Source organism: Esox lucius, chromosome 12, assembly GCF_011004845.1.
Source record: "Esox lucius isolate fEsoLuc1 chromosome 12, fEsoLuc1.pri, whole genome shotgun sequence".
NCBI lineage: Eukaryota > Metazoa > Chordata > Actinopteri > Esociformes > Esocidae > Esox > Esox lucius.
Genome location: NC_047580.1, coordinates 22,089,604 through 22,233,782, shown reverse-complemented (window position 1 = coordinate 22,233,782; position 144,179 = coordinate 22,089,604). Strand labels below are relative to the sequence as shown.

At 42.4% G+C, this 144,179-nt stretch overlaps 4 protein-coding genes across 11 annotated transcripts in view; 3 read left to right on the top strand and 1 right to left on the bottom strand.

The window, feature by feature from the left end:
• The window catches only part of hdac7a (histone deacetylase 7a), a 54,491-nt gene extending 1,314 nt beyond the window's left edge, over positions 1 to 53,177 (top strand). Inside the window, exons 1-26 of one of the 7 annotated variants that reach the window (XM_010891478.4) lie at positions 15,537 to 15,566; positions 17,758 to 17,825; positions 35,731 to 35,910; positions 36,181 to 36,268; positions 37,474 to 37,591; positions 37,692 to 37,792; positions 38,275 to 38,397; positions 38,514 to 38,638; positions 39,021 to 39,122; positions 39,254 to 39,416; positions 40,441 to 40,646; positions 40,803 to 41,003; positions 41,944 to 42,154; positions 43,719 to 43,852; positions 43,974 to 44,094; positions 44,442 to 44,491; positions 45,630 to 45,737; positions 45,839 to 45,894; positions 46,155 to 46,242; positions 46,581 to 46,700; positions 46,892 to 46,989; positions 48,289 to 48,407; positions 48,775 to 48,908; positions 49,102 to 49,183; positions 50,343 to 50,481; positions 50,702 to 53,177. In XM_010891478.4, the coding sequence (XP_010889780.1) occupies positions 35,764 to 35,910; positions 36,181 to 36,268; positions 37,474 to 37,591; positions 37,692 to 37,792; positions 38,275 to 38,397; positions 38,514 to 38,638; positions 39,021 to 39,122; positions 39,254 to 39,416; positions 40,441 to 40,646; positions 40,803 to 41,003; positions 41,944 to 42,154; positions 43,719 to 43,852; positions 43,974 to 44,094; positions 44,442 to 44,491; positions 45,630 to 45,737; positions 45,839 to 45,894; positions 46,155 to 46,242; positions 46,581 to 46,700; positions 46,892 to 46,989; positions 48,289 to 48,407; positions 48,775 to 48,908; positions 49,102 to 49,183; positions 50,343 to 50,481; positions 50,702 to 50,744 (2,877 nt within the window). In that variant the 5' untranslated portion in view covers positions 15,537 to 15,566; positions 17,758 to 17,825; positions 35,731 to 35,763 and the 3' untranslated portion in view covers positions 50,745 to 53,177. Of the gene's footprint in view, positions 1 to 15,536; positions 15,567 to 16,948; positions 17,247 to 17,757; positions 17,826 to 31,004; positions 31,337 to 35,730; positions 35,911 to 36,180; positions 36,269 to 37,473; positions 37,592 to 37,691; positions 37,793 to 38,274; positions 38,398 to 38,513; positions 38,639 to 39,020; positions 39,123 to 39,253; positions 39,417 to 40,440; positions 40,647 to 40,802; positions 41,004 to 41,943; positions 42,155 to 43,718; positions 43,853 to 43,973; positions 44,095 to 44,441; positions 44,492 to 45,629; positions 45,738 to 45,838; positions 45,895 to 46,154; positions 46,243 to 46,580; positions 46,701 to 46,891; positions 46,990 to 48,288; positions 48,408 to 48,774; positions 48,909 to 49,101; positions 49,184 to 50,342; positions 50,482 to 50,701 lie in introns of those variants that run through there. The other 6 variants (XM_010891480.4, XM_010891481.3, XM_010891476.4 and 3 more) reach the window with 6 other exon arrangements.
• Positions 53,178 to 53,808: 631 nt separating this feature from the next.
• On the bottom strand, positions 53,809 to 57,802 carry LOC105022775 (twist-related protein 2-like). Its single transcript, XM_010891482.3, has 2 exons — positions 56,509 to 57,802; positions 53,809 to 54,626 (listed from the first exon to the last, which is right to left on the bottom strand). Exon 1 carries the CDS (start codon positions 57,237 to 57,239, stop codon positions 56,655 to 56,657), a length of 585 nt encoding a protein of 194 aa, XP_010889784.1. The 5' UTR covers positions 57,240 to 57,802; the 3' UTR covers positions 53,809 to 54,626; positions 56,509 to 56,654.
• A 4,370-nt stretch (positions 57,803 to 62,172) lies between these two features.
• Positions 62,173 to 64,903, top strand: LOC105022776 (E3 ubiquitin/ISG15 ligase TRIM25). Its single transcript, XM_010891484.4, has one exon. It carries the CDS (start codon positions 62,260 to 62,262, stop codon positions 63,928 to 63,930), a length of 1,671 nt encoding a protein of 556 aa, XP_010889786.3. The 5' UTR covers positions 62,173 to 62,259; the 3' UTR covers positions 63,931 to 64,903.
• Positions 64,904 to 67,353: 2,450 nt separating this feature from the next.
• Positions 67,354 to 142,554, top strand: chchd6a (coiled-coil-helix-coiled-coil-helix domain containing 6a). Of its 2 annotated transcripts, XM_034295704.1 has the most exons (9): positions 67,354 to 67,537; positions 75,586 to 75,682; positions 77,516 to 77,627; positions 78,281 to 78,425; positions 96,696 to 96,719; positions 97,694 to 97,777; positions 110,603 to 110,673; positions 121,047 to 121,182; positions 142,227 to 142,554. In XM_034295704.1, the coding sequence occupies exons 1-9, from the start codon at positions 67,454 to 67,456 to the stop codon at positions 142,248 to 142,250; spliced, it is 777 nt and encodes a 258-aa protein (XP_034151595.1). In that variant the 5' UTR covers positions 67,354 to 67,453; the 3' UTR covers positions 142,251 to 142,554. The 2 variants fall into 2 exon arrangements, with proteins under 2 accessions (XP_034151595.1, XP_010889787.1); XM_010891485.3 differs by lacking the exon at positions 96,696 to 96,719 and having other exon boundaries at positions 67,356 to 67,537.
• The last annotated feature ends 1,625 nt before the right edge of the window (positions 142,555 to 144,179 follow it).

Sequence of the window (144,179 nt, the reverse complement as noted above, 5' to 3'; positions counted from 1 at the left end):
GAAACTGGCCGCTCTCCACAATTTAACCAGATTTGTTAAACTTTACTCAGACAGACACTTACAAGGATTTATTTCCATTTATTAACTTAACTTAACATTAAGTGTTGGGTGTGTGTGCTTTGTCATACTGCAACAGATACTATAATCAGACTGAAATGTGGCATGCCCCTCACCTTAACGATAACATCAGTAGCCTAGTTGCAAGTAGACTGTCGTTTCAGTAGCCTATCATTGCAGTAACTTATCGTTACATTAGTCTATCGTTGCAGTAGCCTATCGTTACAGTAGCTTATCATTACAGTAGCCTATCGTTGCAGTAGCATATCCTTACAGTAGTCTACCATTACAGTAGTCTATCGTTGCAGTAACCTAGTGGTGCAGGAGCCTGTTGTTATAGTTGCCTATCCACAATAGCCTATCGTTGCAGTAACCTATCGATACATTGCCTATTGTTGCAGGAGCCTATTATTACAGTAGCCCAGGGCTATTCAAATCCGGTCCTGGAGGGCCGAAACACTTCTGGTTTTTGGTTTTACCTGCTAGTTGATTGCCTTCATCTGGCATCTCAGGTCTGAATCAGTCCCATATTATTAGTAGAGAATAAAGCCAGAAATGTTTCATCCCTCGAGGACCAGAAATGAATAGCGTTGCAGTAGCCTATCATTACAGTGGCCTATCATAACAGAAGCCCATTGTTACAGTAACCTATTGTTACAGTAGCCTATCGTTGCAGTAGCCTATCGTTGCAGTAGCCTATCGTTTCAGTAGCCAATCATTCTGTGTCCACATCCTTTACATTCCATCTGTTCCTGTCATTTCACTTTCTATCCGTGTAAATTCTAAACAGCCACTGGAGGATACTTTGGGGGTTTCTCAAATTAAAACTGTGGGTGACGCCTTTGTGATTTTTAAAGTCTGTGAATACTGAAGAACAACAATGTTACAGATAATTAGGGAAATGTGCACACCGCAGGCTTCTCTGCACATAGAGACTACTGACATCTTCATTGAATGGGAACATAACTACTGTGACTTATAGTCCTGTAAGAGAAACCTTGAATTTAAATCAACTTGTAGATGCATGTGATCTTCACACAAGTAGTAAATCAATACCAACTGTTCACACTTTTCTCTACATCTTTGGCAGTATGCCTGCAGCCAGATTCCTACAATACAGAGTACCTCATCTGTTCTGTCCTGATAGCCTTCAACATATTCTTACCTGTTGATTGCTATCCTCTGAATTGCGATAATTGTCTGTTGGAGAAAAGGCAGGATCATTATCTTGAAAATAAACTCATTTTATTAGCTAATTGGCCAACATATTCACATTTGACCGCAGAAATGGTCAACAATGAATAGGGGTCCCCAAATAAACCGCCCCCCTCCATGGGGATCTTAGAGTAGCTTTTAGGGTGCTTTTGTTGAAGGATCTTCGATGATCTTAGACCCTTGTTGAACCACTAATGTTTTGTGTAACTTTTGTCTTCTCCCTCAGTCTGCCAATCACTGTCTGTCACTCCATCCATCTCTCTCCCCCAGCCTTCTTCCTCTCTGTTAGCAGGGCAGCCTGTGTAGTCAGTGATAAGACCAAGCAGCAGGAGCCCTTCCTTTCCTGGCAGGAAGTGTTGATTTCCACTCCAGTCTCTCGGCAACCCTACCCCAGTCCACTAGCAACCTCCATCCACTCTCAGCGTGTAAACAGCTCTCAACATACACACACAGACACATATTGAGAGCAGCCACACGTAATGCGTGAACACGCACAAACACTCATTCATGGACATGCGCACACACGCACACACACACACACACACACAGACCCTTCCTATTTTGTTGAGCCTGAATGAACAGATGGATGCGAGAGGACTCGGGACTTACTGACCGTGGGTGTACAAGTGGCCACGTGATGATTGGCTAATTCTCCCATAATTCTCCCCAGTGTTTGTGCTCTACCTCGTCCGTCCATATAGGAACGCTGGGGGCACCACTGAGTTTAAATCAACACCAGCCGCATTCATTCATCACCTAATGGCTTCCATTTACTGTCCGCCAACAGGCTGAGCCCAGGAGCGAGGACAGATTGACTGGCTGCTCTGAGGTGGGGTCACTGGAGGAAGGAAGGTGTTAGAGGGCACACAGTGGCTGTGTGTGCCGGGTCTGAGTTGTGGCTGTGGCTCTAGGTCAGTAAGGGTTAAGGGGTCACATGGAGCCCAGGAGAAGGACTTGCGGGCAGGATATCCTGTCAGGAAGAGCCATGGTTCTCTCTCCCACTATTCCCAGGCATGTAGGGCTTGGTTGGCGCTTGAGTCAGAGCTGAGAGTGACGTTGGGGGCAGGGTGGGTACCGGTCTAGTGTAAAATGTCTCTCACATCCCAAAGCACATCAAGCGACACAGTGTGTAAAGAAGGCTGAGTATTGATGGATAGAGAATGCTACTGCAAGTCTGAATGTGCCTAGTGAATAACAGCATGGAAATTATAGTGTACTGGTTTGTGTTTGATATTCCAGAGATGTGCTTACCTGTGGATTCCAGACTACGATACATTTTCCAAAAGGTATCAAAGAATACTTGAGCTGCTAGATTATCTTTTTCAAATAATGTATCAATGACACACCTGCTGAAATAAGGCCGAGGCTAGCCCTGCTGGCTGGCTCCGGAAGATTCCGCAAGCTGACAGCTTTTTTTTATGGCATTGGTATGATACTGATTCAGCAGGTCCATATTACAGAAAATGGACTAATTATATATATATGTATGTAGAGAGAGAGAGCGAGAGAGAGAGAGAGAGAGAGAGAGAGAGGTGTAGAGGGGTGTTATCTCAATGTATCTCAAGTCCCACTCCCCCATTGCATTTGAATATGCAATGTATGCATTAGTTTTGACTGTGACTAAATTAGCTAGATGTTTGCTAATCTTTCGTTGCGGGCTGTTAGATAATCTTACAAAAAGTTAATTACATCTAGTTATCAGGGGTTTTGAATTTGTTCCTCGCTATCAACAAAGTTGTTTAAATTTTTTTACTCAGGTAGTGAAACTAAGAAAACAGAGTCAGGTGACATCCTCTGTACTCTCTGAATTTGAAAAAGTTTGATGACTTTGATGAATTCTGCTTACAATATTCTTCAAACAATATTTGATCAACAGATATAATGCATCATTCTTGAACGGAAATAAATGTTTCATTCTTATATGGCAAGATCTGAAAACAGACTTTGGTTAAGGGCTTTCCTCAAAACGTGTAAGAATTAGAATAGCTCGCTGTAATGCCGATACTGGGCAGCAGAAGGTTCAAAAAGGTGTGTGTGTGTGTCAAAATCAGATATTAACAAATGAACGTCATATGTGAAATTGCGAAAGCTCTTTAAGAACGAAGTGTCATATGGGATCCCACTTCGCTAGCAGAGGTTGCATCATTTCAAACTAGCTTGAAGGGGCCACTGACATCAAATTTGCCCATAGGGCCTACACCCTAGATCATTTTAGCTCCCTCAACTTTGAGACACTTGTGCAAATGGCGGAGGTGCACTCCACCCTTAGCCCTCCCAAATGAGGGGCTAAGGGTGGAGTGGAGTTAAGAAGGGGTCCATTTGGGATTTGGCAACTGAGAAAATCATCTTAATGTCTGCCCTCCACTGGTCATAAAGTGGAACTACAGACGAGTGGGTCTGCAAAAACAAAAGCAGACCTGATAATGTAATCATGGCCTTACAAGGTTTTTATTTATTTGTTTATTGTTACAATCAGGACATATTTTAAATGTTTTAATGTTAATTATGTAGCACTGTATATGCCAGGTACTCTCCCAATTCTTACATTTAAGAAACAGACAGCTAAGCAAAACTTTTCTTGGTTTCATAGAGGTAACCGATACAAGATTATGTGAGATTGAAAGAGAATAAATATGACTATTTTAGGCACAGCTCCTTTTCCTACACCTACCTCATTTATCTTGTTAATAATGAGAACGGTGGGAGTGTTAATGCTAGACATCCGCATTCTAAAAAAAGATTATTTTGGTGACCTCTGGGATTTCCCCTGGGCTATTTGGTTCTTTCACACCATTAAATGTGTCTACAAAAATGCAAAAAAATAAAGGTTGTATTTTAGATATTTTCTTTGAATTGAGCTATGAAATGTGTGATACGTGTAATAACCATTATAAAAATAGCCAAAAAGTCAAGAAAGATAGAAAATATACACTTATAGTGCTTAATTGAGGTGTACTCATGAAACTCTCCAGACATGCCACCTAATATAGAATTGAAGAGGTGATCCATGTCTATCTTCAGATTAATTTTTAACAGTTGAGGTTGATGACTATTCTAGAGAGACCCCCATGTAGCTGTTTTCCATTGTTGTGGAAAGTGTCTATTATCCTGCTGGTGTACAGCGTGAGCTGAGTTGTTGATGATGTGTAGATCATGAACAGCTCTTACCAAAACTTTCCACTTAGGCCTCTGACACAGTGAGCTGCAGGTTTCAGATGCTTTGACACACCCGCCCACCACGTTAATGAACGAACGGCCACTAAAACCCCAAGGAAAATGGTTTCTGGGTGTCCTGGTTTAAGTGGGTGTGTTCTTTTTTTTTGTATGACTGAGTATGGACTGGTTCACATACATGCAGTTCAGGGTATGTGTGAAGGGGGCTGACAGACAGATTGTTAATCATCACGCTTTGGTGTCCATTGCAGTCAGTAATGCATGTGTCTACAGACTGACACATGCCTATCAGCACACACCTGTAAGAAGGATGTGTTGTTTTCTGTATCTGGAAGTTGAAGGGATATAAATTGCATTTACAGAGCTCTGCCTCAAAACACATTTTCGTTACAAGATATTTCCGATTCCTCTGTTATTTCATGCAGTCGTTTGCCACGGAGAACAGAGTGCATCGCTTTACGCCCAACCGGGTACATACTTTCTAATATTGTTCAGAAGAAAACAGGGGGTTAGGAGAGTTTATCAAAACTAAAGATGACCCCAGAATAGTTCACATTCTTAATCTTCCAGAGCAATTTTCTGTTTCCAAGCTTGTAACATTGGCTTTCCACCAAGGTGTTGAGTGCTTGTCAGAGCTCAAACTCTTTGCCAGGCCACGCAGTTGTACATAATGCTCTTTAGTCTTGTGCAGTAGAGTTGAAATATTGGCTTGGTGTCGATGTGGAATGAGTCAGAATCCAGTACTGTAAACCCCGACCACACCCTCGCTCACTGCTTCTCCCTGCTTATATACACACCCTGTTATCCCTTTTCTGTCATCCTTTTTCTTACACTCATAAACACGAAGACACACGCACAGTTGACCCCACCCTTTACACTTGATTCCATTTGAGCGTTTTTGTCTCACACTACAACGAAGCGCCTTTGCCTTGTTGTCCGTGCTCTCTGTCCAGCCAACCTTCTGAATGTTCTTACTGTACTGCTGCTGCTTCAAAACCTCTTCATCCATTCTTCACATTCCTGGCCCACTGGAACCCCACATCCTCACAGCAGACCCATCACTCTCCTCCATACTCCCTCGTTCTTCTCTCACACCACAGTGACAGCGTGTATCAGTTCACATGCGTTTCAATGTTTCTCTCTCCCTGCCACAGCATTGCTTTGATAGGATATTTACAGAGAGGCGTTCTTCTTAATTTGTACAGTCTGACACTGAGAACTTCAAACTTAGACCACTGTGTATTGTGTTTCATATTTGTTGAAACATACTCTACAGATTTACAGGTATTTCACTCATACATACACACAAATGCACAGTGCTGAGTTTTCCCAAGCAAAGTCTACTGTCCACACATGCAGCTAACATAAAGCCTAATGAACTAAACTGCATCATGAGGTTTGATTTAATGGATAGGCTCTGAATAGCTGGTGCACAGAACTTCAATTTACTTATATTTGCTTCTATATTGAAATTTATATGCTCATAATTAACAACATTCAACTTAATTTGTGCCAGCATAGATTAGTCATTTCTTTAATGAATACGTGCTAACGGAAATTATTTAACACTTTTCATATATCAGACAGAGAAAAAACGTTTGTATTATTATTTCTTAAACCATAGACATTTAGATACTGAATAAGCGTTGATTTTTCAGAACTTTTATCTTACATTTTAGAATAATGCGGTCCACACTGTTGAGACCGCATTATTCTCCACAACAGTTGAGATACAGTGATATTTTAGACTCAGCAACAACAATCTCTATTGGCTAACCTGGTCTCCTGATATACTTAAAGGCCACAGTGAATTGGTTAAACCATGAATGGACTGTTTTATAGCTATGCTACACCTTGTAAATGTGAGTGTGTGTTAGAGACGAGTGTAAAGTAGATGCATTGAGGCCAAGACAGGCAGGCAGGCAGAGAGAGAGAGATGTAATCAGATCCAGTTGTTTCATTTGACTGGACTGATTGGCTGGCTACCTGGTTGGCTGGCTGGCTGGCAGGCATTCAGTGGACAAGGGGTTTAACTAACGGGAACAATAGCAAAGAAACATGTGCTTGTGTTGTGTGTGACTAAAGGATATATTATTTTGTACATGTACATGGGTCTATGACACATCGGCCCTACAATGCAATCCTTAGACCTCTGTGTTATTCGGAACCCCTCTGTGTTCTTAAGCGTTTTCATTAGATGCAGAACACTTGGGGATGTGATGGATAATAATGGATCCTTCCAGATTTGTTTCCACTCAACTTGCCCTCCTCACGGTGCTTGGTCGGTGCCTTTCCAGGCAGGGACGTTAGAGCTCCAATTCTTAACTACTTCATTATTGCCCTAAAGGATGTGGTCGAGATTCTTGTTCTTTTTTAAATCCACTGTCTAAATAATGCAGAAAAAGGGAATAATAAAATATTTCAAATGAATTTACTTCTATTAGTTTTCATAAGAATTCCACGGGGTGCCAATAATTGTGAAATGTTTTTAAGAAAAAAATATTTGTATTTCTTTAAAATATGAAATCTTACCTTAATTATAAGTTATATTTCTCTCATCTTTAAGAGGACCATTGATTCTGGCGGACACTGCAGAACCCTGCCATAAGATTCTTTAACCCATTAATGTTCAGTATAGGGATTTATTATTTCCTTTGGAAAATGGGTTTGTCTACAGTGAGTGGCATGTTTGGGTTTAGAACAGGTCAAATACAATACTATATGTATTTTAGCAATGTCATTATAAAATGTTTATGTAAGTATATATGGCAAAATACGTATACAGCTCTGGAAAAACCTTAGACCACTGCACCTTTGAAAAGGAACGTTTTGAGTAAAGATCAAAAGTGTTCAATTTGCAGTAGTCTCTTAATTTTAACCATTCTGTTCCTCACTCACAATCTTGCTTTTTGGCTTTTTTTGGAAAGGAAAGAAAAAGGTGCATTGGTCTCTTATTTTTTCCATAGCTGTATATATAGTTGTGCTCAAAGGTTTGCATACCCTTGCAGAATTTCTAATATATGTAAAGAAAACATGAGTGAGAAGGCAAAAAACTTGTATTTTCTTTCTTATGGGATTCACATTCAACTGTTGGTCATAACATAATGGCACAATCATAAAACAAAACATGGCAACAAAGAAAAAAATGTACTGACCCCTGTTCAAAAGTCTACATACCATTAGTTTTTAATACTGTGTATTACCCCTTTTAGCATCAATGACAGCATGCAGTCTTACGTTTGAGATCTCCCCAGAGTGGCTCGATGATATTAAGATGATATTTGGTCTTGTCACTCCAAATTACAGTGTGCCAGAAACTGTGAGGCGTATCAAGGTGTTGTCAGGCATTTTGTACCTAGGCTTTTTTGTGGCATTGGCACAATAAAGGCTTCTTTCTGGCAACTCGACCATGCAGCTCATTTTCGTTCAAGTATCATCGTATTGTGCTCCTTGAAACACTTTTTCCAGGGCAGCTTGTATTTCTCCTGAGGTTACCTGTGGGCTTTTCTTTGTATCCTCAACAATTCTTCTGGCAGTTTTAGCCAAAATCGTTCCTGGTCTACCTGACCTTGGCTTGGTATAAAGAGATCCCTGAGTTTTCCACTTCTTAGTAAATTATTGAATAGTACTGACTGGCATTTGCAAGGCTTTGGATATCTTTTTATATCCTTTTCCATCTTTATGAAGTTCCATTAGCTTGTTACGCAGGTCTTTTGACAGATATTTTCTGATCCCCATGACTCAGTATCTAGCCATGTGAGAGCTAATAAACCTATTGACTATTCACAAACACTAACTGCAATTTAAAAAGCCACAGGTGTAGGAAATTCACCTTTAATTGCCATTTTCACCTCTGTATGTCACCTTGTGTGTCTGTAACAAGGCCAAACATTCAAGGGTATGTAAACTTTTGATCAGGGCCAATTGGGTGATTTCTGTTATCATTATGATTTAAAAAGGAGCCAAACAACTATGTGATCATAAATGGTTTCATAAATGGTAAATCAAAATACAGTTTTTTTTTTGCATGATCAGTTATATTTTCAAAATCAATGCCAAAATTTCACAATTTCTGCCAGGTTATGCAGTCTTATGAGCACAACTGTAGATATGTTGTTGTTTTCTCAAAATCCGAACTTTGATTGACCGGTTGATAATGACCAAATGTCAGTATGGCATGTCTCAATTTGTTTAGAGGCACATTTCATTGTTTTCAGATAGTATTGTGATTATATGCTAACACTTAAGAAACAATAAAATGTGTTATTTGAAGTATTGTCTATATTTCCTGTTGGAAGAACTTATGGTGGTTCCAACTCAGATTCAATGACGGATCCTGGAAGAATCGTCCGGGGCCCTTTTCTTTTTAGTCTGTAGATAATTTGTCAAATTGAAGACATGCTACACATTATGAGTTAATCCTGAGAAATAAATGCAAGTTAATCTGCCAAAAAATGACAAGCTACACATTTGTTCATATGATTCAGCTGTTACATAGTACGTAATGGAAGACCATGCCAGAGATTCTTCAACAAACCTGTCATTGCCGATACGGTCTTCATTTGCAATTTGAAATCTCAGCTAAAATGATAACTCCGACATTTAAATCCCATTGTACTACACTCTTACAGAAAAGGGTTCCAAAAAGGTTATTTGGCTGTCCCCACAGGAGAACATTTAAAAGTGCATATTTTGGTTTTATTTAGAACCTTTTTTTGATTCAAATTAGAACCCTTTTCACAGACGACTCTCCCGGGAGCCATAATGTATTCTCCTATGGGGAAAATAAAATCTGTCTGCACTTTAGCCCCATAGTTGATACATCATATCAAATCCAATGTGCTTTAATAGAGAGAAGGAAAAACAACAGTTGTTTTTAGCGGGTAGGATTGAACCTGATCTGATTGTTTTCTGTAATATCCAATCCTTGACAAAGGACTTGTGCATTCAAATATTCCATTCTGCAAATCACTGTTGTACTTTGCCTCAGTTTGACTGGCCTGTTAGCTTGCATGATTCTTATCATTGTCTTTCATCCTCACACATAAATTAGCTTGACAAGACATATTTTTTTGTAGCAGCATTCTTGGTAAACCCCAGACCTTGTCATATGTGACGACACTAGGACGTGGACATTTCTGAGATGCTAGAACCAGCTCAGCAAACACTGATGATCATACCATGCTCTAAGTCACTTTGGTCATTTGTTAAGCCCATTCAGACTGTCCCTGAATGCCTCAATGCCTGTCTCTCATTTAGACACTACAATTTGGGTCTGGTTGCAGACTTACCACTCCGTTATCCTTTAATTGAAAATCTCCCTTGCCACAATGACACAACATTTGGTGAATACACTAATTTGCTTAGGAGGGAAAACCATAGTGATGCTCTTTTTAGTGAGCCGGCTCATTTTGCTCCCAAATGGCTCTTTGCTTAAACAACCCTTTAACACAAAAGTGGAAATCACCAACAAGATGTCAGAATATCCAAGGCCAAACCACTTTTTGCCACTAATAGAACTTTTTTAGTGCAGAAGCTTTTTTATAAGACCTCTCCCAAAGCGATCTTGACTGCATTTTTGTCATTCCTGAGACCGAACTAGCATTAAAGGATTTCACTAGTGTTTTTACCTCTATAGCCGATAGGCATGCCCTTTACATGAGGATGAGAGTCAAGAACAGATTCAATCTCTGGTTTAATTCTGAAATAACTCATGCTATTCATAAAATAAATGTGGTGTCAGGGACAGACAGACTCAGTCTGTCAATAAGAGACATTTGCTCTTCTAGGCCGGCTCCGCTTACGCGGTCTGGCAAAAACAGCAACAACCAAAATATCACATTTAAATAAATGTAAAGTTCCATTTTATTTAGTACTTTTTTGAAGCACCTTTAGTAGCAATTACAACCTTAACTCTTCTTGGGTATGACGCTACATGCTCGGAACACCTGCATTTGGGGTGGTTCTCCCATTCTTCTCTGCAGATCCTATCACTCTGGAGCAGCATAATATCAAGGAAATGTTCGTACTTTGCTGTGTTCATCTTTCCCTTTATCCTGTATTGTCTCCTAATCCCTGCTTTTTAAAAGCATCCCCACAGCATTATAATGCCCCCACCATGCTTCACCGTAGGGATGGTATTGGCCAGGGGATGAGCAGTGCCTGGTTTTCTCCAGATAGGACGCTTGGCACACCGACCAAAGAGGAAACGTTCTGCACTGGTTTGTTTCTACACTGTGAAAATGCAATCTTGAGTGAATCATTTAGTAAATAATATGTAAGTAATCGCAAGCCTAGTTCAGCCGGCCCGCAACAGAAAGCACTGCCCTCTCAAGATTAAAACCTGGGTCGCCCACGTAAAAGGCTGTGTTGTTAATACATTTGCTGGGTGTAAGTATTGCCTCTTGTCTCTATCATGAACAAATCTTCTTTCGCCACTGGCAGTTTTAACAGTGAATTGGCCATTCGTGAATGACACTGATACACTTTGACTGACGATTCTTATTAAGTTTACTTCCACCACAAATAGCGTCTATGTATGGCGTTTGCCACTGGCCGTTTTAACACCGTATTAGCCAGTAATAAGCTTTACCGGTATCTACTAACTTACTAGCAATTGCTAGCGAGTCTGCCAAAGCTATTTTATTTCGTAGCATAAGAACATATTTTATTCTTTCATGGCAAAACAACATACTTTTTTCTTTCATTCATGAATTACATTTACACAATAACTGTCAATAAAGGCTACGATAACTAACTTTTTCATCAAGTGAAAAGATGAGATAATTGTGGAATCTACCAGAAATAATTAATAAATGTCGTTGCTCTCAATAGACTGAATCATAGGTCTTCCACATGAGAGGCACTGTCTTTAACCACTACGCCACGGCATTACACATTTCAGCAGTCGCTAGGCTCCATTGAGGATTGTGTTAAACTGACTCATGTTTCTTATTAAGTTTACCTCCACCATAGCGCCTATGAACTGTATTGCTTTTGCCACTGGCCATTTTAACAGCTTATTAGCCAGTAATAGGCTTACTAGTATCGACTAACTTCCTAGGAATAATCACAAGAATTTAACAATTGCTAGCGAGACTGAAGATGAACGTTTCCATGACAGAAACAGTCGCAATATAACCATATACAGTTTCAGTTAAGCTTACATTATCATAACTACTGTATGTTGTAGCCAGCAAATGTGTTTGTCTATCCTGAACCAAAACAAATGCATGGATTCGTAATCGAAATTCCACCAGAAACAGTCGCAATATAACCATAAACTGTTTTATTTTAGGCTTACTCTAATGCAGATACTGACGGTTTTAGCCAGCAAAGTTTTCGTCTATATGGAAGAATTCATAATGCGTACTTCGAGGAGATACGTACTCTGACCTATAGTTCACAAGTCTGCTTCTCTAACCACTACGCTATTTAACAAGGGTCAGTCAGTCAGTAAGAGTCATTCAATCACTCACTCACTCAATAAGAGACATTTGCTCTTCTTGGCCGGCTCCGCTTATGCGGTCCAGCAAAAAGTAAGGACATTATCGATCCAAAAGAACCTCTCCTTTCACTAATTTGATTTGGTTCTCAACATTCAGCATAAAGTGCCATTTGTTTGTAATGATTTAATCTTGGTTCAATCGTTCTTTAAGGGCCAGTTTTGCAGACACAGATTAAGCCAAGTCCTGGACTAAAATCAATCAAGCTTAGTGATGATTCTTCATTCTGTTTTTTTTGTCCAGGACCAGACCTAATCTGTGTCCACAAAACCAGTCCTCTCACCGATAATAACTTTGTCCCCAGGCATCTTTTTATTGGCAAGATATTGGACAGGGCACATTTTACTACGCTGTAATGACTTCCCTAAATCAATCTGCAAAAATTTTAACATGGTTACCTGGAAGCACATTTTGGGAGAGAACCTGTACTCTATACAACAAAAGCTGTGCTCACCTGCAAAGCTACAATAATTGGCAAAGCTACAGACAAATTGTCCCCTTTCAATCGTTTTAGCTAGCTATGTTTTTCAATGTTGCGTATGTTCAACCCAGCAGAAATTATGAATGCAATGCAAATAAAACTGGCTGCATACAGAGGAAAGAAAGATGATTATGTAACTGTATAATTGCAACTGTAAATACAGGTGCAATCAATGAATTACGAGACAAGCTTCCCTGTGTATCCTTTAGTGCTGTTACCACATACAGTTTTGCATACTCTTGACAGAACTGCATGAAAAGCATTTACTAAAATGTCCATGTTTTTGAAAGTAAATTCAACAGCCATATAAGGGAATATAAATTGGGGCATATGAGACTCATACGTGGGAGGGTATACTGGAAGATTGGTTATTTAAATTTGCAGATTGAGCCAAAAGCTCAAAAGGTTTCCGGTGGTTTTCTTATAGGCTACTATGGCCACGTCACGTATCACCAGACCTTTTGCAGAGTGGAAGTGGAAGTATCTGTGAACAAGATTACACTCATATCCACCCTGTTTTGTATAGGAAATTAATCATGTTTCATAATTGTAAAATATGTTTGACAGAGTTCAAATCCTGGTCAAGTGTTCATTGTAATACTAAATCAATATTTCTCACTCGCAGAGCTATGGTTGACTTAACCTGAAATTGTCCACTGTGTTAGTTTCCACCCATTCAGGAATACACACTAAGAGGGTGGAACATGACCATACCAGGGTGGAAGTGTTGTTTGAAAATATATGAAATGAATGACGGATTTTTATTTACATAATATATTGATGCTTTATGTATTTTTTACATATGCTTATGTCTTTCCATCGAGTGAGAATGCAAAGTGATCCACATACAGCTCCGGAAGAAATGAAGAGACCACTGCACCTTTTTCTTTGCTTTCCAAAAAAGTTGAAAAAACTCTCTCAAAACCTATCCTTTTCAACTTTTTTGGAAAGGAAAGGAAAAGCAGGGGTCTCTTAATTTTTTCTGGAGCTGTATAATCAACCCAAAAGCGTTGAATTCACTTTGTTAGTGGATTAGTAGGGCAATCGTTGACAATGTGGCTTAATCAAAGTATGATTAAGCCACTGGCTACCTCGCTGGCTACCTTGCATGATGAGTGGCAGAGGAAAGACATGGAGCAGCAGTGAAGTGAAGGCTGAAATGTTAAAATAAATCCACAAAAACATATAGTTAGGTCTGAAAAGATTTGGTCACTGACACAATTTTCCTAAGTTGAGCTCTATATGCCACCACAATGGATTTGAAATGAAACAACCGAGATGGAATTGAAGTGCAGACTTTCAGCTTTGATCTTCAACAAGTAAAATGCATGCTCGATTGGCCTGAGATCAAATAATTGACTCGACCATTGCAGAATATTCCACTTCTAGGCCTTAAAAAACTCCTGGTTGGCTTTTACAGTACAGTATGTTTTGGGTCATTGTCCATCTGTAAAGTGAAGTGCCGTCCAACCAACTTTGCTGAATTTGGTTGAATCTGAGAAGACAACATATCCCTATACACTTCAGAATTCATCCAGCTGCTTCTGTCTTCTGTCACATCATCAGTAAACACTAGTGACCCAGTGCCATTGGAAGCCATACATGCCCATGCCATCACACTGCCTCCACCGTGTTTTACAGATGATGTGGTATCCTTCAGATCATGAGCCGTTTCCAAACCTTTTCCGTACTTTGAATGCTGTTCAAGAACTGGGCTGGCTTTTTTAGATGTTTCTTGGCAAAGACTAATCAGGCCATTCTATTGTTGAATTCTATGAATTGTTTGCACCATGTGGTGAAGTGCATAGTCAAAGATTTATTACTGTCAATAGGAATTGCGTTTATATGTATGCATAGAATTTGAGCAGTGTGAAACCCAATCAAACTACATCTAGAAGGGTGAGTCATTGTTTAATGTTTTTGTATAAGGCAGTCATGCAAAAACCTCCTGACTATCGAACAGAGAAAATGTGTTGGAAAAACAGCAGTTACCAAAAACACTCAAGTCTGGATAGTCCTGGTGATACTGCAGCCCTGTTCAGAACTGGGTAAAACTGCTTTTGGATATTTGGCCCCACATGCATGGAATGCCATTCGGAGTGATCTTAAGATTTATAATTTAATGTCTTATAGGCACAAATTATATTTCTTAATGTATTGTCTATTTCCATTTGTAAGTGTTTTTATTGTTGTAATTGTCTCGGTTGATTTCTCTGCATAATTCAAGGTTAAATAAATAAGATCGCCTGATAAAATGTGTTGCAACACATTTGGAGAGTTTCTCCCATTCTTCTCTGCAAATCTTCTCAATCTCTTAAGGTTGGATTGGTTTGGGAGATAACAATAGTCAACTTGGATTTTTTGAAAGAATTTTCTTTTTTCGTCGAGTGATCTGATATTTAAAATCCAGGTTATAATCTTTGTGTGTGTGATATAGACCGTCCTTGTCAGTTCCTGTAGCCTAATTGTGCAGGCGGGAGTCAACTACGTACATGTAGAACACAGCTGACCACATCCTGCACTTATAGAACTTACATAGAGGCCTCTTTCCACTGAAATGAACTGAAATCTGAACTCTGAGGATGTTTTACAATTTTAACATGTTTCAACTGTGTGCTCTCTTGAGTCTCGCCTCTGGGCATTTTGGATACCTTATACCATTATATCTATTTTTAGAATCACTAAGAATCACTCCCAAGTATATTTGTAGGCATCAATACATGATAAGCCTATGACACAGCATAATCTTGGGAAAAGTGAAAACGTTCAGCATAGGTTTCTAGATCACGCTGCCCATGGCTGCTAGTCTTTTCCATGTGGGTGTTATGTACAGAGTGGCTCACGCTGGCTAGCGCCTCGCCTAAACTTTTGCCGTGTTTGTGATCATACATGTGTGCCTGCCTATGGGCTGCTAGCCTGCTGTGCCATTTCTCTGTCACACACACTGTGGTCTTGTTATTTTCGGCTCAAACCGGACGTGATTCAGACTGGGGGATTGTGTAATTGAAAAGACAAATCACACACGCGCGCTCAGCGGTGTGCACACACACACATGCACTCACTCATAAACACCCACACTGGGAGGATTTCTGGTAAGGGTACTGGGATCCCCCTGGGCTTATACGCATGTTAAGGTGAGTGTGGCCCAGAACACAATCTGCATTAGGTTTCGTTCTTGGTATGTATGACTTTTTTTTTTTGCTGTTGAGATTGGAAACTGGATCACAGATGCTGAGTGGAAAACAAGGCTCGGGCTGGGGGAAACAGCCTTTGAAAGACCGACTAACCTTTTTGTTGTCGTAGATCATTTTCTGTCGTTTCCTGTCTTCAAAACATACATGTAGCACGCAGGTGACACCCAGCTCCCAACTCAAACCCTCATATTTAATGATACGTTTCTCTGCAAAGGATTTGGACAACTCTGTTTAATTTGTGTTTTTCTCCAAACATCAGAATGTCAGAAAGTGATAAATGGAGATCAATATACATTTTGTACTTTTATGAAAAATCATAATTCTGTCTCACTTGAGGATTTATTTCATTTTCAGTTAATAATGATTAGTCCCAGGAAATGTGACTGGATAACATACTGATAATGTAACATCTATTATGTTTTTGTTTTGTGCACCCTCATCTTGAAACGTTCTCTGTAAACCCAAATTTAATTTCGGTTTTATATCATTTGTGATTGTTTCCTCTCTTTCAGAAGGTCAATTTAAAAAAGTGGACGTGTTAGTGTATGGCCTTATACTGCATAGGCTAACAGTATGCTACCTGTACTTATGAAATCCCAAGTTTGTCATCTTGCATGAAAATGTAATGGATGGTCCCCATAGTAGAATAGGAGAAAGCTATTGATCACGGAGCAGCTTCTTCTAGTAGGTTATTAAATCATAAACACTCTTTGGAGAATTTATTTGTGAAATTTTAGAGGCATAGATGTAGCTGACAAACAATATTTATATTAACTTTTGTGTTTTCTCAGATTCATGTTACTCTGTTTCCACCTACATCACACTCCGTCTGCTATACTGTGTTGAATTCACTTTATTGTAGTAACATATTTACTTATTTCCTCTTACAGTGGAAGTTTTGTATAACTGCAGTACTGTATGCACCAAAAATGTAATTCTGCAGCTGCACTACTACATTCATCTTGGTACCCAGTTCGATTGCAATTCGTCTTCAGTACACCAGATCTTCTACAATAACTCTGTCCATCTGTCCAAAGTACCAGTTACTTTTAGTGCAGTTGCAAAACATCTAAGTGTCACTTTGAAAAAAAAACTAAAACATTTTGTAACAGTGAATGTTCGTTGTTTCATGTTATAACATATGTATATGCCCCCAAAAGTGCAAGGAGAGGACTGATATTCTCTTACATTAAACAGTGGCTGCCGTGACAGCAGGTGGAGCTGTAGAAGCGATCGACAACAAACTGAACAAAGTTTTAGATAATGAAAAGTATGTGTGGGGATTGGCTAATAGAGTGTACCAATAGGAAGCTCATATGCGGAAACAATGGTAGAGAGAAGTCGTGTGATGTCAACGCTATTTTTGGTGGTACCCGCCTTGATTTCTATTTTCGTCTTCTTAGGGGTGGACCTTACCAAGTTGCCTGCGATAACTCTTTCTTTCTCCCTCACTTGTTGCTTACTACTTACGAATTTCATCCTTGCCCCCGGTCTCGTTCCCTGGATAGAGACAGCAGCCTACATTCACAGTCACCATATTACGTTTCAGGACAATCGTTTCTCAAGGAGTATTTACAAATTGGATTTACAACTTGTTGCATTTTTGTGTCTGCTTCCAAGGTAACACTTTTTCTTTCATGAACTTAATTTGCAGAGCTTAGATCATTGTTCTGTGTTGTTGCACCAGTATATTAACCTACCCTAATCTATTGTGAGAATTATGTTCTCGACTGTCGTGCTTTGTAGTTTGGTTTCTCGTTCCAGTAGTCTACATTTCGGAATAAGTAAATGTCATTGTGGCTATAGGCATGTTATTGCTCTCTCTTCTTGTTTCCATGGAGTCCTCTAAAGCAGATGTTCAGGCCAGGGCAACAGGTTTTTTTTCTTGGTGAGAGAATGAATTCCATTGCTGGATTGTTACAATAAAGTTTATAAATCGCTGCTTTTCTCTGAAAAGGTTTTCAGAAAGCTCTGTAATATAATTTTTTGAAAGCTCAGTAAGGTTCCTTGTTTTAGAGAAGGCACTCTAATACCTTTCATGGCCTTTATCAATCAGGGATAGCGAAGGCCCAATAAAGTGAATGATGTATAGCGGTTGGTTGAATTAACTTATATTTCCCCCTTTCTCCAGATGGAATCACAGCGTCGGGATCTACTGTAGACAAAGACCGACTGGACAGCTTTTTTTCCTTGTGGCAGGTAAACCTGAGCCATGTAATAACTAATGTGTTAACAAATCAGAACTCACATTTTCAGAACTGACTATATTAGTTTTCAAAATAATAGCCTATTTGTACATCTTTTTTCTCAACCACAATAAGCTGCTATTAAATTGTCACACACAACCAACTATTCCCGGTTGTTTGAACAGTTTTTAAAAGTTTTGCAATTGTGTATGTCTAACGATCTATGCACTAACAATTTTTGATATTTATATTCTGGATGAAAAATTAAACTATGCTGCTTATGATGACTTCGTTTTTTCATGATTGGTCACAGGCTTTTTCACAGCATGCAAAATAGTTTCACTTTAAAGGTGTGATTCACCATATATATATATATATATATATATATATATATATATATATATATATATATATATATATATATATATATATATACAGTATTAGTTTTGATGTACTTGTAAAGCACTAAACGCACACACAAACACACCACAAGACAACAGTAGGGTGTCAATGATTATTGGTATCCTATGTTCTACTGTTCGCTCACCACAAAATACTCCCAGAAGTGAATGCGGTACATATGTATGTAAGAAAATAAGATATGTACAGCATATGTTGTTGTTTTGAATCTGATAGGGGTAGATGACTTCCTTCCTTCTTCAACCATTCACTCGCTGCTTAAGGCTGACATGCATATTTCATGTGTGGATAGGTTGGCCCTAAGAACCACAGTCTTAACTGTATGTATTAGATGTGACTGTTATCTTTAGCTCTTGTATGTACTAGATGTGACTGTTAGCTTTAGCTCTTGTATGTACTAGATGTGACTGTTAGCTTTAGCTCTTGTATGTACTAGATGTCACTGTTAGCTTTAGCTCTTTCTATGTATTAGATGTGACTGTTAGCTTTAGCTCTTGCTGTCCCCGGCTTATGTTCCATCCATGCAAACGAGGACCATCTCCCTGGAAAAACACAGTGAGGTCATGGCCAAGGCAGTAGTGTCCCATTACATGTGTGTGTCAGTGCGGGCCAACTAACATGGCCTTTCTTTGTGTCTGTCTAATCTGGCCCTATTCATCAGAGGGCTCTGCGTCTTATTCTCCACTAGCTGCTGTCGATGCTTTGGTGAGACACACAACAGTCCCCCCCTCAACGACGTTAAGCCAGTGAGGTTATTAACGCGAGGCTGTGGTCAATCAGCACTGTGTTGTGGTTTTTACTGAGCTCCTGTTGGGATTCTACGGTCACGTACTGCAGCCTGTCAAAGGACAGATGCAGAATGGGTCTGTTGTGGCCAATGTGTCCGGGTAATGGTGTGGTATCATTCCATATAACAGAGCTTAGGTAGTGTCACTTAGACATATCTTCTTGGATTTGGTTCATGCCAGCCTTTCTCAGTCTGGAACCGACTAAGTGTCTGTGGTTTGGTCTTTGTCTGGATGAGGTTGTTGCTTGTGAAACCACATAGTGAAGGGTTGTGATACTGAGAGTAAAGAGGATGAGAACTCACAAATCTTCTAAAAATATAGTCTTCCCTTAACATACCAGGAGAGGAGAAATATGGACAGAGATAACAATAGCAAGATTGTTTTGCAGGGAGCTGCAGTAAAGATCACGTTTCCTGTTTCTGGCTAAAACCCGGATCAGCTGACTTCTTCCTTCCCTCCTCACTGCCGCCGCTGTCTTAAGAGAAAAGGCCCAGAGGGTTCAACTTAATTTTTATTCTTAGTCACGGAGCTGGAGTTTTGTATTCCTGTCTTAGTTCCACAGTTTGTAAGACTTTACTGAAGGCTGATAGAATGATTCTTCCCTGTGCCTCGGATCCATCACCTGATACGGGTGGGGTTTTAGAAACCTTGTGATCTGTGAACGCAAACTTTGTGAAATGTGACCCTGCATCCCAGAGGTAACAGAAGCCTGTACGTTCTGCTGTGTCAAAGAAAGTAGCCAAGGTTTAACCTGGTGATGTGTCACTGTGTAACTGTCCAGGAATTGGATTGTCAACAGCAGCGTATTCCCATATAATTTCCCCCCTTGGCCAGTTGATCTTAGTAGTGAGTTCCCTAAAGCCGGCTTCCAGGAACTCAGGGGTCTGTACCAGGACGTCTGTGTCCACCACTGTGCTCAGTCAGGGGTTTGTCAGTTTTCAGTTCTGCGTGTAGTGCCAGTCTGACTGTAAAGCCCAGGACAGTGGGTGACTTGTACTGGTCTAGGATTAGATTGCCTGTTGTTGCCAGGCAGGTACTGTAATGCAATCCCCTTTGTCTCAGGAGTCCAGCCTGTATAATGCAGACCGCTAGGATTGAACAGAGCCCAGGCAGAGGTGTTTTCACAAGATGACCTATGGCTCTCTCTCTTTGCCATTCTCCGACCTGATAGGTCAGTCAGTTTGAGAGACTATTGCTGTACTGAAAGAGCAGCTCATTTCTTCACCAATCTTTCTTGAAGTACATGTATAATGTCTTAGACCACAGTGTGTCAACACAGAAATGCCCTTTGCTTTAACAGTACCGGGCGGTTCACAGATCACCACTTGTTTCTTAAATGGCCCAACAGTCTCATGCTCTGCCTCTAATGTACTTTAAATGACAGAAAACTAGAATGAGCTCTGAATTTTGCCTACTGAATTTCAAGTTTGATACATTTCTGGTCAGTGATAACAACTGTGGCTTTGATGTTATGCATTGTATTTGTGTGTACATGTTACCTAGAATGCTAATGTCCTCTTCGGTTGCTCATTCAATCGGAAAAGTGGGACTGCATATTCATGAGCTGTGTTCCCTAAATATGTTTTCCATGGACAGTGGTCAACGTTTGAAATGTTTCAGAGTTGGGGAGGCCAGAGAAGGAGAAACAGAAAAAGGTTCTAGCTGCAGAGGGACTCACATTGTTACGAGGCGAGAAAATAGAATAGAAAGCAGAGAGATGTACGGATATCAGAAAGATGTCATTGTCTGCATTTTTGTGTGCTTATGTGCAGTTTTACTTAATCAGTGAATTATACTGTAGCTTCTCCTGCTTTCAGGGAGCCGTAGCGTCAACCTCTGACCCGGTTCTGGGAGTAGACCCCCCCCCGAGGCCACGTTCCCTCCTCTTAGACACCTCCCTCCTGGTCTGTGGGGTTAAAGGCCTGGAGTCTGGCAGGTCGCATATCAGCCCATCACCTTCTACTGTCCGCTAGTGACATTGCACGGTTATATAGTAAGATTGAACATGGTTTGAGTTGAATTATTATGAGCTCACACCCATTTGCTTTCACACATTCTAAACAAATTAAGTTCGGCAACAAATGCCAAAGCATGCCCAGGCCTAACGGGTGATGAAGGAGGAGAGGTTGAACGGAAGGAAGGATGGTATTATGGACCTGGACTTGTAACGACCATGTAACAACCGTGTGTTTTTTGCAATGACAAATCCCACGTGAAGTTTGACCTTAATGAAAGCCTCTAGCGTGGTGTTTCACTTTGTAGTTAGGTTGGTCCTTCATGGCTCAGTGCGAAAGCCCCGAGACACACCCAGCCCGGGATGGGAGACACCGCTGCCAAGTCCTTCCCTGAGATCTTCCTCTTCTAAAACAACTCCAACTAGAATATAACAGCAGCAGTTGATGCATGAAAGAGCAGAGCAGCCTGTCATCAAACACAAGGTAGCCTATGGCGCAACGGAGTGGCACTGGAGGCTGCTTGCCAATCAGCAACAGCGCTGTTTCTTTTCTTCCCTTGTTAATAGATATGGCGTTGATAGGTCAGTGGCTGGACCGGCGTGCCTCTTTGGGGCTTGTTGACGTTACCACGCGCTGATGCGTGTTGGGCCTGCGGGGCGACGAGGGAGATTGATGACTCCTCTCCTTTTAGAGAGCTGCCTGATGTTAGCGGGGAATGGGGGCGGACGGGAGGACAGGTGGGTGTCTTAGCTCCAGGCTGATTTGGACGACTCGAGGTAAAGGGACGGCTGGAATGTGGTGAATGTCACTGTGGGACTGAGCTCAGCGTGGCCTAGGGAAGCCGTGCGTTGACTGCCAGGTATGGAATGCCTTGTAAATGTGATGAAATAACCACCTGTCAAGACAAACGCAATGCTTCATTCAAGCGCTCAGACTGAAATCGGCTAAAGGCATTAACGTCGCGTTGAGCTTTGTTTTGTAATCCTGAATTGAAATGGGAATGACCCGACCAGCACGCAACTCTACCACCAAAACGATAGCAGGACACAATGTCTGGCACCAACAGTATTTCATGTCCTGGAGACTGACGATGGAAACCGGACAAACTGCACAAATACTCTGACAAGCAGGCATCCAGACCAACACACACCCACAGACAAACACTGGCTTTAAGGGTATGACACGCACACACACACACACACACACGCACACACGCGCACACACACACACACACACTGGTTTTAGTGACTGAGTGGATAGCCTCAGCAGCTGCTTGGGACCACAGGGTCTTGAATGGCACCGACAGCTGGGATTCCTTCAGACCCTCCAAAATAAAAAGCAAGAGGGGGATTGAGGAAGAAGAGAAAAAGGGAGGGAAGGAGAGAGGGTGATAGAGGGGGACGGAGATACAGAGTACAGGATAGAACTGAGAAGGGGATGTAGGGACCGATCACATCAGGTTACATGTGAATGCGGTCGACAGACATTAGAATTGGAGATCCTGTGTTGCACAAGGTTGATTTAGCAAAGAGAGAAGACCAATACTATAACCATAGCAGAACTTAATGCTGGGGAGACCTCTGGTTCTGCCACTCGTGTTGTTACTGAAATACATGGTGGCAACAGCATAAATCCCGTACAGGTTCACACTCTAGGAGTCATTGGCCTGGATGAAACAGCACAGACTTTATCTACCAGTCCCTTACCAAGTTTTCCATCTCCTCTGTTGCTGTTGGTTAATTAGTTTGGTGTCCTTTGGGTCTGTGTAGTGAAAGTTAACTATTAATCCACTCTGTTGAATGGGTAGCAGCTCTCCTTCAGCCATTCATTGGCCGGTTTACTGGCCTCATGGGGGCGGGGGGGGGGGGGTCCTGCTGGCTGGCCCCTAGTCTTATAGCTCACATTCCATGAGGAGGAAAGTCTTTTTTCATCTTCTACAGGAATAGCTTGGTCTTGACAAAACGGTCCTAGCAACACATTCATTGGTCAGAAGCCTGTCTGAATAGTTGGTGGCTTTTTTTCAAAAAGAAGTCTGGTGTATATTGAGTTTGCTACAGTAATTCTCTGTGTACAACAGTAGTAACATGACATATGTGCTGTGTTTGCGTGTAGAGGATGTATTTCTGTTCTGTTTGGCTTTGGTTAGAGCTATAGTTCATAAATACCATCACACCAGAAGTTACTGGCTGGGAGGAAACCCAGCGGAGGCTAAACTTTGCAAACAGGAAGTGTCTCTTTCTCTCTCATTGTTGTGCTTTTATAGACTGCGCTTCCTTTGGCCTGCTGCGGTTACCATGGTTACATCAGCCCCCCAATCTTTGGTGGTGTTTATGGTGTGGCCCAGAGCAAAGTAGAATGAGACCCTGTCTATCTCATCCATCTGGGAGCTGATCCTAAATATGTTCAATAAGAGAGAACGAGAAAACAGCGCTAAAAAGAAAAAGAGGATGTGATCTCTAGCCACAGATTATTGTTGGGGGGGCAACAGTAGCACTAATTTTAGTTCACAGTGAGCATAGGCAGAAGTAGGTCTGTAGAACTGTAGAACTGAGGGATATTGATGGAGACCAGTCAGGAAAGTCAAACAAACCTCATGAAAGAAGTGGTGTGTGTGTGGAACAGCTGACAAAAGACTGGATGTCCGGGTTGTCATGTGGCTGAGTCCGTTTCTGCGGTAACATGGACTCTTAACAACGTGACCAAACTTGGTTTCTCCATGCTGAAACAAGCAGGCTGTTGTAGTGAATGATCCCCCCAGCCATAGGCCCCACTCAAAGAAATATCATGAATTATTCACATCATCACAGAACATGTGGTCAGCTGTGGAGGAGACAACTTTATTTAAGAAATGTAATAATCAAATTCCCGTTCAGCAGTTATAATTCTGATTGTGATAATTCTGTTTGGCTAATAACTATCATCAATTTGTTTTATTTGTGCTGTACTTCTACTAAGACTGACTTCAAGTTTTTAGCCAGAAAATGTCCAAATGACACTCACCCAGATTTGCAAACTATAGTAAAATAGTATTCGGTATAGCAGATGTTGATAAAATGTATAATCTCTCTACCTGTATCTCCTTCTGTACCTGTCTGACTTTGTCTGACCGTGTCTGTCTGTTTTTGTCTGTATCTGTCTCTGACCCTGTCTCTCTGTCCCTGTCTCTGTCAAACCCTGTCTGTCTCTGCCTGTCTCTGTCTCTGTCTCTGTTTGACCCTGTCTGTCCCTGTCTGTCTCCTATCCTGTCTGTCTCTGTCTGACCCTGTCTGTCTTTGTCCCTGTCTGTCTCTTATCCTGTCTGTCTCTGTCTGTCCCTGTTTGTCTCTGACCCTGTTTGTCTCTGTCTGTCTCTTACCCTGTTTGTCTTTATCCCTGTTTGTCTCTGTCTGTCTCTGTCCCTGTTTGTCTCTGTCCCTGTCTGTCTCTGACCCTGTCTGTCTCTGTCTGTCTCTGTCCCTGTCTGTCTCTATCCCTGTTTGTCTCTATCCCTGTTTGTCTCTGATCCTGTTTGTCCCTGTTTGTCTCTGTCCCTGTTTGTCTCTGTCTCTGACTGTCTCTGACCCTGTTTGTCTCTGATCCTGTTTGTCTCTGTCTCTGTCCCTGTCTGTCTCTGACCCTGTTTGTCTCTGTTCCTGTCTTTCTCTGACCCTGTTTGTCTCTGTCTGTCTCTGACCCTCTCTGTCTCTGTCTGTCTCTGACCCTGTTTGTCTCTGACCCTGTTTGTCTCTGTCCCTGTTTGTCTCTGTCTGTCTCGGTCCCTGTCTGTCTCTGACCCTGTCTGTCTCTGTCTGTCTCTGACCTGTTTGTCTCTATCCCTGTTTGTCTCTGACCCTGTTTGTCTCTTTCCCTGACTGTCTCTGACCCTGTTTGTCTCTGACACTGTTTGTCTTTGACCCTGTTTGTCTCTGTCCCTGTCTGTCTCTGTCCCTGTCTGTTTATGTGCCAGAGCAGGAAACCAAACAATGGTCTACTATAAAGAAAATGATCTCAGGAGGGCATCTGGTAGAGAGGGCTGTATTTGTGTGTGTGTGTGTGTGTGTGTGTGTGGGGATGGGGAGTGTATGCATGTGTGTTTGTGTGCACAAGTGTTTGTTTCCAAGTCTATATCCGTTTGTGTGTGTATGTGTGTGTCTGTGGCTAATTAAAATGTCTGAGTACTCTTCTGGTGTTGATAAAGCTCTGGCTACTTTCCTCCTGCTCTCTGGGTTTCTCTGGTGTTTTTCGGAACGTGCATTTGTGCAGCACTTTCCCTGTAAGGAGAATAATTGCTGGAGACAGATAGAAAGCAGATACTTTCTAGGTACTCACACACCTGGTTGTGTCACTTTAAGAACAGAGCAGGAGGTTTGAGAAGGAACCAATTCTGAGGGTTTGTGTAGTGACCTCACCTAAATGAATTCCAGTAGTTTTCCAATCACCCATGTTGGGGCAATGGAATCTTTGTAACGTTCCATAGTAACACATACCTTATGGAGAGGCGTCACAATGGGTTCTTGATAATAACCGTCTCCTCTATGTTTTCATCCCTTGACCTCCTGACCCCACAAAAGGAAACCTGAGGTGTTTTGGAAACTCAGGCAGGGCAGAGGTAACTTTAGCCTGAACAGAATACATTATAGATTAATCTCTGCTCTACGGACAATCCACTGACAACAGAGAAGGAGCAAGACACAGACGTGCACGGAATAGAGTGTGTGCATGTGAGAATGCACACATTTGAAATGCTTTACTTGAATCCATAAATCCCAGTCCATCTGAAAGGAGCGGAACGGTCATTGACATTGGAATATTGAATACTGAATATTGCCAGGCTGCCCATTATGGCTGACGCCGAGCAGTACCTACCGTTTGGGTCAGTCAGCCGTGTGAAGGCCACCTACTGTCAGCTTGTGAGCATGGCCGGGACTCTCAAATACCAGAACCACTAGGTTCTGATAACTATGGCTGTTTTGGTGTGAGAGGGCTCTTTAAAACTGGTTATTAGCCTGAGGTGAGTCCAGAGCTGTGAATCCAACACTGAGGTCTGTCTTGTCCAGCAGTGCAACACATTGGCAGACATGTTGAATACCTGTCTCACAGCTTCATGACCACAGGCAGATGGAGCCTGGTTGAAAACACGTGGTCAGTAGCTGAAATCACTATTGAAATAGTTTTTTGTTAAGTAACAGGGTTACACTGATTGGTTTATTCATTTGTGTGAATGTTTTATATATATATATATATATAAGTGTCCTCTGCCGCTTCTGTCACATTAATGCACACTCGTCTCACACACACACACACACACACACTCACACACATGCATACACACACTGAGCTGACATTAGCTAGCTTAAAACGTTGTTTACCTTTTCTAACTGTGAGTTGACATTTGCTGGCTGAAGCCTTGTTTACCTTTTCTAACTGTAAAGGTATAGAGCCTTCAACATTGCGACAATGACCAGGTGTGATTGTGTTAGCTGAGGAGTGATAGATACAGCTTCGCAAACTGTATCTGTTTACACATACCGATAAGAGGCTGGTAGAAACTTTAAGGAAAAATGTCTGTCTGCCACATCCTTGTTTTCATACTGCACATACTCCAAGTTCAGTACTGGTATCTACTATGAAGGCGTGGTATCAGTGCATCCACAGTAGGAGAAGGCTGTACATCTTTCTGACTAGTCTAAAGGGAAGTGGAAGATCTCATAAGGTCCTCTGACTCATCATTATGGTTGGATTCAGTTAGACAAAACGCACACTTACACACATTCACATGCACACATTTTTCTAGTTTAATCGATTTATATAATAAAACCTGTGGATGAACACACACACACACACACAGGTACTGTAGATCTCAGATCATTTCCATAATGATTAGAGCTGGAAGCACACCTTTCATTGGTAGTCTATAAATAGCTCTTTGGCAGGCCTGTCCCTCCCACACAAACAAATGAGAAGCCTGATAGGATCACATCACTCTATGCCAGTCACACACACACTCCAGTCTGAGAGTAACCATTCACAGAAACTGTACCATAACAATGTCTCTGTTTTTCCACAGCGGTTTATTTAGGGCTTGTTTATATCTGCCTCTGATGGGAACATTTAGCGTTTCCCAGTACATACTTATCTCTGCTGTTTGAGATATCTAGATGGAATTATTTGTCATGAATCAGATGTACCAACTCCTCATTTTAACCCCAGTGTTTGGTGGATTGGTTGTTTGCGGAAACCGAACCCATGGCTTCATCTGAGAACCATTCTTTTCAGCCATACTTTTCTGAGGTCCGTATGTGCTCTATCTTGTTTTAGGTCTGCTCTGAAGGTTTGTGTTAGTGGGAGGTGGATGGACACAGTGGGCCATGATTAACATTCCTGCTGTAATTCCAGACATATTTACCCAGCAGAGGAAGTCTACATACTGCTGGTCTGTGTACGGCTCTGCTGCATGTCAACCTCTCTATCTGATCTCAGTAGCTCTGTTTATCCTTCTGTTACAGCTCAGATGGGAGGAGGAGAGGGGAGGAGGAGAGGGGAGGAGGAGAGGATTTCTGTTGAAAAGCTTAAAACCAAAGCAGCCCTTCAGTCTAGCAGTAGACTGGAACATACTTTAGCACTCCCAGTTGAATCCTGGTGAACCAACACAGCAACAATGCTGACCCCACTAGATGACCCCCAACCAGAAGGATAGGCCTGGCTAGTGACTACCTACCTATACTGACCCCCAACCAGAAGGATAGGCCTGGCTAGTGACTACCTACCTTTACTGACCCCCAACCAGAAAGATAGGCCTGGCTAGTGACTACCTACCTTTACTGACCCCCAACCAGAAGGATAGGCCTGGCTAGTGACTACCTACCTTTACTGACCCCCAACCAGAAGGATAGGCCTGGCTAGTGACTACCTACCTTTACTGACCCCCAACCAGAAGGATAGGCCTGGCTAGTGACTACCTACCTATACTGACCCCCAACCAGAAAGATAGGCCTGGCTAGTGACTACCTACCTGAGTGGTCTGCATGTAGGAAGGCTAGGAGGCTGTACAGAATGAAACTATTTTTCATGGAACGGTTCTGCACTCCCCACGTGGCCAGCCACCCGACATACAGAACCCAGCTTACCCTGCTGGAATTCCTGCGCTGCAGATGTGAGCAGCTTGCAGCGGGCCTGACCTCGTGCACTGCCAGTGACAGGTGGGCCTGCAGGAACAGGGAGGAGGGATGCAGCTATTGAGTTGCACTTGAGCTGCGAGATGGTTAAAGGGTCCTCAGGATTGGACACACACACACACACACACACACAGACTTAGGGTGGGTTCACCAGAACTCTGTGTCTCTGTTTGGGCTGCGGAGGGAGTTGGAGAGGCCTTAGTGGAGGCTGACGGACGGACGGGGGCTTCCCGGTCACTTTCTCAGGGGTGTCAGGTTGTCATAACAATATCCGTGCTCCAACATCTCTCCTCCTCCCATTCCCTCTTTTCCTCCTCCTCCAGTCCTCCCCTCCTCCCCTCCTCCGCCGGCTCCCCCTTCCTCCTGGGTTTGTGAGCTTTGTAGTGCTGAAAGAGTACATTCTTTTAAGATGTCATTGGTTGGAGAAGAGGTGGTTGGATAATTGATAGCTTAGCACCCGGTGGCAGAGCGGAGGATCCTGTGGCGATAGAGAGAGTGTGTGGGAGACGTCCATTGTAAGCCTGGCTGTCAGCGCGGCCAGCGCTCTCTACACCGTCAGCAGGCCTTCAGTGAGCGGACTGATTGGACTTATCTGAAGGCCTTAAGGGCTGTTTGCAAACCCACACTCAGTCACAGTGACACATGCACAAGTGCACACCTTTGTGTTGAAGGGACTGTCTGTAGTTGCTACTCATGGACTTTGGACTTAGAAGAAGTTTCTGAATGAAATATGCAGCAAAATGATGCAGCGTAGGATTTCCGTTTGAGTCTTATTAAGGCCTTATGAGTTATTGTAACTTCTCCACTCCTACTGTAACTTCTAAGTGCCTTATGAGTTATTGTAACTTCTCCACTCCTATTGTATCTTCGAAATGCCTTATTGCTTATGGGAACTTCTAGACGCCTTGTGAGTTATTGTAACTTCTAAATGCCTTGTGAGTTATTGTAACTTCTAAATGCCTTGTGAGTTATTGTAACTTCAAAATGCCTTGTGAGTTATTCTAACTTCATAATACCTTGTGAGTTATTGTAACTTCTAGATGACTTGTGAGTTATTGTAACTTCTAAGTGCCTTGTGAGTTATTGTAACTTCTAAGTGCCTTATGATTTATGGTTACTTCCAAATGCCTTATTAGTTATTGTAGATTCAGACATTCGTATGAGTTAATATAACCATGGGTTTACATTCAGGTTGCCTTCTGAGGTGCTCTATAACCGGACAGTTCCACAGAGAGCCAGTTAGTGGATCTTGTAAGCCCACCAGAATGCTAAATACAGGCTTGTTTTACTCCAATGTTGGGAAACAAAGGAAATGTAAACAAACTATATATAGCTTAAAAACATGGTGGAAATATGATAATTAGGATGTCATGGATGGTTATCCTTTTGGTTTTCTGTATATCTTTTAAAGAAACAGGCAGGCAATATATCTTTGTTACGGTTTCATCTGCAGACTTTTAAAAAACGAAGTTGATATTTTCAGCGAGGTTATATTTTTAGTCCCCCTCCATTATATTGAGACATACTTGATTGTTTTTCACTTAAGGATGTTGTTTGTTATACGTATCCTTTGGGCCAATGGATCAGGACCTTTGATGGGGAGGACAAACAAAAGTGACCACTGACTAGCAGCAGAGCCTGAATAAAACCTTCCTCCCACACAAAAATAGATGTGGAATCCATGCCAACTACAGATTCCATTCACTATCAACAAGAGAGGGGAAGAAAGAGGGAGTGAGGGAGGGAGGCAGGAGAAAAGAGGGGAGGGGAGGAGGGGAGAGAAGAGGAGAAAAGAGGAGTGGGAGGAGAGGGTAGAGGGGATGGGAGGAGGGGAGAGAAGTGGCGAGGGGGATGGGATGCTAACACAAGTGGAGCAGATGTCACTTGGTCAACACTTCCTGTTTTGTTGGCCTTTTTATTTTAAGACAGCTAATTTGGAAGCCCAGCCGGTCTCTGAGTCTCTCTGGCTCTCTCTGTGGAGTTCGGCCTGGGACATACCCTGACACTTTGGCTCCCATTGTTTCAGTTTTCCTTCTCCTCTATCAGATCCAACCACAGAGTACATCATTCAACTACAGTGCCAATTCAGCCTGTGTGTCTCTGTCTTCCTCCATCACCACAGACTGCATGGAAAACATTTTGCCACTATTCTCTTTTTCCCAGGCTTTTCTTGTGTTGTAACCCCAACACAAGGTTACAAATGTCAGCAGTTCACATCTCAGAGTGTCAATTTTTGTTCTGGATGTGTGGGTAGTTACTCTAGTTATGATAGCAGTTACCCAGTCAGAATGACCTGGTGTATGCCCAGAGTAATAGGGGTTATACAGTAACATCTACAGGTGTGTCAAGTTACCCAAAAACAGATAGGGATCCCTTGTTACACTGCGTTGTTGCGACTCTGCTTGTTTTACTGGTTGGGGCACACCAATGACTAGTGACCACCTATCCCCACTGACCCACAGCCAGATGGACAGAAACACCCGGGAATCCTACCAAAGGTGGTGCTTCATTGTGGTGGTTAAAGAAACTGCAAGCTGATTATGGTTGTTAGGCGAGGAGATTTCTCCTTCCAGCTTTTCGATTCCAGATTACTTTCCGTTGAAAGGAAATAGGAAATACATGATATGATTTGAGATACATCGAGAGCTTGTTTACACCTCTTCAAGAAGGACGCATTTAATTCCAAACATTGATGGCATTCAATTTTTACCACAAAATTGTGTTTAAAGGATTCTTATTTGGCTAAAGAGTCCCTCTGTGTTCTGGCTGCTCTGGAGGAGGGACCAGACTCCGAGGTTCCCTTACACACTAACTATACTGGTAGAACCGGTCCAGTGGAGAGCTGGGGTTCTGGGGGAGGGAGGAGGAGTGGGAGGAGCACAGCAACCACAACTCAATCATTCTTCAGAAGCAGAAGCATAGTACAGTGTTTTTTAGTGCCTCTTAAGCTTTACTGTAGGTGAAGTTGGACTGACCAGGTGGCAACGAACTGACCAGGTGGCATAGAACTGACCAGGTGGCATAGGACTGACCAGCTGGCGTAGGACTGACCAGCTGGCAGAGGACTGACCAGATGGCAGAGGACTGACCAGGTGGCAGAGGACTGACCAGATGGCAGAGGACTGACCAGGTGGCAGAGGACTGACCAGATGGCAGAGGACTGACCCGGTGGTTTAGGGGCTGACCAGGTGGAGTACAACTGACCAGGTGGAGTACAACTGACCAGGTGACGTATGACGGACCAGGTGGCGTAGGACTGACCAGGTGACGTAGGACTGACCAGGTGGCGTAGGACTGACCAGGTGACGTAGGACTGACCAGGTGACGTAGCACTGACCAGGTGGCGTAGGACTGAGCAGGCTCTCATGAAAGTAAAGCACTATACTGTACTGTACTGAAACGGTTAAGCTACACTGCACTCATATTGCTGTTCCACTGGGAGGGTTCCTCCGGCAGACACAGACACACACACACACACACACACACAGACACACACACACACACACACACACACACAGACACACACACACAGACACACACACACACACAGACACACACACACAGACACACACACACAGACACACACACACACACACACACACACACACAGGCAAAAACACACAGACACACACACACAGACACACACACACAGACACACACACACACACACACACACACAGACACACACACACAGACACACACACAGACACACACACACAGACACACACACAGACACACACAGACACAGACACCCACACACACAGACACACACACAGGCACACAGAGAAACACAGAGCATTCCTATGTGGATTCCTCCTGGCATCTGCTTGCCGTTTTTATGAGTTTGTCCAGAAGCCAGTTTCTTATTTCAGACACTCATTGTCAGATGCACAGTTGACCTGTGAGAAGGTCAGACAAATTATCTTTCCCTCGGTACACACGCACAAAAATATAGACAGACTCACACAAAACACATTATACATACACACATAGTTGTGCCCTCTTTGTCGTGCAGTGAGAACAACTCACAATTCAGTCGTGCCACCTAGATCATATGAAACTTGCCAATAAAGTTGGAGAAGAAAATGTTCCACAGTGATTGGGCTGGCAGCTGAAAATGTGTCAACTTTTTGCCCACTCACAGATTGGAAAGAAAATCCCATATACACATGCATTTACATGCACCAAACACTCCCATTACTGTGGAGAAAGGTGAGGTAGTTTGTTATTCTATTAAGAATCTAAAGGTGTGGTAGCACGTCTTTGTTTTGAGAATCTAAATCTTTATTGTTTTTCTCTTTACAAAAGTAAATTTTAGTGTTTTTTTTTTTGTCAAATTAAAAGTGAGGTAGTCTATGTGTCTTTCTCCTTACTGAAGGTGAGGTAGTTTATGTGTCTTTCTATTTACTGAAAGTGAGGTAGTTTATGTGTCTTTCTATTTACTGAAAGTGAGGTAGTTTATGTGTCTTTCTATTTACTGAAAGTGAGGTAGTTTATGTGTCTTTCTATTTACTGAAAGTGAGGTAGTTTATGTGTCTTTCTATTTACTGAAAGTGAGGTAGTTTATGTGTCTTTCTATTTACTGAAAGTGAAGTTGTAATTTTGTTGACAAACAGAAGGAATGTGTTGTTAAATGTTATATATAGCTGGCAGTGGGAGATGGAAACACAAAATAAACTGATGTTTTCTGCTGATGTATAGACTCTGTTTCTTAGGATAGTCTTTGACTTTCAAACCTGATTGGAGTTGCTGCAATAAGACAAGATTGTAACTACTAATTGGACATTGCGGAATTAGGAGCCAAAGGGGCTACAATAATACATTATAAAAGAAGGGCACTAAACAGAAAATAGGGTGTGATTTGGGTGAACCAGAGCCTGTTGACCCCTCGTCAAGAAGGATTGAAATAATTTCAAACATTGATGGCATTCATGCGGCCTCTGCCAAGTCTTTCTCCCGTCTCCTTTCCAGCCTCCTAATATGGAGGCCCTAAAGAGAGGGCTGTGTCAGAACATGTTAGGACCTGGATGTGAAGACTGCCTTTACACGGAAACACCAACTGGACTTTAAAAGACAAAATGTCCTTCAGAATGCTTCTTCCAATGCTCCTTTAGCATTACATACAGTGCATTCATTCTTCCACAAAAATACACACGTGCATACACAACGATCTCATCTGCTTGTTTTCGTAACTACAATTGGTTTGTGAAAAGCTAATCCGTCATTCCATTGATAAACACACTGTCTTTGTGGTGGTTGTCTCTCATTAGCAGGGGGCAGTGATTGATTGAGTCAGACAATAATAGTCCGGTTGGACAATGGAGTGTTTGTTTAATGATTTAGTATACATTAAGCCTATACCCTGTGCTCGGCTGTGCTCGGTGATGGCCTGTAAACAGCCCATTGGTTTCCATGAGCGTCCAAACTAAATGATGAATCACATCATCCCTTGTTCCCATTTGGGGTGTGAGAGTACACATCTGACTATCAATGTACGTAAAGGAGGTTCTCCTCCTCTCAGACACCATGACCGGGTTCACTATCAGTATCTCCCCTCACTCACTCCACACCCTCTTCAACCCAGCTGAGAGATAATGACACTGGACATAAACACTAATTCTCTAACTTGCCGTCCAAGTCATTCTTTAGAAAATGTGTCCCTTGTTTTCTTTGCTTGGAATTTGGATGCAGGCCAACTGAAAGTCTCAGACACGTGAAACTCACAACCCAAGAGTGGCTGGGATATTATTGCATTGTTCCTTTTGGTTTTGATTTAGCCATTTTGTGTCCATATCTGTGTATGTGTGTCTGGGGGTGTATTTAGGTGTGTGTAAGTGTGATTCACGTCTTTGTATGTGTACATGTGGGGACCTGATAGTTAAGTCTGATAAATCGGTCTGGACAAGGTTTTTTGGCATGTCCCAACTAAGCAAAATGCAATTTCCACTTGAGGGTTTAGGTTGTGGGGAAAACACTGGAAATAGTGTTAATAACCTTGGGTTAGGATCAAGGATTTGGATTATAGATTTCAGTATCAAGGTTAGATCTCAGGTCCCCACAACAATATAAAGTTGATTGAATAACTAAAAGGTGTCTAATCAGGCCAGTTTTCCTGTCTCCTTATGGTTAGAATTAGGTCTGGTGTCAGGAATTGGAACTAGGTTGAGATTAGGCATAACTTAATTGGTTGAGTTTAAGTTTATGTTGGAGTTAAGGTGCGGGTTGAGGTAAGGTTCAGGGTTGGGTTAGAATGAGTAAAACTAGGATTTGGTATCCCTGTTTATTTCATTAACCTGCAGATCTTTCACCAACCCCTCCTGGATTCTGTTGTAGAGTGAGGTGAGGCAATTCAATGCAAATGCCCCTGAGCAGAATGCAAAAGAATGCTATTTTTGTCACAGAAGAGTTAGGAGAGGAGTGCAGCCCAGTGGATAGATGAGGGAAACAATGTCAGTGGTGTGGTTGTTTACCTGACCTGAATGTTTCACTACCAGAATGGACCAAAATGTCATTACATGTAAACATGATTAACAGGTTTTAATTGTAAGTAATTACTTTTCAAATTGCTTTTGGAGACTTAATGGTTAGGTTTAGAGTTAGGGTTAAAAGGTAGAGTAATGTTTAGTGTTTAGGGTTAGAGTTAGGGTTAAAAGGTAGAGTTATGTTTAGTGTTTAGGGTTAGAGTTAGGGTTAAAAGGTAGAGTTATGTTTAGTGTTTAGGGTTGGAGTTAGGGTTAAAAGGTAGAGTAATGTTTAGTGTTTAGGGTTAGAGTTAGGGTTAAAAGGTAGAGTAATGTTTAGTGTTTAGGGTTAGAGTTAGGGTTAAAAGGTAGAGTAATGTTTAGTGTTTAGGGTTAGAGTTAGGGTTAAAAGGTAGAGTAATGTTTAGTGTTTAGGGTTAGAGTTAGGGTTAAAAGGTAGAGTTAAGTCTAGTGTTTGGCATTGGAGTTAGGTTTAAAAGGTAGAGTTAAGTCTAGTGTTTGGGGTTGGAGTTAGGTTTAAAAGGTAGAGTTATGTTTAGTGTTTGGGGTTAGATTTAAAAGGTAGAGTAATGTTTAGGGTTTGGGGTTAGGGTTAAAAGGTAGAGTTATGTTTCGTGTTTGGGGTTGGAGTTAGGGTTAAAAGGTAGACTTTAGTCCAGGGTTGTGCGTTATGGTTAGAGAGATGCTTTACAGTTGGGTTATTGATGTTAACTTTAGGGGAAGTTAAGGGGAAGCTGGTTCCACTATGAGAGTGCAAGGACAGAAAAGAGTTTCAGAGTAATTATCACTAAAATTATATATGTTTTTTCAAGCAGAACCAGATGTTTTAGGGTTAGGTATTTTGAAACACATCCATTCTGTTGTTTATTGTATCAGCTTTTTTGGGGGCTTAAAACATTCCAGCACTCAACGCATTTTTCCCCTCCCCTGAATTCAATATTTGTGAATAGTTTTGCCGGTCTGTAACTTTTCACCTGATTGCATAATGTTTTCATGTGAGGCAGAAGGTGACACATTAACGCTCTCTTTACCCCCAGACGGTCAGGCTTTGCCGCTTGTTGTCCGGGCGTTACTTCAGCACGACGATAAACAGCTCTCCCTTCTCACTCCTCCCCTCAGAGCCCGCTGTGTCAGAAGCCCTGGGGTTGGTCCATGGACCTGCGTGTGACTGAGCGTGTGATGAGGCCGGGTTCGGACACGGCCCTCCTGACGCCTCTGCACCCCCCCATGCTCCTCCGGCCGTTCTCCCCCCAGCCCTGCACCCCTTTCTCACAGCAACAGCTGCAGCAGCACATACGGGTACGGCGTGTTCTGTCACGGCCGAAAACATGGCCAGACCGATGCACAGAAACCCATAGGATCACATGGATGGAATTACATGGACCTACTGTTTCATTTCTGTCTGTAACGTTTCATTTGGTCTCCATTTGTGCTCGTATTTGCAATGACTCTCGGCCCATTTCGACTCATTAGTCTTTCTGTCACCCATATGTCACAGATTCCTTTTTCCAGAGGGCTGCGTTCACCCTTTTCCACACATATTTTACTGAGTGTCTCTTCTGATTTCAGTTTAACATGGAACAGCGGAGACGTGAGCAGGAGCAAGAAAAACAACAGGAGCTACAGCAGCTGTGGCACAAGGACAAGAGCCAACAGAGTGAGTTTTTCTGTGTGCGCGTGTGTGCGTGCGTGCACGCGCGTGCGCGCAGTCTTCTACACTGTAGTTGACGTGGTAAATATGAAGTAAACTGGATCCGTCAGTGTCATTTTCACAAGACATCAGCCTCCACCAACATACACAAGCATAAACACAGACAAACAGACCCTCTATGCTGGTGTACATGTTCACATCCACCCGCGGAAGAATGCCTGGGCCAAAAACTGACATGCATACATACTGGGGCCAGAAGAAATAACAGAAACACCACACGGAAAGAGACTGTTAACTTTAAGTAAATAAATCATGATTCCAAACTCAGCGGCAGAGATCAAATCAGGTTGATTGAAGGGTTAGGGTTAGCAGTACGTACTTCACATCTCCACCTATTTGGAAGGTACTTCCCTCCACCTATTCCCAACAGAAGTCAAAACAAAGAACACCTATACAAAAGATTACAGCAAACCTCTTAGTCATTTTGTGCTATTTCTTTCTGTGTCCATAAATACATCTGTGAGGTCTGAGCATTCCTTCGGACACCGTGTCTGGTGGAGCACTGAGGAGGAGGCGGGGGTGCGTTGGGGACGAGAGAGGAGAGCAGAGGAGGAGAGAAGGAGGGAAGGGCCAGGAAGGAGAGGATGAGCTCTAGAGTGCTGTTGTTTTGACCCCTAACCTTTGGTTTCTAAACCGTGTTCTCTGTGAGTGATTGTCAATGGGCCATTGTGGCTCTTCTCAGAGCTTCCCAGAGATGCTGGTTTCTGTGTGTTGTGGCTGAGACGGGCCTGCTGGGAGGGCTGCCGAAGTAGACATTACGTGTCGCTTCCTCCTAACACTCAGCCCACGGTTGCCGTTGCCCTGCACACGCACACGCACGCACCCACACGCAGAGACACGCAGACACACACAGATGTGCACACAGACACACACCCTACTACCAGCAAACACACACTATGACGTCATGATCTGTCAGTGGAACACTCAATGCTCTGAACATGACCAGTTGTTTTAGGAGCAGCCTTTCTAAACCAGAGTTACATTCACAGCAGAGAGTGCTCTTCTAATCTTGGTGAGAGCGAATAAAGAATGTCTACCACAGAGGTTATGTTTAGCCCATCCGTCCAAACAATCATGTGTTGTTCAAAACATTTTGCTATGTTCCTCTTCACTGACTGATTTGATCGGTCTGTGTCTGCGTTGATCGACAGGTGCTGTGGCCAGTTCCCTGGTCAAGCAGAAGCTCCAGGAGGTCATTCTGAAGAAGCAGAAACAACAGGCCGAGAGGACCAGCTCCAACCCTCTCAGTGGTCCGCCTGTGGGCTACAGGTGATGGCTGTTCGCTATTCTGTCGGGCTCCAGAATGGGCTCGGTCATTTCACCCTGATTTCAGTGTGTAATTCATTGCGACTGTGCTGTGTGCCTGTAGAGAACTGGCTCCAGACCCCAGTGGACCAGCCCAGCCTCTGGTGTCCCCCCCGCCACAGATCTCCACTGACGGCTCAGACGAGACCCCCCTACGCAGAGCTGGTAAGACACACTAATGGCCATTCAAATGCAATAGCTGGTAGTCATCTCGTAAGCTTTGAAGCTGCTCTCTGAAATCATGGTGTTACGTAAGGTTCTGGTTCCAGCGCTGCACGGCCGTCAGTTGAGATGTGGTTCCTATCTATACAAACACACAGCCCAGATAACTGACTGACAAAACCCTCGTTATAACAACGTTTTGGTACGCCATTAATTAGCATTGATTGTGCACTCCTTTTCCATAATGTTTGGAGCGGGGTCTTGGCTTCAAAATGTCTGTAAAACTGGTCCAAAGCCTACTGTCAATCAAAATCAACCGAATGAAACTGTTGAAAATCTATATATAATAAAAAGGTTTGTATATTAGTTATTCATCATGATGTCAGTTTCCTAGATTCGACATTGTGCTCAGTCTTTCTGTGGGTTCAGATAGTATTCAGGGACATCGAGTCCATACTAAAGCTAAACTCTGTGTTTCTGACCAGCCTCTGAACCCAACCTGAAAGTAAAACACAAGCTGAAGAAACACCTGAACACCCGTAAGAGTCCTCTGACCCGTAAGGAGAGTGCCCCGGCCACAATCAAACACCGGTTACCGGACACCCTGGGTAGGTCCCCTGCCTCACCGCCGGCCAACGCCCTCTGTGGTGGCAGGCTGATAGGACTGGGAGATGTTCTGTTACCAACACAGATGTCTCTATTTCTCTCTCTTCCTGTCTCTCAGACTCGTCCCCCAGCAGCAGTAGTACCCCAGTGTCAGGCTGCAGCTCGCCTAACGACAGTCTACCCAATGAGAACGGAGTACTGCCCTCTGCTGGCGGGCTGTCCCATGAGGTTATTATCCGATTGGTATTTACCCATCCGCCCTAACCTTACATACACACACACACACACCCGTATAAAATTGCATGAGATACAGATGGAGATTTGGTTCTCTGCTGTGGAGGCTTTGTATAGAGATGGGAGCAGCAAAGGCCTGGTTTCTGGAGCGCTGTTGTTCAGCGCTGTGTTTAATGACATGTTTAAAACAGTGACACTGGAGACAGACATCTGGTTGTTTCCCCACAACACCAGATCAAGTAATCTAATCAATTTCTCTCCACCTCTTCGTCCCGGCTTATCAGAATATACAGGCATTTGAACACCGTGAATACACACACACACACACCCACACACACACACGGCCTGCACCTGTCCGTCATGTAGTTCAATCTGCATTGTGTCCCATCAGGCTCAAAGGCTTCTGCTCCAGGATGGGTCTCTGTCCCACTTCACCATCCAGAGTTCCTCTGCCCTGCCCACCATCACGCTGGGTCTGCCTGCTACTGCCAGGGTGAGCACTTTACAACATCAGACATTTATTTTGTATTTCTGCATAAAGACCTGGTAAAAATAACACTACAATAATAGCACTGCTCATGTTTGATAGTGACTAAATTTAAGTAATGGCCCATTTGTGTGCAGAGTGATGGAGACTTGTCTCCTCTGAAGGTTGGCCGGGTGGTGGGGGGAGGCCAGTCGGTCTACCTTCCCCTGGGGATGGAGGAGCAGACTGGGTCGCTGTCGCCCCACCTCCAGCCAGTCCTCATCCTGGAGCCTGGACTGGTACACCCCACAATGCTCGCTGGTGAGACAGCACATCACTCACATACCGTATTCTCTAGCTTGCCACAACCTTCCGGCTTATTTTCTGAAGTAAATATAGTGTGCTTGGTAGTCTTGAAGAGTTTATGGGTGTGAAATAGTACTATTAGAAGCTGTGGTAAAGTAATAAGGGCTTTCGTAGTCTGTGGGTTCGTTAATTGACCTATTTTGGTGGAGTTATCATGGTGGGCAGTAATGTATGCTAGGTAGGGAACTTTATCTTGAAAAACACAGATTTTCATGAAGCTGAGTGTTTGTAGATTTAACAAAAGTTTTGCAAGCAACACTGTAGAAAGTCAGCCAGTATATTTTTATGTTCTTTTGGTTTTAGTAGCTTTTATGATTTTGGCCCAACAGGTGGCAGCAGAAGGCAAATTATTTTAATTGTTTTGCATTCTGCTGCTAGTCTTGAATCATCCTTGGTATCGAGAGCCATTTGCATGCGTAATTTGGGTTAAGTATCTTGCTCAAGGGCACAATTGTGTTTTTATACTAATTTAAAGCTGATATAGTGAAAGTAAAGGAATACAAACAGGATCAACAATCTTTAGGTTGAGTCAGTCTATTATAGACATATGCTATTCATATTTGTGGGGATTCTATACACATCTGTAACTCATTGAAGTATTAGAATTTATGCAAATATGGTTGTGGTGGCAAAGTATTAACACACATCTTTGAGTGATGCCAGTCTGCACGTTTTACTTTTGTTTTAACGTTTGTAGTTTTAACAGATTGATCAGTGGTATATCCAGATTTAGGGTGTAGTGCTTGTTGTAGTATGACAAGCATTTGTTTTATTGAAGCTTTTCAGGTGATTAGATCAGTCTGCTTTTTTTTTTTTTTTTTTTTACATAAGTTCTACTTAGTAAAACCCACCTAATGATAACAGTCAGTGTTCTCCAGCCTGCTACGATAGACCTACATTTGTGGAAAGACTGTTGATTCTGCCACAATAGATATTATGGCCTTGACAAACACTCTCTCCTGGTGTCCTCCTGTCTCAGTTCCAGGTCTTGGCACTGTGCCACTGCAGTTTGCCCCTCAGATGGATCGAATGACCCCAGGAGGGGGCCTTCACAAGCCCCTGAGTCGGGCTCAGTCAGAGCCCCTGCCCCAGAGCCCCAGACCTCTACACCCCCACCTGCTACAACAACAACACCACCACAGCCATCTCCTGGAGAGGCTTAAACAGCAGACCCACTTGGGCAAGGTGGGTGACTTGCCATCACAAATCCCTCCCCCCGACACACTAATGATGGATTGTGGATCTGACAGCAGCTGTCATGTTTTGGCAAATAAGGAGTTGATTTGAATGAAGTGTAATGAATACAATGAATTGGATTCTTATTGTATGGGTGTGTCTCAGCTGATGTCAAAGTCCAGTGAGAAGCCTCGACTTAGACAAATACCCTCGGAGGACATGGACTCTGAGGAGGCGGCTCCAACGCACAGTGACACCTATCAGGGCAGAGCACGGGCGGAGTCACTGAGGGAGGCGGAGTCTGTGTCTGTAGTGGATAGCCAGGGAGAACAAGTCAACCTGCAACACACACTCATACTCAACCAGGTAAGATACATGACAGAGATTGACTTATAGGATATGCCTGAACTTCCAGCAGAGGGCAGCAAATAATGTAAAAAGTTATTCTGTGTTGATGCGGGTTTAACATTCTCCTATGTGCCGATGACAAAGTCCCCCTTGTCAACAGATGATCTCCAGAATATGTTGGTTATGATCTATGTTGTCTAAATGGAGACTAGCAATAAATCAAGTGAACACCAAGATACATTTCTGAAAGAAGGGTGTGCCGAGGTATAGGGACATTTTGTCATAGTTACCCTACACAGAGTTCTATGAATACCTTGGTTTCACACTGGATAAACACATGACCATTTTATTCAACTCCCCGATATCTCTTACTGGGGTCAGTGCAAAACCTTCAACTTGAAGTAATACAGAATAGACAGGTTTGTTCCATAGACAGACCTACAACATTGCAATCCCAGTCTCTGCTGAGGTCTTGGACCAGATAGTATTACAGCATACTAAAAAGACAGAAGGACAAATTCAATGCAAGCTCTGCTTTCTTGTTACAATTGTTTTGTTTCACTGTGTGACTGTTTTGCTTCCACTGATCCTGGGTCAATCAGATTATGAGCTAAGTAGTACCAGGACTTTGTAGCCCATAACCTGATCGCCTTTTCCTCACTTAGCCACAAGGGAAGTGCTATTGTAACAAAAATGACAATCAACAATCTCTCTCTCGCAGTCTTTTACTGTTTTTCTCTGTTTGTCTCTAACTGTCTCTCGCTCTCTCTGTCTCTAACTGTCTCTCGCTCTCTCTATTTGTCTCTAACTGTCTCTCCCTCTCTCTATTTGTCTCTAACTGTCTCTCCCTCTCTCTATTTGTCTCTAACTGTCTCTCCCTCCCTCTATTTGTCTCTTACTGTCTCTCCCTCTCTCTGTTTGTCTCTAACGGTCTCTCCCTCTCTCTATTTGTCTCTAGTCATTGCTGTGGGAAAAACAGAAACAGCTGCAACAGCTGCGTCGGCAGACAGCCCACATGGAGACGTTGGCAGTACCCATGATCCTCGGTGGTGCCCACCGCCCCCTCTCCCGTACCCAGTCCTCACCAGCCTCTACATCTCTGACGTTGCCAGACAAACCCCTGGCCATTCCAGGCACAGAACCACAGAACAAACCACGCTTCACCACTGGTAAGAAGGGAGCCAGGCCGGTGTAGTAGGGACCTATCTCCGCTGAGGTCGTAGTTATTCATCTGAGATGTCAGGGACTCTGGTAAGACATGGGTAGTAACCAGGGCTTGACATTAACACCCGGCCACGTGCCAAATGTGGGTAGAATTTGGCTGCGTCGTGTCACGTTGTCACTCTTACTAGCCAATTTGGCGGGTGGCATTCTATATATCTATATACAAGGCTTTTCCTACATTGAAAGCTGAAATACGACTGCCTTCCCAAAATCTTGCACCGCCTCTGTGTGTCGGCGCGGTAAAACATGATTTTGCGCTCATAAATATAATACCAGCGAAACACTGCAGCTAATGTGACGGTAGGAGGAAACTTTTCCATATAGGCAGTGTTGCCAGGTGGTGTGTTTCCTACCCAACTGGGCTATTTTTAATGAGCTTGGGTGGGAAAAAAAATCTGGAGTCCGCGGGAGAATAGCGGTTTACTGTCAATGAAATCTGGCAACCTTGCATACATGACCTCACGGTGACATCGCAGAGATGCGTAACGTCGGGAAAACAAGTGGATCCTAGTTTTATTTTACACCCAAGCATGTCAAAAATATTTCAGTAAAACTTAACCTCAAAATACAGATTTCTTTATAGAGTTGACTAGTTGACTGGTGAAAAGACCATCAGATTAGGGCATGTACTGTCATCAAAAACAGAAATATACTGTGTAAGAAAATATCCAATTAACACATTTAAATGACTAAGAATATAAAGATATGAACGTGACACTGAATCAGCAATAGCAGCAGAGCCAAGTACATCTAAAGGACGTCGACAGAGGGAGATAAATGATGTGGCATCAAGGCAAGGATGGAGAAAATACAACGCAACAAGGCTGTAACATATACAGCTCTGTTTCATTTTTTATGCATGTCTATATTGACAAGAACATAGCATAACAACGAAAATAGTCAATAATATTGACTGTTATTAATTATATTTTAAATGTTTTATTGTAGTCTTCCCTAAAGACATCTGAAATAATAAACTCATTGCAATGTGAGTGACACTTTGAGCTACGTCCCTACAACTCCCTTGAGCACTACCTGTTTGATTCGGGTTCATTTGTGTTAGGCCTTTTGAGTTGTGCGCCAGTGACCGACAGCATGAACAAGACTACGATGCTAGCCTAGCACACCGTAGTCAACTTAAATAAAATAAAACGTAATTTCCCAACAACAGAATTGTGGCTACTGAAAATGCTGAGTGGCAGGTAACTTTGGAAAACCACTAGCCACAGTGGCTGGTGAGCAAAAAAGTCAATGTCAAGCGCTGGTAGTAACGATATATTGGAAATTGTATTTATTTGATTATCTCTGTCATTGTGGTTGGATCTGTCTTTGTAACATTGGGGAGTTTCTTGTAACAGCATTATGCCACATATTTTTTGTGCAGTAGATTTTTCTGGACTAAACCACAACACAGCCTCTTTCTCCTATAAGGCAGAGGAACGTTTTGATCAATGATAGTTTAAAATCTTGCTGTCTTTCACCATACAAAACACGCGTGTTTCGTTGCAGGCCTGGTTTACGACTCTCAGATGCTGAAGCATCAGTGTACATGCGGCGACAACAGCAGCCACCCGGAGCACGCTGGGAGGATCCAGAGTATCTGGTCTCGACTCCAGGAGAGAGGTCTCAGGGCCCAGTGTGAGGTACACACTCCTACTGCTTACACCACCACAACGATGACAAGGTATCGGCAGACGCCAGAACTCTGCTGCCCTCCAGCTGGTCCGTTAGCTGTTGTCCTAAGTCGGTTCAACGTTCCAACAGGTCATCCGTGGCAGGAAGGCCACTCTGGAGGAGTTGCAGTCGGTCCATTCAGAGCGCCACGTCCTGCTGTACGGCACCAATCCGCTCAACCGCCTCAAGCTGGACAACCGCAAGCTGGCTGGTACGCTCTCACTAAAGATGATATGCAGTTCTGGGCCACGACATCATGCCAACCTTGGGCCACAGTAATTGACATGAGCGGTTACAGTCCAGCAGAAGCGTGGTCAAGTAAAGCCACTTGTGTACTAGTCAGTTAGGGGTGTGTTTTGGTTAGTGACTCTACCGTTATGGTTGTTGATGGCTCCCTGGAATCCCCGTACGTTTTGCTGTCGACTCGTTATTGTATTTCAGTTGTCATGGCAGTGATGGTACACAGACATACGGTAATGTCTCATGTAAACTGATCTATAAGGGAGTTGTTAACATTGATTGAGATTAATCAGATGTTTTTGCATTGTTTTTTGGCAGGCATTCTCTCTCAAAGAATGTTTGTGATGCTTCCCTGTGGTGGAGTGGGGGTAAGTCAGATGTCCAACACACACACACACACACACACACACACACATGCACGCTCTCTAATCACAGCACACACGATTCCTTGACACCAGTTTTCTGTTATGGTTCCTCCAGACTGATTGGAGGATGCTGATATTATTTCAAACAGAGGGCCAATGGAAGAGGAGGCACTGGTTATGAAATATGACCGTGTTGGGTTGGGACATGTCAATAAATTGCCTTACGATCTCCATCGGACCATGACAAATCAAACTAATAGAAACAATGTGCGCACATGAAAAGGGATCAAAAATGCCTCTGTCTGAGACATTTCATTGTCTAAGACAGGCAGTTAGAATTGGGAGTTTGTGAACAAACATTAAAAAAAGTATGAAAGGAAAAAGAAAAGATTGAATGGAGTGGACAGGAGCCTTCCAGCAATGGTTGAACTTTTACTGTGGAAAAGCGATATCCCCTACCGAAAGATTTGTTAAAATACATTTTACTATTACCCAGTCTTCACACCATTTACATTATGATTCTTATTACCTGACAGCATGGTGAGATCAGATATGGACTGTAGATTATACTGTATAGTCATGAATTTAAAGCCAGTTGCTGGGGTGGGGTTCACTCTACTTTACCCAGTTATTTTTTTTCTTTTGCAATATAGCTTATATAGCTGTGTTCTATTGGAATAACTGGCAGTTAAATCATTACGTTGTGTGTAAGTGATTAAATCAATTCACTTATTATATTTCGCAGAGGACATATTTCGGGGAAGTTATGATTGTTGAAATATATGTACAAACAAAACGAATGGGTAATGGGAAGACTATGTAACAGGTGTGGGTAGAGAGATTCAAATAACCACTGGATACTTGGGAAAATACTACCAAATGATTGGTTGCTGAATAACTGTTCTACGCAGATTTTCCGACAGAGTTCCTCTGATAGATTAGAAATCAGGATAAAAAATAACTGTTCTACAGGATAAAACAGTACCATCCTTAATGCAACTGACTTCATGGGCCACGGACTTAATGCACTTCATGGGCCACCAGCGGCCCGCGGGCCTTGCAGCGAAGCACCCTGGCTGTTACGTGATGGCTGTTGTGGCCCGTCTTGTCGCCTCACTCTGGTGTTGTTTCTTAATGACAGGTGGACAACGACACCATCTGGAACGAGTCCCATACATCCACGGCGTCACGCATGGCTGCCGGCAGCGTCACGGAGCTGGCCTTCAGAGTGGCCAAAGGAGAGCTCAAGGTGAGGCGCGCTCCTGGATGGCCCGTCCCTCGCTGCCCCAGGCAACCCGATGAAGGGTACAGAACACTGACTATGTTGTGGTTTCAAATGTTTCCCCCCAGAATGGCTTTGCAGTGGTGAGGCCGCCGGGACACCACGCCGACCCCTCCAACCCCATGTGAGTCTGTCGCGTGTAGACTGTGTTTGTTGTGTGTTGTTTGTGTGCGTGTCTGTGGGTTGTTTACCATGTGTACCGTGATGCTGGCGGTCTAACTCCAGCCGACTCTGCTGTCTGACTGTGGATGTTAATGGGGTTAGTGTGTTGAGTCAACTCCTAAATGTTTCTCTCTTATCCTAATCACTATCGTCTATTCTTGCTAATGTGTCTCTTTCCCCTTCCTCTCTCTGTCTTTCCCTCCCTCCCTCCCTCAACTACAGGGGTTTCTGTTATTTCAACTCGGTGGCGATCGCAGCCAAGCAACTCCAACAGAAGCTCAGTGCCAGCAAGATCCTCATCGTTGACTGGGTAATGTGGAGGGCTTGTAGCAGCACTCTTACTGTTGCCGCTGTTCTCATCTCAGTTTACAGTACCCTTATGAGACATGCTTTATGTATACAAACCGAAACATGTATGTACATCCACGCGTGCACACAAACACACATACACAAATGCACACACATCCACGCGTGCACACAAACACACATACACAAATACACACACATCCACGCGTGCACACAAACAGTACGCACAAACATGAACGGTATCAAGGGACTTGTGGTTCAATGGGTTTAGGGTAAGACATAGAACCAGACAGTAATTGGAATGTAACCAAATGTTATCTTCCATCCCTGTCCCGTTTCTAGGATGTTCACCACGGTAATGGGACCCAGGAAGTGTTTTACAATGACCCCAGTGTTCTGTACATCTCACTGCATCGCTATGACGATGGTAACTTCTTCCCTGGCAGCGGGGGGCCGGCTGAGGTAAGTCACATGGTTGGGTCAGCGCCACACAAGGCATTAGACCAAAGGCAGTCAGGACCATTTCAAAGCGCTACCTAGGTTCCAGAATAACAGTGACGGGTGTCTGCTGAGGTGTTGTTACCAGAGATCCAGTTAGGTGGTTGTGACGCACCGATGGAACTGTTTGCTGACTGTGTGTGTTTGTCTTGCAGGTGGGGTCTGGTGCTGGAGAGGGCTTCAATATTAACGTGGCCTGGACTGGTGGTCTAGAACCCCCCATGAGTGATGCTGAGTACATAGCTGCTTTTAGGTAAGACATCTCAGACCAACATGATTAAACGTGATTGTGCACCCGTCTCCAATTCCCCAACTGAATTCCCCTAGCTTGTTTCTCCCGGGAATGGGCCACCCGTCTCCCCTTACACTGTATTGAACATAACTTGATTGAGGTGAAGAAACTCCTGACGCACTTCTGAATCCTGGTCATTGGAAGTGCATGTGTACAGCCTCGATTTCCATTGCTAGTAAAAAAAAAAGTTATGTGATTAAATTGTCTCCAGGTTTGGTTGTTGTTAAACTAAATAGACATTTCACTGCCACTTCCTTCATGGCACTTAATTGCGACCGGTGGGTGGTTCAGGTTCTAATGAAGTCTCTGTATGTTGCTTTGGTCGGCTGTCTGGTGGCAACCGTAGGAAACCGTGGCAACCACACAGTAAGATGGTCCACGCTGCTCAGACTTGGCCAAGTGGGTGGGCCCAACCTCTGAGTCAGTGGAACAAAATGAGAATGACAGTGGAGTACTGGAAAAAGTTTTCAAAAAAATGTAATAAAGAAATATAGTTAAATATTTTAATTATACTTCCCTTTTCCACCGGCCTTCAAAATAATGTGAACCCCTGTTGTTGTTGTTTTTTTGTTTTTTTTACACACCGCCATTTTGTTGGCACACATTCCCGTCCCACACAGGTTTAGAATGCACAAAGAGTTGGTTGGCAAAATATTCTCAGTCAGTTTGTCTAAACTCCAGGGGGGAATTCTGCCATCCACCTCATACTTCTAATCCTTCCCCACTTCCCTGTCTCCTGTCTCATTTCTGTTTTCTCCCTCTCTCCTTCCCTCTCTCTGATTGATCTTTAATGAGCGCTCTCCCTCTCTGTCTTGTTCTCCCTGTAGTCTGTCTATAGCCAGGCTCACAGGGGAGTGTGGGAGGTTTTATTGGTCTACAGGGGAGGCGGGGTTGGTTATTGTGGAAGGGAGTGGGGGGGGTCTGGGCCGGAGGATTCCAAACGCAGGATAATGAACCCAAATGGATCCCAGATGGCAGGCTGTCAGTGACGTGAGGAGAGTGACAAGGTCCAAATGGGAACCAGACGTGCCTATGGCGGCTTTGAACTCGGGCGGCAACGGAGATGCCTGAGTTGGCCTGCTAGCTAGTGGCCCTGTCCTGCTCTTTGCTGGTTGAGTGGTGGTGGGGGATGTGTGCCTGAGACCCGGCAGCTCGATCCCGAACTCTGCTCTCCTCGCTGTCACGAACCTCCTGGCCGGGGCTATCCGTGGAGGACATGTCTTAGAGACCTTGCGGTCGTCTTGCTCTTTGTCCCTGCAGGTCAGTGGTGATGCCCATCGCTCAGGAGTTCTCCCCGGATGTGGTCCTGGTGTCCTCAGGGTTCGACGCTGCCGAGGGACACCCTGCACCGCTCGGGGGTTACAAGGTCACAGCCAAATGTGAGCAGTGTTTTTCCTCAAACGCCATGCAGCCCGTCTACACAGGGCTTTCATAGTTCTGCTAGGACACACTAGTGGTGATAAATGGGAGCTATGCCGTTTCGTATGCCCTGGTGCACAAATAACATCCAGCGTTGCATCACTTTGTTGCCGTAAGTGTGTGTCTTCAGGGATTCATGGGAATCCGTGCTGTAAATGTCATGAAGATTGATCCATGGACTGCGCTATATTCCCATGTTGTCAATTTATAACGAGGGTTGACACGCCTCGTTGAACACTAATTTTAGGCTGCTATGACATGCAACATTTCGTTGCTTAATTATCCAGCTAATACCACACTGACTGTTGATGTGGATGCGTTGGTCAGGTTTTGGGTTCCTGACTCGGCAGCTGATGGGTCTGGCTGGAGGCCGGGTGATCATGGCCCTGGAGGGGGGTCATGACCTCACAGCTATCTGTGACGCCTCCGAGGCCTGTGTTAGCGCTCTACTGGGGATTGAGGTGAGTCTGGTCTAAGGTGCAATGAAGCAATTTAGATGCATCGTATATAAATGGATGTATACCACACATGTACTGTATATGTGATGTGTAACCCTGGAAAGAAATGTGCAATGGTAAAACTAAGGAGGGATTATTGTGAAAGTGAGTACTGTTGATAGCTGATTGGATGTGCTTCTCCTTCTGTTCTGTCCAGGAGCCTCTGTCAGAGGAGGTGCTGCTGCAGAAGCCCAATGCTAACGGTGTTCGCTCACTACAACGAGTCATACAGATACATGGTGGGTGAACGGACATTCAGCAGTGACTCTACAACCCTGTCCCCTTTCCCTGTACAACCCTGTCCCCTTTCCCTCTACAACCCAGTCCCCTTTCCCTCTACAACCCTGTCCCCTTTCCCTCTACAATCCTGTCCCCTTTCCCTCTACAACCCTGTCCCCTTTCCCTCTACAACCCTGTCCCCTTTCCCTCTACAACCCTGTCCCCTTTCCCTCTACAACCCTGTCCCCTTTCCCTCTACAACCCTGTCCCCTTTCCCTCTACAACCCTGTCCCCTTTCCCTGTACAACCCTGTCCCCTTTCCCTCTACAACCCTGTCCCCTTTTCCCTCTACAACCCTGTCCCCTTTCCCTCTACAATCCTGTCCCCTTTCCCTCTACAACCCTGTCCCCTTTCCCTCTACAACCCTGTCCCCTTTCCCTCTACAACCCTGTCCCCTTTCCCTCTACAACCCTGTCCCCTTTCCCTCTACAACCCTGTCCCCTTTCCACTCTACAGCCCTGTCCCCTTTCCACTCTACAACCCTGTCCCCTTTCCCTCTACAACCCTGTCCCCTTTCCCTCTCCAACCCTGTCCCCCTTCCCTCTACAGCCCTGTCCCCTTTCCCTCTACAATCCTGTCCCCTTTCCCTCTACAGCCCTGTCCCCTTTCCTCTCAACAACCCTGTCCCCTTTCCCCGCCACAGCCTTGTCCCTTTTCCCCTCTACAACCCTGTCCCCTTTCCTTTCTATAGCCCTGTCCCCTTTCCCCTCTACAACCCTGTCCCCTTTCCTTTCTACAACCCTGTCCCCTTTCCCCTCTGCAACCCTGTCCAATTTCCCCGCCACAGCCTTGTCCCCTTTCCTCTCAACAACCCTGTCCCCTGTTCCCTCTCTCTGCCCCTGACTCATGTCGATTGGTCTATCCCATTATTCGGGCCTGACCCAACTGTAATGATAGTCGTGAAATGCAGAGGCTTCCTGAGTGCATCTAGTGAGTTGCAATTTGGCTACAAGACTGGTCATCATATCAGTCTTTAACAGTTGGGTGTTCAAACCTTCTGACTGCAGCCAAAGTGCTCACTGCTGATCCAGTGTTTGTGCTCACTGGCTTGGGTTCATGCAAAATGAGCTGTTATAAATCCTTACTGTGCGGTCCTTAATGGAAGTATTGGTTTTTCAGGTCAGTACTGGCAGTCCCTGAAGCCATTCACCTCGTCCGTGGGCCTGTCCTACCTGGGCGCTCAGAGGAGAGACTGTGAGGAGACTGATGCTGTCAATGCCCTGGCCTCCCTCTCTGTAGGGGTCCTGACCAGCAAGAGGTACGATCGGACCGTCTGTGACCCAAACACTATTTTCAAATGGTTACTGTGACATTTTGAGATTTCAATAGTTATTCTACTCACCCCAGAGTCTGGTGAACTCATGGATACAATTTGTATGTCTCTGTGTGTCCTGGGATAGTTGAAGTGATCAAATTGCCTGCTTAGCTTAATACCCATGCTTTTCCTAACCATCACCTCTGTGTGTATGTCCCCTCAGCCTACCTGATGAGCCTATGGAGCATGACGAAGACTGCATGTAGAGGATTCTGGCCTTTGACCTCAGAGACCTCTCCTTCTGGACGTCCCAATAGCCTTGGAGCTTAGGCGCTGTCACACGCTGAAGGGGAGGAGTGTAGATTGTAGAGCTCTGTCTTAACCAACGAGGCCTTAACGCCTCCTCAGACAATACTCAACGCGGTGGGGCTAATGTAGCCTCGCCAAAGCCTTGTCAGTGTGTGAGATGAAAGGCGTTCTCTCACATAACTGATTATTAAACTGGGTCCATGGTGTTGTTCTAGACATTTATGTTGTGTCTATTTAGAAGGATACATCCGTAACATCCCATTTTTGGCCTTTTTCCTTTTTGATACAAACAAGTTCTTACTGAGGCACTTACAGTAAAGTAATACTTCCCAGCCGTGGCCTTATTTCCCCAGTGCCTAAAAATATTCCACGACACAGAGATTAAAGTGACTAGAGAGACAAAAGAGAGATGTGCCTTTGAAGGAGGGAATACCTACTGTACCGCAGGTCTCTGGGGGGTCTGCTGTGCCTGCGAGCAGAGCAGACCCAAGTCAGTGGCTCTGAGGACTGCCCCTGGACTGACTGTTGGATGGCTTGGTCAGTCCTCGATGATGTCAATAATATTCAGTTTAACCACTAAAGAAGAGAAAAGAGAAGAAAATGAAGATATGTGTGGCTGTGGTTTGATCTGTCATTTTTGTTTTTGCACTGTGCATTCCGTAATGTGAACCGTTGAAAATTCCAAAACTCTGGGAAAAGAAAGCTCTAGATTATTTAATTATCTGTAAAACTTTGAAGATAGGAAGATATTGTTCTCCTATGAAATCCACTCACTTTCTAAGAAGACTTTTGCATTCTATATTTGCAAAAAAAAAAAAAGAAAATCATCTTTGGCCAGATTGTATTACAAAGACTTTCCACTGCTGTTTTTTTGACACGTGTTTTCATACATTGTTCGCATGGACACACAAACACACGCTCAGAAATGCAATGTAGACCTGCACGCTTTTTCCCTTTATGTCCTACCACTGACATGATGAGGACCAAAAGTATACCTCCAGCCCTGAGGATATATACTGTACAAACTTTAGGGAACTGAAACAAGTAAAGTAGTCAATCTTATGAAGAGCTGAAGACCTACCACTGTTCGGACGGAAATACCAAACCTACGTTCATTCCGAGCTACCGTTGAGGGCTGTTGAATTGTTTTAGTTTGATAGTCAAAGGCTTGAATGCACTTAATGGAGATCACCCAAAGAAAACTGTCTTAAATATGTCTGCAGTGTGACTATTACTGCAGTTGGACCAGTGTGGTCACCGTTACATTGATCTAGTTTTTACAGGACCACACCGTTACCTAATTTTGATCTGTGGGTATGCCTGCCTGTTTTATCGGGATACTATTTTATTGTAATACGTCTTCATACATTTATATCAAGTAAACCTGAATGCGGTCGGTTTGAGGTTAAAACCGAGTGTTCTATGTAAAAACCTCCTTATGATGTTTCTCTGATTGACCAACAGACTGTTACTTTTAGCGCTGTGGAGATGTGGCTTTGCTAATGACGGTGAATACTTCTGCTACAGATGTTGTGGATGAAGACTCACTTGTTCACAACTCGTTTTGTAGGATACAGTACTTGACATTATGCTGATTATTGGTTACAGATCCAGGCTAAACCTTGTCCACAGTGAAACTAGATTGTGCACATGCCCTGAGAACTATTTTGGTGTTCATCAAATGACATCCACTGTAGATAGTTTTTGTTATGTATTGAAATGTTTACCACATTCCACTTTCCACTGATTCATTTTCTACATTCATTCTGGGGGTTGTCTTAATGAGCATATTATCTAGTTTGCACTCATTATTTTTGTTCTTCTTCAGTAGATAAAAAGAAACAGCCCATCCTAATATAGAGAAGACAGTGCTATGAAATGTATTTTCAGATTCTTAATATCACTTTGTTTGTGACCCCACACCTCTATGGAGGTTGGTTAATTGTCTAAATGTATCATAAGCCCTTAATTGCTGTTTGTTATTGTATTTTCCATGTTGAAGCAGTCATGTTCTTAGTTTTTTCTCTCACAAAGTCAAAGATTGAAAAGGCATTCATTTCTGACTGACCCCTGCAGTAAGACAACCAAAACGTGCAAAGGCACCTTTGACAGCAACATACTCTACAGTGACATGCGCACTGGTGAAACATGCCAATGTCGTCTTAATAACTGCGTCCTCTCCAACAGTTGTCATTGAGAGAGAGAACAGCCATGCTAATAAGTCTTATAGCCTTTTACGACTCTGTACTAGCCTGTGTGGACATCTATGTGTTTAGAAGACTATGTGCAGGAAAGTAATATCTATGGCAGTTTTCCTTTTGGTTAGTACTATATATTTCGGGGTGGTTGTTTTTTAGACTTTTTTTTACCATAAGATCCCCTCAAAGACTTGTAAAAAATGAATAAAAGGAACCACCATCATTCAAACTGTCTAGGGACTGACACCGATTTTGCTGTGTCTGCCTTGTATTTCTCCAGGGTTTGCATCATCTGTTGTTCATGAAGTCATGTTGAAGTGGGTTCAGTACCGTAGGCTGTGTTAACTCTCCTATAAAGGCGTCCAAGGGCCAATGAGCCGTGGCCTTCTTGTCTTAGTGACCACTCGGTGACTCTTGATTTCCTTTTATAGCTCTAGTTGCTAATGTCACTGTAAATAGATACAAGACCAAAATACATAATGCATGTGCCTTAAATTGTGTATCGGTAGCCTTCACTAACTGGAGTTTAGAAAAACAAAAAGTGATATTGAATATTTTTTCATACCTATTTGTATCAACCTTGTGTTATTTGTCTCCTCTATATTTCCATGTATGTATAGAAATTATATCCATGTTGTTTTTTCTTCCTAAAATGTAAATTTGTGTGTGTAACGATACATAATTGTACAGTAGATGTGACAACATGTTGGATATGCTGAACAGTGTTCTTTTTCCTGGTTCACTAATACATGTATCCACATGTGCTTCTGTAGTTGGTCATATCATAGGAGTTCTTTCCAACCAGACAACCAATAAATATTTTAGAGGCCTTATTTCCCCCAAAAAAACAACAGCTTTATGTGCAATTATACCCTGGGCTGCTTGAGCAGACACTTGGGCCTTATTAAGGAAGTCTCAGTTACAGCACTAATTAGGCTCACAGGGTAGAGCCCTTGAAAGACATTTTTATTCACACACAAACACAAAGGAGGATATTAATCGATATATTTCACATGTATTTAATGTTTAGAAATGTGTGTGTTGTTCATTTCCAGAAGTTTGGGAATACATTTTGGATACTGATTTTGGTATAGTCGCAGTACTGTCAATATGTTTAAGGGGGAAACTGGTAATAAGATGTGACTGAGAAAAATACGTCATGATTCTGAAATTGTAATTTTATTATCAAGACAAAGACAATAACAAATTACATTTTATACATATCTACAATTTCCAAACAAATACACGCTTTACAGCAATTGATTCCATAAGGAATAAGGCATTTTCCATTGGTTTACAAATATTGTTCTTTGTGGCTACAAGTACTTGCACTACAATAGTAGCATTCCAGTTAATATTTGCATGTTACATTAGTGTACAAAACATTTTTCAAGTCAGAATTTCCCAGTCATAAAAAAATATTTGTGTTCCTTTTCCAGGACTGCTAAAAGCTCAGAATCATTGTCCCAGATTTTCTGCGATTCTGTGTCAGCCAAAGGAAGCTGGTCTCTATAGTACCTTTTCAGAGTGAGGGCTCATATATGGGATTGTGTTGGTCCAAAGGTGTGAATCCAAACCAGTAAACAAAGGGATTGCAGACCAACAGTTAAATGCTTCTCAGTTGGTGGCTGTGGTTAGATGCTGGGGATACATAAAGACAATATATTAAAGATTGTATAGATGCTAAAACATAAAACAAACTATGCCATTTCCTTTTTTCAGCTGAAGAAACAGGTTGTTTGTCCATGCTTAGAGAAATCAATTTTCCCTGACCTTGTATAGTATGGAGGTCAGGGGGTTTTGTTGACCATGCCCTTGTAAAATGTTGCATTTTAATGAAATGCATCTGGATAGTATCGGTGAGCATGCATTGAAAGACCCAAGTAACCTTCACAAATATGAAACTTCAATCCATCAAAAGCCAGAGTGTAGCAGGAAGTTCAGCAAAAAGACTGAAACAAGCTAAAACACCAATGTGTGCTTGGTCTCCTTAAATAGTATGGAAGCCATCTGACTTGATGTAGCGGCCATCTTGAAAAACAGGAATAAACATTGATGCCTCCATGACAGATACAAAATCTGTATTTATGTGGCATATACACACACGTAGACACACCCCAAATCAGCCACATAGAATAACAGGGAGAACTTGCACATGAGAATGGGTTGTACCGGAGCTTACTACAGGACCGAACGAGAAAGGAGCAAAGAATATTTTCCTTAAGAGTCAGTTTGCAGACAAGCTTAACAATGGACATCCCTGGAACCACTGTCTGAGAATGCAAATTTAGCTGTCTGTGTTGGCCACTTTCATTTCACTTGGTATTTAGAAAGGCCTAAATATAATTTTGCTTCAAAATGGTTTCTAGAGGACGGTATTGTTTTGTGAATAACAGTCAGTGTGGGCTAGGTTGTAGATACACACTATGCTGACTGTGCGAAAGAAAGAAATCCCTCAGAAGCTTGGTAAAGGTCCCTCTTGTGTACAGTCTAATGATACATTAAAGAGGTTTTGCTGCATTGGGAATGAAGTGGGTAAAGCAGTGGTAAGGGCAAAATGTGTGGTTACTGGTGAAGGGAGACACAGCCGCTGACAGCCATCTTTAACGTGGAGAGGTGGAACTGGAAGAATCAATGGCAACTCTTTCATCTAACTCTGTGGTTTGTGGCAGCGAAGTGGACAGCCATCAATTCTCTTTCAGTTTCTCAAAACCAGTTTGTTTTTGTTGAGCCTCGTCATGGGCGATCTAATTTTCATGCAACGTAGCAAGTTTAAGTCAAAATGAAAGGAAAGAATTTCAAAGGAAATGTTTGGCACCACCATAAATAAAGCCTTTCTTTGCGTGTAGGAAAGTAAAATGTGTAATGTTGCTTTTTCCACAATCATTTTGCTGCAAAGGCAGTAGATAAGTCAGTGTTTAGGAAAATTATGAGAACATGGGGTACTATGGCTTATGGCTGGCTAATGTACTCTTCTGTGGTGTTTATGTAAATATTAGAACAAAAATAGCATCAACTAATCAGATATTCAGAATTCCATATGATCACATGGTTTATTTTCCAAATACCATTTTTATGTATCTAGAATATAGGATTAGACAAATACTCTGCATTGTCAGCTTTCAAGGCTATTTGTTACAAAACGTTTGAAATAACAGCTTCACAGTTATTATTAGGTCCATTATCCTGATGATATGGGATACATTTAACAATCGTCTATCAATTTTCAGTACAACCTGAAAACTAACTAACTATAACTAAAATAATGGTAACCTGAGATGTCCTTTTACATGACGCTAATATGTGATTCATTTACCTAACAATAGTTACAAAGTTTTGTTTTGGCAAATGCCCAACATGGAATTTCATGCCCTAATAAAACCCCAGATGTTTATCTCTGATCACCCACTGCAGACGTGTTGCATTATTTCTTACTTGCATGCATTGTAAAACAGTGGGATTTGGCTTTGGAAAGTTATTGTTAAGTGTGTGTGGCTTGAATCTCGGCAGTCGGCGTGCATACCTGATGTAGAACGGCAGAGGAGTTACATGATGTAAGGATGAGGGTCAGGGAGCAGGGGTCAGGGGTCATGGGAGATGGGGGCCGGAAGGGCACAAGCTGGGGAAGGGTGAGGAGGAGGAAGGGTGTTGGGGAGCTAAGTGGCAGGGCTAGTGGGTAGCGGACATGGACCAGGCCCCCTCCATTCTCCACACTGAGAATGCATAGCTGAGTCTCTCGTGAGCCAGGTAGTTACAGCTGGCCAGCTTGGCGTCCATCTCATCGCTCTGCAGGACCTGGTATAGAAAGTCAATGTAGCGCGAGGCCAGCTTCAGGATCTGGATCTTGCTCAGCTTGTCCGAGGGCAGGGTGGGGATGATCTTACGCAGCGAGGCGAATGCGTCGTTTAGGGATTGCGTCCGTTGGCGCTCCCGTACATTGGCAATAACCCGCTGGTGTTGAGGGTCCTCCAAGGCCTGGCCTGGGATGGGGAGAGGAGACAGGGAGGCCTGGGGGCTCTTCTTAGGCCTCTTGGGTCCAGATGGGATCAGACTGGGAGGCCCTCCTGTTGTTGACTTGCTGTCCTCTGTTGGCGATGAAATGTTGTCTTTCCTGGTGACCCTCTTGCGCCCACCAGGCCCTGGTGTTATTACCACCACAGGGCATTTGTTTGGAGCGCAGGAGTCTGGCTCCTCCTCGCTGGAAACTAGCGCTCCCTCAGGGTATTCACCACAGCTAGAAGAATCCTCTCTCATGGCAGCCTCTATCTACCAAACTCTGTTTCTACACCTACACTGTCTCTGTCCACTCCTCTATTCCCTCTCACAGGCCCTCAAATGGGCTGCCTCCTTTTGTTTCTGTCTTCTTCGGCAAGCCACCTATATAGAAATACGAGAAATTATCTGCCAGGACTGCTAGCAAAGCATATGGAAAAATAATAAATTACCTACACCTAGACATGATCAACAGTCTAACACTACTAACGGTTGGCTGCATTCAGAACGGCAGTGGCGTCTGGTATCCTAGCTCAGTGTAAGACAACAGCCAACCTGCATCTGGCTTTTTAAAGAAGAAAGAGGATGGAGCTTGTAAGTTACCACCCATCTGTTCCACAGATTGGTCCAGCTGAGTTCTAAGGCACAGCTAGGCCAAGCATAACAGGAAGAGAATGCGTTTGGTGATTGGTAAGGGTAAAGGATGAGGCGGTGACAAAGGCACGTGGGTTGACCAATCAAATTGGGATATTCAGCCGTTTTTCCGTTGTAGAAGTTGTCCAAGTTTATAGGTTCCAGATTTCTTCCAAAACAATTCACTCCCCTCCCCCACAACCCGTTTCCCTTCTAAAGTCTCCACAACTCAACACCCTCATCAATTCCTTAGGATTTTGGAAGTAGGAAAAACCTGAGAGAAATTTTAAAGAAGAGTTTCTTTATGAAATACTTCTTCTTTTCTGTTTCAAATTTAGAAGATGTGATCCTTACATGATGTACTAAAAAAGTGTCATCAGTGTGTCCAATTTCCATATAATAATTAGAATCTTTTCATGAGGAAAAGAAAGTTCCCCTTCAGCAGGCTAGTATAAAATGGATAGAGACTATAGTACTAGGACGTTATCTTAATCTTTTATCCATACCATATCACTAAATCATCTGTAAAACTGGAGGAAATATTTACCACAAATACACAATTTGATTGCATTTAGGTTTGCAGTTTGATTGTTATGAAAAAGCAGTAGAAACAGTGTGTCTAGATTGGCTTTGTTTCACTGGAGACTTGGCGCAGTGTTTCAGCAGTAGGTTAGGGGAAACTGGCATACCAGAGTAGCAGTGAAGTCTAATAGCAAAATTAGCAAAGTAAAGGAAAGAATGAGAGGTTCTGAATCCAGAGGTTGCCTCTGGGAACTATTGTTTCATCCTCTGTGCCAGAACAAGAACATAGCCTTCAGTTCTACCCCATCATTCAGTTCTCCAGCATGGCGGACATCCACAACACAAGAACGAAATCTATTGTTTGACTTCTGAGAGATTCGATTAGAACGTGCCTCAGTCCAAAACCAGTTCCATGAATGCCCTCCATAAAAGTGTACTGAATGCCTCTGGGACATTGGGATGAATAATATTGTCATCACAGCATTTAGTATGAAGTACGGGTTGTTCTCTGAAGATATGTGGACTTTTGTTAAATGATACGTTGTGTCAGTATACTGTATTTGTTTCACCTAAAAAAGGTACATGAACATATTTTTAAGTAAAACACATGCCCCTCTTCCACAGTTCTGGCCAGTTGACTAGTAAAGAGAGTGGAATTAGGGAACAGTGGATTTAAAAGAATTACATAGGTGTTATTGACAGAGCCGTGAATGAAAACCCAACACTGGTTAATATACAGGCCGAGTATAACAAGCAACATTACCTTTAATGTGCTCAAAGGCAGAGGCACAGCATCTGGACAATGGGCTGCATTGTTAGGAAGCAGAATGCATTAATTATTCTGTGTATAACATTCAGGAATCGAGAGGTCAATTTTTAAAGTAGCTCTTTAAACAAAACAGCTTGTGTGTCCTCTCTGGAGTCATGGAAATGCCTGTGACTGATCAAACTATTTATATATGACAATTCCATTGAACACCCTCACCGTAAAAATAAATATCTCAGAGCTAACAGAATAATGGAAAATGGATATCAGGGTTGATATAAACAGACATATACACAGCACATTTCTAGAGAGGGACAGAGCAGACTCACAATGCCCTGTGTTGTATGGAAAGCCCCCCGGAGATAGCCGACGTCTGGAAAAGGGAAGAAATCTCTGCCTTCTTCTGTTTGAACTGCACGCTCAAACGAGGACTTAGCCTAAATATTTCCAATGAGAGAGACGGCAGAATGTTATCACATGTGGAGGTTATATACACACCCTCACTCATATGCACACAGATACACACCTGCGTACCCTTACACACAGACACAGACACACACACACACACACATGCACCACATGCATAGACACACATGCATAGACACACACAAACATCCCAGTAACACAAACATAGCTTCATATATTGACGTATGTTTGTGTGTGGATGTGACGACAGGACAGGAGTATACCTGACACCTTGACTCAGTCAGAGAAGCCATGAACAATCTTCCCTTTCAGATACACAGTAAAAGTACAGAGACAGGTATCATCTTCTGTCTGGTTATACCTTGCGTGCCACTGTGTCATTGTCTCTGTAACATGGAGGAATGCCTGACAGAAAAAAACAAGGAGGGCCCACGTTCGGAGAACCAGAGAAGGAGAGAAGGAGAGAGCAGGGAGAAAAAAGTCTCCCCAAACAGAAACAGATGGAGGGGTGTGGGGCACGCTTTGATCTCCCCTACTCTGGCTGATTGATGTTGCACATTTCATTTCCTCGTCAGGGATGTGACATAATGTTTCGGCCACTATTATCTCTTTTTTTTACTCGCTCTCTCTCTTTTTACAGTGGTAGCACATCAAACAATGAAAATACATTAAAGCTGTGACCATCAAAACAAAAAATGCTGGAAAAGACAAAATGACTTGATTTTTTTTTTTTTTATCCACCAATCCTGCTAAATCTACTTGCAACTGAAGAAAGACGTTCACAGTATAGAACACGTTTGAAACTGATGTGTGTGAAGGAACATGTCTGTGTTATTGCATGACTGACATCCACAGGAATGTCCAGTACTATAGATATGGCGTTAGTCTACATCTTTTTCTAATTCAAAAGCGAAATGACCAGTCATAAAGCAGAGATCTCCAATTGTGTCTCCTTTATCTAGTTTTCCAAAGAATTCCCATATATTAGTTGTAGTATAAGGTGAAGGGTTATGGTGAGCTATGACTCAGGACAGTTCTTTTCAGTTATTGGTATGATGTTACATGTGTAAAATGTCTGAAACTTTGAAGCTCAATTGCATGTTAAATTATTATTATTTTTCCGCATCCCAGATATTAATAATAATATTACTAAAATCCCCAAGACTTTGGTGATGAATTTCACAAATTACAACAGGGATCCTATCCCCTCCCTCCGGTCATACCGGCACCCTTCACCCCCACTGCCCAAAGCTCTGGGACACCCATACATCTGGCCCCCATTTCCTCCAGTGAAGAGACACTTCCTGTTGGCAGGCTTTGAGGGGGAAGGGGTTGCATGTCTAATGTTTGGGTATGCTGAGAGGGTGCAGTGGGGCCAAAGGTGATATAGATTGGACATAGGTCAGGGTCAGAGGGGTATCCACTAATGTTATGGTTAGAGCAGGATGAGCTTGAGTTGGATAGCAGACAGTTGAGGTAAAGATGTTTGTCTGAGTCTCTGAACTACTGTCTCTGTCTATTTAAACACTTTCCAAATGTCAATCAACAGTAATTTCTCGCAACTTCCTAATAATATTTTAGTCAATTTAGAGCAGGAAAGAGCTGGTCTGTTTTATAGATGTACAAGTAATAGAAATATCTCAACATTTCAGTAAGGGAATTTTCAGAGACCTATAAATAGCTACAAATTAAGTTCGTAATTGTTTTAAAGTCATTTTATTTTTAAAAGGGGTTCTTTTAGGAAGCAAAAAACATGTTACATTACTGTCACATGGCACAGGCTTTAGAATACCTTCTTCCTTACTAAGATGTTCTAATTCTCTCTTTCATTTAAAACTGTTCCAGTATTAAGGGTTGCAATGAATAAAAAATGTGGTGCCACTTCAAAGTTCAGCTTATTACCAGGAGTTTACAATTACCTATGGTGCCAAAGGAGTTTTAATATGCACTGGAAAATGGCACACACCCTCACAAGTCAGGCTCTGCCTTTCTTGTTACACTAACCTGTCATAGTGTAACAGCTAAATGGCCGTTTATAAATTACAACTCAGACCTCTGCCCTAATGGCACCACACTGTTCTCTCCATGAACACTGTAGATGAAAACAGTTAAAGACAGGTCCTAGTACAGCCTTCCACCAGAGGACGCCAAAGTTACTCTACTAATAAATTAGAAAATGAATGGATGGTGTCCTGGAATGCATAGTGATATGACATACTGTCAAAGTCCAAGGTACAATCCACCGTTTTAAAATATATTATATATGACATTATAGGTTGAATTTAGATTTTATCTCAAACATTTGAATATGCCTGTCTACCCAAACTCTTTGCTCTGGCCAACTTCTTTACAACACCCAAAAACAATAGTTTGTGTCAAAAGGCTACACCGACACTTGGCAGATGTATAGCTTGGTGGCATCGTGGTTAAAGACTTTCATGTGGGCGATCTAGGTTTGAATCTCGGGAGAACAACAATGCTCAATGCTTTTTATTGCGGGTCGGCTGAACTAGGCTTGCCTGGTTTCTTATTTCTTCTTTAGTTGTGCTAAATAAAATATACAATTACATAAACTAGAAATAGATGTCTTATTTACCAGTATTAAAATTGATTTATACTCAATGCTACAAACTCATAACAAAACACACATTTTGTGTTGGAAAGATCCCAGAAATGTACTTTTAATGTGTTTACAGCTAACACAGTGTAACACGACTCGTAAGGTATGTACAATACAGAGATCCCTCATCTAACACTGCAGTTTCCTATAACTTATGAAACAGTACACATTCTTTTCTTTTTTCTTTTGGTGGCAGTGTCAAGATGAGCCCCTATGATCGCATTCTTGGCGTAGTCACCTACCGGAATGCTGTTCAGCCACCATTTCCACTTTTCTTGTGGGTAAATATCGCAACGGGTTTCTGTGTATTTCTCATGTTCAGTCTATTCAGTTTCTTGGCCAGTGCGGAGCACCACAAGGAAAAACAAAGAACTATGTCTCAATCTAAACAAGAAAAGTTATTAGAACTGGAGCTCATCTGCCCTATCTGCCAGCGGCTCTACCTGGATCCTGTGTGTCTGCCCTGTGGGCACAACTACTGCCTGGCCTGCATTCAGAATGCTGCAGACGTCGCCAGTGCTCAGACGTTTGGAAATCATTGCCCTGAGTGCAGAGAGGAGTACGGCGGTATGGACAAACTGCAAAAAAACGTAAAGCTCCGCGGCATCGTAGAAGACTATAAGGCCACTGTGGACGAAATGAGCGAGCCAACTGATGTGATCTGCGACCACTGCCTGGACACGGAGACGCCGGCCATCAAGACCTGTCTAAAGTGTGAGATGTCCCTGTGTGCCAGGCACCTGCACCGCCACTCAGAGAGGGAGTCCTTCCAGAACCATACCCTGGTACATCCCCAGAAGTTGAGCTTGACCGGTTGTGCGGTCCACGGACGTCTGCCGGAGTATTTCTGTTCCAGTGACTCGACGGCTCTCTGTGGCTCTTGCCTCTTGGAGGGCAGCCACCATAATCACGATGTCTTGACAGTTGACGCGGCCGAGGAAGAGATGAGGCAGGCCTTGGAGAGTCGGTGCAAGGAGGTGGCCAACAGGCTGCAGATGGCCGAGACCCTACTGCAGAAAGCTGCTGAGGAGCAGATCCCTTCTAATTCTGTGGGGGACAAGATGTCAAAGTCTGTGGCCCTGATGGACAAAATGGTCGGGCTGGTGCATTGCTACCAAGACAGGATTAAACTCCTGCAGGAGGAGGAGATAAACCAACAGAAGGAGAGCTGGCAGAGTGGTCTCGAGCTTCTGCAGGCACAGCAACAGCAGCTGAAAGAGGCTCACCAAAGCACCACAGAGGTCCTGGCTGTCACAGATAAGGTTAAGTTCATCCATGGATTCCTGATGGTTGAACCCAAGTTCAGGAAGGTGGTGAAAGGTACTATGGCCACAACGCCCAACAAGGCTCCTATCAACACCAAGAGGCTCCTTGCCAACCTGAAGATAGATGACTTCAAGACTGAGATGGTGCAGCTCCTCCATGAACTTAATATCTCGCTTAACTTTCTGGAGCTGACCTTCAACATTGACACAGCCCACCCAAGCCTTTTACTCTCCAACGACCGGCAGACCGTCAAGTACAGCAGCAGTAAGCAGGCATATGCTGATAACCCTGAGAGGTTCAGTACCGTTCCCCAGATCCTGTGCTCCCAGGGCTTCACCAGTGGGGAGCACACCTGGGTGTTAGAGATGGGAGAGCACAGCATGTGGTCGGTAGGCATATGCTACAATAGCCTGCCCAGGAAGGGTGACCACAGCCGGCTGGGCCGCAACTTTGTCTCCTGGCGTCTGCAGTGGAAGAACAAGAAACTGATGGCCTGCCATGCCTCATCCAGCGTGGTGCTGACTGAGATCATCAATCAGCCCCTAAGGGTGGAGGTGACGCTGGACTATGAGAGGGGAACTCTGGTCTTCCACAGCACCAAGGGCCATCGGGAGCACCTGCACACGTTCAGGGCTACATTCAGAGAGCCAGTGTACCCGGCGTTCGGGATCCACTCTACCACTGCAGAGTCCTGGATCACCCTCCAGAGTGGAATGTGACAACCCATCACCACTATACAGTTTCTTCATCTGGAAAGGCCTCTGTTACTCATTTAACCCAATAAGTATCTGACTATGATTTTACTGATGATCTTACTACTACTACTAGGTGAGAAACATTTCCAATTAAACAACTGAAGTTACTCTCAGAAATGTTTTACCATAGAATCTGAATGTTGTCCAGGCAGGGCGGTATGTTGTCATGTGTACTAACAGTAAGTACAGACTGTATTAGTATTTGTAACCAATAAATGCAATTGAATTTTGTAACATGATTCGACTGGTTATTGATTAGTGGAGAAGATGAGTTTTGCACTTTTTTTTTATGTTACATCAAGATCGGGACTGCTACTATAATAAATGTATATTTGTCAGACTTATATACACAAGTGCTGTGTTAATGGATGGATGGCCCAACTAAATTATTGAACATTTGGGTCTTTGTGTGTTAATAAATATTAGCTTATTGACCTCAGCACATCAATCTGACATCATGTCACTTAATTCAACATGTACATTATAAATATAATGTATAATATTTATATTGGTTAAACTGTAATTTATAATGGATATGGCCGTGAAGCATTGAATGCAATGGAGCGGACCTTCACTTCTTCAATCTCTGGGACAATTGGTCAGAAAAAAGCTTGATTGCTGATTAATTCAAACAAAGTTCTACACTCAAAACATCATAGATAGATAATTAGCAAGGGATCATGTCATATCAATAATAATTATGTATAAGCTTGTTTGTTGATGATGATGGTCATAGTCAGACAAGTGAATACGTAATGTTTTCCTTTCAGGCAACAGGATTCTGCATACAGTAGCTGGCTATGTTTTTTCTATAGAACAGCTTGTTGTTACTAGTTACATGGATTACTACATAATTATAAAAAATATTGAACATCAATGTGTTTCTGATCATTATTTACAGGGCGGTTGCATTAGTTTCTGCTTTCCTTTTATAATGCATGCGCACACAAGCCTGAAGTCAGTGTGATGAAAGGAAAACTGTCTAAAGTAGCTAGGCTTACAGTACATGTAAATATTAGATGCTTTGGTTTTAAATGTTCAACAGGGACAAAAACAAAAATGAGTGCATTGTATTTAAAAAAAAACATTGTAATCATTACAATAATAATAAACACATAAGTGTATGGTACGCTTTGTTAATTGATTTAAACAGGATAAAAAAAAACTTGATCTTCAGTGGAGATACCATGCTCAATGTTAGTTGCAAACAAACACGACTTCTGTTATCTGATGAGAACCTTTTTTTTAATCTTGATGTATCTTTGAATCCTTGACAAACTTTGATGCAACCCATATCAATGAAAGGAGCAAAGGTATGTTCAGTGTAGGGATGTGTCCTCTATCTCTTTTTATGGTCACAACCAATAAATAGCATGAAATGGCTGTGGTTCTGGATTTTCTGGAATCCAAGTAGATTTTCCGCATGTGCAGCATCCACTTCAAGCTGGTGCTCAGAACTTGCTTGTACATGAAAGGTTTTTTGAATTAACTTAGTTATTTGATTGTAACAGTAATCTGTTCAACATGAGCACCACACAGCAGGCAGTAAAGGCATTTACATTTAAAGGAAATAATTCACTACTACACACTATTAGAGGTGTTTTTTCAGTCAGTCTTAATAACTCGGAGTGATTGGAGGGGTTTCAAATTTTTTTTTGGATTGCCAGAGTTTAACCAATGACGTCTTTAGCTGATTGAGCCTGCTGTCTGATCTAAAAAGGTATTATGTTTTGTAACAATTATTGTTACAATATGATTGACCTTGTTAAATACAGCCATTGGTCTAAGAAGTGTTCCCATCAGCCACAACATTTCAGGATAGCCAAGTTGAGTTATGTGCTTTGGCTTTGTAAAGACCTCATAAGTTTATAGACTACAAATGCGGCTTTACAAAATGGGGTGGTGCCCATTTGTACAGATTCTCAGGAGCTTACAAGCTCTTTTTGAGAGTGTGGTATCTTCACAAACAGAAAAGTAGATATGCCTGTTTCTTTCAGTAAAATACAGAAATGCTTGTATTTGCTTCGCATGAGGAAATTCACAATTTTGGCAGGTATGATAAGTTAATACATTTTAATGGTCATATCAAGGTAAACACAGCAACAGTGAACTTTCCAGTTACGGATTTCTCTCTTATCCAGAGTGACTTACAGTAAAGATTGCATACTTTTTCCTATTTCACATTCCCAATTGGCCCAGTGTATCTCAAAATGTTGTTGCAGATACACTCTGTCAAGCAGTAGAGGTTTGTGCATGATGGTAGTATGGCATGCCATATTGGGGTCAACCAGATGTACGACTTCACCTTGCGTAACTGCTGGCAGGTTTGAAACAGGATGTGATTTGTTATTGAAAGTTCTGTCACGTTTGCCAGCTGACAGGCAAAGCAAAGCAAACAGTGTTGTAAGGCCCTTGCAAAAACATAATCATCATTTCTACTACCACAGCATATACATTCAAATCAAGAATATGTATATTTGTTATTTTTGCCAATGTATTTTTGGAGACAAGCATTGTTCTTTTTTCTGGAGGGTTTTAGACTACATGTCGTTATTTAGTATGCAACATGAACAAGGACACAGCCAGGGTGTCAACAGCAATTTCACAGACGAGTTCTTTTAACATACCAGTTAACATACCAATGATGTTGTTTTTTGGTACATATAAAATAGCAAAACTCCAAGCATTTATACTGTTAAGGTGTTGTAAAAAACAAAAATACATTGTTTTCTCATCATCATGTATTCAGTTTTAATGGAGGAAAGGAATAACACAAGTACATGGATAGATGGACTATAAATTTAGAATTACATGTATTATTTTTGTTGTGATCTGTGTACAATGTAGTCTTACCGGTACAATCACCAGCATGTCCCTTTAAGAGATATTTTTTGGCTGCCATGCCCTTGCATTGTGATGAATGTATCTAAACTGGTTTGTCAGGTTCAATCTATTGTTCAAACTGATAAAAGCAGCATGTGAAAAAAAATATTTTGACATTTCAGAGTGGGCCCTCAGGGTGCCAATTCCTGGAAATCTGTTTTAGAGTTTGTCTCATGCGCCAGATGACTTCCACAATCTATGAATGCCACAGTGTTAGTAATTTCTGACCTCATTCTAAGTTACTTAGCTTTATATTGAAACTATTAGTTTGCTGGAATGACTGCTACTGCACAACATTTTACTAAACTTTGCACACAGTGCCCTCTAGTGACAAATAACGTCTGAAATCACGTTGAAAGAAATTAAACTTCATTTCCCATCAAACGTCTGGCAACATTTTTAACATACTACATTTCAATTGGATCAGATGATATGATCCCCCTATGGCAATCGAGAATAGTCGCTAGCCCATCCATTCACATTAACATTTCTCTGATTGGTTCTCTTGTTCTATCTGTCAAAATAGCTGTCTGCAGTGGCGATCTGCTAAGAAGTGAACAGTAGATTCTCCCATTTGAAAACAATATTTGGAAAATACATAGAGATGGGATCCGGTCAAAGTGTGACCAGGAAAGTGTCATTTGGAGTGGATGATGAGGACACAGTACGGGTACTTCGTGGGGTAAAGGTAACGTAACCATGTGTGGTTTGCTAGCTGTACAGTACAGTATGCTACCTAGCTTCGGTACAGTATGCCTACAGCTATTGTTTAACTACAGATAATGGCTAGCAGGCGTTACGAACAGAAGCAAGTTAGTAATTAAAACGTGTCACCACAGGCACTGTGAGATCAATGTTTCCGTTTTCTGTCCGGTCTGGTTTGTCCACTCTTTGCTTTAATGCCATGGGTGTGTGACACGACTAAATATAGAGTGATGCTGCCACCCACACGTCTGTCTGTGGGATATGAACTGGGCGAGGTTACCCAGATCGGTGTGTGAGAAGAAAACTGTCAGTTACACAGCCTGTCAATCTCAAGACCTACTGCTAGGTTGTATCGGTTTATAAACCGATTGGGTAGACATCCAGAAGCCAGTCAGGATCATCATGTATGGTTCTAGAGCTGTAAGACTTGCCGCATGGTTACAGTTTACGTCGTTAACGTTGGCTAGAACTAACTGCCTGTAACAAGGGTTTTGTAATAGAGCAGCTGCAGTTGAGCCACAGATCCAGATTCACTTTTTGTAATTTTGCTGCTCTGTTTTTTGGTACCCCCATAGTTGTCCTGGACCGCATCATCCAGAATTATAAGGTTCCATCTGCGTTCAATATGATTAAGAGATACCCAGCAAGCAACACGCTAGTGTTAGCAAAGGCTTTACATATATATATATATATTTTTATATAGCTTAACAAGGCCATCACCCTATTGGATAAGTCATATCAGAATCCTGGGACAATTAGAAATGTTCTTTTTTAGAATAGTTAAAATGCAGATGGAACCTTATAATTCTGAGCACTCTAGTTCAGAATTATAAGGTTCCATCTCACCATCACAATGTTAAACCTTTAGTTTCAAGAAATAAATATAGCCATATTGCAAATTGAATATCTTAACACCAAAACATTGTTCTAACACACACTAAATGTGAAACATTTATACTTTTATAAGATTTAGAAATAACACATCATATGTATATTTGAATTATTAAAACATTTATATTCAACATGTCAATTAATAAGCAGTTATAGGCAATACCATCAAGTTTGAAACACCTTATATATTAAGCATGTCTTTATTTTTTTACTCTACATAACACTATCACTATTATTACTTTTCATTTTAGCATACATGTACTTAAACATTGACCTGAGGTCACTCTTGGCCTCTGGGTGTTTTTTTAATATCTTTGCCTTTGGCAAGACAGAGTCTTGGTGAGACAGAGTCTGACCTCAAATTTACATTTGAGCCCCTGATGTCCATGTCAACCATGGCACTTAGTGTACTGTATACTGTACACTCACCTAAAGGATTATTAGGAACACCTGTTCAATTTCTCATTAATGCAATTATCTAATCAACCAATCACATGGCAATTGCTTCAATGCATTTAGGGGTGTGGTCCTGGTCAAGACAATCTCCTGAATTCCAAACTGAATGTCAGAATGGGAAAGAAGCGTGGCATGGTTGTTGGTGCCAGACGGGCCGGTCTGAGTATTTCACAATCTGCTCAGTTACTGGGATTTTCACGCACAACCATTTTTAGGGTTTACGAAGAATGGTGTGAAAAGTGAAAAACATCCAGTATGCGGCAGTCCTGTGGGCGAAAATGCCTTGTTGATGCTAGAGGTCAGAGGAGAATGGGCCGACTGATTCAAGCTGATAGAAGAGCAACTTTGAAATAACCACTCGTTACAACCAAGGTATGCAGCAAAGCATTTGTGAAGCCACAACACGCACAACACGCACAACCTTGAGGCGGATGGGCTACAACAGCAGAAGACCCCACCGGGTACCACTCATCTCCACTACAAATAGGAAAAAGAGGCTACAATTTGCACAAGCTCACCAAAATTGGACAATTGAAGACTGGAAGAATGTTGCCTGGTCTGATGAGTCTCGATTTCTGTTGAGACATTCAGATGGTAGAGTCAGAATTTGGCGTAAACAGAATGAGAACATGGATCCATCATGCCTTGTTACCACTGTGCAGGCTGGTGGTGGTGGTGTAATGGTGTGGGGGATGTTTTCTTGGCACACTTTAGGTCCCTTAGTGCCAATTGGGCATCGTTTCAATGCCACGGCCTACCAGAGCATTGTTTCTGACCATGTCCATCGCTTTATGACCACCATGTACCCATCCTCTGATGGCTACTTCCAGCAGGATAATGCACCATGTCACAAAGCTCGAATCATTTCAAATTGGTTTCTTGAACATGACAATGAGTTCACTGTACTGAAATGGCCCCCACAGTCACCAGATCTCAACCGAATAGAGCATCTTTGGGATGTGGTGGAACGGGAGCTTCGTGCCCTGGATGTGCATCCCACAAATCTCCATCAACTGCACGATGCTATCCTATCAATATGGGCCAACATTTCTAAAGAATGCTTTCAGCACCTTGTTGAATCAATGCCATGTGGAATTAAGGCAGTTCTAAAGGCAAAAGGGGGTCAAACACAGTATTAGTATGGTGTTCCTAATTATCCTTTAGGTGAGTGTATGTACACTGTATACTGTCTCGGTAGCAATGCACCAGCCGACCATGTAACCAAACACAATCTGGGCCACTGCAGCAAAAGGTACTTGCTTGTGTTGATAATTTTTGTAACAAGACTAGTCTCATAGTTGTTATCTCTCCTGCAGTATGTGTCCATGCTTCATGGTCATAATCTGAACCTTCTTTGTTATCTATTTTATAGTCACCATTTCTACAAAAATAGTTAGCTACTACAGAAAGTCTACGTGCTTTTTATAGCTGGCCCTGTTATTGATACATGGCCATAATGACTGCACTGCTGAACACATAAAAGCTCTAAAAAGTATCTAGATTTGTTAGCTAGTTAACCAGTTAGCTAGCTAGTGTGCTAACGATATCATTAGTTAGTTACTATGAAGCCAGCTAGCTGCACATCTAGTTGTTAGATGGATAGCTAAGGCGATTAAAAGTTTACTTAGCTAGCTATTGTTAACTTGCCACTTTGCAACTTGATGTGGAGCTAGTTGGCTAGCTATATTCACCGTAGTTAACCGGACTGTGTACATTTGCTTGGGAGTTAGGACCCGGTAGCTGACGGAGGTTAGCTTGCAAGCTAGTGGGTTAGCTATCTAATTTATCAACTTTACATACTATTAACAAACCGCAGTATAGCTAACTAATGTGCTTCAACTTACGCTTCACTACTACTATTTTTTTTTTTTTAAATCATAAAGTCATTCAATGTTAGGTTTCTCCTTTGATGAGCATATAAAATATCTCGAGTTGCTTATTTTCATCTTCGAAACATTGCAAAAATCTGAAACTTTCTATCAAAAACGGACCCATAAAAACTATTCCATGCTTTTGTTTCTTCTAGATTAGATTACTGAAATGCTCTTCTTTCCAGTTACACTGTCAAATCAATAGATAAACTTCAATTAGTGTTGCCCACGGCTGTTAGGATCCTAACTAGAACAATTTTTTTTTTACACATTACTCCAGTATTAGCCTCGTTACACTGGCTGCCTGTCAGGGTTAGGGTTTTATTGTTAACCTATAAATCAATACATGGACTTGCTCCTACTTACCTCGCTGAAATGATCCAGCCATACATACCTACATGTAACCAGGCTTTTTAATTGTACCTAGAATTTCTAAACAAACAGCCAGGGGCAGGGCTTTCTCTCATAGAGCTCCACTACTGTGGAATTATTTGTTAGTTAAGGTTAGAAATGCAAACTCAGTGCAAACTTTCAAGTGTCTACTAAAGACTCATCTCTACAGCATGGTCTATGATTAGGTGTAGTCTGGCCCGGGGGCGTGAAGGTGACCAGAAAGGCTTGATACTGTCCACCCTTGCTGTCTTGCCAGGTGGGCTCTCATCGCCACTGGGATGCCCTCCCTCCAATGCCATTCGGGGGTGGAGTCACTTGCTTGTTGTTGTCTCTCTGTTGCGCACTTGTGCAATTAGACTGTACTCTGCTGGCAATACTCTGCCCTCATTCAGGGTGGTTGCGGTTGGTTGGTTTCCCTTTGGTTGATGCTTGGCAATGTGTGTGGATTGATTTCCTGCCTGTTGGGCCCTTTCCGGGGCCTCCCGCAGATAGGGCCACAGTGTCATCGGAGCCCCCTGTCTAAACCCCAAGGTCTTACGCTGCTATATTATTGTGCTGGGGGGGTGCATTTTGTAAATGTTCCCTGTCTTTTGCCATTTTATACCTGGCCCACACCTGAGGAGTACCTGGCTTGAAAGACCTGTTGCTGTCCCTGTCCAAAGTCCTCCACGTTGTGTTGCAGATCAAGACAATACCTGACCATTTCAGCTGCCACTGTGCTGACACCTCCCCCTTCCCCCGTGTTGTCCCTGTCCTTGTCCATCTGGTCATGCTTCCGACCTGGACAAAGTTTAAATAGACTCTGGACTCAGCCCACATTCATTTATTAATTATTACAATTTGTACTCTTAATATGTTCACCCGGCACAGCCAGAAGAGGACTGGTCACCCCTTTGAGCTTGGGTCCTCTCTAGGTTTCTTCCTAAATTTCAACCTTCTTAGGGAGTTTTTTCTAGCCACTGAAATTCAACACTACTGTTGTTTGCTCTTTGGGGTTTAAGGCTGGGTGTTTTGTAAAAGCACTTTGTGACAGCTGCTGATGTAAATACATTTGATTAATGGTTTTGTTAAATTTGCGAACTATCCTAAGTCAACTAGCTAACACACCAACTAGCACAGCTAAACATACATGGCTAAAAGATGGATTTTGATTGGTCCTCCCATATTGATTGAGGCTTTTGATTGGATCATAGATAGTACTTTATAACTCCAATGTTGTATGCCTTTTTGGAGATAGAACCTTTTTATTTTGTGAATTATGGACCCAAAAAAATATTTTCATAAAGATACCAGACAGAGGTTAATAAACATTCAATAATCCAGTATATGTAAATAACTTAATTTATTACAAAAATATCAGATGGAACCTTATAATTCTAAGCTCACATACTGTCTCTCTAGATGTTGCATTTTTACAGTATCTTCTTCCGGTTCATCAGATTCTCTAAGCTTGTACAACTATATTGTAATACTCAACAATGCTGCTGTGATGATGGTTAGAAGAGTTGAGGTACTTAGCTGGGGTCTGTTATATGTCTGTTATTAACAGAACTGTGCAGCCATAATTCCTCCAGGTCTGGGGCACAGAAGAAATGTCAGAAATGAAGACCCACAACGTCATTGATCTAATCAGTAATCAGAACCCTTTTCAATGCAACAAATCATAATACCATAATATCAAATTTGTAAGATATAGGTCTGTGATTTTGATTATGCAGAGCAAAATAGCATCAATATGGCAGTCTTGAATCCTACACAGACCTGTGCACCATAGTCAGTAGGGCTTTATACTTTAGGTCTTAATGTATTATGAAAAACTATTCTGTCTGTGACTATTAGTAGTTATGTATGTACTTTGTTTAAAGCACACATTTCCAAGTTTAAAACCGCTGTAGTTCTGGCTCCTGATTAGTGTAGTGGGGGCAGTGTGAAATAGTAACAAAATTCTGATTTCAACAGGCATGTCCCTCTATATTGCTCCCTTCAAGCAAACAATTTAGCTTGAAGACATTAAGTGTATAGCTAGCAGTCATTTTCTCTGTTAACAGGGAGGGCAAGAATAAATAATACTAGCAGTGGTAAACATTGGGTTTAGCCTAGCTCACAAAATAACAACGTAGATGTAAACAATGGAGTAATGATAACAATTTAACAGCCTTCTAAATCATGTCCAGTGTATTAAGTGTACCAAACATGGAGATCTCAAAGAGATCAAAGGACACAGGATGCATTTGAGCTAAATTTTCGAGTCTCATGGCAATTTATCTGAATGCCTACATGTGATATTTCAGTCTTTTATTTTCCATAAATTCCCACTAATGTCTAAAAACATATTTTAGATTTTTCATTATGGGGTATTGCAAAAAAAAAAAAAAGAAATCAGTTATACATTAAGTCATTAACACAAGAATTCAGCTCTGGAAAAATTAAGAGACCACTGCACCTTTTTATTTCCTTTCCAAAAAAGCTAAAAAAAGGAAGGTTTTGAATGTTTATCAGAAACTTTCAATTTGCAGTGGTCTCTTAATTTTAACCCTTCAGTTCCTCCCTCAAAACCTTATTTTTCCACTTTTTTGGAAAAGAAAGAAAAAGGTGCGGTGGTCTCTTAATTTTGTGGAGAAAGTGAATGGGTCTAGTTTGAATACTTTCCAAAGGCAATATACAACCCTGTTTCCAAAACTGTTAGCACACTGTAAAAAGCAAATGAAAATGAAGAATGCAATGATGTGCAAATATTTGGATCCCTATATTTAATTGAAAATAGTACAAAGACGACATATCATATGTTGAAACTGAGAAATGTTTTTGGAAAAATAAGAATTTGTTGCCAGCAACACGTTTCAAAACATTTTGGGATTGGGGCATGTTTACCACTGTGTTGCATCATCTCTTCTTTTAACAATACTCTGTAAGCATTTGGGAATGAGGAGACTAACTGCTGTGATTTTGAAAGTGAAATGTTTCCCATTCTTGCTTGATACAGGATTTCAGCTGCTCAAAAGTTCAGGGTCTCCTTTGTCGTATTTTTCATTTCATAATGCGGCAAATGTTTTCAGTGGGTGACAGGTCTGGACTGCAGGCAGGCCAGTTTAGCACCTGGACTCGTACTGCGGAGCCATGCTTTTGTAATATGTGCAGAATGTGGTTTGGCATTGTCTTGCTGAGTAAGCAAGGCCTTCCCTGAAAATGATGTAGTCTGGATGGCAGCACATGTTGCTCCAAATCCATATGTTGTTCCCCATTAGTGGTGCCTTCACAGATGTGCACTAATGCACCCCCATACCATCAGAGATGCTGGCTTGTAAACTGTGCGCTGATGACCAGCCGGATGGTCCCTCTCCTCTTTAGCCCGGAAGGCCGCGGCGTCCATGATTCCCAAAAATAATTTCATATTGTGATTTGGCGGACTACAGGACAGTTTTCCACTTCGCCTCAGTCCATCTTAAATTAGCTTGGGCCCAGAGAAGGTGGCGGCGGTTCTGGATCTTTTTTTGCATGGTAGAGTATTAACTTGCATTTGTGGATGCAGCAGTGTACTGTGTTCACAGACAATGGCTTTCGGAAGTGTTTCTGAGCCAATGTAGTGAATTCCACTACAGAATCTTATTTGTTTTTAATGAAGAGCCGCCTGAGGGCCCGGAGATCATCACCATCCAATATTGGTTTTTGGTCTTGTCCCTTGTGTACAGAGATTCCTCTGGTTCTCTGAATCTTTGAATGATACTATGTACTGTAGATGGTGAGATCTCCAAACTCGTTGACATTTTATGCTGACAAACGTTATTCTTAAATTGTAGCACTATTTGCCTGCACGGTCTATCACAGAGTGGTGAAAGACCTCCCCATCTTTACTTCTGAAAGACTCATCCTCTCTGGGATGTTCTTTTTATACCAAATCATGTTACTGACCTGTTGCCGATTAACATTATTAGTTGTGATGTGAGATGTTATTTTTTTTGCATTATACAACATTGCATTCTGTTTGTCTTTATATACAGCGTCCCAATTTTTTTGGAAACAGGGTTGTAATTCCAAATTGTCTCTACACTCATACAGCTCCCACACTCCTACTTACCCAACCAGACATGCCATCTGGGATCTTCTCACCATTTCCAAAGCTAGACAAGAAAACATGAACTGTCAGTGTTGGACTGAAATTGAGTTACAGTACTTTTTAACTATTCTATTTAAGGACAAACAGAAGACATTTTAATGCGGAGGGACTGACCACTTGATGTAGTAGGCCGGTAAAACATTTTGATTGTTTATAAATGAGTAATTGCTAGCTGAGACAGAGACCTTGCTACACATTTTTCAATATTATGAAATGAATAACCACCGATAAACACTATACACTGTAACACAATGTTTTCAAAGCATGTAGGCCTTTATGCTAATATTTTATTGTTGTCGTGTTCAGTTGTCAGAGGATGTTCTCCAGAGGATGAAGGGTACAAGCCCTGCCAACCAAAACGAAGGCCATAAACCATCACCCCCCACCAGCCCCACGACAGAAAGTAAGATAAACTACTACTCTTAGCTTTTAAACCGGGTCAACTCTTTATAACCCAGCCTAACAGACAATACATGAGTTGATGTTGAAAGTTGAAAAAGTTTAAAATACAGCCGAAATGGTGAGAGTCGGTGACACTTATTAATGATTGTTCAGAATAATAAATCAAGGGCATATGTACAGTTGTGCTCAAGTTTGCATACCCTTTCAAGAATTGGTAATATACTGTAGGTACCAATTGTAAAGAAAACATGAGTGAGCAGGCAAAACACATGTCTTTTATTTCTTATGGGATTCACATTCAACTGTAGGTCATAACAGAATGGCACAATCATCAAACAAAACATGGCAACAAAGAAAAAAAAATGAACTGACGCCTATTCAAAAGTCTGCATACTCTTAGTTCTTAATACTGTGCATTGTTCCCTTTAGCATCAATGACAGCGTGCAATCTTTTGAGGCCCGGAATTCTTGCAGGTAGTATAGCTGCCCATTCATCTATTCAAAATGCCTCCAGGTCATGCAAAGTCTTTGGTTGTCTTGCATGAACCACACGTTTGAGATCTCCCCAGAGTGGCTCGATGATATTAAGGTCAGGAGACTATGATGGCCACTCCAGAACCTTCACCTTTTTCTGCTGTAACCACTGGAGGGTCAACTTGGCCTTGTGCTTAGGGTCACTGTCGTGCTGAAAGTCCAAGTGCGTCCCATGCGCAGCTTTCGTGCAGAAGAATGCAAATTGTCTAAGAACATGCTGCTTTTATCTTGCCATACATTTTCATTAGATTCCCCATGCCTTTAGTGCTCACACACCCCCAAAACATCAGTGAGCCACCACCATGCTTCACAGTGGGGATTGTATTCTGTTCACTATAGGCCTTGTTGACCCCTCTCTAAACATAACGCTTATGGTTGTGATCATAATGTTCTATTTTGGTCTCGTCACTCCAAATTACAGTGTGCCAGAAGCTGTGAGGCTTGTCAAGGTGTTGTCAGGCGTTTTGTAACTTGGTTTTTTTGTGGCATTGGCACAACAAAGGCTTCTTTCTGGCAACTCGACCATGCAGCTCATTTTTGTTCAAGTATCATCGTATTGTGCTCCTTGAAACAATCAGACTGTCTTTTTCCAGGGCAGCCTGTATTTCTCCTGAGGTTACCTGTGGGTTTTTCTTTGTATTCCGAACAATTCTTCTGGGAGTTTTGGTTAAAATCTTTCTTGGTCAACCCGACCTTGGCTTTATATCAAGAGATTCCCAAATGTCCACTTCTTAATAAGTGATTGAACAGGACTGACTGGCATTTGCAAGGCTTTGGATATCCTTTTTCCATCTTTCCAAAGTTCCATTACCTTGTTATGCAGGTCTTTTGACAGTTCTTTTCTGCTCCCCATGACTCAGTTTCTAGCCTGCTCAGTGCATCCACATGAGAGCTAACAAACTCATTGACTATTTATACACAGACACTGATTGCAATTTAAAAAGCCACAGGTGTGGGAAATTCACCTGTAATTGCCATTTTCACCTGTGTGTGTCACCTTGTGTGTCTGTAACAAGGCCAAACATTCAAGGGTTTGTAAACTTTTTATCAGGGCCATTTGGGTGATTTCTGTTGTCACTGTAATATTAAAAGGAGCCAAACAACTATATGATAGTGATCACATGACGCCATTTACTATCTTTAAATCAAAGACATTTATTTTTTTTGCATGATCCAACATATTTTTTAAATCAATGCCAAAATTGCAACATTTCTGCCACGGTATGCAAACTTTGAGCACAACTGTATGCTAATAATGGTCCAATAGTTGATGTTGTTTTATGATGAATGTTACCTGCAGGGTCCTCTCCCCGTCCATCACCAACACCTCCCCACCGCCCGCAGGCCCGTCCTCAACCCGGGCCACAGGCATCCCAAACTCACACCGACACCAAGGAAGAGCTGAGAAAGAGGTGGGTTTCAGATAGCATGGAGGAGAGTTACCTAGAGAAAATCACCTACCCACTCATTGCTAATTGTAAAATCTCCAAAAGTCTCATGAATTCAACGGTTGTAAAGTCACTGTAGATGAACAAGGGCTTTAGTGCTTGGTGGTTTTATTTTCTGATATTCGGTTTTTGACGTCTCCTTCTGTAAAATTAATGTAAAATTATAACATTCATTGTGTCATCTGTTGTGGGTTCATGCAGGTCTTACAGTACATTTGATATTTACTGGCTTCTTGGGGAAATAGCACAGCTAAATCTTAACAGTAGTGATGGGACAATTTATGTTAAAAAATTGTAACAATGCAAATTTCAGTGTGAAATAGCATTTGATCAATGAAATCTAAAGCTTTTATCACATTTTGCCAAGCGTTTTGCCAAATGCAGGGCTTTGAAATTCTCGATTGCCTAGTGTCTTTCAAACACTGACCTCTAATGGAAACCCTATATACCAATTTGGGTGAATCTTTTTGTAATTACAATTTCACGAAACAAGCCTCAAACCATTTAGGAAGCCTTGTTTGCCCTTCTCTGCAGAAGTGCAGCATTATAGGACAGGCAGTTGTTTTAATTCAAACAGTTATATGTCGATGGTCGGTGTGGGTTTGTGTGTTCCACAGGTACGAGCGACAGCAGACAGGGGTTCAGGAGGAGTTAATCAAGGGGGCCCGGCGGGAGAGAGAGGCAGCCAGGACAGAGATGAGCAAAGCACTACACAGAGAGAGGCTTCAATCACACCAGGAGGGGGAAAAGGCTAAACTACTGGTAAAATCATGGTCTCACTTTCTCTACAACTCTCTGCCTGTCTTTCTCTCCGTCTCTCTGCATGTCTCTCTGCCTGTCTTTTTCTTGCTGTCTGTCTCTCTGCCTATCATTTCTTTGTCTCTGTTTCTCGGTCTTTCTCTGTTTCGTTCTCTCTGCCTTATCGCAGCTTGTTTAATTTCTTCTGTCTCAATACCTGCATTTTTATTTCTATTCCACTCTCACCTTGGAGACTGTCAATGTGTTCAGGGAGTGTGTCCGGTGCAGTATGTACAGATCAAAGTAACAATAATTCAAACTTTCTCCAGTATCTGTCTCTGTTGCTACATGTTTGTGTGGGACATTCTCTGAATCCGCAGTCAATGCAGTGTCCAATATCATACGATAGGTGGAGCCATATTACTGTCTTGAAATACTAGATTGCAGATACTGGTGCATTTCTCGTCTTCTAACCATAGAATCACAGGAAAACCCGAAACACTCAGTAAAAAGTGTCTGTACAGCTTTGATGTGGCTATTTTCATGTGCATGAACAGGTTCTGCATACATAGTTGTGGCCCATCCACAGGCTGTCATATGTTCATTAATATATTTAGGTCAGTGAATAGAACTGTTTCCAGAGTGTTGTTGGTTGAATCCAGATCATCAACACAACCAGGTGTAGGGCAGTGACGACCAGGTGACCGCAGGAGTCGTGTGACAGAAAATAGATTAACCAGGCGAACTTTGGACAGGGACAGCTAGCAGTCCTCAGGCCAGGTAGTTCTGAGATGTGGTCCAAGGGCTTCGGTCCTGAGATCCAACCAGAGACCAGTACATCCATTTACATATGACATATTCATGTCACAACCACATTAATAATAAAATATGCAGTCATTTTTTCATTATCTGCCTCGAGTCCCCTCAGGCTTCTAGGAAGCCTGGATATGTTCTTCCTTCACACATCACAAGGTGAAAATTTGACAGTGCTTAAATTGCTTCTTTTGGATTGGACCAGTAATTTCATCCCACCCCCCCACCACCAACAAACACCCCTCTACCAGTCCTTGATGTATCTCCTCCCCAGCACCCCACCCTCTTACCCTCCCTCACTGACTCATCACCTCCAGGTCTGAGTTATCTTACCGTGCGTGAGCGGTAAATTGCACCCAGAGAGTTTCCCGGGGCTTTAGATAGGAGGGGAGCGCATGTTTTACACATAGGCCCTTTTAGTAAGGCTGCACAGAGAAGTGTTGTGATGGCTGTTATCTCCGCTCCAACACACGCCGGACACTAATAGAAATTTGTTGGAGAGGGAGCGTGTAGGGAATGCTAAAACAGCCCTGCATCCCGGGCCGCTGATGTGAGGGAAGGGGTAACTGGTAATTGCAGTCCCCCATCACACCTTTCTTCCCCCTTCCATCTCCTCGTCTCGTTTCTGGTAATGTTTGAAATGGGGGTGCAGAGGGGGTACCAAGCGTCCGTCAGGGGCGGCCGTGGGAAATCAGCTAATTGAATCACAGAAAGTGTGGGAAATTGGCTTAAACCGAAATGCGTTGTGTTGAAAAACTGTTCAACCTGTTAATCTATTCAAAACATCTATTTAAAGATGAACGGAACTCGGGGACAATATTCAGGTTTTGATACACAATTACTCATTATCAGCCATTCAACTCTGCATCAGTGATAATATGGAATATAGTGCTTAAAAAATAAATATCACAAATATGAACCCGATCACCTACGGTCCAAATGAGCGCCAGGTGGGGCCGAGCCCGATCATCTATGGTCCAAACAGGTGCCAGGTAGGGCTGAGCCCGATCGTCCATGCAACAATGCTTTATGCAGGGGTTAAATTTGATTTTGGAAGGTGAGGGAACGCTTGACCCTAACCGGGTGTGGAGGGTCGGTAGCTTACCATAAGAACATCGCCGTCCATATTAATGAGAGGATCACATTTGTTTAATACACAACCAAGGCACACAAAATAATTAAATATGTGGTAAGTTAGAACTGTAATCCTTTTCACCTAAGCACCATGAACAGTGCCAGAACACCATACATATACCCATTATATTATTTAGAGCAGCTGTTCATTTCAAAAGCAAATGCGAAGTTTATATTAGATATTAAACAGAACTACAGTAAACAAATTCAAATACATTCCAGTACAGGCCTTTACTGTATATTTGAAATATCTCAAACCGATGTTTTCTTTGTTTTTAATTTATTTAATTGGCTTTCACTCTTATACTAATAATAATACAAAGTCACAACAAAATACCCTTGAAAATAATCAGTCAGCAAATTCTGCTCTCCTCTTCTGTCCATCTCTGTAAGATACAGTAAGTTGGAATGATCAGTTATTTTACCTGAATAGCTAGTGTGGTACACTGTTTGCATGTTAAATATGGGATTATTATATGTATTATTAAAAAGTTATGTTCAACTGGCTGAATTAAATTCACAAGCTGACGCAGGCTACAGCAATGGACTTAATCACCAAGCCACAAGCTAATGTTCAGCCATGCAAACCAACTACTGTAGATGGCAAGCTCCATTTGAACATAATTCGATAAACAAACTTGGACATTATGAGGGGTGAATTGTGGTGGTGTTACGGATAAGACCAAAGCTCCAAAGCGTGTAAGGCTCCAAAGGCAATTTCTGCCAAAACCTTGTGCAGAGGCCAGTATCGTTTTCAGAGAATTACGTCATCCATGACATACGAGGCCTCGGTTTCTGTAGGAACCCGTGAATAGCTGGTTGCGCATTTCGGTTGTAGATTTAAGGAAGCAAACTTCCGATTGTTTCGTGGGTCGTCGTTGTTGGTTGTTGCGAAGTAACAGGCACAATCTCAGTCCCCAGTTAAAGAAGCACTTTTATTCCCCATTTGAGCCCCACACAAATGTTTTACCTCTTTATTTTAATTATCCTGTTTACCCAACCTTTTAGACAACATAGATGCCTGCGTTTCGCGCTGAGCTTTCTTCCCTACCACCGGGAAAGACTGGGCCGCTCACTAACAAAGCTGAAACATGATTGACTCTAAAGTTGACGGCGGCAGAAAATGTGGTTCAGTCGGGGAGTAAAACGAGCAAAAGATGGCCATTCAAATCACGCGCTGTTATTTATTAAATGGGTTGTTTTATCCTTCCGACTTTTAGAGTGCCAGAACGCTGTTTCGGTCCGTTCTGCCCAATTTTAACCTCTGGTTGCATGTGTCATTGGCCTAATACGTACATTACGTTGCTACCAAATGTCATTAGGCATATTTAACTAATGTATTGTTTTATTGATAATTTTACAGGTAGACAGTGGTGAGCTGTCGGAATTAAGTGCTGAAACGTGTTCATAACAAACCAGAGCACCTCATAAACTGAATGGCATTCAGATGAAAACATCATGACTTGGGTTCTAAGATTAGGGTAGTTAGATGCTAAATTTAAGCCGACGGAGATCCTGGGTTAGTCCAGCGGTGTAGTGGTGTTTGGAGAACCGAGTATGCTCTAATTTTGACAAGTTACTTTTTGTCTAGCAGCTATATGGGCATTATCCTAGTAATGGTCATTGCATTGTCAGATCCCTTCTCTTTCTAACAGTGATTTCAGGCTGGGTGTTTTGTAAAAGCACTTTGTAACAACTGCCGATGTAAAAAGGGTTTTATAAATACATTTGATTGATTTCTATGTCTGTCCATGAAACCGCTCTACTGTGGATTGCATTTCCTGCTTGTTTGCTACGTTCGCCTATATCCCTACCGCCGTATCCCTACCGCCGTATCCCTACCGCCGTATCCCTACCGCCGTATCTCTAACGCCATATCCCTACCGCCACTTATAATGTGAATGCAAGTTTGTCAACAGTGTAAGTGAGTCATTCTGATGTGTTCCATGAGCACTGTTTATTGTTAAATCCTATAGCTCTCCGAACTACCTAGACACTTTTCACAAACTGAGGTTTAAAAAGTGAGTATATGCAATGTCAGAAAATGTGGTTACACCTGCATAGACCGCACCACTGGGCAGGGACACCGACAGGAATCCAGGGACCCGGGACAGAATGGAACGTTTAGGACTCAAACCACAGTTAAAAAAATAATGATAATAATGTCCAAAAAACAGGTCATAAATGTTTAATGTTTTCATTCATAACTAGGCCACATTCAAATCACTTTGTTTTCAACAAAGGCTATTTTATTAGGCTATGTCACATCATTCATAACGTACTCAGTCACAATCAGCCATTACTTAACTGCTACACATTTTCATGTTCTCTTTTGGATTTGTCCTTTCATTTCTGTGCTCCTTGTTTTGGTTGCGTGGTGGCATTGTTTTAGCCAGACAGCTACTGCAATGGTGGCAATGAGCATTTGGCAATTACTCACAGGTCAGAAAGCGGTTCCGCACTAATGCCCGATAGAGAATGACGTTCAGAATAAAAATAATGAAAAATAGAATTACCTGAACTCACTCAGAGTTCGACTTTTTCTTGGCCTTGCTAATGTAAGCTTAGGGTTCCCGTTAGCTAGCTATAGAGAGTCGGTCTGAGTCTTCTTAGACAGTTTGTCGTCCTGGTGTCTCGGCTGCCGTTATAGTTTCTTACAGTAAGCGAACTACGCTCCCTGTGGACAACAAAGTTGCGTTGGCACTGGTGTTAGTGTGTCACTCTGATTGGGTGTATGTGTTAGGATATCACTTATTGGCTGTTGGTAGAACAAACTATTTTTACAGAAAAAGTTTGAATCATAACACTGTATTAAAAAAAATACAGCAAAGAGAAAAAACATGAATCCCTTCATCAATGCAATTATCAATATAGTTATCGTCACCTATATTGATATTGTGCCATGAAATGAAATGCCTTTGGCTGTGTAAAGTCCCTATTCAGTCTCGCTAGAAATTGCTCAGTTCTTATGACTATTCCAGTTAGTAAGTTAGTAGATAATAGTACTCCTATTACTGGCTAATAAGCTGTAAAAACAGCCAGTGGCAAAAGCCATACAGTTCATAGATGCAATTTGTGGTGGAGGTGAACTCAATAAGAAATGTTAGTCAGTTTAACACAATGCTTAATGGTGTCTAGTGAAATATCCAAACTTGACGTAATGTGAAAGCATAACAAAATGCATGATCTAATGTCGAGATGCTATACCGACACTAGCACACTTAGAGCTCTGTGGTGTAGTGGTTGAAGACACAACCCCTCACGTGGGAGACCCGGGTTCGAATTCAGCGAGGACAGCAACTTTCTCTCTCTTAATCGTGGGCTGTCTGAACTAGGCTTTCCTGGTTCCTTTTCTGGTTGACTTATCTGGACACATGCATAAATGTTAAATATCAGCCACATTTGTTGAGAGAAGTAAACAGTTTAAATCACAGAAATATAATAATTGTGAAACCATTCATGCAATTAAAATCAACATGTGGATAAAGATAGTATACCCTTAGCTTTAAATTACATAAAGTGGCTAAAATGAAAGTCAGGTGCACCAAAACAGGTACAAATTATTACAAAATCCTTATAGAGTTACTTGGGAGGGCCAAACCTTCCATAAAGATTGAGACGCTGTAAAATGCAAATAAAAACAGAATGCAATGATGTGAAAACCATTTATCCATATATTTAGCTGAAAATAGTACAAAGACAACATATAACATGTTAAAACTAAGATTTGTCTTTGTTTTTTGAAAAACACATGCATATTAAACTTTGATGCCAGCAACAAGTTTCAAAAACATTGGGTCAAGGGCATGTTTACCACTGTGTTGCATCACCTTTTCTTTTAACAATACTCTCTTTTAACTATACTGTAAGTATTTGGAGACCAATTGCTGTGGTTTTAAAAGTGAAATGTATTCCCATCCTTCCTTTATAGGATTTTATAAGAGTTCAGGGTCTCCTTGGTCGTATTTCTGTTTCATGATGCGGAAAATGTTTTCAATGGGTGACAAGTCTGAATGGCAGGCAGGCCGGTTTAGCAATCAGACTCTTTTACCCTGGACCCATGCTGTTGTAATAGATGCAGAATGTGGTTTGGCATTGTCTTGATGAAATAAGCAAGGCCTTCCCTGAACAACACATAGTTTGGATGGCCATTTTCTTAGTTGCATCTCGGAGCAAAAGCCATTGTCCGCAGAGAGCTTCCAAAGCATCAGAGGGATCTCATTGTTGAAAGATATCAGTCAGGAGAAGGGTACAAAATTATTTCCAAAGCATTAGATATACCATGGAACACAGTGAAGTGAAGTGACAGTCATCATCAAGTGGTGAAAATATGGAACAACAGAGACATTACCAAGAACTGTACCTCCCTCCAAAATGTATGAACAGACCAGAAGAAAACTGGTCAGGGAGGCTTCCAAGAGGCCTACAGCAACATTAAAGGAACTGCAGGAATGTCTGGCAATTACTGGCTGTGTGCTACATGTGACAACAATGTCCTGCGTTCTTCATATGAATGGGCTATGGGGTAGGGGGGCAAGACGGAAGCCTTTTCTTACAAAGAAAAACATCCAAGCCCGGCTGAAGTTTGCAAAAACAAACATCAAGTCCCCCAAAAGCACGTGGGAAAATGTGTTATGGTCTGATGAAACCAAGGTTGAACTTTTTGGCCATAATTCCAAAAAGAACACCATACCCACAGTGAAGCATGGTGGTGGCAGCATCATGCCTCTGGGCTGTTTTTTCTTCAGCTGGAACCAGGGCCAATTTTGGCACAAAACCTTCAGGCGTCTGTTAGAAAGCTGAAGATGAAGAGGAAGTTCACCTTTCAGCACGACAATGACCCAAAGCACACATCCAAATCCACAAAAGCATGGCTTCACCAGAAAAAGATATGGCCCAGCCAGAGCCCAGACCTGAATCCAATTGAATATCTGTGGGTTGATCTGATTTTTAACATTACACAACTTTTCAGGTATTCTGTCCCAGCTTTTTTGAAATGTGTTGCTGGCATCAAATTCAAAATCTGCATGTATTTTTCCAGATACAATAAAATGTCAGTTTCAACATTTGATATGTTGTCTTTATACTATTTTCATTTGCTTATAGGGTTTTCATGATGTGCACATCATTGCATTCTATTTATATTTACATTTTACACAGCGTCCCAACTTTTTTGGATACAGGGTTGTAGAAACGTAGTCAGTTTTAATCTAAACCTAATGTATGTGTGGTAACACATTATGCCAAGATTAAAAGCCCTAACCAAGGCCTTCAAAAGAAACTTTAGACGAAAAGCTGAACAAAGTATTATCTTAGATATCTTGAAGAATCCCAGGCCAACATCAAGAGCTTTACAAGCCTCTCTTGCCACAATCAATGTCAAAGTGCATCTGACCATAGTCATAAAACTCTGCCCACATGGGAGGTCAGCCAAGCAGAAGCTTATCAAGACATGACTGACGTTTTCCAGAAAATACCTGGGTAAAAACTTAAACAATGTACCCCCTCCCCTCACATCACACCATGTTTGGCAAAAATGAAATTACCTTCAAATGGAAGAGCCTTATACCAAACACAAAGCATTGAGGTTGAGGCATTATGGTCTCGGGCTGCTTGGATGCCTCAGGACCTGGCCAACTTCCAATCACTGCTTCAACCATGTATTCCATATTGTACCAGAGAATTTGTGAGGGCAATTTGAAGCCATCAATCAATAAGCTGGAGCTGTATCGAAAATGTTTAACACACAAATAAAGCTTGTTAGAAATCGGCTGTTTCGTATAGTGGTTGTAATAATTAATACAGCGCAACCTACAGAGAGATAATCTAAACAGAGAGGTTTCTGTTGTTCTCATTATCTAGGCACATTCACCTACAATGAAACATACATTCAGATTGTAATTGTTAATGCTCAGATTCCACAAGCTACAAAAGATTGTTTCAAAATGAAAAAATGGAGGGTTATGGAATGATCGAGTCTAATCCCAAATAACAATCCTTTTCAAAATGCTGTGTGGGGACTTAAAAGGTAATGCCTGCAGGAAAGCCCTTAAACATGAGTCAGTCAATTCCACCCAGTCGATGTAAAAGACTGATAGACAGTTAGACAAGAATTGACAATAAATGTCTAGATTAATTTAAACCCAAAGGGAGCAACACCAGCTGTTGAGGCTAGAGGTGTACTTATTTGGTCTTCACTACGAAACATGCATTTCTGTAGATAATCTTTTTGTAATTTGTTAATTTAGGCTACCTGTATCTTTGAGTGGTGTTGAAGTAAAGATTTCATATCCATGATTCCAAATATGTTAAAAAAGACAACTTTGCACAATGTGTACAGTATACACCAACCAGTCAGAACATTATAACCACTGACAGGTGAAGTGAATAACACTAATCATCTCGTCATCATGGCACCTGTCAGTGGTGGGATATATTAAGCAGCAAGTGAACATTTTGTCCTCAAAGTGGATGTGTTAGAAGCAAGAAAAATGGGCAAGCATAAGGATCTGAGCGACTTTGACAAGGGCCAAATTGTGATGGCTAGACGACTGGGTCAGAGCATCTCCAAAACTACCGCCAATTGTGGGGTGTTTTTGGTCTGCAGTGGTCAGTACCTATCAAAAGTGGTCCAAGGAAGGAAAAGCGGTGAACCGGCGACAGGGTCATGGGCGGCCAAGGCTCATTGATGCATGTGGGGAGCAAATGCTGACCCATGTGGTCACATCCAACAGACAAGCTACTGTAGCTCAAATTGCTGAAAAGTGAATGCTGGTACTGATAAAAAGGTGTCAGAACACACAGTGCATCTCAGTTTGTTGCATATGGGGCATTGGCCACTTTCAGCAGGATAATGCTCCCTGCCACAAAGCAAAAATGGTTCAGAAGTGGTTTGAAGAACACAACAACGAGTTCAAGATGTTGACTTGGCCTCCAAGTTCCCCAGATCTCAATCTAACCGAGCGTCTGTGGGATGTACTGGACAAACACTTCTGATCAATGGAGGCCCCTCCTCGCAACCTAAAGGACTGCTGCTAACCTTGGTGCCAGATACCACAGCACACCTTCAGTGGTCTAGTGGAGTCCATGCCTTGACAGGTCAGGGCTGTGTTGTGGTACATTTGAGAAATGTATATTCCATTGCCTGGTATGTAAATATTTTCTTTTATTGTGACACACATGTCTGTATAAATATCAGAGCATCACTAGGTACTCTGACCATCTGTTCTTCTACCTAGACCAAGAAGGGTGCCAGTCCTTTGTTCCTTAGGAATGTGGTCCTTGGGGGGAAGTAAGGTCAGTTGGCCCCTTTAGGTAAACACAACAGTAAACATTATGGCAGGAAGGATAAGGTGGGGGGACAGCCCGCCCTTTGGGTAAAACCTATGTGACATAAGACAGATGGGCAGCATCTTACCACATCCCTTTTTCCCCTATACGTACTGATGATTGTCATGTATTAAATTAGAGACTCCTCAGATGATTATTCTGTGAGCATTTGATGCGTCTCTCTATTTGCAAATGAACTGTAAATTATGCCAAGAGAATTTTGCCTCTGTACTTCCTTCTTTAAGAGTTCCGATCAATGGAATTGCCATCACAGCTGTTTTGGTCGCAAAAGGGGGATCTACACAATATTAGGCAGGTGGTCATAATGTTATGGCTGATCGGTGTATAGCTAGCTTGCAAAGGTAACATTAGTCTAATTGCACATTTTGCTGGCTCATTATCCCCAGACACAGCATCATTAAAATGACTATTTTAATACATACATTTATTTTATATAAACCCAATATAGGCACCACATATTTAATGATTGACTGCTGTAGGAGGTTCTTACTGAGTGTTGCAGTGTTTGGTTTTTGACCTTGTTAATTTTATTGATTTTCCAGGTGCTTCTGGATTCTTTCTGGCGAACTTGAGTGACTAGTGTGATGATATTGTATTGGAATTTGTACGGAGATGTTGATGATGGCTGACCCTCCATGTTAGTGAAGGAATTGTGGGGTTGTAGGGTATTTATTCATGCTGTTGTTTCTTGCTTGACATGCTCCCACAGGCTCTGGCCTGGGTTTGGCTCTGTGTATGGACCCAAATCCAAGAGATCCAGGATTAACTGTAGCTCTGGCAAACCCTTTCCACTGCTCTGCTCCTCTCACCGTTACTAATGACAGAGTCCGTCCACATGAAATCAATGATTCGGATTAGGAGGCGTCATGACTACTAGGCTCATTTCACAGGGATTATTGTTTGTGGTAGTGTCACTTCACTGTGACCATGGACCAGCTAGTCCAACCTGTGTCTCTGACTGGTATTTCTTCAAAAAGCCTCTTCATCAGCTCGATAACTGCAATTACACTCCTGTGAATTTTTTCTGTCTGGGTAAAAGAACAGAAATGTGGTTATTATTTCATTGAGGTTCTTGGGTGTAGTAGTTACAGAGCCACTGGATGTGGAGGCCACTGGATTTGGAGGCCACTGGATGTGGAGGCCACTGGATGTGGAGGCCACTGGATGTGGAGGCCACTGGATGTGGAGGCCACTGGATGTGGAGACTACTGGATGTGGAGGCCACTGGATGTGGAGACTACTGGATGTGGAGGCCACTGGATGTGGAGGCCACTGGATGTGGAGGCAGAGTGTCAGGGCCCTTCTTTCATGTATATCATCTGTCACTCCAGCCTTTTGTCTTCAGCCCGCTAAACCACTGGAACGCTCCCCCCTAACCCCCCTCCCCATCTGCCAAGGCCGTGGCTGCTCTGTGCCCTATGAATGCTCATTGTTAATAGTAAAATCTCCAGAAGATTAATTTCACAGAGAGCAAGAGGGAAGAAAGAAGGCAAAAGGGATTTTGTCTTTTAAAATGTATTAATGCCCTTTCACAGTCTGTTGGCAGAAAAAGGTGATAAGTAATATTAGCAGACAGTGGATTCTTCCTCCTCGCTGCTTTTTACAATTAAAAAAATCCATCTATTAGCAGCCCCCCAGCTTTTCCGCTGATACTGTTTTCTATGATTTCTCAGCTGTTTTTGCATGTGAATGACTACATTCATCACAATAAATGCAACATGAGTACATCAAGTAATCAAGTCTGTATTCATATGGCTTGCTCTAAGAATGTTTTTCCTCTCTTAAAAGCAAGTGTTTTTTGGCTGATGTTCAGGGTGTCAGATGTTTTCAAATGCCTCCCCCCTTGTCTTTCACGTGTCCTTTTAGCATTAAGTGGTTGTAAACTTTTTAATTTTTTTACCAAAATAATTAACATGTAGTTAATTTGCTGCTTTTTAAATCTATGACAAGGTTAACTGCTGGCATTGCTCCTATTCCCATCCAGCCAATATTTTCATAATACACCTCCTCATCTCAACACTAGATGGCAGTAAAAGTGTTCTGTATCCCAGCTCTGGGTCCATGTGCCGAGTGTAGGCCTACTTCAAACAAATGTTATGATATGACTCCATGTTAAGGATCATAAGGATGTCTGTACAGCAGGCTAAGCCATTTAGCTCCATTATAATGTGTGTGGTGGAGTGGCACAGGACAGCATGGTGATGGTACACTCTAGTCCAGTGGAAGATGGATGAGGGATTTGTAGTGGCAAGCTGCTGTGTGAGGCAACAGATGTTCCGTTTGATTGGAAATCCTTACCTTTCCCTTTATATTACTTGCATTTCCTCAGATGTAAGGCTCTTGTCGCACAAAATAGCATCCCATATTCTACATCAATTTATTGGATTTCCTAGAAATTGCAACAGCTGTGTGCCGAGCCCGTATAGATACAGATCGACTCTAGTTAGGCATATGGCCGCATGCTTCATTACCATGGCTCAGATGCCTACTATATTGTACTATATTGTTAGCATTTCTGCTTTTGGCTTGGTTTCATACAGAAGCCTTGTTAGAAGTTGATGCAAATGGGTGTTCAGAGCAAAGCAGTGAAAGCTAGCTGTCTGTTGTGACGCAGTCGTTTCCAACAGTCTTGGACTGTACCGTTATAGGGTTAATAGGAAATCGATCACACCAGATTGAGGACACATCTATGGGTAGAAGTCCCAGGGGACACTTGGCTGTCCTCTCATAGTGCTGACCTGCCAGGCGTGACAGATTGAGGGGCCCTTGGTTCTTCTATAAGATGGCAAGGAGCTACTAGTTATCATGTCCTCAGATTCCCTGTGGTTTGATGGCTATCCCAGGCAACCCTCTGGAAAAAAAAATCAGTACAATTCAGTTCAAACACAAACAACTTGCTACTCGACTGCTCACTACGGATTGTACAGACGTTTGAAATTAGCTAGTGGATTTTAGCCATTTGTTTTGTCTGCAATGGCTTGTGGGGTGCTCAGATCTCTTGTGGTGATTCAATGAACGCTTTGCAGTGTTGTCTGGTACTGTACTTTGTCTCTACTCTTTCCTCATTACTCACTCTCCTCTCTCTTCAGTCATTCTCCTCTCTCTTCAGTCATTCTCCTCTCTTCTTTCACTCTACCTTCTTCTTTCACTCTACCTTCTTCTTTCACTCTACCCTCTCCTGTCACTCCCTTCTCTTTCTCTCACCTCCTGTCACTCTTCTTTCAGTCTTCTCTTATCTTTCACTTCTCTCTCTTCACTTTTTGTCATTCCCTTCTTTCTCTGCTTTTGCCTCCTTCTCCTCTCTCTGTGGTTTATCTGAGAGCTAGCCTAGTAGTAGCACCAGTAATCAGGTCAGTGCAGAGAGTGAACAGCAGAGTGAACAGCAGAGTGAACAGGGCTTGCACAGATAACCCAGCTTTATCAGTAATTGTAATCTCAGCGCTGACATCTTTCTGCATGTAAAGCTATTAAGGTTCCGCTATCTGCGTCTCAGAAGCGCCTGGAATGCCAGTAATTGCAGACGAGATGATGGCAGGTGGAGGAGAGAGAGAGAGATTTTTATCCCTCACGCTAAACGGGTGTACCTCAGTAAGCAACACACATCCGTTGCTCAGTACGTTCCTCTTAGAGGTGTGCAGGGGAAATTAGGGAACGTCTGTAATTTATTGGCGGGTGTGGTGATTAAAGTTACTGCCGACTGAAATTGTTAACTCTTACCCAAATTATGTGAATAACTTCAGTTTGGGATACTGGTGTTTGTGACCAATAAACATTTGTGTTAAAAAAAAAAAGAGAAACGCATTTACCTTGAAACTTGCATTTCCATTAGAATGTTTAAAGAAGACCCTGGAATATGATTTAGCAGTCTTGAGAAGAATGAGCTGGCCAATCAGAGGTCTAGAAAAAGATTAGCTATCCAATCAGCCGTATACTTACATATATATTTGTATAGACATGTGTACATCCACTTTTCAATTGTGGAGCTATTCTCAGACCATTTCAACACAGAAACGCATGGATAAGTATTTTACTAAAGTCCTTATCTGTAATTTCATAGATATCTGAAAACACTGTGTAGCTACTTAAAGCATATCTTAAAGCATATTCAAGACCCTCACCATGAAAAATAGAACATTAAAAAGGATTAAGATTAAACGTTAAAATGAATATTACTGTCATGTGATAATAAACATGGGCATGTTCATCTTAACAAGAATGAAGCCCTCCCCACCTTGTGCCTGGTATTCCAGGCTTGTTTTCTCCCTTTCCATATTTTAGTAAAGGCTTTGGTGTGTTTTTTAAACAGATGTCTCATTCCATTCGCTGTATTATCTGTGGACAAATTTGGAAGCTGGAATTATAAGTGGATGGACATAACTTAAGTACCCAGGCTGCCCACACAAGACTGTTGAAGTCTAATTACATTAAAACATTATAATTGGTTGTGTTTAGGCCACACATTTTACAGTGAAGCATTTTTAGGCTATATGAAGCATCACATTTCAGGTGGAGGAATAGGCGCATGGATCAGAAAGGAAGAGGAACGTGTGTTACGCTTTTCACAATAACCAGGCTTGTTGGGAGGCTTGGCTTATTTAGTTTGTCTTGAACGACCTGGGAAAGCGATGATCCACTAGAGACCGCACATCGCTGTCCAAGGTACGATACAGCCTGACTACTGGGTCTCTCCAGACATAATAACATGTTGAGTAGACCCACAACTGACCCAAATGGAATTAAACCTTAAAATAACAGGGCTTATTGTGCCATTATTGAAATTACAATTGCAATGAAGTTTATACTTAAAGCTTAGACTAGAATTATACTCACTGTACAGTAATGCAATTATGAATTGCATCGGGGGGGGGGGGGGGGGGGTGTTACTGAAGATAGGAGCGGATTAATGGGGAGCTTTTTGAGCTGCAAAGCTAGCTACCTGGTTTAGACATCAACAGTCCTAGCACGGCAGCATAACATATTATGAACGCTTGATACAACTTGATTTTACCTACCTGGTCCTAAAGATTTTGCCCGGTTGACTGATACTAGCAGCAGCGAATAGCCGATCAATACAGACAGGAGCGTCTAGCAACAACCTTGGACCCAAAACCAACCGTTCTTTAGACAGGAGACAGGAGAGTCTGTATCAACAACCTTGGACCCAAAACCAACCCTTCTTATTCAGAAGACAGGAGCTGCATGTCTGTCAGGGCCACAGCAACACAGGAAGCCTAACCAACATACTAATATATCCACTAATAAGCCACTAGCCTGCTAGCCCAGATGTATATTCTAAAGGGAAAATATGATGTTAATTTTATTAAACTAAGTTATTATTTAATGCAAACACTGAAGACAAAACTTAATCAGTGAACATTTTGAAAATGTGGCCCTATCTGCCCCTTTAGAGGTCTGTCTCTGTCTATGAAACACCTCATTGGCAGGTAATTGAACTGTTATAGTTTAGGATTTGCTATTAATTGTAGTTTAGGATTTACTGGATGCTGAATGTGTGTTTACATACATTCAGCATCCAGGCCTGTATGTGTGTATGTGTTTTGTACTGTATGTATTCTTTACCTTTGCTCCTTGGTATTTATCATTCTTGCTGTCAGTGCAGCTGGTTTTCTCTTGAATAAGAAGAACTGGAGTGGTTTTCTACCAAGGAGCAATACTACACAGTTATTAATGGTTGAGATAGGAGGAAAGGAAACCCGGTGGCCCATATTCTCCTCCTCCCCAGACAGCTCCCACTCTGGGTAATCAGTTTGATTATTAACTGCTAATTTATTGCATAGCTGGGAGCTATGTGTTAAATAAATGCATCAGAGTAAATAAACAGGACGGCATCAGGCAGAGAGGGATTGCAGGCATGGCTGAGACTACCTCTGTCAGGTGGCAGTGGAGCACAGCACATCCAACACAGAGGCAACAGACTTGGATGTATGTGAATGGACAGACATGGAGTGTGTGTTTTTATGACTTTAAGAGGTATTCCTCAAACTGTGGTTCGCAACCACATGTGGGGTTGCCTGATTTGAAAGCGGAGTCGCGGTTGCCTGATTTGAAAGCGGAGTCGCGGTTGCCTGATTTGAAAGCGGAGTCGCGGTTGCCTGATTTGAAAGCGGAGTCGCGGTTGCCTGATTTGAAAGCGGAGTCGCGGTTGCCTGATTTGAAAGCGGAGTCGCGGTTGCCTGATTTGAAAGCGGAGTCGCGGTTGCCTGATTTGAAAGCGGAGTCGCGGTTGCCTGATTTGAAAGCGGAGTCGCGGTTGCCTGATTTGAAAGCGGAGTCGCGGTTGCCTGATTTGAAAGCGGAGTCGCGGTTGCCTGATTTGAAAGCGGAGTCGCGGTTGCCTGATTTGAAAGCGGAGTCGCGGTTGCCTGATTTGAAAGCGGAGTCGCGGTTGCCTGATTTGAAAGCGGAGTCGCGGTTGCCTGATTTGAAAGCGGAGTCGCGGTTGCCTGATTTGAAAGCGGAGTCGCGGTTGCCTGATTTGAAAGCGGAGTCGCGGTTGCCTGATTTGAAAGCGGAGTCGCGGTTGCCTGATTTGAAAGCGGAGTCGCGGTTGCCTGATTTGAAAGCGGAGTCGCGGTTGCCTGATTTGAAAGCGGAGTCGCGGTTGCCTGATTTGAAAGCGGAGTCGCGGTTGCCTGATTTGAAAGCGGAGTTGCGGTTGCCTGATTTGAAAGTGGTTAATAGAAACCAGGGTTATGTTAATTACCTCCATTTGCCACTAGATGGGATTTTAATGAACTGAACGATTTCTGATTTCTTCCTTCAAATGCGTCTCTATTTTCTGGTATAAGCTACAAAATAGGATGACCCCATCACTGACAGATATGCCTTTCTGCAATGGCCACAAGCTGTTTAAAACTGACTGGACATGACAATGCCTGGATAAGACTGAAGAAAGATAACTATCAAAGGTGATGTCCTTGTCTACACACATGATCATACACAAATGTTGCCCCTTCTTAAGTTCCAAAAACCTTTTCGACCCATTTTGGTCAATTTAAACCCTATTTCCTTCAGATTTAAGTACTGTCGAAAACAATGTCAGACTGATTTGTAATAGAATTTAAAAATAGAAATTTCACATGTGACTTTTTTTCTATTTCATGTACATGGGATAACAGCATGGAATGACATAGGCCATGTCTGTTTTCCAGAATGTTCCATCACAACGAGTGTTTTCTTTCTAAGCCTGTGTTTAACATCCATATGATCCATAGTAAGTCATTTGCATTATGCAGAATGGCGGATCTGTTCTCTCGTCACTGTTACTAGAGTCTATCTTTGGTTTTGTAGGTGCTGCTTTGATGTCTCTCAATCTCTGGGTCTGGTCTTCAGCTGCAGTTCCACCACCAGGTTTAGCCTGTCGCCCTCTTCTCCTGCTTCCATCTCACCCGGCTTGTTTACTGAGTTACAGCCAAACAGATAACCAGGCGTGGACAGACTTATTTATGAGGAAACCAGTGCTCGGCAAGCTTCATTTCAGGACTTATCTGTGTAATTCATGCTTGGCTGAGTATTATCTGCCAGCTCCAGATCCCCAGAGGAGGCTCTGCGGAGAAGGAGAAAGCCCATCAGATTGCCTTTGTCTCTGCGGCAAATTAAAAGAGGATAAATAAAAGTAAAAAAATGACAAGGTCTGTGTGTGGTCAGGGAGAAAGGGGGATTTAGCCAGGCGTTATAGCGCTACTGCAATGCCACTGGTCCACTGCTTCAAATCAGAGTTCCACTAATTAGTATTAGTGATGGTGTATATGTGTGTGTGTGCGTGCCCATGTGCAAGGCTGTCAGATTGTACATGTGTGTGTGTGTGTGTGTGTGTGTGTTAGCTGCGGAGGTAAGGCTGTTCTTTAGCAGCTTGCTGTAACCACCCACAGGGAAAGTGTACGCGAACTCAATACGCCATGACTGTTAACCGTATGTTATATAGTGTGACACGTACGTCGCTGGCGTGTGTCGGCCGTGCCACGGGCGCCGTGTCACTCGCAGCGGGTCACACGTGCAGTCGGTGGCGGCGGCCGTGTTTCAGGGCCTGATTCTGTGGCGGAGCATCGTGCTGCTCAGCCCGGCTGTCATCGTGTCCTGAACACCAGGGACTAATAGGGATTTTCTGCAGGCGTTTTCGGCTGTGATTGTTACGGCTGTAATTTGAGCCGGAGCCGCTGTCATCTTCACTGCTGGCTGGCTGTGAGTCCAGAGGGGAGAGGAGAGGCCACCGTATGATGAAGCGGGCCCGCACACCGGAGACAAGAGTGTCTTTATGCCGTGTCACAGAACCTCTCACAAAGGAAAGGACAGGTGAAACACTAAGTGCTTCCGGTGCCTGGAATGATCTGCCGGGCTGCTGTGTTGTGTTCCTAAGCATTAGTAATAGCAATCCTATTTGAAGAACTGTATGTTGAATGAAAGCTCTCTGAACTTTGATTTGCCGAACTTGTGCGGGTAATGGTACACAGCAACATGCCGTGTTGGTTGAAGTCTTTCTATTATGCCTGTGGCTCTAGCCCACAAGCTTTTCCTCAGACAGTGAGATCCTTCCTCTCTTTGACTCCGTGGTATCTAGAGGTATTCTCAGCCAAACTCTTCAGCGTTCTCACAAGAGCAGCGCTGTTCATGAAATCAAATTACCAGCGCTTCCATCCTGCAGCCTATTTATTTAACACGCCCGTTCTGTGTTTATTAGGTTTACCATTCAGCAGCCTTTATGATGACGAATCGTTCTTCTGCTTCTCGCTTGACCCTCTCCCTCTCCTATACCCACTGTGCCTCTCAATGTTCACCAGACCCCCCCCCAACACACAAAAACACACACACACTCACACAAACACACAAACTCGTTCTCCCTCTCTTATACCCACTGTGCCTCTCAGTGTTCACCAGACCCGCCCCACAAACACACAAATTCTCTCTCTCCCGCGGTCTCTGACTGTCTCCTTCCCTCGCCGTTTCCTTTCTCACCGTTTCTGTGTCTTACCTTCTCAGCCGGCTGGAGAGGTGGATGCCTGGGTAAGCAGTGCCTGATGTGCTCCTAATATCCCTCCGCTTCTCTCTTGGTTCTGTCTGTTCCAAGCCCAGTGTTGTTGTTTCCCTGTATTAAGGCTGAATGTGTGCATCCAGGCAGGCCACTCTTGCCGTGCTACAGAGCCATCCAGCTAGAAAATTACATATGATCTGCGTGCTGATGGAGGTTATATTCTGTGTGAGAGACACGGGAGATGGGAGGAAGAGGGGGTGATTTTCGCCTCGGTGTAATTTGAGGTTGTGCATTGTTGCGTTTTGTTGTCTGGCTTTTACATGCTATGCTGTCTTGCCCAGCGCTGCGGGAAGCCCTCGCTTTGCTTCAAGCATCCTCCATGCACACTGAGCACAGCCAATGGGCGAGAGACAGAGAATGTGTGTCTTTCTGTGCATGTGTTTTTTTGTTTTTTTTATCTATGTGCGTCTCGCCAGGCTCAGCCCAACCATAGCCTTCTCCGTTGTTTCATGACAGTTCATGGACACCAGCTACCCCGTGACATCTGGTGTCCCTCCTCACCACTCAGCTCTTAATCTGGTCACGCACTACTAAGCCCAGTGTCCTACCTTCTTCCTCTCCTACTGATCTATCATTCCTCTACCTTTCCCTCCTCCCGCTCTGCCACAGACAGTCCTGTGTCTTTATTGGCTCCAGTTATAATAGGCCGCTCACTAGACAGTAGGCTGATTCCACACCCAGCCTGAAAGGAACCACCCGAGCCCAGTGTTATGGACCAGAACCAGGAGAACTCCAGCCTGACTGTCAGTTGTGTGTTGCTGTTTGTTGTCTTAGGGGTCAGGCATGTAGCTGATATACTACTCTGTCAACCTAATCGTTTTCAATATTTTCCATAATCTGCTTGTTTTGGTGCTCCGACACGATTTTAATGTACTCTTTCTAAGGTCTGATTTTGCTGTAGTCTGACTATTCCGTCCTAAAAACTGCGTGTTTCCTTTTATTTCAGGCTAAACGGCTAGAGAAGAAGGAGGCAGAGCTGAAAGCATTAGACGCCTTTTTCAAGGAGCAGTTGGCACAACTGGAGAAGAGGGTATGCTGCTATACACACTCACACACACACACACACACACACACACACACACACACACACACACACACACACACACACACACACACACACACACACACACACACACACACACACACACAGCAATAATCTGCTACATGCTACTCACCCTGATTTTAGATTTCTCCTCTTCTACAGAAAATTTAAGTATGGAAATGGATTTAAGCGGGGATTGTTTCTTGGCTAAATTATTAAGCCAAGCATTAAAGTGTGAACGTTCTCTGTGACTCTCTTCACTGACTCTGTTGGGTGAAATGGAGCCCATCTGTCGTGAGCGGCATCACAAATTCACCCAGTTGTCCCATACCTTCTATTGGCTATCCTGGAACCAGGAACAAATTGCCCTCGGAGTGGGAAAAAGCTGTGTTTTTCTCACTTTTAATTTACCATCATTTTCTCTGACATTTCCGAAATTGTGATGCTGGTGCTAAGCAGTGGTCTGGCTAGGCTCCTGGAGAGAGGATTTTACTCTTTTCACACACAGCAGAGCAGTGGCACCACGATCCTGTAGGACCAGTAGGAGGTTTCCTGGGGAGTTAACCTGTAGGACCAGTAGGAGGGTTTCTAGGGAGTTAACCTGTAGGACCAGTAGGAGGTTTCCTGGGGAGTTAACCTGTAGCACCAGTAGGAGGGTTCCTAGGGAGTTAACCTGTAGGACCAGTAGGAGGGTTCCTGGTGAGTTAACCTGTAGGACCAGTAGGAGGGTTCCTGGTGAGTTAACCTGTAGGACCAGTAGGAGGGTTCCTGGTGAGTTAACCTGTAGGACCAGTAGGAGGGTTCCTGGTGAGTTAACCTGTAGGACCAGTAGGAGGGTTCCTGGTGAGTTAACCTGTAGGACCAGTAGGAGGGTTCCTGGTGAGTTAACCTGTAGGACCAGTAGGAGGGTTTCTAGGGAGTTAACCTGTAGGACCAGTAGGAGGGTTCCTGGTGAGTTAACCTGTAGGACCAGTAGGAGGGTTCCTGGTGAGTTAACCTGTAGGACCAGTAGGAGGGTTCCTGGTGAGTTAACCTGTAGGACCAGTAGGAGGGTTTCTAGGGAGTTAACCTGTAGGACCAGTAGGAGGATTCCTGGGGAGTTAACCTGTAGGACCAGTGCTGGCAGGGAACGATGTCAGTTGTGAACTGTCGTCAACCTATTGAGCCCACTGTAACAGTTAGGAAAACAAAACACGACACAACAATGATTCACTGCTACTGGATGAAGTGTTGGAGTGGTTCATATTTTAAGTAGCCCACTGAGTGATGTTACCAGTGAAGGCATATACACCGTTCCTTCTGCATTCATGATGACAAATGCTTTGGCAGTCTTCGCCACAGACTGACTGATCTGGCCTCCACTGTTTTCACAGATTAAACTGCCTTTTAATAGTGAGTCTGAGGAGCTCTACAGCGTAGTGTAATGCTCAGATGGCAGCGAACAGCAAAGCTAATTACGCACATTATCTCTCTGAGGCGGCGAGAGGAAGTCCATCTGCTTCATAAGGGAGGTCATAAAGTGATGAGTCTTTGTTCGGTGGGCCTACAGTATCACGCCTTGATTGACCCCATTGGGGTTTAGTCGAGTGAGGAGGAGACATTAAATGGAATGGGCATACCTTGCAGTGTGAGACGCAATGGAGCAGAAAGCATCTGAGTGAGGCTGCCTTTGAGCCCATTGAGCTATTGGATAATGGAGTGGAGGCCATTCTCAAAGATTTGCGATTTAATTTTAAAGAAAGGGAAGAAGAAAATGTCTGTTCTCCCTTTCGTCCCCTCCTTTATCATTCACACTCAGAAGAAAGGAACGGCCTCCTTATGTATTCTGCCGTCATTGTCGACTGGACGGGTTGATTTGGAATAGGGTCCTTTTGAATTGGAGGGATACACTGGTATTGGGCAGCACACGGCCCTCAAGGCTCTATGTACTGGACCTTTTAGAGGACATGCAGACTCTGACACCGGTCATTTCCTCTGCTGGCCTTATATTGCTGTATTGATGGAATGACTTTGTCACCAGCAATCTCCCCTAGCCACACACTGCCAATCATAGTTTATCTTCTGTGGATTAGTTTACATTTTCAAGCGTTGCATGGTGGCTTGCAGATAGAGTGGGCAAAGCTTTTCTTTGTTTTTCTATTGACTACTCTTACTGAGGCTGTCTCAAGGAATGAGGATTTTGGGCTATTTTTAGAAACATTTTACACCCTGCTACATAATTACTGGGAAATGTATTCATAAACCTTTTTGTGTGTTTGTTCACTTCAGAACTAGATAGCATGCAGTCATGCGGTCCAATCTTCATACATGGCCATACGCAAAACAGAAGTTTTAAGAGATAAATAGTAACAGGAGAATGGCTGTTCCAAGCTAGCTTTGTTATATTGCTAATTTACCACACCACTGTGTTCTTTCCAAAGATTTAGTTCCATTCCATGCAGCAACATTTCTCCTCTACCTGGCATGTGAAGTCAGGGATCTACCTGTGTATAAGCACCGTTTTTTTTGCCCTCCCAGGACCCCGGTGCCCTTTGGGATTGTGTTATCAGGCTTATCCAACTCTGAACTTCAAAGCCGGTTCCACGTATTTTAATTGCAACCCACGTCTGCTTTTAAATAATAATAATGTTTTAATGTTATTTTTAATATAAGAAAATCTGTTTTATGTTAATTTGAATTCAGTCGGCCTGGAAGTTGTGAAGTTGTCAGTATATTAACAGTGTGCTCGGTTTCGAGGTTGGGTGTGCCTGGTAAGCACAGTGCATGACTGGAGAGACGCCGTCGCTGCTCCCGTTTCTGTAGCTTCATACTTTAAATATTAACAGTCCTGCCACATTAGTATTGCATCAACACAATTTAACCCACATCATACAAATGAATACTAGGCTAGGAATTAATTCATAACAAGCCGGATGAATCATAATCAGTAAAAGAACTGAGCTAACTAACATCAATTAGCAACCTCAATGATCAGCTGACAGCCCATCCATCTTCCCCTCAGGTGTTTAAGGCACTCAAGCCAGTTTGTGATGATGGGCAAATTCTATGTTGCATAAATGAAATAAGAAGTGTCAAGATAGTTATAAGGAATTGTGTTTATAAATGTATCACCTCCTGCCCGCTGAAAGTCTCTGCACGGCCTTGCCCGCTACCATTCCTTCCTGGGCATCAGGCTCCCATCAGCATGGGAGCTGTCAGAGTGCCTGTGTGCCTGTTTGGGCACCAGGGGGCGGCTGTCTTGTGGCAGTCTCCAGTATTGGCTCAGTCCACAGGCAGGCCTTGTAGATTAGCACAGACTCATCACTAATTACCATGCAATCATCATAAATAAACCTTTAATACCCAGCCTTTATTCACCCAAGCAACGCAACATGCAGCCATGGGTATGATTTCAGCCTGTCATCCAGGGCCTGTGTCAGATGCCTCTATTTATATTTACCTCATCATAAGAATGTGGAGTTTGCCAAAGAGATCAGAGACTAGCAGTGGAATGTTATGCACCGTATTTGCTTTTGGGCTTTGGCTGTGTTATAATGGACCTGGACCAGAGAGTCAGATAATGCCGTGGAGTTGGCATGCATGTTCAAACTGCTGTCACTCTGTTTGGTGGAGGTGGCTGGGTGGAGGTGGTGGGTGGGTGGAGGTCAGTGGGTGGGCCCTGCCTGACAGACTGGCTCGGAGAAGAAGAAGGATTCTAGCTTCATACCCCAAATTCCCTTTAAAGCCACTGGAGGCCATTCATGGACTGTCTGCCTTAAACAGTTTGTCTGTCTAACAGGTAGGCTACAACTCAAATCGGAAGAGAGGCTTTCAGTGGCTGTGAGAATGTTTGTGAAGGTGCCACACATAATCGCCTCATGTCTAAATTCTCCTAAATGCTGGAAGTCGGACGGCTGTGAAAACTACTAGTTGTAAACAGCGATGTCCCGCTGCTGTTTGAATTAGCACAGGCACTCTAATCCAGCTAAAGCCCTCTGCTGGCTCCCCTGCTCTTGTCTCCGTCCCTCTCCTGCACCGCTTCCTGCTTCACGCTTCTGCCTTTTCAAGGCTTTTCGCCTCTCAGCCCGCCAGCCCCTCACCCAGCCCATCCTCTCTCTCCTTCTTGTCACTAGTTGCAAAGTACTTTGAAGCACTTGAGCGTGGTTATGAGATAATAATCCTCCTGAAGTCCTGACAGCCGCTTTGACATGCTGTCAGCAGGGGCCTCGTTCTGGGAATATCTGCATGACTCCCTGATCCGACCAGTTGGAGCAGCTTTTACCTGTACGGTCAAAGACTAGAGCAGACAGCCTCCACGCACCTAGACCCCTTTAGCCTCGAGGCCCACAGAGGCTAACCAATCACAAATTAATTTACTTCAAAGCTTAAGGGGGAGACAAATGCGTTTTTATTTTATGTTTTTTTTTTTTTGCCAGGATTATTAATTTCCAGCATTCCATACGGATGTAGGCACATGTCAGGGGCTTGAGGGGCTGTAATGCCTCTTAAACCATCAGGGCAGCGTTTAGAACGGAGAGGATGGGGAGGCATTCTAATCAGAATGTTTTACAGGGTGCACTTTTTCTGCTTTAAAACACTGTTTTGTGATCTTAGTGTTTTATTTATGAAAATGTAAGAAGTAAACCTTGATTCTTTCATGTGAAAGTTAGCTGCTCATATGGTACATGAGATCTGAATTAGCATTCTCCGGGTTTTAAAGGCAGCATGTTCCATCTGGAGATGTTGATAGCCAGGACATCAGGATGGAAAAATGACCTTCTTTTGAAGCATTAGTTCGAAGAGGACCCCAGTAGTTTATCTCTTCTATCTTTGGCTGCATAGAAGGAATGGTGAGCAAGAGACATGTTAGTTTATTGTTCTAAGGAACACTCGCAACACGCTTCACATGGATCTACTAGGAGTCAAATGGGGAGTGTTGTGTAAACCATTTGGTCTGAAGAAGCAACATATCCGCCAGACACCTCCAGATACAGTACCACCTGAAATGTTAAGAACATCAGGGAAGACTAAATGGATGGAACATTCCTCAGTGATCTCCTTGACTCCTTCTTGCCAGCCTGAGGGGATCAATCTGAAACGCAAGAGATGGGCTCAAGAGTCTCCTGTAGAAATACCTCACCGCTGAGTTCACTTCGCCCTCAATTTTTTTTTGTGGTTTTCTCCAAATGAACACTTAAATGGGAAGGCATGTGGGCAGAGAGCTCGGCCCCTTTACAGTGTATCAAAGCATGGCAGTTGGTGTCAGCGGTGGGATCGTTTGTACTTGGGGAAAAGTGCCACTGGTGGAGGTGTGTAGAACAATGCTTAGCCTGCGGCAACACCGTGGCAAAGCCACCCTGCACAGATTAAGATATCGATTGGATTAGCACTGTGGAAACCGGCACCGGGGCTGGGTGGAAGGAGGCTGGCAAATGAGTGTAGCTGACAAGGTTTGCCAGCCAGCGATAGGAGTGTGAGACGAGTCAGGTGCCAGCTGCTAGATTAGCCAGGGCAAATCCGGTTAATACTGGTAGCATCGCCACAGCAATGGGTTACTCACTGCAGATATATTAAGGAAGGAAATCGCAAGGCCCATCTTTCATGTTGCAAATAGATAAGCCACTAGATCTTTCCCCCATGACCCTATTTTCACTGTGGACCCATATTAAAATGTTACTTTTTTATTTTATTTTAATTTCAGTTACAATTGGGCAGTTCAACATTTTATTTTTTTTATTTTATTTTAGCCTCTGTATGACAGCAGATTGGATTTGGAATGATAATGTTTTGTTAATTTATTTATTTATGCAGTTAGAAAAAACAGATGTGCAATCTCCTTTTGCATAACATTTTTGCACATCCCCTATGTTTACGATCACATTAAATGGCAAACATTTTAATCAGTTGCACCATAACAGACCCTAATGATTATGAGGGTCCAGCCTTTAATAAATGTTAGATGCTTGGTCTAGTTTGGTCTTAATGTGTGTGTGGTAGCACATCATGCAAAGGTCAAAAGACCTAGCCGAGTCCTTCAAAAGAAAGTTCACCCCAAGAGCTGTCCAAAAGAATCTCACAGAAGTCTCTAAAATCCCAGGGTCACATCAAAGGATCTACAGGTCTCTCTTGTTATGATCCATATCAAAGTGCATGAGTCAGCTGTCAACTTAGTCTACATGGGAGGTCCCAAAGGCAGAATATCAAGACATATGTTTGCCAGTTAGGGCCTGGGTAAACTTCCAAAACATATGTGCTCTGGAAAGATAAGTCAAACAGGGAGTTGTCTGGCGCAAAATAAACACTGCTTTTGAACAGAAGAACCTTGTACCGATCGTAAAGCATGGAGGCTGTGGCATTATTGGGTCTGCTTTGCTGCCTCAATTCCTGGCCATTTTGCCATCATTCAATCAACCTTGAATTCCATATTATATGTGAGGCCATGTGTCAAAAAGCTAAAGCTGAACTAAACATGGATATTGTATCAGGACAATGATCCAAAACACACAAGCAAAGCTACAACAGAATGGCTCAAAAGGTAAAAAATGCAGGGTTATGGAATGGCCAAAATGCTTTGATGGGACTTGGGGGTGCTGTGCACGCAAGAAAGGCCTCAAACATGACACAGTTGAACCAGTATTGTAAAAAAGAATTGGCAAAGATTCCTCCCAGTTGACACTGATAAGCAGTTTCAAATAACAGCTGAATTATGTTTTGTCAGTCGAAGGGGGCAGCACATGCTTTTGAAGCTATTTTTCACACTATGAAAACTATAATATTTCAGTGATATTTGTTCAATTATTTTACCTGTATCTGTCAGGTATGTTGAAGAGAAGATTACCAAATGTACATTGATGACCCAAAACATTATGACCACCTGCCTAATATGCTTTTGGTCCTCCATGTGCCTCCAAATCAGTGCCGACCCACCGAGGTATGGACTGTACATGACCACTGAAAGTGTCCTGTGGTATCAGGCACCAAGACATTAGCAGCAGATACTTCAAGTTCTGTAAGTTGCTAGTTGGACCAGCACATCCCACAGATGCTCAATTGAATTGAGATCAGGGGAATTTGGAGGCCTGGGCAAAACCTTGAACTCTTCATCATGTTCCTCAAGCCATTCCCAAACAATGTGTGCAGTGTGGCAGGGCGTATTCTTCCTGCTGAAAGTGGCCACTGCTATCAGGGAGTAGCATCACCATGTAGGGGTGTACCTGGTCTTCAACGATGTATAGTGGCACGTTTCAAATTGACATCCACATGAATGCCCATACCCAGGGATTCCCGGCAGAACATTGCACAGAGCATCACACTTCCTCCACCGCCTTGTCATCTTCCCGTGGTGCATCCTGGTGCCATTTCTGTACAGTACTCACCATTGCTGGCCGGGAGCACCCCACAAGCATTGCCGTTTCTGAGAAGCTCTGACCCAGTCGTCTGGCCATAACAATTGTCATGCTGCCTTTTACTTCTCCTGATTCCAACACGTTGACTACGAGAACAGATCTTACCATCTTATCTACCCCGACTTTGACATGTACCCTTGCTAGGAGATGATCGACATGATTTGCTTAATCTGTGAGTGGTCATGTTTTATCTCGTCAGTGTATATACAAAAAATAAAAAACTTTCCCTGGAGTGTATTTTTTCTCATTGGGTTCAAATGCAGACTGACATTAATTTGAGGATTTCTTCATTCATACCTGATGAAATTACAGTAAGTTATCTACAGTTTTATTAAGGTACTCAGAGTATTTGAGTTAATGGGTTCACAGCTGTAACTTATTAGGCAAGTGTGTTTGTTTGGAATGTTAATGAATGTGCAAAAAACCTGCCGATAAATCAGAATAAGTGGATCAGAGACATATCTAAAACGTATGAAGAAGAAACGAATCAGTGCTGAGCTCAGCAATGGCAAACAACCTACACGTAGTAGAGCAAGTCAATAATACAGGTGGACTTGGTCAGCGATGATCAGGTGGGCTGTGGACAGTGGCAGCATAAGGCAGAAACTAGATGTAAAACACAACTAGGTGGGCTGTGGGCAGTGGCAGCATAAGGCAGAAACTAGATGTAAAACACAACTAGGTGGGCTGTGGGCAGTGGCAGCATAAGGCAGAAACTAGATGTAAAACACAACTAGGTGGGCTGTGGGCAGTGGCAGCATAAGGCAGAAACTAGATGTAAAACACAACTAGGTGGGCTGTGGGCAGTGGCAGCATAAGGCAGAAACTAGATGTAAAACACAACCAGGTGGACTTGGGTAAAGGACCAGAGAAATTTGAGGGAACATTCCGTAGAACCAGAAGGATACCTACTTACTGCACAAGCCAACAAACTGTATGGAAGAGATACAATTCTATATACAGTCCATAAAATGTATATTATACAGTGGAGAGAACAAGTATTTGATAACCTGCAAAGTCTGCAGTGTTTCCCACTTACAAAGCATGGAAGACCCAGCCATGACCCATCTTCATTGCTTACTGAGGGAAGGAGGTTGTTGGCCAAGATCTCGCGATACATGGCCCCATCCATCCTCCCCTCAATACGGTCCAGTCGTCCTGTCCCCTTTGCAGAAAAGCATCTCCAAAGAATGATGTTTCCACCTCCATGCTTCACGGTTGGGATGGTGTTCTTGGGGTTGTACTCATCCTCCTTCTTCCTCCAAACACAGAGAGTAGAGTTTAGACCAAAAAGCTCTATTTATATCCCATCAGACCGCATTACTTTCTCCCATTCTTCCTCTGGATCATCCAGATGGTCATTGGCAAACTTCAGACGGGCCTGGACATGCGCTGGTTTGAGCATGGGGACCTTCCGTGCGCTGCAGGATTTTAATCCATGACGGGTAGTGTGTTACTAATGGTTCTTTTAGACTGTGGTCCCAGCTCTCTTCAGGTCATTGACCAGCTCCTGCCGTGTAGTTCTGGGCTGATCCCTCACCTTCCTCATGATCATTGATGCCCCACGAGGTCAGATATTGCATGGAGCCCCAGACCGAGGGAGATTGACCGTCATTATGAACTTCTTCCATTTTTCTAATAATTGCGCCAACAGTTGTTGCCTTACCAAGCTGCTTGCCTATTGTCCTGTAGCCCATCCCAGTCTTGTGCTGGTCTACAATTTTATCCCTGATGTCCTTACACAGCTCTCTGGTCTTGGCCATTGTGGAGAGGTTGGAGTCTGTTTGATTGTGTGGACAGATGTCTTTTAAACAGGTAACGAGTTCAAACAGGTGCAGTTAATACAGGTAATGAGTGGAGAACAGGAGGGCTTCTTAAACAAAAACTAACAAGTCTGTGAGAGCCGGAATTCTTACTGGATGTTAGGTGATCAAATACTTGTCATGCAATAAAATGCAAATTCATGTGATTTTCTTGATTTTTGTTTTGATAATTATTACATGCTTTGTAAGTAGGAAAACCTGCAAAATCGTCAGTGTATCGAATACTTGTTCTCCCCACTGTATGTATCACAATCGATTTGTTTCCCAATTTTGTGTTTTTCGCTGTGACAAAATATTTGTTTTTCATGTAGATAATCATTATTTCACAAAGTTCTATAAAATGGCTTTAGTGGGGGAAGTGCAATATTACCTTCTGATGCTGCAGTTGGGCTAGCTCGACCCTGCTCTCCCCGAGTGAGAAAGCATGGAATGTTAAGACCTGAGGGGATATCTTCAGGGATTGTGTTTCAGGGTGGCATGTAATGTACACATGTAGTCAGCCACACACACACATGCATACCCAACAGTCCTGCATTTTTCCACTCACATGTTGGAATATCCTTAATCAGGGCTCGGCAACTGTTAGACAAATTAGAAAGGCTGCATTTTATTATAGACCAACCAAAAGACTACAAAATCTGTGTATGTCTGGATGTGAGCTTGCATACCAACAAGCCACTGCGACCCCTGCAGATATTTGGTGATCAACACATCAATTTAAGTCAGTCTCCGGCTTAAACGGGTCAGTAAGTTGGGCACACAGAAAGTACATGTGAATACAGAACGCAGATATCAGAGAAGCACTGCTCTTGGTAAACATGCATTTAATTGCAAGCATCACAAACTCCTGGACTGCTGCCCACACAATAACGGTCCCTACAGTAGGTTCCTAGTTAGGAGAACCTCCTCACAGCCTCATTAAAGCTATTAACATTTCAGAAGCAGCAGCTCTTGCTGGACCCTTCAGAGAAAGTTCAGATGGAAGATGAGGCAGTGCACCGGAGGGACCTGCTGAGGCTGACTCCAACCTCGCCTGCCTCCACTTTGACTAGACAGGAAGAAGGGAAAGAAACACACCATCATTTGTCCTCTTTGATATGTATCGGATAAGTGTGAATGCATACGAGCAGCTCTACTCTGTTTCCGCTTTCTGCACCTCCCCCTTGAGATGACTTGTGTGGGGATTAGATGGGGTGAAATATGACAGAGACTGACCCCGCTGGCACTTGGCGAATTGATGGGGATTCAGGGGTTGGGGTTCTGCAATGCTCCCATCACTCTCCTGTTCCCCTCACTTCAATTACGCCCAGCTCTCTCTCCAACTCGCTCCCTGTCGGAATAGGAATATAAGGGAAATAAGGGAAGCCCGTTTAACCTGGGCTTATGGATGGCATTCTGAGGCGCAACCATTACCTCATTAAATTGAGGCGCTGCCTGTCAGGATATGGAAATGGGATTCCACCTTGGCTGTCTCTTTCCCCGGCAGCCGCATCAGCCCATAGTGGGGAGGCATGTGGTCTCCTGTGTCAGTTGGTTGAGTAGCTGGCCAGTGCACACAAGATGGTTCGGGACGATACAGGCGTGAGAACACCTCCGTGTTATAAACCGATGAGGGTATACGCTGGGCCAAGGCGGTTGTGTCTCTGGAGTGTCCTCAGCAGTAGGTAGATCCATTGTAGAGGACTGTGTGGGTGATAACGCTGATGGTGTTCATAACCTAATCAAGAGGCTATGTTTGTGACCTGCCTTACTGATCTGTCCCCACTCTGCTCAACTGACCACCAGAGCAGTAGCTGCCTGTGATCTGAACAATCGCTAACTTCCCGTGATGGCCATTAAGGACTCTGTTTTAAAACCTTTTTAAGTTCCTCTGTACCCGCGAGCCAGGCAGTAAAATGGAATTGCGTCAGCTGCAGTTGTTAAATTAACTGGCTGTTACCTAAAGCAATGTTTTGGGATGGTGGCCAAAGTTAAAACTGATGATAGTTGTATTAGTATTTTTATTAGCATACCAACGTTTTAATAATTCATGAATGTATTAGTATTTTTCTTTTTATGGCAACACTTACTACTTTTTTATTTTTTAAACAGACAGAAATGCTTGTTTGCAAATGAAAATACACAGTAAGACATGGGACAAAGCCATCAAAAATGGAAAGCACTGACAAAAAAAAATACAAATAAAAAAGTGAAATATATTCACCCATACACCCTGGCCCCTACCCTCCATCCATACACTCTGGGTCCCAACCTCCGTGCATGCACCCTGGCCTCCACCCACAGACCCTGGCCCCCACCCTCCACACATATACCCTTGTCCCACCCTCCACACAAACACCTTGGCCACTACCCTCCATCCATACACTCTGGCCCCCACCATCCACCCATACACCCTGGGTTCCAACCTCCATGCATGCACCCTGGCCTCCACCCACAGACCCTGGCCCCCACCCTCCACACATATACCCTTGTCCCACCCTCCACACATACACCTTGGCCACTACCCTCCATCCATACACTCTGGCCCCCACCATCCACCCATACACCCTGGGTTCCAACCTCCATGCATGCACCCTAGCCTCCACCCATACACCCTGGCCCCCACCATCCACAAATATACCCTCACCATCCACCAATATACCCTCACCCTCCACCCATGCACACTGGCCCCCACGCTCCACCCATACACCCTGACCCCCACCCTCCGCCCATACACTGTGGCCCCCACCTTCCACCCATATGTGCTTTCCTCCATCATTGTGTGGACCAGCACACACAACCAAATGCAAACCACTATTTAGAATTTTATTATGTGGCCAAATTGTCCTGATGTTTTAAAATGTACATAATTTGACTCTAATAACATCCCATATTCTTTGTTAGTCTAGGGTATTTGCCAATTCTTTACGCTATAATTTATTTGAGGGAAACATTTAAATTATTGTTGAGACGTGGTCAGTCTTCCCAGAGTCCAGTGCTGTTCCAAATTAGACCAATTCCAATGATTTAGAGATGGTAAAGGGAAGAGGTGAACACGGTGGTACTATTTATAGCTGGTAGCTAAAATTAGACAGCTCAAGCCAGCTAGTGTTGCTCTGCTCAATAGGTTCTTTTAATTAGGTTTTGTGTGACCAGTTTAATTTCTAATCCGTCTTATGAGTCAATATTAAATACTTTAAATATTTTCTTTGAAAAGGTAAATGACTAGGTTACTAATATTTACAAATTTCGGGATGATGAATAATTAATAATATACTATGAATGTATTTGCATTAGAGCTTTATGTATTATAAAGTTTGACCCTTTTATTAGCAAACCACTCACAAAGTTAAGACTTTTATTTAGTTCAGGGAAAACATTTATAAATTATGGATTCAGACATAACCATTCTTTCAGATCTTTCAGCAGTTCGACGGAGTTGATGTTAGCCAAAATAAAACAACACAATGATACAATAACACACTGATTTTATTTGATTGATGTATGTTTCATGAGGTCATCAATTTCTTGTGTTGCATAATGAAGAAGAGTACATAACCTAACCACTACCAGTAAAGTTTGACATTTGGTAATCACTGTGTGTGTGTATCTTTTTTATATTACAGAATCTGGATAGATACGACCAAACCAAGAAACAGTTCCATGACCAAGCCACAAAATCTGAAGCTCTTGTTACGTAAGTAGAATCACTACAGTCCACCTGTATAGTAACGTTCCCAAGTACTAAAGTACTGGTAAAACTGCAGTGTCAGACAAATACAGACAAAGTAATTCGCAAAGCATTAAAACTTGATTGCATTCTACATTATGTATTTTTGCAGGTTTTCCCACTTACAAAGCATGTACAGGTCTGTCATTTTTATCATAGGTACACTTCAACTGTGAGAGACGGAATCTAAAACAAAATTCCAGAAAATCACATTGTATGATTGTATCTGATGAGACAGAAATAGAGCTTTTTTGTCTAAACTCCACTCCCCATGTTTGGAGGAAGAAGAAGGATGAGTACAACCCCAAGAACACCATCCCTACCGTGAAGCATGGAGGTGGAAACATCATTCTTTGGGGATGCTTTTCTGTAAAGGGGACAGGACGACTGCACCGTATTGAGGGGAGGATGGATGGGGCCATGTATCGCGAGATCTTGGTCAACAACCTCCTTCCCTCATTAAGAGCATTGAAGATGGGTCGTGGCTGGGTCTTCCAGCATGACACCGACCCGAAACACACAGCCAGGGCAACTAAGGAGTGACTCCGTAAGAAGCATCTCAAGGTCCTGGAGTGGCCTAGCCAGTCTCCATACCTGAACCCAATAGAAAATATTTAGAGGGAGCTGAAAGTCCGTATTGCCCAGCGACAGCCCTGAAACCTGAAGGATCTGGAGGTCTGTATGGAGGAGTGGGCCAAAATCCCTGCTGCAGTGTGTGCAAACCTGGTCAAGAACTACAGGAAACGTATGATCTCTGTAATTGCAAACAAAGGATTCTGTACCAAATATTAGGTTCTGATGTATCAAATACTTATGTCATGCAATAAAATGCAAATTAATTAAAAATCATACGATGTGATTTTCTGGATTTTTGTTTTTGATTCTGTCACTCACAGTTGAAGAGTACCTATGATAAAAATTACAGACTTCTACATGCTTTGTAAGTGGGAAAACCTGCAAAATCGGCAGTGTATCAAATACTTGTTCTCCCCACTGTATATTAGTGTGCATTTTCATCTCTGCTTTGCTGTAAATTATACAGTGATTGTATACTAGTTGCTCCTCTATTTTGTCTCCCAGTACAATTTGTCGTAATTGGTGTTGTTGTCAGAATGGCAGACCAGCTTGTTTACTATGGTTGCTAGAGCATAGTGCTATGCTTTTGGTTTCCATGGGGATGTGTTGGCTCCCGTATACTTTGACAATACAGAGGAGTTGCATTTCCCCCTAATTCACAGGAAAATCAAATGACTTTCTCTGACTGAAATAGCCCAGGGATCGTATGGTGCTGCTATCTGTTTTCTCCTTATTACCATAGACAAGACATGGTAACAGTAACAGGTGGGTATGTAGAGAGTTGGAGAATGACAGGATTCTATGACAGGCTGTTTTCACCTGTATCTGGGCTGTACACTCAGACTAAGGTTCCCTTAGAGTAGACTGGAGGTTTTGCAAATTAATGTAGATTGTTGTTTGTAATGCTATATGATAGCCCAGCACAAATGCGCGTGCACACACACACCAACACACACACTTTGCCAACTCATTATCCTCAAAGTGAATTTCAGTGTAAATTCAATTCACCTCGACCATACTTTTATGCATGAGCAAATAACCTGCCCAGATAACAATCTTTTCTTCCCCATTTATTTTTCTTACCAGTTAAATACCAACACACCCCTGTGCAAAGTCCTGTAAACCTTATAAGCTTTTAATTGGCAACTGTCTGACTGATCAGCATTTTAGAATGTCCTTTTCAGCCAAGTAATTATAGTGAGAGTTGGGGACATTTCTTACAAATTGCTTTGCAGTTTTAACTTTCGGAAAAGGGAGACATTTCTATTTAATGTGAAATTGCAAGCTTTCCTGATAAGCCTTCTTACATAGCTTACCAGTTTACTTGCCTTTTTAGACTTAATGCATTTACCATGGATTGCTTTCCAAAGGCTGACCTCCACTCTGCGGTGCACAGAACAGGGATACCCTAATAGCTATAGATGTTCATTCTAAATCCATGTGCTTTATTGCTAAGCCCTGATGTTAACGGAGTGTTAAGCTCCATTTAGTGTGGCTATATCGGTATAGAGCCTAGTTGTTAACAGCGTTTACTTGGTTATGGTCCGAATTGAACATCTGGTATCTCAACCCCATTGTAATGAGTTTAAGGCTGTTTACACATTTATTTGGTCTGTCCTTTCAGACGTTTTACTGTAGAACGTCCCAGTAAAATAAAGTAATACATAAAGTAGTGCCATATGTCTGTGCTATTTTAGGGCGGAGATATTCTGTTGCAGAAATAGAAGCACGGAAATTAATTTCAGTTTTTATTCACAATATTAATCAAACTGCAGTGACGGACAAAAGACCTGTCACATATAAATTGAGTAAATTTGTCATGAATCCAATAATTAGCATTCCAAAATCAGACGTAGGAGTAGCAGCACAAAGACATTCTGAGATCAAGGTGTTCAAATCCCCTACAGTCTCAGTGAAAGGCAGCTCTTCCCTCCTGCGTGATGTGTGAATGAAGCAGTATGGGAGGCAGCATGATGGCAGCTGGTCGGGGACTGCTGTACTCCCTGCCGGCTCTGTGCTAGCCTAGCTCTGTGCTAGCCTAGCTCTGTGTTGCTAACTTATGCAGGCCTTTAATCAGGGCTTTGAGCTGCTAAGATTACGTTACCGTGTTGCTGTCAGACGCTGTGTTGGCCAGGAAGAGACACCCTTTCAGGTAGGGGACATGGCAACATACAGTCGCATGAGAAGATAATACAACCAGAGTGGGATTTGTGAGGTGTGAGTTTGAAATGAACTTCATGGTTATAGTTGTTTAGAATCTTCCTGAAAAGGAAATGAATGAGGAAATGTTGGGCAATGTCTTCCTGTAGGTAGCATCTACATGCTATTAGTACACTTTGTTGGTAACTGGATTCTATTAAACTTGATGGTTTAAACTGTTACTTTTGTTAGATTCTGTCCAGTTTTGATCCATTAACAACATTAATGCAACTGGAAGTCAGGGGAGAGCCATCTTTATTTGCCATGAGGCTACGATGTTAACCTTCCATAGTTCTTTCATTTTCTCCAATAATTACAAGGTTAACACAGTCTTTTATCCTCCAGCAGATTCCCTCCAATATCTGTCTGTCTTCCAATCACATACATTTATTCTATATCCTAACCTTACATGGCCTGGTATTGTCCCCTTTTGAGTTTCCAGGCTCCACAGCTTATCAGGTTGTATGGGGCCCCTCAATAGTAGATACCAGCTGCTTGCGATACGGTACCTCATATAGCATAAGATTACGAACCACTACTCTAACAAGAGAATAGAACTAAAATACATGTGTATCATCAGGTAAAGACAGGCTTCCTCACAATGGTATGTGCCAACCTACGGTCCATGGGTCTATTCTTAGAGTCAATGACAGTCACATGGAAAATTCCTATCAGGAGGTATGGACAGGATGTGTGGAACCCATCAGAAATGGAGCATCACATTTCCTACCTAGTGTCCTTCGTACAGAGATCATTAATACTCTCATTCATTGTGTCGAGCTTAGTTCAGTTACTTTTCATGCCCAGTATCTATCAGTCCCCCCTTCCCACAAAATTAAAAAAAAAAGTACAATCCAATTCCTAATGAACTGACAAAGTCCAAACACATCTGTTAAAAAACCAATAAAGAAAAATAATAAAAATGATTATCTGGCCTATTATTCCTTAAATTAAATGAAAAATATTTGAGAGTGGAAATCTATCTATCCGGGTCACGGCACCATGCTGTTAGGTTCTGTCCAGTTTTGTATCGCATAATTGTTCCCAGAAAATTATCTCCTGTATATACAGTAGTATGTACAGTATTTAGAAGCAATGTTATCCTTTTTAACTAATGATTGGACATTACTTAAAACATTTACAGTGTAATAAATGAAATGTAAGGCTTAGTTTATTTAATTAATGCAAATCAGGTTTTAAAATTGGTGTGGTGCTGTTTTATAACAGTTACTTGTAACTACAAAACTGAGCTTGTTCATGTGTGATTAACAACGTCTGGAAAATTTGTAATGATAATTAGTTAGGGTTCTAAAGCATATCCCTAAATTCTACAAAATAAAGCTTTGTGTAAGACATACGCCTGAAGAAACCAAAGGGTTCATTGTAATTTAGAAATAATATATTTTTTATTTTATAAACACAACTTACACATCAAGTCAAAACTGAACATAAAATAGATAAACTGCTGCCAAGTCTCTTGTTTTTTTAGGAGAAAGCACTGACCACTCTTTGCACATCCTGCCTATTCTTTTAATCATCTTTTCTCCCCAGTTCTTTCTAAAGAAAAAAAGACAGGCAAATAATAAATGAGGGTAAACATTTCACAATGCTGAGCAAATAATAAAACAGTTGATTAAATGAGTAACATCCCCCTTTCGCAGTCCACTTCCTCGTACCTCAGTGTTTATGTGTCTTCATTGAAACGTTGTGGCTTAATGAGATTAGTCGGAAAACTGCAACAATTAACCTTGATTGTCAACAATATGCGTAGGTCAGCATTTTTAATTCGGTATTTGTCATTAATAATATGTGGGAATGTTGTGTCCTGTAATGTTTTAGTTGAGTTTACACACTTTATACTTATTAAAATATTCTGGGGAAACAGACCGCAAATGGGTGAAATAATTTCTACTTTGTCCACATGACTCAAATTTGATTGTTTAATTCCTCAATCATGCCATACAGTTGTGTAAAGCAAACTACCAGAATATTTGGACTCATCTTGAGTCTCTTCTTTACCATCAGTTACGTGTGGGGAGCATACAGTGGATATAAAAAGTATACACATGCCAGGTTCTTGTGATGTAAAAGAATGAGTAAAAGATAAATCATGTCAGAACTTTTTCCACCTTTAATGTGACCTATAACGTGAACAATTCAATTGAAAAACTAACTGAAATCTTTGAGGAGGAAGATGTGCTTCCTCTTTTTGACAATTTCTTTGGCTTCAATTTCTTTAAAATACAGTAGTTATCGCTTTTGCTATCAGATTGCGTTTTATACTTTGTTTCAAGCAAGCAACATGAGGTTGAAAGGTGGACAAAACTACACAAAAACATGACTATCAAAAATGTATCTACGAAGTTGATTTTATATTTTCATTGATATTAAATTGTATTTTATTACTCAGCCGTAAAATAAATAGATATTACTGTTCTGTAGTCTATTATATTATGAGTCACAGTTGCACAGAAACACAACCATACATTTGGATAGCTGATACATTTTATGACTTCTACATTGCTCAATGACACAAATCTTACAGTTGTCTTAACATTAGCAAATCAATGATCATTATATTGCCATATGCTATTTTGCACACTTGCTACTCTGTTAAAATGTAACTGGTTCCCAGACGACATGTTGAATTATCTGTATGTTCAAGATGTATGTATAATGTAGTAAATTTGCTTTATAGCATGTCATGTGCATTTTATGGGTTTTTGCTGAAGAACCACATGCAACAAAAATATGTTTACTGGCTGTGACTTAATACCTAGAACTAAGTCAGAGTACTAACTCATTAAAGCCCTACCTTCAGGTTCCGCGTGACTTTGCACATTTGTGAAATACAAGAGGATACGGTTGAGGTGTTGAAATGGGGCTGCAAGGCTTGGGCTGTGTCTTCATAACTTTCTGAGCTGTACTACCAGAGTTTAAGTAGAGGGTGGCAGTTTGCCTGGCTCCTACCTGACTGCCTCATCCACGGCACTATGTGATGTTTTAATCCAGGTTTTAATCCCAACAGATAATTTGCCAGGGGCGTCCTTCCCCTGCTTGTCGTCCCTGTGTGCATGCTGGCGCCTCATCTCAGCTGCAGTTCCCCCATTCTCCTGGAGCATGACAAGGCTGCCCTCTAATCTCTCTCTACGTGTCCCTTGCCACTAACCAACTTAACTTTCTTTCTAGCACACGTAAAGTTGGGATTCGGCTGCTTTAACTCAAATCAGTTTTCTTGCCGTCTTCTCTTCGATAAGGATTCAACAATAACAAAATGCTTGGCCGATACTGTTAGCCAGTATTCATATAACACCCTCGGTCAATGTCTTCGCCGATACCAGGGTTTTGTGATTTCTGTGCCGGTGTACCTTGGCATAAATTAAATGAAAATCGTGCTTCTGGTGATGATTCTAACGCCAATAAATGCAAATTCAATCATGCAAATAAATGTTTCTGTATTTTATTAAAGACAAAAAAAACATTTGGTGAATAGAAACATTATAAATTATAGTAAAATCAATCAAATAAGATCTATTTCTGTAATTGTTTGTTATTCAATGATGGATGTACCGTAAATAGGAAATAAGTTATTAGACTGTCAACAAAACTACAACAGAGCGTAAGTAATAACAATAAATCAATTGGACACATGACACGAGCAAAAGAACAAAGAAATTATAATAATATTACAGGACAAGAGTGTAATTTAATTATGTGCCATTTTAAAGCAGTCAGATGATATCAATAACAACAGTGTTTGGATGTAATTGGCCGATACCGATTGTTGGTTGGTATCAGTTCATCTCCACTCTTAGACACGTGTATCTGACATACTCTACCTATTTGATATTTTCTATTTAATAGAGATAATGTGTTGTATTGTGGGCCCAGCAAAGGCTTACAAGGAGAGTAGTTGTCAAAGCACTCTGTCTTGGAACGTGACTGCTAGTGTGCTGTATTGTGACACTTCTTCATTGTCTGTAAAGCACGACTCTTGAGCTGCCCAGACAAAGGAGTGTATTTTTTTGATAGAAAAGTTGTGCTGGCTGCACCATTATCATCTTGGCAACATGCCAAGGCACTGCAGTCCTTTCTGAGGTGAACAGAATAAATTGATAGCGTGGAGCTCTCTTCATTGAAAACAACAGACAGTGCAGAAATGGCTTTGAGTGTAAACTAGTTGTTCAGTATTAACAGAATACCAACACAGATGACCATAACCTTGCTCCTGTAGAGTTGAGGAAAGGATAAGAGAAGGAGAGTGGATGTGGTTACCATGGTGTACTGTCAGCAACAGTTAGCTAGCTTCTGCCCAGTTTTGTCATTGTTTTTCTTAATGCTGGTTTTATGGGGTTGCATAGAAAACGTGCAGCCTAATCTTGAAAGACACCATGTCTTGGAAGTGTGAAACAGGCGCACCGCGTAGTATGTAGTACCAAAACTGTAGTTCATGATCATTCGTGATAAGCTTTCTTGTGCTAACATCAACTACAGGGTAATTGAGACATTCACGCATAGAAGATAACCACTTTATAGAAGTTTTGAGGATTCCCATTTCAACTCTTGCTTCTCTGTACTGTAATCTTGAAAATGAAATGGACACAAGGAAATAGCTCGTCTGCCTTGCACTTCAAGGAAGGCGTGAATCAGACGTGACTATTCTTTTCCTTTTCCACTGTGTCACGCCACCTGTCTGTCAGTCGGTCTGTCTCTCTGCGTGCATGTTTTAGGTTTTGCTAGGTTTAACTGGATAAGTGTGACTCTGAAGGGGATGTCAACCGGGAGTGACCCCCATTTGGCTAGCGAGTCCGTTTCATGGAAACCCAGCTCTAACCCGGAGGTCTAACAAGCTGAGCCTCTGCTGAAGTCATTGTCAGCGGGGTCCGATCCCTGACTACCTGTGTTGGAGTTGAACTCTCATCGCTCTGCCTCTGGACCTTCCAGAGCTGACAGGCTTAAGTGTGAAGAAGGGGAGGGAGAGAAGCCCCCCCTCCCCCCCACTCTCCAGCCCTGCAAGTGCGATTGGCCGGGGGAGGGAGTGGAGGAGTAGGAAATAGGGAAGCAGGGGCCTGCACGGTGCTGAGCTACTCACCAGCTCAGTCGGTTGAAAAGCTGTCAGTGCCAAGGCCCTTGAAGGAGCGGAGCGGCAGGAGATAAGACACCGGGGCTAGGTCTTCTTATAGGGCTGCCGAGCAACAGCCGGGGTCAAGGAAACGTGCCTCTAATCTAGTTAATTTCAGCCCCTCCTTTCCCCCCGAAACATGTCAAGTGAATTCCCCTGAAGATAAAGTTTTGTGGCTTTACAGTGTACCAGCCACTGTGATTAATTTATTTATCTGGCTCTCGCAGTAATCTGCTGTGGCTTGGCTGAGGATGGCAGATCTGAGTTATCTTGAGGCGGTGCAGTAGCTATTCTCAGAGATTTGAGTGAGACCTAGAACTCACAGCAGCAGTAGTGTAGAGATACAGTGCTTCTCCTCTCAGACTCCCATCTGATAACACCTGAAATTCTATGAGCTGCGGACCTAGCACACGCACAACCTCTGCCCTCTCTGTTCCTGGCCAATCACAGCCACTGCCCTCTCTGCTCCTTGCCAATCACAGCCACTAACACTCTTTTGGAGTTTCTTATTGTTTGTGCTGCTTAGAATTTCCATTAATTTGATTCCAATCTCTTCCTTGAATATGCACGTTGCAGGCTTGCTAATGGAACTTTTTGTAGTTGCTGTCTTTCTTTTTACTATTTGATTTCTAGCCTTTAATTTCTCCTTTTGCTTCTCCAAGCTCGGCAGACTTTCAGAAGTCTGCCTTTGTTCTGAAACTGCGTGTTCAATGGAGGAGATTAAAAATAATGGGAATCGACAGTAATTAAGCCAAGGCCTAATCTCTCAGTTTTCTGTTATATTTACAGATTTTGAATTTGTAAATTAAGTCTCATATGCACAGCCTGCTCTGCTAAAAACGGCCTAAGCGGCTCAGTTAATATTTTTGATTTAAGACCTCACCTTCAATTTGGTTCAGTTCGGTTCAGCGTTAGTTGCGGCAAACCAATTTTCTGCATCAGGCCCCTTTAATAAACCTACTGCACCTACTGCTCTATCAGGAGCTTTTCCTTTCCTGATGAAGGCAGTTTATTTTAAATTAAAGGAGAGGTTCTTATCTTAGCAGCCCAAAGAACAGCATTGCTTTAGTCTTTTTCTGCTACTGGCATGATTAAACAGAGAGGGAGAGCTTCAGCAGTATGTTAAACGAGGATCTGATACACATGGTCGTCATCCCTTTAACACGCCTTGATGGGCTGTTGATGGAGCTTTATTTTCCATCCTTCTCATTTCTCTTCTTTCCTCTTAACTGTTCAGATAACACTGGCATCTCGCAAGGAAACGCTACCAATGGCATATTGTGCTGGTGATATGCTGCAGTATGATGTGATAGGAACCTTGGATATGTTTTAATTGAAATGCTGGGGTTGACTTGCGTGCTAAATCAAAGCTGAGACCAGGCTTTAATTTGGGTTTCAATTAAGCACAGTGTCAAATGGCCCTCGGAGAATAACCGCTGAAGTGCAGGGCAGCGGCGGCGGCTAGAGAGATGGACAGGGTGGATGGTTTAATGCGCATGACTTTGCTTAATCAATCAAATTTCATTAAGCATGGCAATCTGGCAATGAATCTGCCACAGAGCTCAATCACCAACATTTAGGAATGCACAGACCAATTATGTTACATATCATATTACAACAAGCTAATCCAATTTCAGAATTCAGCCTGATTTGATCAGCTCAACTTAATTTGTTCAATTAGGAATGATTGATCCCTATTTGCACCGTTTGAATCTGTAGTGGTACATTAGTTGTGATAGATAGATTGAGGTGGTACTGTACTAAGCTAAGCATCACCATGTTTAAGTCAATGTCTTTTGAAGGCACAACCACACGCATTATTAGCTGTGTGTCTACAGGAATCTGGAGGCTCAGTGACATCACTGCTGAAAGGTTGCCAGGGTGACTGTTTCCCTGCCTCCTCATCATCCTCCTGTCGCTGTATCGGGTTATTTATCATCGTTGTGGAAGTCAATGCCATGCTTGTCACCGGCTCTTTTAATGAATATTCTCTCTGCCGGTAATTCAGTTTAACCTGTCTCTCCCCATCCATTCCTTCCACTGAAGTGAACGGGGTGGGGAGGAAGACATGTACACCCTAGGGGAAGTTGGTGTGTCTTTGCGTGTGTTGGTATGTAATGTGGAATATTACTCTTTGTTGATGTGAAATGGGTAGCTTCCTTTTCGGGAACAGTTTCAATTCATCTGCATCAAGAATAGTAGAGAATGTCAGATTCCAAATAGCAAGAGGTGTTATTTAGCTTCTCTAGTTTACAACATTCTGTTCCCTTAAGATGTCTTCAACAACGATCACTCTAAAGAAATACAATGCATTGTATCATACATAGCACTCTATTACTGTGACTTGTTACTTGCGTTGTTCCAGTAAAAACATATTTGATTAAAAGAGTTTTCTTTTTATGATGTCCAGGTTGACTCTTGACCTCTGCCTGTTCCTCCACAGTGCAAGAAACACAGAACCAGTTTGCATTAACCTGCAGTCCCAGATTCTCCACTGCTACAAAGAGAACCAGGAGCAGACACTGCAATGCTCAGACCTGGCCAAAACGTACATGCAGTGCATCAACGCAGCCAAGAAGGTCAGTGTTTACTATAGGACCTCACCAACTGGATGTCTGGAGGTTTTCATGGCATATTTCTACACAAAGAGCAAAAAATAATTGTTTTTGTTTAACTGCAGATTTCTTTCAACCATGTCCAGTAAACATTTTACTTTTGTCCCTGCTAAAAATAACCCAATAGCAGGCTAGCTCCCCTCAGTTTAACCACAGCCCATCACAATCTAGCACACAGCTGGCCACACCAACTCAGGCCAGGACACTATTGGCCAACTCCCCTGATATCCGTCTACTTGATATTTTATCTACTTTATGCTCTCCACGTTAAATGGATAGAAAGCTAACATTACAGGTTGTCTGACTTTTCCAGTTAAATAAATCCAGGAAATCTACACTGATGAGCCAAAAAATTAAGATCCCTCACAGGTGAAGCAAATCATTTTGATAATCTCCTACCAAGGGCACAAGTCAAGGTCCGGGTAGATTAGATGGTAAGGGCACACTCCGTTCTGGTAGTCCGTGGGTAGGAAAAAGGAGAAAAAGACCTGGGCCCGGTTTCCCGATAGCATGGCGCTTATGACGGTTTAACGATGCACGTGGCCTTGAGATGGACTTTGTTACAACAAACTCACGCCTGTTTCCCAAACCATCACCTACATTGCTCTTTCTAAATTGCATCTTAAGTGCCACGTTATGGCTGTTTGGAATGGAATTAAGCCGTGTTTTGGGGTTTGGAATTTAATTAGGCCATTAATGTCTGTTGCCTATTGCATTTAGAGCCTATTGCATTTCGATAGAGCTTGATTACTTATCAGAAGCATGTAATATCGCTGGAGATGCATTCTACTGCTACTTAGGCATCAACAGGAAAACGGGGTGGACTTCAGCCAGTAAAAATCATATCTCCGGAAATCGATCACGTGACATCAAATTATCAGTTTCTCCAGTCGCTGTATAGACTATATGTTACTTAAGTTACATTGCAATTAACACGTGATTGGTTAACTGGAAACATAAAGCATAGTTGGAAAAATCCATTCTAATTGTTTGGGAAATAAATAGAACGCAAGAGAAAACAAGCATTCAGAGCTGTAGAAATCAATGTTCTTCTTGACGAGGTAGAGGCACCAGCACCTATCCGTAAAGACATTATCCTACCAAAAGCCTTCGATGCGAGGGTTTCAGATCGTGAACGTTCATTTTGAATTATTTCCTGTTTTATCCTCAGTTATCCTCACTTGTTTGATCCTCAGGTGACAATTGCATTAAATTGCATTAATATCCACTCACACACTTATTATATAATTTGTCTAAATAAATTCTAAATGTAAAATGTTTTGATATTTTTTCTATTGCCTTAATATTAACTGTTTGCGATCACTCCTAACATGTTGAGGGCGGCGCTATTTCACCAAAACAGTGATGTGCCGGTTACGATGGACTAACGGGTGGTCCAGAACACTTGTTAATTAACGAGCGATGTTACGTGCCACTTAAGTAATTATGCTTTCGGGAAACACACTGATTAAACTAACAAGGCACTAACGTGCATCTTAGGATCATCTTAGTGCTTTGGGAAACCAGGCCCTTAGCAGTTTTGACAAGGGCCAAATTGTTATGCCCAGGCGACTGGGTCAGAGCATCTCTGAAACGGCAAGGCTTGTGGGGTGCTCCCGGTCAGCAGTGGTGAGTACCTACCGACAGTGGTCTGAGGATCAACAAAACAGCGACAGGGTGTTGGGCGCCCAAGGCTCATCAATGCGCGAGGGCAACGAAGGCTATCCCATCTGCTCGGAACCGACTGAAGGTCTGCTGTGGCACAAGTCACAGAAAATGTTAATGATGGTTACGGGAGGAATGTGTCACAACACTTAGTACATCTCACCCTGCTGCGTATAGAGCTGTGTAGCCAGATGTCACTAATATTTACACATATGCACTGACATTAACTTTTCTAATAGCATATTCTTCTTTCTCTCTGTTGTAATTTACAGTGTTATGGTTCAAATGCAATGCTTGCCCCTTACAGACCGAATCCAAATGCAATGCTTGTCCCTGACAGACCGACCCAAATGCAATGCTTGCCCCTTACAGACCGACCCAAATGCAATGCTTGCCCCTTTTCTCTGTCTTTTTTCATGAATAAAAATGTACATTATGGTATTTGGTAATATATAGCCCAAATGAAACATGAATCCTTATCAACATAGGATGATTTCCAAAGAAATCTGAGGTGACCCTTTCAGATTTGCCACTTTAAGGACAGATATGTCATACTTTCACTGAACTGGCGATCGGCTCTTGTAAACTGTTGTACATCATTATGGTTAAGCTCTTGCCATCTTATTTGTGTAGTCCTTCTGTAGAGGCTCTGTGGTCTTTCAACACCATTTCACTTAATCATAGACTATTGGTAAACCTTAGACCTCAGTGAATAGACCAGGGGGTGGTGATGGGGGGGGGTTGATTTCTATACCAACTTCAAGTTACAAATTTAGACTGAAGCCTGCTATTGTTGCTATTGTGGAGCTTCATTTAGACCTGGTAGATTGCTTTGGCAACAAAACCAATGGAAATCACAAACCATTTTCAGAAATAGCATTTCATTTCTATGATTTAGCCTAGAGTGGATTTTATTAGGTGTTCAATGCAGGCCTACATTCCATGAAATTGTTTTACATTTGGGCTTTGGACATTTTGTAATTGGTCTGTAACACCATAGGCCCTAGATATTCAACCCTCTCGTTCAAGGACCCTCAGACATTTCACATTTCTGTTGTAGCCCTTCACAGGCACACCATTCACTAATCAAGGGCTTGATGATTAGCTGACAAGTCTAATTAAGTGTGCTAGCCTTGGAATAGAACAAAAACAAGGAATGGTTGGGGGTCCCTGTGATAGTTGTCATAGGCCAAATAGGTGCCGTTAGATTGCATTTTATTGGGTTGTATGATGCATGCAACCACTTTACAAAATGAAATGTAATGTTTACTACCATCGGGTCGACGAAGAAGACAACACTGGCTACCCTCAGCCTATCATTATCTGAATATTAATACATGTCTCAAAACACATTAATCTTTAGGTCACGGACAAGTGTTTAGCCTGACAAACAAAGCAGTAGCTGCCCCATTGCTGCATTTGTAACTGTCAACAAATAGGCTCTACGTGCTGCTCTGACACTACTGTAGCTTTGGTCTTAAAAGTTGCATTCACTGGTTGGAAGGAACATTCGTGGGCTGCTGTCAGTAGAATTCTACTCAAATGCTGGCTCTGCCTACAACAATATCCGACTCAGTTTTGCAGTTTGATTTCTTATGGTTTGTTGCAGAAAAAAGGGAGCAAATATGATGTTAATTTGATCGTTTTAGAGAAAACACTGATCTGCTATATAGTGCAAGCGCAGTAATGTTTAATGTTGTGGAGCCTGGGCAGGCTGGCATTTCTTCTGCTAAACAGTCCTAGAGGAGTTGAGGGGCTGCACATGCACACATCTTACTGAGTGAATTGTTCTGAAATAGTCTAAGTAACTTAGGCCCATTCAAACATTCAGTTGAATAGTAACTGAATATCTGTCTGCCGGCTTTATATAGCAAGCAATGTCATTCACTGTCTGTAGGAGGGATTCATATAGGTCGTGTACTTCAAAAACTGTCCGCTGAGGGTATATACGCTGAACAAAAATGAAAATGCATGAGCTAAAATAAAAGATCCTGGAAATGTATTGTATACACAAAATGTTTGTCTATGTGAAATGATGCTTACAAAGTTGTTTATATTTGTCTTAGTGAAAATGTTTCCTTTTGATAATCCACCCACATGACAGATGTGGTATATCAAGAATCTGATTAAACAGCATGATCATTAAACCATGGGTTGGGGACCACAAACTCCAAAATGTGCAGTTTTGTCACAGAACACAATGCCACAGATGTCTCAAATTCGTGGGAGTGTACAATTGGCATGGTGACTGCAGGAATGTCCAGAGCTGTTCCAAGGTCGACCTGACTGCAGTTTGGTTTCGTAACTGATTTCAGTTGGCAAATGCAAAATGTGTAAATTAGCACGTAATTAATGGATTTCAACTGACTGTTTAACTACGTGAACTGTAACTCAGTGTTGATGTATTTGCCTGCTGATCCAAAAGAGTGTGCTTATTCCTTCCAAAGTGAAGGCTGCCCTTGTGGCCAACAACCTTGGGCAGAACCTTTGGCAAACGTGCCAAATTTGGGACACTTTAATGGAGCCAATATTTTAGCCTGTATTGGACCTACATTCTGCCAATGGGCACCTGGTCTGAAGGATGTGATCTAGGTGATAAAGGTCAAGATGTTTGTAGCACCTCCAGTTGAGTCAAGTCTGGCTTTCTTAACAGTGTTCTGCTAGAAGCGTTCCCATTCCTGAAGGTTGATCAGGGGTGCTGCAGCTCATTTTCTGGAATGCACTCCTAAAGTGTGTGAGAAATTCCATCGTACCAATCTGATCCAACGAGATACTTTGTCCTCATTCTAACCAGAGTAGAGCTGGAGGTCAAGAAACATTTGAAGTTATTCAAAGCGCACTGCAGATCATAGATATAAGGAAATGTTTGTGGAGCGCTGATGCTAGTGTAAAGCATCGCTGTTAACTAGACGAGCATTCATGAAAAATCTATGATTTTGCGTGGAAGTGAACATACTAATTGTTTTCTGTGGATGTGTGACTCAGCCCTGTGTGATGGGAGCATGTTGCGGGACTAGGCTGGAGCAGCACAGCAGGCCTGTTGACAGCTGTGTTACCAGAAGTCTTATTACCGGATGATTTCTACATGGTTTCTGTTGGAGGCCGTCAGCCCAGACCCACTGCAGACCTAGCCATACACAACCCCTTATTAACGCTCGGCAATGGAAAGGCCTCTTCTGATCTCTGTGTGTGTGTGTGTGTGTGTAGACAAATATGCACTTTTATGTGTGTGTCCCTATGTGTTTGTTGCGTATCTCCCCCTCAGTTTCATCTGAAGTAAATAGGCTTGGATTGTGGTGATAGTTAGAGTGAAGAAACAGGGGCAGGCCTTATTAGAGAGGGGATGTCTCGCCTCTGACACGTTTTCCCTCATGAGGAGGCCTGGAGAGCTGAGGCCAGAGCAGAGCCAGTCAGCAGAGCATGAGCTGGGGGCTGGGGAGGGGGGGGCCGCGTGTGGCTAGGAGGAGGCTGGGAGGCGCCCACGCTCTCCCCTGTCTCGGATAATGAGTTGAGATTGCCTTATCCGTCTCCGCGCTCTGCAGGATTCTCAAGTCATTTACAGAGAGAGAGACGCCCTGACATTGATGGTGATAGATGTTTTGAGCTTCCCTGCGTTTAGCACAAAAGAAAGAGGGTGGAGGGAGAGATGGGAATGCACTGGTTAGGGTAGCGTGTCTGATGCTGGATTGATGTAGCAGTACGACAGGGTCGGTCTGTAAAGCCCCAAGTTTTAGACCTCAGAAACTTTTAATGCTGTTTCTCCCTCTGCGCTCGCTTCCTAGTAACCCTTAACTTGGCATTGACCATCAGTGGAGGATTTTGTGTTAAAGTCTGAGCTATATTCCCAAAGCCTCAATGTCGGATCCATGGAGTGAGTTAACCTTCAACCCTCCCTCTGGCCTCCACCTGTTCTGCCACAGTTTCAACATCCAGCCTCCTGGAGCCCTCCTTTCTTCTCCTTTCCTGTGGGGTGTCATTCCTCTATCAGGCACGTTGAGCTAGCTTTTAAGTGTGTAAGATTGTTGAGCTGACTAATTAATGCAGAGTTGACCTGTTGGAGATTCATGTCTGGAACTGCTTCTTGCATCCCTTCCCTTCAGGGTACACACTAGTGCAGTGGCACTGTAGGCTACTAGATTGCAAATGAACCACAACTAAGCCCTTTTATTGATTTTGATTGAAAATAATTATCATTGTATGTACAGTTGTGCTCAAAAGAATACATACCCTGGCAGTTATTGTGAAATATTGCAAAATTGTTTTTATTTTATTTAAGGGTAGTGCTCATATGAATCCATTTATTATCACATCGTTTTTTGGCTCCTTTTTAAATCATAATGATAACAGAAATCACCCAAATGGCCGTGATCAAAAGTTTACATACCCTTGAATGTTTGGCCTTGTAAGGTGACACACAGAGGTGAAAATGTCAATTAAAGGTGAATTTCCCACCCCTGTGGCTTTTTAAATTGTATTTAAGGTCTGTGTAGAGTCAATGAGTTTGTTCTCATTGACTAGATAATGAGCCTTGGGGATCAGAAAAGAACTGTCAAGAGACCTGCGTAACAAGGTAATGGAACTTTATAAAGATGGAAAAGAATCTAAAAAGATATCCAAAGCCTTGCAAATGCCAGTCAAGACTGTTCAATCACTTATTAAGAAGTGGAAAATTTGTGAATCTCTTAATACCAAGCCAAGGTCAGGTTGACCAAGAAAGATTTCAACCAAAACTGCCAGAAGAATTGTTCGGGATACAAAGAAAAATCCAGGTAACCTCAGGAGAAATACAGGCTGCTCTGGAAAAAGATGGCGTGGTTGTTTCAAAGAGCACAATAAGGGCAAATAAGTTTTTCACTAATGAAAATGCTAATCAATTTATAACATCTTTGACATGTTTTCTGGATTTTTTTGTTGTTACACTGTCTCTCACTGTTCAAATAAACCTACCATTAAAATTATAGATTGATCATTTCTTTGTCAGTGGGCAAATGTACAAAATCAGCAGGCAATGTTCCCTCAAATTTTTCATGTGTCTGGGCATTCACACAAGCTCCCTGAGCACACTGAGGATCACTGTAAGCAACATCAGTTGTGCACGCTGTGGCCACACACCAGTATCACACAACACCTGGGATCATAGCAAGTCACATGGCTTATTAAAAGAATCAAATTACAGCAGCAATTTCCATTAGTTTACTTTTAATATTTTCGAGGGTTTACCACTCAACCGCTGAGCTACCGGCTCTGGCCCACTTAAAATGAAAAAGACAAAAATCTTGTTGTTCATGAGATGTGTAGTATGTTATATGTGAGAGTCCTGCTTTGGCCATGGGAAGAGTCCTGCTTTGGCCATTCACATTTTGCACAATGACATGTGTGCTGTAGCTTGTGATACAGTGTAAATTCATGTAACTCTTTGTCTGTAAAATATCTAATTACACTGTTTTTATTAGCATTTGTACTACCCATAAATTATCTAGTAGTAACAGCATTTAAGGATTAATATCCATAAATGAAAAATCTTAATAAATGTCACTAGAATATGCACAAAGTTTTACCTTATTTTTCACCATGATTAGGGGTCCCACATATGCCTAGCATTTGCTTTTCCTTCACACTGCGGTCCAACTAGTCCCAAACCAGTCCATTTGAGGTCAGGTAAATGTGGAGGCCAAGTTGTCTGATGCAGGAATAGCCCTTACACATCCTCGAGGTGTGTTTTGGGTCATTATCCTGTTGAAGAACAAGTGATATTCCCACTAAGTGCAAACCAGATGTGATGGCCAATTGCTGTGGTTGCCATGCTGGTTGAGTGTGCCTTGAATTCTAAATAAATCACAGACAGTGTCACCAGCAATGCACCCCCATGCCACCACACCTCGTCCTCCATGCTTCACATTTGGGACCACACTTGCGGAGATCACCCATTCTTCCACTCAGTGTTTCACAAAGACATGGCGGCTGGAACCAAAAAAAAATACATCTGAAATAATTGACAGATTTCCACCAGTCTTATGCCCATTTCTGTTTTTTCTTGGCCCATGCAAGTCTCTCCATTTTGGTCTCCTTCATTAGTGGTTCCTTTGCAGCAATTCGACCAAGGTCTGATTAACCCAGTCTCCCCTGAACAGTTGAATTTGAGATTTCTGTTAATTGAACTCTCTGAACTCTCATTTGTTTGGGCTGCAACCTGAGATGCAGTTTATTTGTCAATTTCTGAAGGTGTTAAGTTCAGTGAACTTATCCTGTATAGCATAAGTGACTTCTGCCCTATGGTGGTCCTCATGAGAGCCAGTTTCATCCTAGTGATTTTTGTCACTGCACTTCAGGAAACTTTCAAAGTTTTTTGAATTTTAAAAATAATGTTGGACTATTGTTTTTCTTTGCTTATTGGAGCCGTTTTTTTCCATAATATGGACTACTTCAGTACTGACATAATGATGGCCTTATGTGTAGCAACCCAACATTGTCACAACACAACTGATTGTCTCAAACACATTAAGTAGGAGAGAAATTAACTTTAAACAAGGGACGCCTGTTAATTGAAATGCATTCCAGATGTCTGTCATGTAGTTTGTTTGGAGAATGCAAAGAGTATGGAAAGCTGTCATCGAGGTGAATTGTGGCTGCTTTGAAGAATGTAGAATATTAAATGTATTTTCATCTGTTTAAAAAATGTTGGTTACTGTACATGATTCCATTTTTGATTCATACTATATATTGGTGCAACTCTTTCCAAAAGCTGTGTATCTCAATTGGTTATTACCAGCTGGAATTTCCTATTTACAGCAGTATGCTGCTCTGTACAGACCAAAGGAACTTAACTTGAACCCTAGTGAATCTGACATAATTTGATTGAAATTTTGGAAAATCAACTTGGATCTCATTTTGATCTGAGGTGGACCAAAGTCAGGTTATCTCAGTATTTACCACAATTGTTGTGACTAAAAATGTGTGATTCACATGACTTTTCTCTTAAAATTATCAAATTGTGGTTAGTACACAGATTATATTTTTTCCTATTGACGTTCCTACAATTAGATCTAGAATATTTAAGCTTCATTTAATTTTCTTTATCAAATATTTGAGTAAGAGGAATTTTGAATGCCATTGTATTATCTCCGTACCAAATCGAGAGCAGTAAATAATTAACTTCTGTCTCTAGGCCTAACCAATTATTATCTATGACTTCTTAGCCCATTTATGATTTGCAACATTATTTCTACCACTTAGTCAAATATGTATTTATTTAAGAAAGTGTGCCAGTCCGTTATTCAACCCTGTTTCCAAAATAGTTGGGTGAGCTGCGTAAAATGCAATGATGTGCACATCATTTACACCCTGTATTCAATAGAAAATTGTACAAAGGCAACACATCAAATGTTGAAACTGACACATTTGATTGTTTCTTGAATAACCCACCTTGAATTTGATGCCAGCAACACGTTTAAAAAAAGTTGGGACGGAGGCAACAAAAGACTGGAAAAGTTGTGTAATGCAAAAAACTACACCTGGTGGAATGTCACACAAATAACTAGGTCAATTGGCAACAGCTCAGTAACATGATTGTGTATTAAAGGATCATTCCAGAGAGGATGGGCCTGTCAGAAGTGAGAACTGGGAGGATTTCACCACTCTGTGAAAGACTGCACGGGAAAGAGTTTAGAGATCTCATCATCTACGGTACATAATATAATTAATAGATTCAGAGAATCCGGAGAAATCTTTGTATGCAAGGGACAAGACCAAAAACCAATAATGAATGGCCATGATCCTCGGGCCCTCAGGTGGCACTACATTAAAAACATGATTCTGCAGTAGAAATTACTGTATGGGCTCAGGAACACTTGTGTAAACCATTGTCTGTGAACACAGTATGTCACTGCATCCACAAATACAAGTTAAATCTCTACAATTCAAAGAAGAAACCATGTATAAACAACATCCAGAACCGTCGCCACCTTCTCTGGGCCCAAGCTAATTTAAGATAGACTGAGGCAAGGTGGCAAACTGTCCTATGGTCTGACGAATCAAAATTTGAAATTATTTTTGTGAATTATGGACGCCATGAGGAGAGGGACCATCTGGATTATTATCAGGGCACAGTTCAAAAGTCAGCATCCGTGATGGTATGGGGGTGCATTAGTGCACATGGCATGGGTTACTTGCACATTTGTGTAGGCACCATTAATGCTGAACAATATATACAGGTTTTGCAGCAACATATGCTGCCATTCATACAACGTGTTTTTCAGGGAAGGCCTTGCTTATTTCAGCAAGACAATGCCAAACCACAATCTTCACATATTACAACAGCTTGGCTCCGTAGTTAAAGAGTCTGTGCTAGCAGTAAAACTGGCCTGCCTGCAGTCCAGACCTGTTCCCTGTTGAAAACGTTTGGCACATTATGAAACAAAAAAAACAAACAAAGGAGACCCCGAACTCTTGAGCAGCTGAAATCCTATATCAAGCAAGAATGGGAAAACGTATCACTTTCAAAAGTACAGCTCATTTGCATAAATATTTCGAAAAATAGATTCGCCATAATCATCCGATTCCAATGGTATATTATTTGTAGCCACTTTCCTGAAGCGTTCCGTGTATAATTGGGGTTGTCCGTGTATAATATGGGTTGTATAGTTGTATAGTTTGGGTTGCTATGAGAACTTTTCACCAGGCAACGACATTGCCAATGCATCTTAGAAAGGCTCATGTGTACACTAGAATAAATATTACAAGCGTGTACATCACTATATATGATGTTTTGAACCATAAAACATCGTTTGTATTATATATAAGACATAAAAATAAATATTTAGTCAAAATAGTATGGGGATGTTCTTGAGTTTTTGGGAAGAAGTTGGTAATTTTTCTGAGTTTATAAAATATATAAGTCCAAACGTAACTAGCGATCTAGTGCCGTTTTGTGTCATTACACCTAAAGGAACCGTTATATTGGGTTATAATCTTTCATGTTATAGTGTTTCATTTCTAGGTTGAAGAACCATTTTTTGGGGGTGCCTTTATTTTTTACCTTCTATTATATAATTATTTCATTATTTTCAACCCAATTACAGTGTAATTTGATAGTAAAGGCATGAAAGTATGAGGAAATACCATTGACACAAAATCTCATAATGCTTTAAAAAAAAAATCTTGATGCTGAATGGCAGAAATGTTTTCCGAAAAAATGTTTTTTGCCTTTCAAACAGATGAGTTTTATAAATAGTGACCCAGAAGTCTGTTTTTATGTGTTTTTATTGTAGCCAGAGGGGTTGGTATTGCCAGGATACATCATAATAGGTTGTATCTGTTACAGAAATGAATCTAGGACCCAAAATGTCCCAGTAGTGAAATCCGGCCGAAAGCCCCATAGGCTACCAAGGGTTAAAAGAAGAGGTGATGCAACACAGTGGTAAACAAGCCCCTGTCCTGACTTTTTTGAAACGTGTTGCTGGCATAAAATTCTAAATGGGTGTGTAAAAAAACAATAACATTTCTCAGTTTCAACATTTGATATGTTTTCTTTATACGATTTTAAATTTAATATAGGGATAAATGATTTACACATCATTGCATTTCTGCCATTCAGCATCAAGATTTTTTTTTTAAAGCATTATGAGATTTTGTGTCAATGGTATTTCCTCATACTTTCATGCCTTTACTATCAAATTACACTGTAATTGGGTTGAAAATAATGAAATAATTATATAATAGAAGGTAAAAAATATAGGCAGTGTCCAACTTTTTGGGAAACAGGGTTGTAATAAAATGTATTGAATATGTAGATATTTTGAACGAAAGACACTAAACTAGTGTGAGTTACACTCAACTTAGTGCTTACAAATATCACATTTGACTTCATTCAGCATTAGACAACCCACTGTTAGTTTAAAGGACTTGATAGCCCCAGTAAAATAAAGCATTAGACATAATGAAAGAAGCAATAAAGTATAAGTGGACCTGGACCCAATGTAATCACTGGTTTTCTGATTTGCAGCTCATGTCTATAACCTGCTTTTTGGATTGAATCCAGGCCCATGTCTTTGTGTTCATAGCAAGAGCAGAGCATCTACAGTACCGACCAGTTTCCATCTCTATTTAAGATAAGACCATACAGTCAGTATTGCATCCCTATAGGCCACAATTTTTTACATTATTTTTTACATTAGCCAAGAATTACTGTATATTTTAGAAACTCACTGCTGAATACTCCTCCTCTCCTATTTTCCCAATGGCACGTGTAGTGCACAGTATGAGTCAGTCCAGCTTTCACTCCATAATAGCTTTATTAACAGGTCTAAAATAGTAGTGCATGGCTAGTTATTATTCAGCCATTAGCCATACTATACATACTCCAAATTGTTGCTCCATCCATTGTATCTCCTCCTTCTTGTTTTGTTATCTTGTGATATTGTTATCCTGTTCTTGTGTTTTAACTATAGCTTAATAGCAGTAGGTTTCTTAAAGTTATTCTGCACACATTTTGCACTGTCAAAATAGGTGTTAGACAAGCCTGATTGGTTCTGTCATTTTATTTGAATACGTGGTAATCCAATACTTGTAATTCGGTAAATGATTTCAGATCATTTCAAATAATACAGTGTTAATCTGTGCTGAGTTTATTGTTTCTAACCTAAAATCATAATTTGGGGTCTGTATTTCGGGTGTTTTAAATATTTTGCCACTCAAATCCCAGGCCACCAATTGTGATCTTCCCCAGTTACAAAGATTTACCATAGATATCCAGACCCGTCCAGGACGAGGATGGAGTGGATCATGGGTAATCAGGTCCTACGTGGACCGCTACCATTCAGTCGTGACCTGTCCCTGTGGTGTTGTAGCTGCTGCTCCTATTTCTTGACCTATCCGTGCTCCTGATGTTGACAGTGCTGCAGCCTCAGCTCTCTGATTGGCTGCCCTGTGCTGTTGTGGCAAGTTTATTTTCATTTCAGACCCGGGGTTACCGTCTGCTCCCCTGCATGTCATAGGTCTCCGAGACACACACACACTTTTCTGCCAGTGCTACTTTAATGGTGTCAGCCTCACAAACTCTCTCATTCGCTCTATCTCTCTCACACACACCTTTACACACATACTGACAAACCGTCAGCTCCATTGTCCATCAAGATACACTTTGTAGAATTACTGAGTGCATTCTGTTCGATCCACTCAGTCTGTTGGCAAGGGCAGAATATCTCCAACAGCTTGGTTAACTAGCCAAGCTGTTGGACCATTCCCTGTTTATGAAAGTAGAGGGACAGCAACAGCAGGCAGGCAGGCAGGCAAGTCCACCAATATAGCATCTATCTGCTTTTCTAGCCTTGGGCTGGCCTAAGAGGACGATCTTGGACTGTTTACAGCATGATCTTGTTTACTTGGACACATCTAAAGTATGACTACCTTTGGGTAGATTCCTCGGCATCCATGTTATTTTTGGGCAGCCTGTTTGAGTTTGGTCATATAAAATGTTTATGTCAGCAATTTCTAAGATACAGTATCTCACAACAGTAGACCTTTCACACCCCTGGTGTGAAAATGTCCAAATTGGGTGTACTCACTTTTGTTGCCAGTGGTTTAGACTTTAATGGCTGTGTGTTGAGTTATTTTGAGGGGACAGCAAATTTACACTGTTATACAAGCTGTACACTCATTACTTTACATTGTAGCAAAGTGTCATTTCTTCACTGTTGTCACAAAGATATACTCAAATATTTACAAAAATGTGAGGGGTGTACTCACTTCTGTGAGATACTGTACATACTTTCAGGTTTTCTGTATTCACTTCGCTCGCACAAAAAGGAAACAAAGCAAGTAAATCAGTAGAATTGGAAATGCAAATTCACGTTTATAAAGGAAGAATGGTCATCATATGGAGAAATACAAAATTACTATTCTTATATACAATTATAGACTACATTTCTCTGCCAAAACGGATAAATCCTTTTCCTACACCAAACAAAAATATTTAGAGTTTGACTAGAAACCACACACTGCTGGCTGGACAGCTGCATACATTCCAGAGTGAAAGTAGTACACAGAGTCAAACCTATGAATCGGGAAGCACTCTCTTCTCCCATGTGCATTAACAACAGATTCTGACAATTTTACAATTCCCTTTAAAAGCCAGCAGGCCGTAATCCTTTAAACATGCAGAACTACCTTGAAGAATGTAATCTGCCCTCCCTGAACCAAGAGGATACTGATTTCCAACGTGCATAATAGCATCAATCTAGTAGAAACAGCCCTTAAAGGGTGGCATAACCCAAGGTTCAAATGGATTCCCCTGTGAATGTTGTATGAAATTCAGTAACGTTGCTTTGCCCTGAAGGAGTACAATGTTTCCACACACTAACAAGAGGGCATTTCCACCTATACTGAAGGCAGGGTTTATTACAGTTATCCCTAAACTGTGAGAGATCTGGAAGAGGTGTTGTCCTACAGGCCCAATTCTCTACTATCACAGACCAAAAGATATTAGCAAAGTCAAAGATGAAATATATTGAATGTTATTGAATCCAGTGTACTCCAGAGGGTGTGGTAAACAACTATATTTACATTTAAGTCGTTCAGCAGGCGCTTTTATCCATAGCAACTAAACTGTTGTGAGTGAATACATTACCTTTCCCCCTTGCACTTACATTCACAGCATTGCTTTAATGAAAAGTATGTGTTTTTAACATGCCTTCTTGTATGCTATTGGTTTTCAATAACAGGTAACCTACATTATATAAAATGATAAGTGACCTATTGTTGTTTAACGCAGTCATTTTAGGTATTGATTGATGATATTTCCATGTTTCTCAAGGATAGTTCAGACCATAATCTAGCATTGGATTTGCGCTGTTATTGTTCAAACCAACTGATTGTTCATTCGTTTCATTGAAGTTGATTTGGGAGTTAGGGTAACAGATGGGTACTGTTGACAGGGATGATGCTGTCCGTAGTTAGGGATAATTAAAACATTTAGCTTGTTAAGCTGATTCACACAATAAGATTTAAACTACCTGCCAGATCATATTACATAAAAGGGGGATTATTGTTACCATAACAATGAAATATTTATTTCAGTCATTTGCGATTAGACAATGTTATCTAAGCTCCATCTCCTTGTCTGTCTAATTAGTTAGCCAAATACACTGCTAGCGCAATCACTTCAACGTTGAAAGTTAAACAATAGAGACAGTAGTAGACCATAGGGCTGACCCCATTCAGTCGAGTAGTCGATAGTTTAGTTGTTTTAGTCGAGCGGTCACATGGCCACGCAACACCTGTCAGTTTCCCTCCTGTGTCAGTTGAATGCTCCATTGTGGAGCTCTTCACTTTATAGTCATGTGGTCACATCAGCCAGGCTATTGGGCTTAAGGTAAAGATACAAACAGCAAAGTGACTCAAGAGAAATAGTTTGATGAGTCCATACTTTTCCATACAGTTTTAAAAAATGTATTCACTTTATTACATTTTAATACATTTTAAGTATGAGATAATCTTGAGTGATATTTGCTCATTCCTTAATCCATCACCCACCAGGAACCAGATGTCAAAGCCTACTATTGTTAATATACAATTGTTAGTGTGCACATGAACATTCTCTTTGATGTGTGTAGAGATCAGGTGGGGCAAATCAACTCTGTTTGCTTCTCAGGAAAACATACTGTGAGTTTGGAAGCAATTGTAGATCTGGAGGAGCGGTTGTGAACCAAGTACAAGTCAGAAAATACCTTGAACATTGAACTAATGCTGGGGTGGGGGGGGTACACTTTTAACACTGTCAACAGAGAAATGATGAAGAAGAAGGAAACACAGTCATAGTCAGAAGAAGTCAACAGGAGAGTAAGAAATATTCTAGACAGAAATGGAATGGGGTTAAGCCAGGAGATGGAGGAGCTGGGAGTGAGAGAGATACAGAAAGGGGTAATGGTTAAGGAGGTTAAGCAAGATGGGCAGCGGAGAGACAGGAGGAGAGAGATGCCAGTCTAGGTCCCTCATCACTCAGTCTAAATGAAGAAGAATGTGTGCCTGGCTGCACTAGGCTTGTACAGACCTCCAGGCTACTGTCCAACCTGACTGTCACACTGCAGTAATCACTGCTCCACACAGCTGAATATGGACCAGACCAGTAACACCTCAATAACTGAATTCAGTAACTACAGTTCTTCAGCCAAAGCCCAATCACCATCAACTCAGGAGGAACAGTGAAAGTGTTCCTTCTAAAGTGTATTGTTTTGGAGGGAGAGGGGGTACATTTTGTTTTTAGTTAACACTATGGTTGTTTCATTGCAGTGCTGGGTTTTTTATCTAGGGTATCAGGAGATTGTTAGATTTTTAGAAATTGATTAACCTGGTTCTGAATGCTAAACTGTTGCATAATTTTCATTATCTGGCAAAAAGAACCATGGGCAGAATTTTAAGTCTAGGGCATAACAGTAACAATCAACATAAGTCAACTATAGGATACAGCTAATAGCCTTGAAAGGGAAAAATAAAAGCACTTAAAGATGAGGTATGATCGTTCTGGACATTGTAGATGATACAAAAAATTTTAAGTATGCAATAAAAAAAAAGTTAAATCCAGATAATTAAGTATCTAAATAGTTCTACTGCCAAAGTAAATAGTTTTGTCGATCGTGACACAGGCGGCACAGTAAAAAAGAAATTATGAAATTGATAATTGATAAAAAAAAACTATTAACTGGTATTTTTTGTGGTTAATGCCTACTTTTAACACAATGGTTTAAGAGCAAAAGGGGGCACAAAGACAAGTTGTGCCACCAGGTTTTACTCTCTATTGGCACTTTACTTCCTTCACTGAGTTTTGTTTCAGTCATTCCTACTCGGGCAATTCCATAGGTTAGTTTTCCGTCCATGTTCGGGGTGAAGAGGCTGTCACATCTCTGTGACCTGTCTCGTATGACTCTGTCAGTGTCCACTGCAAAGGGTGACTGTGGTGACAGGCAGACCCCTGCCCCTGTCAGAAAGAGCCAGTCTGATGTGTGGGATGGACGAGCCCTCTTCCTGCTCTCTGGCCCTCAGCAGAGCCTCATTAAAAAGGCAGGAGCCAGCCTGGGCAGGGTTCCGGTCTTGTGGTCCTAATCACTGGCTATCTATCTGACTGCAACGCACACGAACACAGCAACACCCAGTAGAGGGCCTAGTCAAGCAGGCCTGCAGGGAAGAATCATTCCAATTATTTCAATGTGAATCCCCAGCTCAGAGAGCACGCTTCAGCGTGTGAAGTCAGCAACGGCAGTCAGAGGTTGGAAACTTTGGCCTTGCTCTCTTCACTTGTATGTTTAAAGAGAGAGAGAGAGAGTTCTCCAGGTGATGCCCGAGTAAGGGAATAGCGTCATATAAGCGGGCAGGAGCTGTATTGTGTGTCTGTATTTGACCACCCTGGATATTTCTCTTTTATATTTCTTACTTTTTTTTCTCTTTCACACTCTCCTTCACAGTGGAGTTATTGATTTCAATTTCATATTTTAAGTGTTGTGGTCATAAACAGCCTTTACCTCCTTTCAGACATGAATTGAGGCAGGCTGGGAGAAGCAGCCAATCAGACCTGAGACCATTATCTTTCTGTTGCCATAGCATCACCTTGCTATGTGCTATATTGTTTACAGACATAACTGTAACTACTGAATAACTTTGAGCGCCATGGAAAGTTTATGTCCAATTGAGTCGAACAATTGTAAATCTTGTTTAATGTGTTTTATAATGGTTGTTTGTGGTGTTTGCGGCCTGAGTATTGTTCAAGGAAAGGAAATTGCACACTGGAACCATCTCTGGACAATTATCCTATCTGTTATAATGGGAGATAGAAGGCATGTCACAAACCTCATCACTGTATTTTTCTTTCACAAAAGAAAGCCCTGAAGTGAATGTATTGGTGGTCGATATTTTTTTCCTTCATCACGTCACGAAATGCTGTTCACATCTCTACGTGTTTGGTTTCAAATCAGTCAGTGTATCTTTGAAATCACCAAGGTCTAAAAAACTTGAAAACCTCTTTGATGTGCAACCTGCAATCCCCTACAATCATAATGGTAATGTTTTCACCCAGGAGCTGACTCATTCACAGGGATGTGTCTTTTGTTTCTCACTGTGTACTTTAATTAGCAGGGACTGTTGGCCTGCGCTCCAAAGTACAATAGCTCTACTCCAGATGGGATATATATTCACTTACTTTCGTTCTATCACTCTGTTTTGTCACCAGGGATTATTCAAACATTTGCACTGCTTGGTCTTGTACGTTTATTGCCGGGGAGAGTGTATTGTTTCTCAGTCTCTGTCAGTTTCTTCCAGTCTCTGTCAGTCTCTTCCAGTCTCTTCCAGTCTCTGTCAGTGTCTGTCAGTCTCTTCCAGTCTCTGTCAGTCTCTGTCTGTCTCTGTCAGTCTCTGTCAGTCTCTGTCTGTCTCTGTCAGTCTCTTCCAGTCTCTGTCAGTCTCTTCCAGTCTCTGTCAGTCTCTTCCAGTCTCTGTCAGTTTCTTCCAGTCTCTTCCAGTCTCTGTCAGTCTCTTCCAGTCTCTGTCAGTCTCTTCCAGTCTCTGTCAGTTTCTTCCAGTCTCTGTCAGTCTCTGTCAGTCTCTTCCAGTCTCTGTCAGTCTCTGTCAGTCTCTGTCAGTCTCTGTCAGTCTCTTCCAGTCTCTGTCAGTCTCTTCCAGTCTCTGTCAGTCTCTGTCAGTCTCTTCCAGTCTCTGTCAGTCTCTTCCAGTCTCTGTCAGTCTCTTCCAGTCTCTGTCAGTCTTTTTCAAAAAAAAAAAATCTTTCACTATCTCTGTTTATGTCTATAGTTTTTCAGCCAACAGTACATTTGTTCAGCCGTACCTCACCTGCCTATGAGAGACAGCCTAATGTCTCGGATTTGGTCATCATAAACAATATATATTTTTATCAAGCTGGCATGTACATTGATATTTGATGTTACCATACTTCTTATAGTTCACCTCATATGTGCACTTTCTACCACAGTACCTCAGAGTGGTGTCGTGTTAACAATGATGCATTAAATATTGTCTTGCTCGAGCCCTTCACCCCTCTCTCTCTCACTTTCGCTTCTCTACTCCTCCATCTCTTTGTTGTTTGGCTGAGTGCTATCGAACAGCTATCAAGCTGAATCCAAAGTCACCATTTTGGGCTTTCATCAGCACTGTGGCCTAGGCGGTACGGTTAACACAAAGCTTTCAAACGTCCATAAGTGGAGGGACGGTTGGAAGGGCACAATGGGCTCCAGGGGCGCTAGCTGACCTTTCCACAGAGCCTCTCCTCCCTCCGCTTGCGCCACCAGTCCCCTTCTTTCCCCCTCCCTCTCTCTGTGATAGACCAGATAATAACACAGGCCCAGGGCCCACGCATTGTGGAATTGAAAGCCACCTCAAACGCTGAACAATTGGCACACTTTGGCTTTTCTGTAGTGGATTTCACAGAATGCCTTTGCCTGGGGATGGGCCCTATTTTATCCCTGTGGGTGAAAGGCTGTGTAAGGCCTCCTGCTGAGATAAAATACATCCTGCTTGGTCGAGAGCTGCGCTTCGATTGGCTTTGTTAAACAAAATGGCCAAAGCAGAAAATGCCCGTCTGTTCTGCGCCCTCATGACCACTTTAGCTAATTGGCCCTCAGCTCACAATGCACAACAGTTTGTTCTTTGTCCTTTTAAATAATGTATACATTTTTATAAGAATACAAAACATCAATACAATAAGCCTGTTTGCGTTGTTTGTGGTGTTCTGACTTTCCCACTCAAGACAAGGTTGACAGGCTCACTTTCATGTGCAGCTTCAAAGAATTTCATCCCTTTCCCCATGAATGAAATCATCAGGACGCATAAATGGAAAATATTCCCTAATAAATAATGAATTGAAAGTAGGGAAACGAAATCCTTTGCTGGTATACAGTAGAGACCGTCTGAGGGCTGCTAAAGCAATGCAGCCATCAGGTTGTGTTGCCATCCGTCAGGGACTGGGAGCTAGGAGAGCCTATCTCTCTCCACAGAAAAGCTCCCTGTGAAAAGCAGGCACTCGGCACACGCATCACATCTCGCCAGCGTTTTTTCCCCTCCTTTTTTTCCCCCTTTGCCTCTCTCTCTCTATCGCCCAGGAATTCCAATTGCCTACCAGTCATCAGATAAGATGGATTTCCAATTGAGCTGAGCCTGGCCCAGGGAGAAGAAGGGACTGAGTGTTCAGAGTGCGCTTTACTCTCTTTCCCTCTACTTGCTCATTCGGCCTCCTCTATGGCCCAAAACTATCTAAACAGAAAATAAATAAAATTAAACAGCAGCAGCACTGCCACAGAGGAACCAGTCCAGTATAACCAACCTCTCGGATGGATTGTTGGTAGATGGTTGGCATTTGTCCCTGACTGTAGTCATTTCTAAACTGAAAGAGTATCAGTGACGGTATGAATTCACTTTTCGTAGATTAAAGTTACACTCCATGATCTTAAGCTTACCAAATGCGTTCTGTATAACTTAAGAAATGAAATGTGTGACAGACATTGGATGATGTAGTAGAACTGAAACTGGGACTTTCGGTTGTGTTCACCACTGGCTGTTGTGAAGTTGTAGAGTAAGTTTACAAATAAATTGCTGGACTTGTAATTTGTTTATTTTTAAGTGAAAGAAAACAAGTCCAATCATCGAATCAAACAGACGCTAATCATCATTCCCAACTTCCCTTCAGCTGGGTACATGGCAGTGTCTGAAAAGAACAGCATCAGACAGATTGACATAGTTCCTGCAGATATACAAGGTCATAGGTCACATGTATATTATCTTCTGTGTTGACCTCATCACTGGGGTGATTATTTGGAGACAAGAGGTCATGGGTCAACATGCTGCTGTCTGACCCCAGTGGTCAGAGCTTCCTGCTAAGGAAATCCTCTTAGCTAATTAAGACTGTCCCTACAGCCCAGACACTACTATGACTCCCGTGAGAGCTATAGGAGAACCTTAACAAAAGTGTGTGTGTCTGTGGGCGTGTGGAATGGCATTGTGTTCTTCATAGTGTTCTCTAAGGGCCAGTAGCTCTGACCCACCAGGAGAACCATTACAATTACCTGTCCTGACCATAGACATCATCGCTACTGACCTGGGAGACATCCCCCCTGCTCACATCTGCTATTTCCTGGGTGTCTAAAAGGTGCGTGGGCGGGGCAGGGCAGACCACATCTCTAAATGGACTGAGCTGGCAGAGCAGTGGCGCTTCCCTACAAGATCCAAGGCTGTCAGGATTTTATTTTACGTTATAAATGTCGAGTGGGTCTGAAGACTTGTGTTGTTGGGTGTGCATTGTTCTGCTGTGTATTTGGTACTGGTGACTGACATTGTCCTTTTTTCTTTTTCAGAAACTTCTGGTGAACCATGGATGAAGAAGAGAAGCGCTGAAACTCATGTCCAGAAACGGCTTTACAGCTGCACAAAGACTGGCACTTGCTAGCTTACCACTCATTCTTATTTAAGGGCGGCTATAGCGATAGCATTATGCATTGTATATTGTTTTAACCATCGTATATTAACTCTTAATTTGCATGGCAGATGCTAATGTGTATCCTAAATATATGAAAGTGGACTAACGTTTCATATTTTGTAACGATATACTCAGGAAATCCTGACCATTATTTCCTCAGGGTTATATTATATCTATTTCTATGATTAAACCATATTCCTATGCTGTTTGGTTCTTGATGCTTCTATTTCACACCCGTTGACTGTTTTGAACTGCTAATTTACATTTCTTTCTAAACCTCTGCCATACCAGAGACAGCAACAAATTTTTTGATGGTGATTCTCTCTTCTCTTTTCTGGCATTTATTCATAGAGAAAACATGTAACACTATGAAAGATGTGTTGGGGGTGACCATGGCAACAGGAGTGTGAGGTGAGGCTGGGTGTGTGTGGTAGATGAAAACCCCCCGGCGTCTGTAACAGAGATGCACCTACAGGTGTTTCTGCTGTTTGGTTGGATGTCATCCAGCCAAGCAGAGATGCTGTTTTCTTTATTCAAAGGAAAAACATCAAGGTAGTGGTTCTTCCCCTGTTTGATGAAAGACGTGGGTAAGTGGCGTTACACCTCACCACTGGCTTAAACAACTGTGGAAAGTCTCCCTTAACCACGGCACAAGCACACATCCCCAGTTGACTGTGAAGATCAAGTGTTGTTTCCTATTGGTCCAATTCACTTAAGCACAACTTAAAATAATTCTGTCTATACTGCGTAGACAGGAGGCTGAGGCTGTGATTGATCTCGGAGCAGGATGACAATGTGTAGCCTGGGTGAATCGGTCTATAACAGGCGCCTCCATTATCTTTCCACCATGCATCTCTGAGGAGTTTGTGTGTGCGTGTACAGCGCCTGGCAGGGTCCGTGCCTCTGTGCCTTTCATACTAAGGCTTTCGAATCAGGGTGCTGTGAGGAGTGACAGGGCAGACCCACCTCACACCGAACCCAGCGGAGAGGATCTGAACGCCCCCATGAACCAGTGACAACAGTGACACAGCACAGGACAGCACTATATGGGGGCCGTTCAAACAAATTACATTCCCTATCTGTTCATTCCATACTGCCCACGACCCTGCACAGCCAAACAGCCCTGTCCAGACACCAGCCCGTGCAGCATAGTGGGAAGATAACATTCAACAGGAGATACCCAAGGCCCAGTTTCTTTCTGACCTGTTCTGGACACCCCCACATATGACCCTGACATTTTGAGGATGATGAACCTTTGGACAAACACTGCGTTGGTGTTTCTCTGGGCTGTTATTAGAGGAACCCTGGCTTACTCCGTGGTATTGCAGGGGCTGCCCCGGAAGGAGGTGTCCGCAGATTTGATCTGAGCACAGGGGGTAGGCAACACTGATTTATACACACACCCAGATGACATTTATCCTCAAATACCAGGCTACACAGATCCTCCAGTTCACTTATTAGCTCTTCTTCCCCCTGCCCTGTGAGGGAAGCAGAGAATAATTAGAGCAGGGTGGAGGCCTGATGTCCAGATATCGGCTTTATTGCTTTTTCCGTCACACAAAGGGGGTCAGTTGGTGTGAGTAAGAAAGCCCCGTCCCTCATAACTGCCTATGAGCATGTATACTCAACACACTCAATCAACAAAGACAGGAAAAACAACTCCTGAATACTATATTACAGTCATCTGAACTTCCTCTCCGTTCTCATTCTCAGCCACCACACTGACATTGTCTTGAAGGAATTCTAAGAGTAGTGTTTTTTTAGTTGGAGATTAACGTCATATGAAAAGCTGCATTACAGTTCTGAGACCACGTATCGGGTCTCAGTGCCA

Bases quoted from the DNA above. Each gene is read 5' to 3' on its own strand.
- chchd6a (XM_034295704.1), top strand. From the start codon at position 67,454: ATGGGATCCGGTCAAAGTGTGACCAGGAAAGTGTCATTTGGAGTGGAT. The intron at 75,683-77,515 runs GTAAGATAAACT...TGTTACCTGCAG, and splicing joins CACCAGCCCCACGACAGAAA to GGTCCTCTCCCCGTCCATCA. The intron at 77,628-78,280 runs GTGGGTTTCAGA...TGTGTTCCACAG, and splicing joins AAGGAAGAGCTGAGAAAGAG to GTACGAGCGACAGCAGACAG.
- LOC105022775 (XM_010891482.3), bottom strand. From the start codon at position 57,239: ATGAGAGAGGATTCTTCTAGCTGTGGTGAATACCCTGAGGGAGCGCTA.
- LOC105022776 (XM_010891484.4), top strand. From the start codon at position 62,260: ATGTTCAGTCTATTCAGTTTCTTGGCCAGTGCGGAGCACCACAAGGAA.